Source organism: Phaethon aethereus (assembly GCF_964289735.1).
Source record: "Phaethon aethereus genome assembly, chromosome: 1".
Classification (NCBI taxonomy): Eukaryota; Metazoa; Chordata; class Aves; order Phaethontiformes; family Phaethontidae; genus Phaethon; species Phaethon aethereus.
This window is the reverse complement of record NC_138575.1, coordinates 29,101,537-29,245,715: the sequence shown is the minus strand read 5'-3', so window position 1 is coordinate 29,245,715 and position 144,179 is coordinate 29,101,537. Positions and strand designations below refer to the sequence as shown.

At 38.5% G+C, this 144,179-nt stretch overlaps 1 protein-coding gene across 1 annotated transcript; it reads right to left on the bottom strand.

Annotated features, from left to right (window-relative positions):
• Window positions 1-40,644: 40,644 nt before the first annotated feature.
• On the bottom strand, window positions 40,645-136,037 carry TFEC (transcription factor EC; the record flags this gene model as incomplete). Its single annotated transcript, XM_081997705.1, has 8 exons — window positions 135,308-136,037; window positions 75,811-76,062; window positions 73,452-73,547; window positions 55,559-55,673; window positions 54,629-54,685; window positions 50,148-50,223; window positions 41,946-42,093; window positions 40,645-41,025 (listed from the first exon to the last, which is right to left on the bottom strand). The coding sequence occupies exons 1-8, from the start codon at window positions 135,506-135,508 to the stop codon at window positions 40,645-40,647; spliced, it is 1,326 nt and encodes a 441-aa protein (XP_081853831.1). The 5' UTR covers window positions 135,509-136,037.
• Window positions 136,038-144,179: the final 8,142 nt, after the last annotated feature.

The window sequence follows — 144,179 nt, the reverse complement described above, 5'->3', positions numbered from 1 at the left end:
AATAAAATACTTAACAAGATACAGTGACTTTGCCTCAAGATATTCTGCAGACACAAAAGGGCAAATAAGGATTTTCTTCTATCAAAAACAGTTTCTCTGCAACAACTATGCTTTGGAATTTTTTTTCCATGGCGCCACGTTGTAAGTTCAACCAGTTTGCTGTATTATCTTACACTAGGTCCTTGTGACCCAGTAACTTTTTGAGTATTATCCTCCTGGTGAATATTATCTTCCTCTGTTTCATATTATCTTCATCTCATAATATGTTATTTTGCATTTTTCTACTTTGATTCTCACCTATGTGAACTTATTTTCGCTGCATATTACCAACCTCCACGGCCCCCATATTATTTTTCTGTTCTCACAGTTACTTGCAACATCTCTTAATTTTGTGTAACTTCCAAATGTGAAGTCTTGCTAATGTCTTTTAAAAGAATAAAAGAATTTAACAGAATTAAATAGCCTGTATCTAAAAAATAAAGATCCAGGCTGGTCAAATGACTCCATACTTATGTTAATGAGGTTGAAGTGCAGAATGAAACATCCTGAGTCCCAGATCCGACATATAGGAGATGACAGGACCAGAACAAGCAAAGCAAATTCAGAGCCAGGAGCATTTTGACTTAAGCAATGAACTTGGAATATGTACCATTACTACTTCTTCAAAACATTTTGGTGAAACACAGTCATTTCACTGCCCAAGCACCAACCAGCAAAGATTTTTACCTCCAGCGCAACCAAGCTGAAAGAGCCATGAGGTTTCCAAAGACAAGTGGACAACCTCAGAGAGCTGGTTGTGCACAGACACAGCAGTCAGCTCCCATCCATGTCCTGAACAAAGCAGCCCACAACTGAAGAAAGAGCTAAACATGTGACTGGTTTTGAGCTTCGTTACATTAATAGTACATTATCACACTAGTAATTGTCAGCATATGCTTTTCAGAAAACAAGGTTATTACAAATGGCTTTGCAAAGAATTGGAAAGGGAAAAAAGGATGTTTCATTCTGAGACTGTAAATTGATTGCAAAATATTCAATCAATAGTCAGTCTTTATATACTCTGACTGTTTTACTTAACATACTGTGATAATAAATAACTTGAGCTCAACTTGATACAAATATGTCTTTCCCTTTGGAAACAAAAAATAACAAAGCAAATTAAAACTATCCCACAGAAGCACAGTAGTGTTTGAACATCAATTTGACAGGAACTATAATTTCCTTATTAAGGGGCTCGGAATATCATACAGGAATATATTGCTAGAAAGCTACAAGAATCCTTCACAGAAGTCATCTGAAAAAGAAAAGTTTTAGTAAAGTCAGAGAAGATATTGGAAGATGGACCCAAGCTGATGAATTTCACTGATGCTCCAAAACCAAGACCTTGACTTATTTCCGTTTAACACACATCTATTATCACTAAACCAGTAACAAGTAGAACTGAAATCAGTATGAGACAGGAGTTATCTCTCTAACAGATTTACTCTAAGCAGTGCGATGTCATCCACATACATTTGTATGCGAGTGACAAGAATGGAAGCATGTTCAGTTCTAATCTATGCCTTCCTTACTATTTTATGTCTAGGGAAAAGATGACAGAGGTGTGCACTACAGTCTTTCCAGGTCTCTCTGTGATAGAAGCCATGAATGCAAAAGATGACACACAATTTTATTAATCTTCTTTCAACACCTTCCTTTATAATGTATTCAGAGCTTTGCTTTTCCGTATTTAAATAGGAAAAAAATGGTTTGGACAGTGAAGAAAGGGAGGCTGGGGGGAGAAATCTTTTCATTTTTTACACAGAGATTTTTATTCTTGTTGTGCCTGATAGTGTTAGCAAGAGAGAGACTCATAGAAAGGCACAAGCATTTGCTTCTTCTGTAGCATATCTCTTTACTGAAGGAATATGCCTTTGACGTAGTTAATCTTCATCCTCAGAATACTGACCACTGATGGCTATTGAGATTTTTACAGTATTTTATATATATACATGCATCCCATTTATTATTACCAGAAATTTGAGCCTCGTGTTAAACCTCGTGTTTGAATCTGCCATAGATTGGGGGACACACAGCAACTCCACAGGCTTTGCTATTTTAACCCTTAAGAGCCAGGCAGAAAATGACAGGGTCTCTCCATGAAGCGTCTCTTGCTGCAGCAGGCAGGAGCCGATCTTTTAGGCAGGGCAGTTCCCTGTGAACGCAACTAGTGGTCTACTTTGCATGCTAGCACTCTCCATCCTAAGACAAAATTCAAAGGCAAATGCCCATCCTGATAGTCACAGACTCCTCCAGGAGTCTGGCAATAGTTATCTGAGAGATTCTGCTTTTCCCTTCAGAAATAAAGCTCTCATCCTACAAAACAGAGGTTTGCAAGCCCTGGAAACTAAGCTCTTAAAGGATCATCAAAGATCTTGTGAATTCATTCACAATAATCATGGAAATAAAGAGGGTTTTTTCAGAGCAAAAGGCACATGCTATTTCAATTCAGCAGTCCTTAATGAACACATTATTTTACACCAGTGTGCATCCATAGCTGAATAATGCACACAGATACACACACAAACTTATCAACCACTTCAAGACTGAGGAAAAAAGGACAGTATAAACTGGGGATCTTTGTCACTTTTTAAATAGCTAAAAGTGATGCTTAGACAGACTGATAGAAGTTTTACAGAATCTAGGAGAGAAAGTAGTTGTCTGGTTAGATAATATCCCTCGCGTTTTTATTTCTTCTTGCAAGACGGAGACAAAAACACCATGTAAAACAACAGCAAACTTTGCTGAAATGCAGAATATGATAGCAGTTGAAGCTGATCATGTTTATACCTGCTTTTGAAAATACAGGTCTTGGAAAGAAAAAGGAAATGTTGGCTCAGATGAGAAGTAAGAGTTTGGAGTTTTCCTCTGTAAATTGTCTTTCTGAAACTGGCTAAATGTTGTTGAGGACTGAAAGCTTTTAAAAATTCAACTTTTTGCATGGTTTATGGGAATGAGTTACCATTCCCAGTTACATTTCTTTATAAAGTAGGCACATGGTGAAATTAATATTGTGCGAATGAAATCTGGCAATGTCTAGATTACATTTTAAGGGAAACAAAAAGGGAATGAGCATGGAGATCATCTTCTAGTGTCTCAATCCCTTGTAAATTAAGACTAAAACACGCTTTTGGAAGATTATTTGGGAAGTGTGGTCTTCTGCATGAACTTCACCTGAGATTAAGAGTTGCTGTCAAGCACCTTTCGAAGCCCCTAACGTTAGACATGAAGGGGAATATTCCTTTAAGCCACTGAAATACTGTTCAAAGGGAAAAGTATACAACATCTCTGTATTGGCAATTGTTTTTTGCTTGAGTTATTCATAATAATAATATGGATTTTTAGACAGACAATCCCAGAGGAGAATCTGCTGAATCTATTCAATATTTTCCCAGTAGTTCAGACAAAGAACAAAAGTATTGTGGAAGGTTTTCTTTTTCTTTCCCTTCCTCTTTCTCTTCCACCCTCCCTCCCTCTGTTCATCCCTGCTTTCCATTCCTCTCTTCCTTCTTTCCTTCCTTCATTTTTCACTTTGCATGTACAGAAGGACATTGTGGCCTTGAGATGAAAGATGGTCAAACTCAAGGAAGAATCCTGGCTCTGCTTTAAAAGGCATGTTTACATGAGGCTGGAGCACTTTGCTCTAGCACCACTTGGATTCCTGACTAAAAGAAGAGTTGAAAGACTCTGAAATGTGGCTTAAAAATATTCATCTGAATTTGTAAGCATCAGGAGGGACCAGAATGCACAGTTGATCACATATCCTCTAGATATATGCAATATACATTTAAACTCTTCTATTTCTTACGGTGCTTTTATTTTAGGACACGAAAGTCAAAGAATAACTTCCCTGGGGCTTTCAGGCCTCGGGACAGCTTCTGAGCACACCGACATGCAACCTCATCTTTCCCAGAAGAAACACCATGCCAAGATCATTACAGACAGTGTCCAGATTCTTTGACCAGTTAGAGAGGAAAACTAGGCTATAGAGTCCTGTCAGATCAGCATTAGGTTTGTAAGATTTTTCCTAAAGTAATCATTTCCCTGGAATAAGGATAAGCCACTACAAAGACATATCCCAATAGATTCTTGGAGATTTTTGGGCCACAAATCATGAGACTTGTTTCATATCACGTGCATCTAATAACTCACTGTTTAGAAGCAGAACAGAGCAAGACTAATTACCTTATAATACTTAACAGTTGATATAAATACTATTCCACTACATCAAAAGTAAATTCATACAGCAGTTAAGTATACAAATGACTTCTAATAAAGTGATAATTTTTCTGTACTGTATAAATGCAATCATATTAAACTCAAATTAGTGAGATGTTAATTCACTTTTTAATGAGCTCCTTTCCGATTTCTGATTTTTTAAGCAACTTTCAACTGGGTTGGTTAAATATAGTTAATAAGATGAAAGGAGTGTTTTTTAATTAACTGAGACAAAATATTCCATTGTATATACATGAGTTTTAAAGGCAATGTAAGGTAAGGTTAGAATCCAGGTTTTACTGTTTCATCTCCTTGTGAGCTCTGAACCTTGAACACGGCAACCTGAGGTGTGGAAGAGAAGTATCATACTCTCCTGTCCTGGTTTTGGCTGGGATAGTTAATTTTCTTCACAGTAGCGAGTATGAGGCTGTGTTTTGGACTTGTGCTGGAAACAGTGTTGATAACACAGGGATGTTTTTGTTATTGCTGAGCAGTGCTCACACAGAGTCAAGGTCTTGTCTGCTTCTCATTCCACCCCACCAGTGAGTAGGCTGGGGTGCACAAAAAGTTGGGAGGGTACACAGCTGGGACAGCTGACCCCAAATGACCAAAGGGATATTCCACAGCATATGACATCATGCTCAGCAATAAAAAGCTGGGGGAAGAAAAAGGAAGGGGGGACGTTCGGAGTGATGACGTTTGTCTTCCCAAGTAACTGTTATGCGTGACAGAGCCCTGCTTTCCTGGAGATGGCTGAACACCTGCCCATGGATGGGAAGTGGTGAATGGATTCCTTGTTTTGCTTTGTTCGCATGCGTGGCTTTTGCTTTACCTGTTAAACTGTTTTTATCTCAACCCATGTGTTTTCTGACTTTTACCCTTCTGATTCTCTCCCCCATCCCACCGTGGGTCGAGTGAGCGAGCAGCTGTGTGGTGCTTTGTTGCTTGCCAGGGTTAAACCAAGACACCTCCTCTCTGAAACTTGTTTCTGAGGAAAGCTCTTAGTTTTCCTTTTGGACGTGACTGCACTCTGATTGACCAGGACGTGTTCTTCATTCTCATCCATGAGAAAACAAAATGATTGCAACCCTTAAGCCTGGTTATCCCATAAAATCTAAATGGGTCATTATGAGCTCTGCGTTGACTCTAACATCGTACAAAAGGACAGGAAATTATTTTTGAGGCCCCTTTAAGGACTGTGTCCTAATTCAGAGATACTCTGAATAAAATTGATTTCCCCAAAGCTTAGGAAAAATAACTTACACCCTACTCACCTTTGCCCGTTTGCTGTCTGCAAGCCTCACTGAAAGCTGATCAGAATCAGTGGAAATCTCAAAGTTGATTTCAATGGAATATGCGATCAGGGTCCTTGAATGTGTGATTACATGACAATTATTAATCTCGTAATGAAAAAATCACGCTCATTAATTCCCATTCTGTAGACAGAAAAATGCCTTTTGCTCATACGCCGTTCAGGTCAGGCCTCAGAAGAATATTTACCCTTGATTTGCTCTGGCGTAATTGAGCTCTGGACCTGGTCCACTACAGAAATTGCATTGCACAAAGGAGCGGTAGCTTGCGCTTTGTCGTTGGCAGGATACTGCTGTTGCCAACCGTCAGAGGGTTCATTAGGGAGAATAAAATCAGGGTATCAGAGAGACCTGACAGGATGCAGCATCTTACTATCTTTTACCCAGCACAACTCAGCTGAAGAATTATTCAAAATAAAATGTAATACATCAGAGCAAAACCTTATTTTTCCACGCACCTGATTTTCTCATGCCATTTGTGTATTAAGATTTAGAATCACAGTTTCAATTAAGCTATAGCTTTTATTCATATTTTGCAGCTGTTGGACCTGAATTTGAAGTTCTCCCTGGTCAGCAGTTAGAGAGTTTTAATGATTGGGAGTTTGAATGAAGGTCATTATATCATATCCCATGTTACATGCAGGTAATAAAATTCTTTTCCTGCTTTGATTTTAATTGAATACAATCTTTCAAGTGAAACACGGTATGAGAAAGACTTGCTTTGTCTAGATAGTAAAGTAAATGTGGCCTATTATTTGTCAATTTTATTGTCATTAAATGCTTTTTTGTTACAGAAACTCAACATTGTTTCATTTTCATGCTCTCCAGCAACAGGTCAAAATGCTTTGGAAAATCTTCAAAACTTGGAACAGTTTGCCTGCAAGATGAGAGTCAGGATTCATGGTTTCTTTACACAGCAACTTAACTTTGCAAGCCAGGAAACCTCAGTATTTTCTCTGAGTCTCAGCTTCCCTCCCTCCTTCAATCCTCATAAAACACTTTCATTTAAAAACGACCTTTCGGTCCCAAATGTTAATATTCATTTGTTTCAGATTCTCGCCTAATTCCGAACAGACGGATATCTCACGACACCGGTGGTATAATGACACTGCCATTTGTAGGAACCCTTACAATCACAGTAAGAAGCTCTTAGATGGCTCCTTCTGCTCCCACAGCCAGTTTGCTCCTCGCATCTGTCCCCCAGGAGCACCCTGGCTGAGTGTTTGGGTGGCACACTCCAGCAGGCAAGCAGGTGGGACAACGTGCTCCCAGAGCATCTGCAAAGTATTTGTCAATCAGATCTTTTGTTACTTAATACTTTTAGCTAAACCTCAAGGATTGACAGCTCTGAACCTAAGCCTACAACTTAGGTAATTCCACATCCACTTGATGAATAATGATGCAGAGCTCCTTGTTTATTTGCTTATTCTGAAATCAGATCTTGTTTATTCTGTGCCCCTTTCTAGCCCTGATATATAACTAATTGTTGGCAGATGTGGCAAGTATCTAGGGCCAAGATATATTTGTTTGCACAGTCTGATTTTTGAGTCTTAACCAGTATCAGGCAATTGCAGCTGGTTTTTATCAAGACTCTGTACACTGTAGACAGTCCACCTGGCAAAACAAGATTTGCCCATGTGACCTTCATCTAAAAGCTTTAAATACAGGGGTTCTACTCAAACAATATTTAAAATTTCTGAAAAGACCTAATTAAATTAACAAATTGAAGTAAAATGCTAATCAGTGTTTATACATGTAAAAATTGCCCTATGATTCATATACAATAGCGTGACAGTCTTATTTGTTAATTTTTATTTAAAATCTGAACCATATAATAAGGGTGCTAGTTTTCTAAGACAATCTTACCCTTTTGCAAGCTAGCCAGTGTCTACATTTAATCATCTTGCAGATGATTAAATGTAAAAAAACAAAGCAGAAAGCTAGCATTTGTTTAATTTGGAAGCAAAGGAAAAACAACAGCAGCAGAAGCAGAAAACAGCATGAATCAGGTTTAGCTGACTAATATCAACACTGCTTTCTTTTCTGATGAGGATCTCACTCCTCCACTACACCCAGATGCCAAATTCTTCTTCGTGAGTTGTTTTTATGACCTTCTTCAATTTTTAAAAACAAATAAAGGATTAACACTGAAGCTAACTTGTTTACTTTAAGCTATAAACTCTCTGAGCCACAGTAGTACTTGTGTTTTCAACTTCTCATGCTTTTCTATCAGTGGATGAATGTAGTTGACTTGTTTCATCCATCCAAAAATATTTTAGGGGAGTAACACTGTGGAATTTTTTACTTGAAGTGGTAGTGAATAATCTATAAACTCTGTGGCTACATAGTACTCTTCCCTAATAAAGTGGAAAACCTGTATTTGTTTGTTTTCTGTATTTTCTGTCACTATCAAAAACAAATCTGAGAAAAGGTACAGGCTGTTTAGGATTATGTGAGCTCATAGAGTGGAAATCCTTCAAGCTAACATGACTGAAAACTATACAATTTCTCCTGATTTTAATAACACCTTTAATTTCATTGATTATTGCCAAATTCCCAAAAGAATTAAAATATCACAAGTGGCGTCCCAAAATCACAGGAGCAAATAAAAATGTGGAATTAGTAAAAGATTTTCTTTTTTATCTTGTACCTTTGGCTCAGAGACCAGTCAATATTTCTAACTTCATGCTGGAAAGCTTTTCCCTTCCCTTCCCTTCCCTTCCCTTCCCTTCCCTTCCCTTCCCTTCCCTTCCCTTCCCTTCCTTTTTTCTATTTGGAGGGGAAAAAAAAAGAATACTCATGCTAAAATCAGAAAATAGATTATTTGCTGGTATATTCCATGCGTTTCACAACACCACAATGTGAAAGAAATGCTATGGAAATTTCATAGGGTGCAGATCTGGTAGAAAAGTAATGAAAAACAGGCTAACAATTTGGACTCTTTTTCAGTTCGCCACTCTTCTTCACTGATTACAATACCTGCATTATTTTTCCTCAACATTAAAGCACCACATAAAAATTCTGTTGCTTTAGACTTGAGTAACTTCCTACAGATCCCACTACGTAGGTTTGGAGGGCATCAGGGAAGTGTGATTTTCAGGGTTGAGCTAGGACCCTGTACTCACATTAATGCCACAAAAGAAGGAAGAATTACCTTCTCCCAAATTGAGTATCATAGCCTAACCCATGGGTGTGGGTCCTCTCCACTTCAGAGCAAGCTGCAGGCTGTCCCAGTGACTGCCCAGAGCCAGCTGGCAGCATGGACCTATCTGCAGAGAGAGGGGATCCTCCATCGTGGCTCTGGGACATCTGCAGCTCCTCTGCCTGGCAAACCCATTTTCTCTGTCTCTGGGTTGCTCTCCACTTCAGCAGAGCCGCTCTTTGTCCTTCACAGCCCTTTCCCTTGAAGAACATCCCATCCTCCATGAAACTGCAATAAGTGCTGCTGAGCTGTGGACTGAATCTTTCTTCTATTGCACATTTACATCAAAAAAAGCTGATCTGCCATGATCTGCCAATCCACCTCAGTGTCAAGCCTGGAGTAAGGGAAGAAATATTCTGAAATATGTGCTTGCAAGGAAGCATGTTTGTGAATATGATTGCAATATGGTATATTTTTGAATTTGGTGTATTTTTTGAATATGATATACTGTACTCCTAATTTCATATGTCTGAGGAAAGGGGGAGAAGTGAGCTTCTCCTTGAGGCCTGAACACATTTGGGATGTTTATGTGCATAAACTGTTCACCCCAGGTGGCTTAGCATGTCTGCCCGGGAGTACTTATTATACTAGTCTCTTTTTCTAAACCATTAAGTATGATTGTAATACCACAGCATGTATCTTCACTTTTAATGGATATGCCCCATATATTTCATCATGGTTTAGAGAATTTCCTCCTTCTCTGTAACTGAAAAATGAACTTTGTTCATTCTTTTGCTAGAAGAAAATAATACAGGACCTCAGTAATTAAGTGTCTGACCTAGTGAATTCCTTTTTCTTCCGTGTTTTGTCCACAGTCCATGAAAAATTGATGCTCTCTCAGGTAACATGCTTCTTTTTATCTACATGCAACACATTGATCCCCTTCCAATTTGGAGTTAGCTTGTTCATTCCACTATCATTCCCGAGGTAACAAATAATATTTTCATAGGCATGGTTAGTAATCAATATACACAAGCTACTGTCATTGATCTGAGTAAGACCCTTGATCTAGAAAATCACCAATTATAGCTATTTAAAACAGATTCAACTGGATTAGGTGGAACCCAGAGAAAAACATTGCCTGGACATTTTGCAAAATGGTTTTAAAACTAAGGTGAAATCATTTAATTAGGTGGTATTTACAGAGTGAACTTTAGGCTTTTGCCATCTTTAAGAAACAGCTCTCTAAAGAGTATGATATATGTCTGGGATTGTACTTGTATATGTACAATCATTGTAGCCAGACACAGAAACCTACACAGAATGAAGTCTAAATTTGTTACTAGCACTTTTAATTTTTATTTAATAAAAATAGTTTATTTTAGATGTTTATATAATTTGGTACATTACAACCTCTTATACTAAGAAGTGTGAGTTTTCATTTTGAGCTTGAGCCTTACACGCCACGCTGCATTCTGTGTATTCCAGCTGCAGCTATCCTGCAGATATGTGAGCTCCTTAGACCTACACAGCTCAGGAAAATAGGACTAGAAAACATGTATTTCCATAACCTATACAACAACACAAGTTACGATAAATCAGCTGCAAGTATTTAACCATATAATTCACGCTCACTTTAAAGACGCTTTGCCCTGCCAAAGATGTTTAAAGGGGCTTTAATACAGCAGTGAATCAAGCCCGGTGACCAGCTGTAGCTTGGTATTTCCAAGCTTTTATCAGTTTTCACCACAGCTTTCATGTTATTTTTAGAAACTGGCTGGAATCAGAACTCTAGCCTGAAGTTGTCTGGGATTGCAGTGACTGATTTTGGCTCTGTTCTCATCGCAACTAAATAAATGCCTCTGATTCTGCTCAGGCATCCATCCTGTCTTTCTCATCTCTGGTGGGCTGCACACATTCTGCACCCACGGACTTGGCTCCAGGAAGGTTAATAGTCCCCGTTTCATTCACCATTTGCAGAAGCCACTTTCTCCTGTATAGCCAATAAATGGCTGTAAGTTTGGATGGCACGTCTGTGATCTGTACAGAGTTATTACAGATGGAACATCCATACGCAGTATCCCTTACGTGTGTGTCAGCACAAAAGAAACGTGCTTTTAGATTTCAGGCATGTAAAGGGACCACACAAAACACAAAGCACCTTGCAAGACAAAGAAGGATCTTTCTGCAAAGAGGGAGAGGGAAGTTGCAGGGAACGGGCAAGCAGTTTTGCAGACTTAACCACAGGAAAGGAAAAGTTTTCCTTTCTCAGCACTGCAACAAAAATTCCTACACAAAGCCCAGCAATGGTGGCTTTTTGCAAGTAGGGGAATTTACATATTCTCTCCCTTGAGCTTTGTAGTAATTCATTACTAGGGAGTGGCCACTGCCGACCATGAGAGCAGTGGTCTGACTGTGAAGCATGGCCGAGGGAACAAGGAGGGTGTAAGAGTTTGAGAACTACTGTTCCCATGAGGCATTCAAAATATGAAGCAGATTGATATTGCCCAAAACAAACATTTGTTTCCGGCTGACAAACTAGAAACCATATTTCAGATCAAAAATGTCAAAACACTTCAGTCTAAAAAGCTGATAATTTAGGCAAATCTTTTTCTGCTGAGTTTTTTTTAATATTTCCATGGGGGGTTTTTTTTGAAAGAAAGCAAGTAAAAATAACAGAAGTTTTTCTAGATCCCCTGTATCTTTCAACTACCTCAGATTATCTAATAACAGATGGTACCTCTCCTATTTACTTTGCCCCTCTTATAGTCTTAAACTATTACATGTAGAGCAGTCCAACAGAGAAAGTTAAACTCAACTTCTTGACTTAGGCACAGGCACAAAATCTAAACTGGGCTGAGCAAGGCCTCCAAGTTTCCATCCCAAAGCACTCTATGGGGGATGAGAGGAAAACAAGAGGTATACCTGGACTGCTTGTGGAAATGACATGCACATCATGGAGATGATGCTAAATGTTTATGCAGGACAAAAAGTCTTCCTAGGAAAATGTGCTTGAACCTTATCCCAAGTATTTCTATTAATTTAGTATTACCACATCTGATTGAATTAGATGTAACCACCAATTAATTCAAAACTCATGAGTTACCCTACCTCTAGAGATTTTCTGCAGCATGCCAGACTTAATTGTTTAGGCATGTTGCTACCCAAACAGCCCAGTCTCCAAGATGTTGTCTTTCACTTTCTTCATTTCGAAGCTGTTGATAGGTGCATTTGTTGTACTAAAAATCACCATCACGTGTTTGATCAGCCTGTACTACTTGTGAGTTTATTAACATTTCTTGTTGTTTCATTGCCACCAATGCACTTCCATTAGCAGTGGGTGGGAAGCGTGAGTGGGCAGCTGGCGGCTTGGCATCCCTCTCCGCCAGAGCTGGATCACGCTGAGGTTATAGCACCAAGCTGAAACACACTAATGCTCCCAGTTGCTAGTTGGGTTGGTTGAGGTTTCACTGGTGTGAGTGGGTAATTAAAAGACATTTTAGAAGGCAATTTTAAGAAAAATGCTGCTGCACAAAAGGCCTTGGCCTCTGGCTCTGAAGCAGGGTATTAACATTACTGATCAAGATCTCCAAAGTTTCACTACATTGCAGTCTGCTTAGGCAGAAGATCTAATCTCTGAGTTTCCTTGACCTTGTGATCTTTTACCTCAAGAGAAAGTCTGTGTTCCATTTCAGAAATGTAAACATTATTAGTGCATATATGAAAGACCACCTCTGCTCTAAAATGGAAGATAAATAAATCCAGAAGAAAAGACCAGGGCCTAGGCTGAACCAGCTGCATGTGGTGTGAGCAACCAAGTTAGCAGAAAGAAAAAAAATTGTCTTTATTGGGTTATATGAAAACAAAGAATGGAGAGAGTTGAACTAAGAACACTGAATAGTTAAAAAATATTTTATAAAATTTAACCTTTAACTTTCTAAAGCCTCAACTGCTGATTTCTCATATAAATATATGTACAAGTTCTAAATTGGTTTTACATATATATATATAAAAAACTGTGTTTGACCTGTCATCTATTAATAATTTTATTGATATTTCTTACTGCTTCATTGCCCACCAATACAATACCACTAATGTAGGTGGGAAGTACATACATGTGTATTTGCATCTATCTAGCTGTCTGTTTACTGTAATGATTTCTAATAGCTTTAGTTCTTTACTCCTATAATGCATAAATGTATATAAACTCTGCTCACACACCCCCCTACATTAGGAAAAAAACACAAACAAAAACATTTCTTAAATGAGAATATCTGGTTCCCCAAACAAGGGGAAAAAACAGTCTCAAAGAGGAGCTACACCATCAGGGGACATGGTCCTCACAGAAGCCCCTCACAGAGAGCAGCTCCCCCCAGCATCCTACACCTGGAAGGAGATGTCCTAAGGATTTTTCAATTTTCCTTTTTCTGATATACATCTCCAGTTGTATTGCACTTAGAATACCCATTGACTTGTGAGTATTGACTCAAATGACTCCCAGCCATTAAGTTAAAAAATACCTGCATTTTTACACCATACTCATCACCATAACTGCATGGTGATAGTATCCCAAACCACAGTATATTTCGCCAGTTTGGCCAAGCATCTCAGCTTGAATTTATAGCACCAGTTTGTAATGGATTTACAGGATCCTTTTTTCAGTTATGCTGGGAAACACTGGGAACATGCAGAATACTGTAATACTAAGGACACAGTAAGGCACCTAAGGCTACTGACCCACTCCAGATAGTATATATGGTGTACGGACCTTGCTCATTGCCACTGAATACATTGCTGAATGTATCATTCTGAAGTTACCTCAATTTCTTTAAGAATTGTTTAGGTTCAAGTAGCATTTGTATATTTAATTATGTCACATATCCTTGGTGCTTTTAGATTCAAAACTAATTAGACAACATATTTCACCAGGGTATCTTTCCTCCACCATACAAAACTCTGCTAATAAAAGGCATCAGCTTGGGAACCTGAGAGTGGAAAAATTGTTTTGGATTGAGCTTCTAACTTTTTTCACTTGAGAAATGTTAGCAAATTGCCAGCTGAAGTACGGATTTGAAGAACAGTAAAACTGACACAGTGGCCGTCCTAGCTTATTTATTAGTTTCAGCACTGTTGAATAGCAATGCTGCTGTGTAAATGCAAAAGGTTGGCAGCCAGGTAAAGACAGAGCATTTCTGTTTCCAAATAAGATTAATTTCATAAAATATTTTACCCTTCCAAGTATTCTCTGGTCACTGGCAAGAACCAGAATTGTTGCATCCCTTGCATGTCATATTAATGAAGCCGACAGCTTTGTGTGTAGAGCGACGTGTGCTCTGAAACAGCCTGAAAGCTTAGCCCTGATACCCTGCGGTGCCAGCTGAAACGGGGGGGAGGAAAGGTTTAAAACCTGGAAATGTTTTCCTGAAGTAATGTATGGAATAAACTTCTTACAATAAATGACTGTAGTACTGCGGGAGTTTTCACTGATAGAGTCATGTGTGTAAGACACCCTGACATAAAAAATAAATCAGCTTTGGCTTCAATTATTAAGTGCTAAAAGTAACATTCTCAAACAGAAAAGGATGGGCTTCCTGCTTTTTAATGATAAATATGTATGAAAAAAAAAATGTCACCATGGAAACCAAAGTCTTGCCATAGTTTTTCGTACAGGCAAATGTTATAATGGAAACTTGTGTTCATTGCAAAAACAAACAGCTCAAGCCTGAGTCGAAGGGAGTATTACAGCATTGTCAGCTTCGTCAGCTTGAGCCCCTTTGCAGTTCATTTTCTTTTATCCAAGTCTTCCTGTGTTTCCCATCTGGATTACACTGTCATACTTCAACCTGCTGTCTAAGGTGAAAAGTTTAATATTTTTCCAGTTCAATAAAAGAAAAACTTTAATAAAGATGAAAGAAAGATAAGCATCCAAAAATGCTTCTCTTCACCTGTATTTAATCATAATGACAAAAACTACTTAAATCAATTTTAAATATGAAACAAACAACAAAAAAAGGAAATGAAATTAAGACACTAATCCTACAGGCACAGTTCTTCATGAGTTTAAAATCATGAATAACTTTACTGTTGTGACTAGTGCCTTTGTAAGCAAGGAGATGTTTGTATGAGTGTTCATTAGCAAGCTCAGGGCTTGAGTGTGCAAGTATAGAAAATACACAGAAGCGCACAGATGTCATTAAATGACATAATATACCAAGAAGGAGAATATATGAGCAAATGGGACTGTTAACATACAAAAACCACATCCCAAAATGCTGGCAAGGATTATGACTCCCTGTTTGCTACATTTGTTCAGTAAACAGAGATGATAAAGCATGTGTTAATTTGGAAGTGGTGTGTTGGAGCGGATGCCTTTCAGCATGTCTCATTTGCCAAAACTATATGCCAATTTGTCGAAACACTTTACCACAGCTGGGCAGTGCAATGTTGCTGCATCTCACTTTCTTGGAGTCACATCAAGAACCCATTGCCCACAGGCAAGAAACATTATTCTCTCAAGGAGTCCCTTTGGTTTTAATAGGACTCATTGTGTGAACGAATAACCACAGAGGAATGCGAGCGAGAGGCTCCAAATCTGGCCGCTGAATCCCCCCTCTGCCAGCCAAATGGACAACCTGGGTAAGTAAGGGCTACTGCTGCCGGCAGCATCACTCCCCACCCTGCGAAGCCCCATGCTACGGGATTCTCCAAATATCTTTTGATATCTTGAATGACTTTCTATTACCAACTATTCTATTTCTTCTCTACAGCATAGGAGTTCTTCAAATTATTATGGGCTATTATTTAAATGCATATTTAAATTCTTGTAGACAGGAGATTTTTTAACCCCAATAGACTACAACTGCTCCATTAAATCTGTTTCAGCATTTCATGTCTATTTGGCTCCTGCATATACAGAACGATCTGTGAGCAGTTATGAAATTTATCATTTTTAAAATTAGTCTGTGGGTGTATGTGTGTATGAATGACCAGTTAGAAAAAATATTAGTTATCTGGCATTTTCAAAATAGCTCTCAACACTTCTCTGCCTTTTAAAGACTAATGACCTGCAAAATTCAATTTAAAAATATTTTTTTAAGTTTCATAAGCTAAAAAAGGCAGCTAATATCACACCATTCCTATGTCTTTCGTTTATGCGACATAATAACAGCTGAAACAATTTGCTTCTATTTTTTTCTTAAGATCACCTGCATTTGAACTAAGATACTGTAGTTTCATCCCAGAGAAAATTTCAGCCTTGGACCTACAAGATACGCTCAACCTTAATTTTATGCACTGGGTTGTCCCATTGCACCTAACCGGGCTACTGAAACAGAGAAAGCCACAGTGCTGCATTTACAGCCACGCTTAACTTCGCTGCCAGGACTTACTCTCAGCAGTCAAGTTAAGCATATGTATATGTGTTTTTCCAGGACCTGTGTCTGTCTTTTTTACAGGACTGGACTCCTAATAGTTTCATCATAAAAATCTGAATCAAGGAGTTATAAATGAAAAATATGGCATAAATGTACACAGAGTGGCACAAATGGCATCATCATAGTAATCACACTAGAGACTTCCAGGGAGCAAAACAATATATAAGAATTCAAGTCTTTCTACTGAGGAAAAAAAAAAAGGAGTTAATTGAATAAAGTACTTCAGAGGATTGTAGCCCACTTATGTTTTCATTTAAATACACATTAAGATTTTTCTAAAAAGGCCAAAGACAGTTTTTGTAACGCCACATATGGATGTCGGCAGCATATGTAAAATGGAAAGAGAACAGTTCATTCTCGTTAGGTTTAGTGCCATATTTTTCTAGGTAAGATCAGCTGTAATAGTGGTATTTCATTGTGATTTTGAACCATTAATTTGCTCAATAAAAAGTGCTGGATTTTTAATAAATGGAAACCTCAAAATACATGCATGTTCATGGTCAAGTGCCAAGCATGATTTAAAGAAGGCTATTGTAAGTCTACTTTTATTGTTCTTCATAGACCACCAAGATCAAATAGTGTGTGGTCTACAAAGCAATTAGGCATTTACAAAGGATTCTCTGCTGGAATAGCATGCTCAGAAACAAAAGGAAATCCGATTTGTAAACAGCAAATACTTAAGGCAGGAATTTGTGCTATAATTCTGTGTTCTTTATTGTCTGTAAAAATAGATGTTTTATCATATGAAAATTAAAGTGGTTATTAAAATTTTCTTCAGGTCACATAGAAGTGGAAATTGTGTACTTGATCATATTATTTTGCATAGTGATGAATGCCTGGTCCTTGTGCCAGCTGATGACAGCGGGAAAGTTTCGCCTCCCTTTCTCCCACTTCTCTCCAAAGTCCAACACCAGGCAAACCAACCCGCAGCCCAAATGCCGCTTTCCTCTGGCTGCCCTGGGTGGCTGTACAGGAAGAATGTATGCTGCTCCTCCTGAGCTGAAAAATACATGTGGCTTTAAATTATTTGTTTATATTCCTCTGAATTTAACAGAAAGTAAAAATTTAACAGGCAGAATTATAGCTGGTATAAATCTGTACAGCTTTGCTGACTGTTCTGATTTATATCAACTGGGGATTTTGCCCACACTATTGCATCGTCAAGGAAAACATTCTGTGTTTTCTTGATTACTAAAAGCAATGTATTTTTCCTTATTTAGCAAAAAACCTTTCCTTTCCTTTCCTTTCCTTTCCTTTCCTTTCCTTTCCTTTCCTTTCCTTTCCTTTCCTTTCCTTTCCTTTCCTTTCCTTTCCTTTCCTTTCCTTTCCTTTCCTTTCCTTTCCTTTCCTTTCCTTTCCTTTCCTTTCCTTTCCTTTCCTTTCCTTTCCTTTCCTTTCCTTTCCTTTCCTTTCCTTTCCTTTCCTTTCCTTTCCTTTCCTTTCCTTTCCTTTCCTTTCCTTTCCTTTCCTTTCCTTTCCTTTCCTTTCCTTTCCTTTCCTTTCCTTTCCTTTCCTTTCCTTTCCTTTCCTTTCCTTTCCTTTCCTTTCCTTTCCTTTCCTTTCCTTTCCTTTCCTTTCCTTTCCTTTCCTTTCCTTTCCTTTCCTTTCCTTTCCTCTCCTCTCCTCTCCTCTCCTCTCCTCTCCTCTCCTCTCCTCTCCTCTCCTCTCCTCTCCTCTCCTCTCCTCTCCTCTCCTCTCCTCTCCTCTCCTCTCCTCTCCTCTCCTCTCCTCTCCTCTCCTCTCCTCTCCTCTCCTCTCCTCCCTTCCCTTCCCTTCCCTTCCCTTCCCTTCCCTTCCCTTCCCTTCCCTTCCCTTCCCTTCCCTTCCCTTCCCTTCCCTTCCCTTCCCTTCCCTTCCCTTCCCTTCCCTTCCCTTCCCTTCCCTTCCCTTCCCTTCCCTTCCCTTCCCTCCCCTCCCCTCCCCTCCCCTCCCCTCCCCTCCCCTCCCCTCCCCTCCCCTCCTCTCCTCTCCTCTCCTCTCCTCTCCTCTCCTCTCCTCTCCGTTGAAAATCTCCAGAAACACAAAATGCAACTTGTAAATAATTTTTGGCTTGGCAAGCTCTCCTCTGCACTAACGGTTTACATATTGTTCCGATTAGGCAAGCTAAACATGGTACTAAATATGCAGACGTGTTTCAACTCATGATGACAGCTTGTGTATGATTTACAGCACTGGCTGCTAAAGGCAATTGTTCTGGTGCAATATTCCTATTTATTTATGCCAGCATTTTGCTGTAAACAAAGCCATTTATGTATCAGATGGCTACTGACAAAGAGGTTTTTGAAAGCTCGGTCCCAACAAACGTGCAGACATATATCTACAATTTAAATAAATATACTGGTAATCTTTGTACTTTTTTGGGTTGAAATCAAGCTTAAAAGAGATGTTTCTATGGTAATTTTGAGTTTGTTTTTGTCTGATTCTCTTTCCTCAGAAAAAGAAATTTAATGCCAGACCAACAGACTGGTAATATCCCAAACACAAAAACAATGCAAATGTGATGGCTAAGGAGTCTCCGTAGCACAATTCGTACAGGGAAAGAAGCCATCTCCAAATATTTCCTTTAAGTCAGAATTAATGTTATCATGAGAATTTTGTTTCCTTAAACTCACAGTGGATCTCAGCTATAATATCATTCTCTTACTACCTATGCAGACCTATACATAAACTGACTGGTAGTTGATATGTCCCGATAAAGTAGGGTTACAGACGAAGTTCAAAAGCCTTATAATCTGTGTGACCAGAAGGCAATATTCTGGTTTGCATAGGCAGAACAGGGAGCTTCCATTAAAAATGGATGGCAGTGAAAAATCCACCTTAGTAAGAAAATTTGTGATGCTTTCAGCAAATGGGATAAAAATAGACTCTCTCTCTCAAGCTTTCCACAGGTATTGGATCTTGATGATTACACATGAACACCTAGTGTTTCCCAGGCAAAGGAGTTACTATACACATAGGCTTTTCCAATTTCTAGGCTGGCAATTGTAAAGCTTAACCCATATTTCAATAAGCAGGTCACTGATGGATAGCTGACCTGATCCTGCCAAACCAGTGGCAAGACCAGACTACTAGTCTGTATAGCAGTGAGTAGGCTACCAGACTGGATCAGAAGCATCAAGCTCTACCAAAGCACAGCATGCGCAAACTGGAGGCTCTGGAATTAATTTCTCTGCATCAAATATGAGGAAGTTTTTCCCTACCCCTACCCAATATTATTTTCTTTTGAGCTTTTTGATTTGCAAACTTCTCTCTCCTCCTTTATTTTACAAGATGAAAACCTGTCTCCAGGGCACACATATTCTCCACAGCATCTTTAGAGGGGTCCTTCCTCCTGCTCTGGGTAAAATGATCTTCTTGTGGTGCATGCTGGTCTTGTTGTCAGAAGCCATCCTTGGCCACTGTATTTTCTGACAACTGTGACCTTCCCCAGAAATCTCCACCAAAGCCGTTGTAGGGTCTAACATGTAGAGAAACATCTTCCCAAAAAAATAAACATAGGATAATGATTTGGCCAGCACTGTTGCCAAAGAGCATCACCTATAAACCCTATAAACCTCTCACATTGACTATGGGGTTTTTTTGTCCTACGTGAATGTAAAAAAACCCAAAACAAAACAACCCACCCCCAGCAAATCACAGGAGAACGCTAATTGAAAGCTGTAGCTACTACTGACACGAGGTGAAGCGTCTGCAGAACAAGGACACTTCCAGAGGCAATACAATCCTTTCTCATTTTCCTAATTTATAGTAATAGCCAAGCCAGAGTCCAGGAAAAGATGAACTAAAAATATTGGGGTCATGGGTCTGTTTAATGCAGCAGTTCGTAGCAATGGATTTACGGCAGAAACTAAGGGGCACGTACTCTGGGTCATGAGCTGAAGAAAACGCTGCTCTCTCTGTGTCACCATTACAGCTGCAACCAGCTCTGGCTGAGGAAGTGGCAGCCCTTCCCCATTACTTACTAGGCTGGGATGTTGCCCCAAACAGGCGAGGCAAGGGCTCTCAGCCTTATCTGTCACTTTGCAGTCCCCAGTCCAACGCAGTACTGGGGCTGCTCTGCCCCAGGAGATGGGTAGGAGTTACACAGCTTGTTGGGCAGACACTTGTACTTAATACATTTCTTACCCCTGATGCATGCCAAAGGCAGCACAGCCCAGTGGGTACACCGAGAATCGGGAAAACTGGGTTCTGTGTATGACCACTCCGTCTCTCTGGATTCATTCCCTCTCCCTTCAGTACAAATGAATAATGAATCTGGTCTTTCTTTCCCCTTCTGCAAGCCCTAGCAGTAATGACAGCCCTCAGGCTACAACAATCCGTGTGGAACTACTGTAAGGATGGAGAAATTAACTGCATTGAATGTCTATCAGGATTTCGAAACAAAAATGGCCTCCTCATGCAGAAGGAGAGGATGAAGAAGGTTTCGTACCCCCACCTTCCTCCTACTTAATGGAAAGACATTTGCAGCCAGTGGGATCAGAGAACTGTGCAGCCTGTCCGCCTCCCGGGATTTACACCAGTCAGGGAAGGGGGGACTTCCCTCTCCACACCGACCGAGTCAAGAAGATGCTCACTGCTTGCAGGAAAGCTCTGAGTTTAGTGACCTCGCTCTCCTTCAGGCTACTGGTCTTACCCTCAGCATTGTCCTCTCTGACTTCAAACCCTACTGAAGGACAAAGGGGTCTAGGAAGGATGTGGCGCTTCAGGACATGGTTTAGGGGACATGGTGGCGCTGGATTAATGGTTGGACTTGATGATCTTGAAGGTCCTTTCCAACCTAGTGATTCTGTGATTCTGTGATTCTGTGATTCTTTCTTTCCTTGAACAGCAGAATTGAAACACACAAGTTGTCAGCTGCACAACTGCCACTCCCCTCCGTGGAGGTAGAACAACGGTGTCTCATCAGGTGCTCCTTCAGCATCACTGAAGTAGGCCAATAGTCTCACAATATGTATCAGCCTACCTTAGCGTAGTCAGGGTGTCCGGCTCTGTGTAAGCCATGTGGTAGGAGTATCATGGTCCAAAGTTTGGTCTATCACACATTTAAACAACATAATTGTACTAAGAATTATGACTGCATGATTCTCTACTAACTAGCACTTGCATAGCTTTACTTGCTTAGGCAAACTGGGTGCCAAGAGGCAAAATTGGGAAGGTAGCATTCTACACCCACTCTGGAAAGGTGGGAACAGAGAGGGAGATGGAAGTGCAAAATCAGGCCCTTTAAAATCTTTAGGAGAAAGAATTTTTGTTACTGAACAAGGAATTTGGAACCATAAAAAAAGGAATATTGAGAATGTCTTCGCTTTTTAAGATACTACGTGTGATCTCACAGGACTATAAACAAGCAGTAACTTCACTGAGATTTCCAGCTGAAAGTAGTGTAAGTGAAATCAGAATCTGGACCTACACTGTCATGTTAACAATCCCAGTAATGTATTGCGGGGAGTATGTATTCGCGTTGTAACCGCACTTCACAGTTTGTTAGTAAGGAGATAGTCTTCAGCTTGAATACTTTCAGCACAGCCTGAATGGTGTGATTACTGTCCCAAAATATTCCCTTACAGTGCCTTCTTGTTCAATTCACAGTAATTTTTGCTGCAGTATCTTTTTCCATAACTTTCTGGCTTTTTCTCCTTTCCTAATTTTGTCCAGGTTGTATCATCCTACTGCTACTAATCTAAACCCCTTTGTTTTCTCCCACTGTTGCACAGTGCCTACCTCTCTGCTTAACAGGGGAATCGCCTCTCTTATTCTGACTTCCTTCAGCATGATACTGGCATTGATTTGCTGCAGCATGTTCTTCTTTACTTCCTACATGCAACTCCCTGTGCTCGGGAGATGCTCTCTACCTTTCTTCCAGCACCCTTCTTGGAAACTGGAAAATTCTATCCCATGGATATTTGTATAGCCTTCTAGCTGATATCAATGTGCTTTGCCGTACTTCCTTCAAACGTGGTTTGCCTTGTTTATGGGGATGGGATTCTGTTTGCATTTTGTTCCTTTTTCTTCATGTCCTTTGCTTTTATTCATCAGAAGAATGTAACTTTACGTAGAGGTGGATGATGTCGTGTTTCATCTGTGTGGCAAATATAAGGGAAGCAACATCCGACAGGAACGTAAAACACTAAGAATATGCTAAACAAAGGAGTTTGATGTTTGGGGTTTTTTTCATAATAAGGTTAAAATAAAAAGATGAGTACCACAATTAATATCCCATTTTTTTTTCAAAATAAAAATGCGTGAAAAAGTGGAAGTATTTATACACTGGAAGTTTACTGTCAACTCATATAGGAAAATATGCTTCCCCCCCAAAAAGAAATAGAAATGAATGTAAGGGGTTCACGTTTGTAATTATGGGATCTAAGCATATCCTAGGTGTCCTCGGGAGAGTTTGACGTACCATGCAGTCTGTCTCTCAATAGTAAGGCACTTTTTACCATAGCATATGGTTTTATCCGGTCAAATTTTCAACCTTTTGGAAGCCAAGGTGAAAGCTCAAACTTCTTTGCTAAAATATATCCATTGTGTATTAAAATATCCAGGACGATTCATTCGGTCAACCCAACATCTACTCATCAGCAGGAGAACAAGCTAAGGAGGCATTATATCTTTCTCTAGCACACCACTTAAAGTGAGGCATTCCAATCTAAAAGGCAGGATTGTTCCTTTGAGTAAAATAATTAACGAGCGCAGGAGCGGGAAAGCTGTAACGAGAGAGACCTCTAGTGGCGCGAGCACCGCGCCCCGCCCGCGAGGGGCCTTATTGTCCGCGCCCGGCGCCCCGCTCCGCGCCCCGCGCGCCGCCCCGGGGAAAGGGCTGCGCGTCTCTGCGGGGATACCCGCCGGCATCGTGCTCCTGCCGGGGGGACGGTTCGGCTAAAAGGGCAAAAACGCCTTTCGCTCAAGTTTCAGGCTTTAATTTCCCGTGTTATGCGGCAGTGCGCCGGGCCACGCCATATTAAAGATTGAAATGTTGCTATAACTCCCAGGTGACTTTTTCTTTTTTTTAAAAAAAAAAAAAATTTTCAAGGTACAGAAAATTGGTTTCGTTTTACTACGCCTGCTTGTTGAGTCCTCTTACACTTACTTAAGGTGAGTAATTTGAAAAAACGCAGGATTCAGCGACACTATGTTCTTACTCACTGACAAGAGCTTACCCCCTGCTGTCACACCTTAATAATTCGGTATATTATTGTCCTCTTACTTTACTATCACCCTTGTTTATGAGAAGAATCTTGATTTGTTTTTTGGTTTTGTTTTGGATTTTTTTTTTCTATTTCTATTTGATCATAGAGCTGCTTAGCAGCCCAAACAGCAACTATTTGTCTCAAGTCATTTGCAGCTACAATCACTATTCAAAGCCTCATCTCACAAAGTCTTCTTTCTTCCTGGATGTAATGTTGCTGCAAGTGGTCCCATTGGTATCACGGTTGTTAGCACAGAGTCGTGTCCACAGGACAGCTCAACCATCGTGCCCAATGCAAAAAGTTTGCACAATTAGGCCCAAAATGTGTGAAATCTAGCAAAAAAAAAAAAAAAAATCAGGGCTATTTTTAATTTTATTAAGCAGCTTCAAAATATACAGGGGCAGAGAGATGGGAGACATGCAGTGTGTATTAAATGCAGGTTATCAAAAAGAACCTGTCTCTGGATTATGTACAGTTTCACTTGACTGAAGCTTCATGGAAGATTAAGCTTCTTTTGTTCTCTGTGCTGTTTCACATAGATCAGTTGATGATGTGCAGAATAATTTTAACCACATATTAAACAGTGGTTAATCTAAGATAAGGAGATGAGCAAATATGAATAGTGAATAGTGTTTTTAGTGTTAATGCTAATTAGAGATGGAGCAAGCAGTTCACCAGAAATTTAAACTCTTTGTGCATGGTTCTCAAAAAATATATGTCTAAAGAGAAGGCCTGTTTACTATCGCAATGTTGACCAGCCAGTCTCCTGTGTGGTACACATAATTTATAAAAGAATCAATCGCTCCTCTCTGATTTATGGAGAATAATAGCACTGAGGTGACTGACTTCTGGGACTGCTGCAGACATGGAAAATAAAATAGGCAGAAAGCGTTAAAATCCAGGACATTGTGTCAAAGAGTTGTGAGTATTAAGCTGGTTGGGTAGCATTTTTAACAGGAGAGGGAGGTGGAGTTGTGAGGTTCTGCAGCATATAAAAATAACACATTGTATTCTCTTTAAATTATGGCATTTCCAAAATATTACACTTCAGACTTTTGCTGGCCCCACAGGAGACCTTTTCAGTGCCTTTTCTCTTGTAAAGATTTAATTGATCTCTTTTGAGGCTAGGAGAGATCTAACATTTTGCAGATCTATTTTTATTTTCAGCTTTTGCTGTAATCCCTTTCATACACCTTTAATTTCTTCATTTGAATTAATTAAGCTCTCCTCAGATATACGAAAATGATGAGATTTCTCAACCCCATTCATCACACGGGTTATTCACAGTTCTTTCAGGAATTTTACCAAGTTCTCAGCAATTTGCCGAGGAAATCTGTTTGTTACTTGTGTGTATTTCAGCAAGCCCATGAATCGGAGAACTGTCACTTTGGAATTTGCAGTGAGAGCATTTATTTTTTTCAGTAGACTCTAACAGCATAAAATTTGTTCATATAGCTTTGTTTTCTAGGTGACAATAGGACATCACTGTGGAAAGGAATAGGTACACAATTATAAGTGTAAGTTATAAGTAAGCAATGACATTACTAAAAAAAGGAGAAAAAACTCGATTCCTTCTTTCTGAATTCACTTTTTTTTTCCTTTTTACTTTTTTTGCTTCTTGTTTTCTTTTTCTTTTTGGAAGACAAAAGACAAGTTAATGGTACAGGTTCTATGCTGTATTATCTGCTCTCAGCCACCTGCTTTTGTGCTCCGATCACATTTACTCTTACATGGTGCATCCTCATTTTGCCTTCCTCATCCTTCAGACATTTATTGCATGAAAACAAGCCTTATCAATCAGTTCCTTGAATATATTGCTGATGGCAGAAGAACTATGGGGTCTACTTTAGTGGGTAACTTCATCATCGTTGCCTCATCATCTCTGATCAGATAGGTGTCTGGGCTACTTTTCCCCTGTAGGTGGACTCCTCTCTAAATATTATTTAGACTGTTGCTGGAGGTGGTGTGGTCTGCTGCAGAAATGTGTTTGGCACTGCTATCTTTGTGCATAAAATATGTGCTTATATTTTAAATATGAAAAGATTCATTGCTAGTCCTGCAAAAAGGTAAAAATAAATAATTGAAGTGTACGGTATTAGGAACGCGTAGGAAGAAAATGGTTAATCAAATGTAATTTACCAATCATTCCTATAAAGAGAGACACATGATTTCAATTTTCTTTGTGAAATTGAATTATTGGTTTAGGACAGCTTGGCAGAGTAAAACCATTTCATATGTAGCCATCCAATACTCCCTCCCTTTCTTTTTAATCTCCAAATATATCTGTCAAGTTCAGAGATTGTTTTCTGGAGTCAAGGGATCCCAAACTACAGGATCCTTTCACTGTGGTATTTTTCTCAGTTTTTATCTTTCATTTTATGATAATACAAACAGGCAGGACTTTGTAAAATTAAAATGTCAGAGATGTTTTTTACCTACTTTTTGAGCATTCTTTTTTTGAACATCTGTAAAGGCAAACAAACTCAGTTCCTATATCCCTTACAGGAGAGGAATATGTTTAGGAGTATACTTTTTTGGGGAATTATTTTAACTACGAACATCATCATTACTTGAATTGTCAGGGAAATCACCTAGGAATTATTTTTATCCTTTTTATCACTATTACACACCACCAGACACAATTATTACACTGTAAATGTGAAAGAATATCTCAGTAACCATTGAATTTGTATTAGTGTTATTGGGCACCTAAGTTTCTCTTTAAACATCTGGGCAACAATTTGTGGCATTCAAAAACCTCTGCTCATCTGTCTCTCAGGTCTGTACGTGCTTCACGTGCTTGCACCATAGCAGTGAGACATTTGCTTGCAAGATACCTATAGCTGTTCTGTTTCTGAGGCTATTGCTTTTCACCTTCCTTACAGCCTCTTGAGTGCTTGACTCAAGTGAATCTGTTTTTTCTTGCACTGGAGTCCACCATCGGAGGGTTCTGCTATGAAACCTGAAGGGTGACAGCCAACGATTGAGTTGTGTCTACATTTCACATTGCTGTAGCTGCTTTGCAAACAAGGTTATGCCTGCACACACAGAGTTTCTTTTCCTGAACGAATACATAACTACCGAAGTCCTGGTGGTCCTCAGTCACTCAGAGCATCAGATCCTGTCAAAACCCATGCCCCCCTCCACTTAACCTGCTCCTACTGATTTAGCATATATCCTTAGTGCACATCTAAGCTGCACCGGGTCTGCTTGGACAAGACGACTGTACACAATAATTCAAAGAGCAATGCTCTGGGGATTCTTGTGGGACATCTGAAACCCTAATGACAGTTGATCTCAACAAGGAGCCTGATGTGGGGTCTTTCGTTGTCAAAGAAGGTAGGCTGCTTTTACCACCAGGCTATTATCTAGGGTTGATGTTTTTTTAACAGTATCTCCTGATTGAAAGAGTTTTCAATCAGGAGATTGAAATGTCTTACTGAAAACAAAAAAACCCAAATAAATAAATGAACAAAAAAACCCCCAACTAACAAGACTCCAAAGTCAATTGGGAAAAGATCAATGCCTTATTTAAAGTGCTCATCAATGACATGGGTGGAAAAAGTGCTAAGCCTGGTATTAAATAAGGCAAAACAAGTATTTCAAAACCAGGTCTCTTACCCTGAGCTGCTCTTTCACTAAGGAAGGCTTGGAGGTTAAATCTTGTTCTGGATTTTCATCTAAATACTACTAATGCCTCACGCCAAGGAAAAATTAATGGCTGTGAGAAGAATGGAATAAAGTGCGTCACTCAGGCAGACACAAAAATGTGGAAGTTCTGCCATTTTTCTTGCAGGTTCCTCAGGTGTTGGTCAGTCGGTTCCTGGTTCCCTACCCTGAGGTGCTTAATTCTGCCTCATCTTGTTGCGGCGAGTTTGAGCTGTGCACCTCGGTGCTGGGTGCTGAGCCAGCGGTGCCCCAGGCCGCTGGGGAGGGAGAGACTGACAGCTGCACGGCATCCCGCGATGAGTAAATCTGGGGCTGTAGAGAGAAAATTGCTTCAGTTGCTAGCTATGGGCTGGAATAAATGTTGTGGGGAGGCAAGCTGAAATGTCCCAGAGAAAGAGGAGAAAGGACATTCAGTGAAAATGAACAAATAGTGAGAATGAACATTCAGTGAGAATGAATAGTGACAGTTGATAAAGACTTCCCAGTTTGGGTCAACATATCCCATTAAAGAAAAAGATCTGACAAAGTTATTACTGCACGGGGGTGTAGTGAGCACCATGGCTTTTTTCGCTTACTTTCTTGACTTATCATGACAAATGACATCACAGAGCTGGTATCTGAGCTCCAGAATCCAAAACCAGACTTCTTTATGAAAAATAAACAAAATACAGCTAGGAGGAAAATAAGATCATGGTTCACAAACATTACATCAAAGTCTGAAGAGCTATTTCTTTTCAAATGGGTTTCTTTATTAACGTTACTCCTTAATACCTACATGAATAGCTTTTTGTTCGTAAAACAGGGGATGACTGACTAAATAACTTTCACTAATTCAATATGGGAGCAAGAACATCATTATATCTTGGCAAACAATCATTGCCAAGAAAGAAATGCTGTACAGGTGAGGTAAAATGTGTATGAGCAGAGAATTGGCTGAACAGAAAATTTTGATAATCCATATAAAACTTGGGAATTACAAATACGTCTGCAGAAACCAGGACTGTGAAATAATTCCCAAAGTAACAAAAGCTGGGAACACATTTGTGACCAATTAAGCTATGTGATTGGTTCTAATATACATTATCATTTTCCCAGGTAGCTTTAAAAGTATGAAAAGATGAACAAAATGACCGTTTCATAATAACATACTTCTTTAGCATGACGGATAACATTTATTATTTATTTCATCAAATACTTCATTAACTCAATGAATGCTTCCAAGTTCCAAAAATAACATTTCCCAGGGTTAATGTCTTTTAGACAAAGGATCTGAGAACAAAAGTGAGCGCAAGTACATTGAAAGTAGGAGAGAAAATCAAAGAGATGGGTGGTGAATACAAGCTCTAAGGCAGGGTGCTCTCCCACAGCAGGTCCTGCTGGTTCCACGAGCTGTTGCCGTCACTCTAATGCTTTACCTTCCAGGCAGTCCCTGCAGGGATTTCTGAGCGCGAGGGTGCGATATACCTTGCGGTGGGCTCCTTTTAATTTTGTTTTTTACTATGAGAAACTGTTTTTTGCCTTAGCTAGAAGGTGTATTTCTAGGGAACCCTGTCAACATCTGTTATTTCTTTTGATTTCTATAGACTTTTGGAAATATTGAAGAATTCATAGATTGCTTACACATGCTTATTTAAAATATGTGTTTTTTCTGAATTACAAAGTGTGCCCTGGAGTAACAGAAAACTAAATTATTTGTAAACACAAATTATAGTGCATACTTTCAGTGAAACTTAGAAAACTTGATCGTGTATATATATGCTTTCAAAATCTTTAAAAGGATATTTTCCCTAAATGTAAAAAGAGTATTTCTTGTTTTAACCAAATGTATCTTCTGTAGCACTTTCTAAATTTAAATACACTTTATAATCTATTTGAACTGTGATGAGCATAAGTCTAAGTAGAAGTTGATCTCATAAACAATTCTCTTTGGTTCATAAAAAGTCCTGTTCATGAGGAGGGTGATAGAGACAAATAAAATGCTGTATTTGAAGCATGAGCAATTCAAAATCTGCCTTCCAGATTGACCCACAGAAAAAAAGTTCTGCTCTGAGACCCTTAGAGGAAAAATGACCACTTGTCATATTACAGTCATGAGTACTTCTTGTTTTCCTGATGTTACTGAGAATGTTAAGGTACTCATGAGTTATTTTGGCAGATACTTATTGATGCATTTTAAGTCTTTTGTTAGCTATAGTCTTTAGTCATTTTAGTACATTGAGAACTAATCTCCAAGTCTGTCAGTCCCATTTTGCATCACAAATCATTTGTAGTTTTATAACTGTCATTTCCAAGGACATCTGGAAAAGATGGATTTATGAAAGGTTATCGTGCATTCTAAGGAGGGTGGGAATTAGCATGACTTTGTAAAGGTTCTTGTAAATTGAGCAGCAGCCATCACTGGCAATAAGCTGTTTTCTGCTCTAGTCAAGTATCTTTATTTAAATATTAAGGAAGAGGTATGACCTTTGGCCTCAAAGATCACTATGATACAGCAATAGCACAATCTATTAGCTGTCAATGAAGTATTATGGCCCTGGCTCTCTCAAGACACCTATTTGTGGACAGTGTTATAATAACCCTTCCATTAGGCATCCCCAAGGCAAATAACCTTGGCTTTAACAGAGTCAGTTTAAAATTCCTTGGAGTAACATTAAGAGAATATCTGGTTTGTGTCAGTTTAGGATCAACTACCAGCATTAGTCCCCTTCTGTAAATTGTAAGTAGCTGCGGATTTATTAGAATTATTTTATACATGCCCACAGGTAAATATTAAATACAAAGGATGTGAAAACTCATATTGCTTTCTACTTCCTACATGGAATATATATAGATTAATGGACACCTGACAGGCCTGAATGTTTTAAAACAGGATCCATTTTCTACTGTATACATTTCATTTCTTCTGTTGATGGAAAATACGCAATGCCACTAGAATTAAATGGCACAAAAAAAAAGGAAAGAAATAAAATCAAACAATAAACATGATAAAGAGTAGTCTAGATAACATTCGTATGAGTTGGTACATTGTCCTATATAAATAGTTGGTACAGCTACAATAAGATTAGGAGACTATCTAAAAAGCTGAGAAATTTTCACGTGCTGTGTCTTGTCTGTCTCCAATGTGTTTCCTGCTCTTCAGGTTCAGTATATTTAATACTCAAACTTAAGTCCAAGACCAAGTATTTTTAAACTTGTGGGACGTTCAGAACAAGACCTTTCTTCAGGTCTCCTCTGTTGTTTAGACAAAATAAATCTGATTATGATCCCCTAGTATCAGCTGAACTGCTTTGAAAACTACAAGAGTTTCTCTACATATATAAAACCAGCTAAGGCTGTTTTTTGCACCTTCTGCAAGAGAACAGCTCTAAAGCCACCTTCCTTCAGAGGTAACAATCAAGGTCAAACTCCATGTAAATACTTTGAAAAAATCAGGGGTATCTGCAAGTATTAAACTACTAAAAATCCTATTAACGTTTCAAATATTTTGGCCAACATACTGGTCACAGTGTTTCTTCTGAATCCAGCTTTAATGTGTAATACAAATGGCTTTTGTCACTCAAACACAGCAAACAATTGAATTGAATGTTGTGAAATCAGAAGTTGTTTGTCTGGTTCTGCAAGTACAGCTTCTATACAAGTTTATTTTTTGTCGATTTTTAGCAGTAGTAGATCATTCCTTGGGCAGGAATAAAAACATTCATGTGATGGGAAACTACACGAGCTGTACCCCCATGAGGTTCAGTGCCTCCATGCCGCGTCCCTGTCCTCAGAAGGGCTTTGATGGAGCCAAGTGATGGATCCCCTCCAGCCACTGCCCTCAGGACTCCTGTGCTCAAGGAAGGTTTACACATTACAGAGGAAGAAAGTACCTGAATTAAAATAACTCAGTGCTAAATTGGCCAGTTCTCTCTGCTTAGTTTTGAAGAGTCCCCTTTCCACCCCCCGCCTTGACCTCCTTAGAGGGTTTTATAGGAGGAAGATGAATAAAGAGAAAAAAAGCTGTGGAGGCAATAGTCCACCATGCTGTGATCCACCTCCTAATGGGTACATTGGGATTTATCCCCTTGCCTAATGAAGGCAGAAGAGACATCTTCTACCTGGGTCATGACTGGAAATATTTAAAACTCAGGTGCAGACTCATCCTACGGCCAAGAGTATCTGCACAAATGCCATCGCAAACCTGAACAATGTGGGCTTCAGGACCAATCTTTTCAGCCAGGGAGCTCTGCTCTCCCCCAGCATGTCCTGGCATGGCAGCCAGCCCCTGCCAAGAGAAAGAAGCTCCAGAGTCAGACTGGACAATGCCAAAATGTGGCAGCAGCTATTTTGGCCCTGATGTTCTCGGAGTAAGAAGCTGTGGGTCCAAAAAGTACGGCACAGTAAAAGATGGCCTCACCTTTCTTGTGACCCTTGCAAGCTTATTTCAAACCAATACTAGGAAACTCCACATAGCTTCAAAGCAAACAATTAAGTTGAGGATTACAGCAGTTGTTTTCAAGTGTTCAGTTCTCACATATTGCACACCGTGAAGGCAATATTCACTGTCAATAAAGGGCACTTGACTTTTGGTTCATTCTCCCTTTAGCACTCCTCTTACAGTGATACTGGATACAAAGCCATTTTCTTTCATAGGGCAATACATGGCAGAATCCAGGATGTAATTTAAGGTGCTCTATTGATACCATAAATTACAAGAAGTCTGCTGAAGCAGTTTATGAATGGCAGTAAAAACCTGAAACTGAATTACATCATTAGAATCATGCACCACATACATGTATTATTATTTATAATACAGACCTAAGTATCCCGATATTTTATAGACAAGGAAGATAACATAGGACCTTGTGCTAAATAGGAATAGGACTTCCACAGCCTCTTGCTAGTAGGTGTGCTCCAATAATGGAATAGAAAAGTGATGTTTATGAAGCTAATCCATAACGGAGGAAAGAAACACAGGTGTCTCAGCCTGGGAAAGTGTGGTATCACTGCAATGCTTTCTACAAGATCAGTTTCTTGTGCCACTCGGAGTAACGTCTTTGCTCCACACACCAGAACTGAATTTGAGGAGGACACTGAGGATCTTAATTATTTCAGGATGCAGAATCTGTATCCATATTTCAGAGTTCATATATAAAACTGATTTGGGCAAGAGCTGTCAATCAGATCATTGTCTCTGTGCTTTTAAATTCTCTGGCTGGTACCATGGTCTAACACAAGCACTTTAAAAATACAGTTACACAAAGACAGAAAGAATAAGAAAGCTGTTGTCTCACAGAAACAGTCTGTGAATGGTCCCAAATCACTTGCTCCCACTTTGCTTAAAAATTTAGTTCCCCAAAACAAAGTATTGCATGGCCTATATTGAGATGCCAGACATCTGCTTCAGAAAACGGGCTTTGAAGGGGAAAGACCAAATAGGCGCATTTTTGCAAATATTTTCATGTGAAAGGTACTCACTTCTCTGCCTTGCTACACTGCAAAATAGGACACGAGGCTGATAGCTGCAGTAATAAACATATTTTTATTGTACGGTAAAAAAGATAACTTTGTCAGCTCAAGCATAACCCCCCTTATTTAGAAGGCAGTCCCCAGTAAAGCCAACAGGCCCTTCATGTAAATTGTGCTCCTACCAGCAAGGTTATCAAGAGCAAGCCATGTGCACCTCCTGGTAACGCTGAAAGCGCCTGGAGCCAACAACCATCCAGTTTGGGATTTCACGGGCCTAGGGAACCAAACATCTATTTATTTCTGGATTTCAGTACCCTGAGCATCAAAACTAGGTTAGTTCCCCTGAAATAGAAGGCTTAAAGGGCAAATAAGTTTATTTCATTCCCATGCTTGGTAATACCGAGGATGAAGATATGTAGAAAACCATTTCTGGCCTTTTAAATAAATACAATTTATTTAATTATGTTTGTAATCGTACAATTACTTGTCACCAGTAGTGCATTGGCATTGTTTCACAGCTACCAACCTGTTAAACCACTGACTGATCTGCCAGGTTCAGCTGAGGCTGCAGCCGGTCTCTGACAATCGGGAGGAGCTGATGCTCCTCACACTTGCACCATCCTCTGGGGGAGGAAGAGCGCCAAGGAAGGGGGAGAAGAATATTTGTGTCTTATGCTCCAGAATTTGTCACAGTGAGAAAAGGGAGAGAATGATGTGAGAGTGGTGCATGAGGAGAGGTACTCATAACTTACCCCGCTGGAAGCTGCAAGTGTCCTGAAATAAGCTCCTTCCTTTGCCTGCGGGAAGGGACAGGCTCTGCCGAGCCCAACCAGGAGCTCCCCTGCCTGCTTTTCAGGCTGACATGTGCCCCGGAGCTGCGATCTTCCTTCGGGTGCACCAGATCCCATCTGTGACATTTTGGGATCAAGAATGCACCTTCTTTTGTTTTCCATGCTCCTTAATCTCAGTTGTCCCAGGCTTTTCTTTCTCTTGCCCAAAGGATGCTCCACCCATTGCAACAGAGCAAGTCAAATTTAGTGTAATTTAGAGTGAAAATTCCCAGGTGGAGACAATGCCCCTTGAGTGCTTATTGCAGAAGTCTGTTCTCTGGTCTGTGCTTACAACTGACCATGCTTACTTTACTTTGCAGGAAGACTAAATTGCTTTATGTTGGTTTGTTTTTATAGCAAGCTGGCTGTGTATATTAGCTGTCCTGAAGTGGAAACTTTTTCAGTGGAAATGACGGAGAAGTACTTCTGCAATGACTTTGGGTATTCACTTTACTTTCCTAATGGCTCTGTAGCAATGCAGGATTTTTTTCTTGGTGAGGTTCCTCCCCTTAACAATAAGGAAAAGTGCCCATGCCACAGATCAGCTAATTGATAAAAAGACATTATATTCAGAATTTTTAATGTTATCATCTTACATTTTAAAAAGACACATTTCCTTTAACTCAGCCTGCTCCTGGGAGAGCACATAAAATACTTAGCTAACTGATTGTTTCCAAATTCTGTATAACTAAACTTCAATAATTTGGAATCATTTGGTAACTGAAGGCAAGCCCATTAGAAATAAATACAATGTACAAACACCCGCTTATGTAAAATGCTTTAAAAAAAAGGCCCCGAAACTCCTGTTAACCATCATTCTCAAAATTAATGTTCTCACAGGGTGAGAAATCCAGTGGAAAGGGAGGCTGGGGAGAGGTGTCCCTGCCTGGAGAGATGGGAGGACCGGGCTCGCCGCCAAAGGCTTTGTTCGTTTGACTCTGCCAGCAGTGGGACTGGTCGCAGAACAGAGCGGTTGCCGTCGTTGCACAGGCAGGTCCTGGGACACCCCTGGGGTATCATCGGGGGGGTGACTTAGGGCACGGAAATGTTACGTGCTTAAACTCCAGAGGCCTAAAAGAGAAAGTAAATTTCCAATCCGAGGAGTATATTTTTAAAACGCAAAAACACTGTGGGGGGAGCCATTACTTTTTGAATGGTTCCTCTTTTGCAAACACAACGTCCATCTGGGAACATTTCTGCTTTGACTCCAGAAAATTAATAGATATAGTATCACTTGAATCAAGGCGCTTGACAGAAAACACTGTTTATTGCCTCCTTTCATAGGAGGAGGCAATAAACATCATGTAATAATTCCACCATTAATGTATCTGCTAATCTGTGATGTAGCTTTCTGGATAACCTAGCACCAAAAAAATATTTTTTTTAGCAAGTGCAAATTAACATCTTAAGTCCCACCTAGAAATCAAAGGGAAAAAGATCTTCAGCTTAGGGTCTAGGTACTGATGCAAGGACTGCTAAGTTTTCCAAGGAAGTAAGACGATTAGGATAACTGGCCATCCAAATGTTTTGAGATCTACCCTGCTATACCCTGCTATACTGCTGTAAAACAGGAGAGTAAAAATAAAATTTTCTGAGGAAACTACATAGCAGGCAGGAACACCAACATACTAAAGTGCGTGAATGAAGTGACTGTATTAGCCATGATCTTAGGACTAAGTACATACACTTAGGGATCTCATTTGGGGGGAAAATGCAGTTTGGAAAATAACCGAGATGATATGTCTCAATGACATTTAAAAAAAAAAGTGCTGGTTATTTCTTATGATTTGGGGTGTTTCTCCTTCTTATACAAAGTGTTGCCTATCAAACTCATAAGCATATGAATCTATTTGACTATACTATTGTTCAATCTGCCTGTTCATAACTCAGCCTCTTATTCCATTATAATGCTTGAATGATTCACATGCAATGTTTCCAATCCACTTTTCCCATCTTGTGAAACTTTTTAACGAAATGTTAGCATTTGCAGGCACCAGATGTTTTGACATAAGGAGAAGCAATATGTAAATTTTAGTCCATGCTAGGAACAATAGCCTGGAGGCACCTTTTTCTTATTACATGAATCATATACTTAACCACAATGTGGTGGATTATATCAAAATCATCACCACCCTGAATGTAGAACACTTGTCTTGTGGTTGCCAATTAATGAAACTGATACATATTTAACTTGATGGGTACCAGTGATTTAACCAATAGGCCTTTGCACATTTCACTGCCGCAGCCTCTTTATAATTAGACTTTTGGTCTGATTATTATCACAACTTCATACATTTTCCTCTAATCGCCCATTGGTTGTCAGTATAAATGGTGCTGACATTAAATATGTTTGTCTGTCAATTGCAAATATCATTAATTTTAATCGAGCAGTGTATCACATCGTGCCTTTCTAATCTCTGAAATAACTTTTAGTTTTATTTTCTGATGCTCTTTATTTAATTGTTAAGTGTTCGAGTCAGCAACAGGCTAAGCATTGCCTTTCTTCAAAGTGAAATGAGGGCTCTCAGTTCCTCACAAAGGAGCTAAGTACCTTTTATGATCAAATCCTAAGTGCATAATAAATATGTAAAAAAGCAAAGCTTCTTTCCATGGCTAATCACTGAACTTTAAATAATATTTATAATAATATTCTGTTTTAATACTGATAGTGGCGTCTTAATGTTTTGATGAAATAAAGAGCCTGGAGAACATCTTTATTACAAATAGAATGTTTATCTGATGTACACAAACGATGAGCACTATTTTACATGAAACGATGAACTATTACAAAACTATAGCTGAAATATATATTACTACTGAACAACTTTTGCATCATTTCATGCACAGAAAGCACCAAATCTCTTCTAAAGAAAGCAGCATTTCTGACATTAGGAATTTAAAATGCAATCTGAAACCTTACTTAATTCATTAAGTAAGAGTATCTTTTAGTGCCAAATGCACATTATCAGCTTTAAAAAATGTTTTACATCTTAAAATACAATATTCTGTTTATCCTAGATTGTCTGGGGAACATCTAGTACATTAAAAGGTTTTTGTAGAGCTTCTTAGTGATTTAACTGATATCATCATGCCTGCTAGCAATTTTGCAACATTCTGAAAACACTTTCCATAAATCAAAGCCTTAGCAGCAGGAATAAGCAGATGGCAGGAGACCATATTAAAGAATGTATCAATTATTTTTATTAATGGGAGGCTACTGGATCATGATGTATCATAATGGACTAAATGTTTAACAGTTGTGAAGTGTTTTGTCTGTTAGGTATCTCAGATGTTCTTAGTGGATGGTGTTATATTGTCTTGTGATGGCATTCTTTGAGGGACCGGATAGTGAAGTTTCACAGGGGACATATAAAGAGATATTTTAATTTCAGTCCTTTAATTGTATTCATATAATAAACATAAAATACCAGCATGTATAAAACGTAATTTTAAAAAGATTGCATGTACAGTGCATAATAAAGTACATTCTGTCTGCATACATTGACTTAGAAAACAAGATACTATGTGGTTAACAATGAAAAATAGTAATTATTATTAAAATATTCTACAGTCGCATAATAGTAATGTAAATGCCTTTACTTATCTAAAAGAGTTAACATAATTTTAAATTACAATAATTTTACATCCTCCATTCATATATACAGCCCTATTAAAGTCAAAAGATATTATAAGAGCAATGTTCTTATTAAGATTAAATGACTGAATTATATTTAGTTATTTTACTATATAAAGCAACTGTGTTCCTGTTTGCTAAAACTGTTTGCACTTACTGTAGCTTTTCACACTACCCATGCTACACGCAACGAAATAATTTAGGTTTCTCTTCCCAGTATAGTATCTATATCCATTTCATGAATTAAACAGGATGTTAATATTTCAACTCCCTTTCCTTTTGTGTAATTACCAGTCCGCTGTTTTGTGTAGTCTGTAGGAATATGTCCATCAGCTTCAAACAGCTGCTACTGAAAACAAGCAAGAACTCCTCATTTAATACATCTTGACAAAATTAGCCAGTTCCCCTCACGCCCTGCCCTGCTTGAGATCAAACCCTCTAAGTCTTTAAATTCTTTTCCAAGCCTGGAGCCACAGGCATATTATGCATCTCTTTCATGAGATTTCATTAAACAGATCTCTATAGGAAATAGCTAAAAAGTGTATTTCACTTGCACCACATTTTAGCCCAATACAGGCTGCATGGACAGCAAAGAAATTCTGCCTGAGGAAGGACGTCAGGATTCGTCCCTGTAGCCCTGAAATCCCTTTCCTCTGTGCAGGACGGTAGGACCATGCTCTGCTCTGCTCTAACAGTCCGCTCAGCTTCACAGAAGCCTCACCAAACCTGGGGTGGGAGTGCTTAGTCCAGAAAGTCTGGGATATGGTTACCAGCACACACATCTCCTAAATGCCTTCAGCACCACCTATTTAGCCCCAGAATGTCCTCGGTTACTGTTTTTCACCACTTAGTTTCAAGGGTGATGCTTTAATTCGGGTTATAGTTATTAGCTAAAATAATAATCATGATGACTTCCTAGAAAAAATGTAATGGTAGTGAAATAGCATTGCCATAATACACACCTACGGGTATGGACACATGTAGTGTTTTGGGCAAGAGGGGAGGGGGATTCTGTGTGAAGGGAAAGAGCTTGAAAATCTTTAACGATAGCTGCAATGCTATATATGGCAAAATCAGCATTCACTATCTTCTGTTAAGTTTCTCATGCAGGAAGAGAAAAAAAAATCTGAAGCTTCAGACTGAAGCAATTGTCAGAAGAATGAAAATCAACTTTAAAAAATTTAATGGATGCACTGTAATGTTTTTTTAGAACAGCGCTTATAAAAGTGATGAAATTCAGGATGTTATTTAAAGTCAATATAGTTCAGAAGTATGGTCTAACTCCCATGTAAAAGTTCAATGGGAAAATCATGTAATACATTCATATTTAATTTCTTTTTCTCCATTATGAGCAATCCACACTGGTGTATTTAAAACTAATGTAGTAGAAACTGCAGTGCAAGGACAAATGGCATTTGATATCAACCAAGTATCCCCTCCTTTCATTAGCTGAAACGGACAATATGTATCCTACACTAGACATAATGTGGGCATAAATGTTACTTTTAATTCGTCATATTTTATATTCAAATGTCAATATTAGCTAGTCTTTGGCAAAACTATGACAAAGTGGTTCCTCTTCTAATGAGCTTAATTTATAGGAGCGCTCCAATTAAAATGCTGATCAGTTCTGTTCAATTACCTTTGGTTAACACTCATTTGTCTTTCCGATCCTTTCTTCCATGCTAAAAAAAATAGAAAAAAAAAAAGGACCAGAAGACTGTTTGTTGTTATTATTATTTTTAACCATGCAGTGGGAGCATATCTTAGCCTCTTCTGAGGGTCAGGTGTGTTCTGGGCTGTCTGGGACCACACACATATGCAACAAGATCGGTTCTGCTCTGTTCAGCTTACATCCGGGTAGCCTGCATAGGCTCATAGAAATCCTCGAGTTTCCTAAAAATATAAATATTCTTGTGAAATTGGATACTCTATCACCTTTCATAGTCATCCGGATGTAACTTATTATCCCCCTGCTAACTTTCCAATTAAGAAGCTATCATGACACTCTCTGGGTTGGTGAGGAACGGGCTACGGCCCTGGAGGACTACAAACCTCACAAGAACTGTGAGGAGGACCCAGGTACCCATAACAGAAGAGGCAACAGGAAGAAAAAATTGCTCTGTTCTTGGATAATATGTTTAAATAAATTAAAAATGTTAATGCAAAGAACAATGCATTTTAATCTCTTCTTATTATTTCCAATTCTGTGACACTTCTGGGGCATGAGGCAAGCTCAGTAACAGCAAAATTAATACACAATTTTGAAACATATTTGGAATTGTTAGAGAACTCCCTAATGTGTTCTCTTGGCTCTGGTTGACGAAGAGCTATGAAGAACCCGTGCCAGGTTATTTTCCCATGTATAAATATTACAGTCAGAATGATTGCACTTAATGTCCTCCAGGAACGCACTCTCCAGAATTTCACTGTGTATAGAAGTGATATGCCGTCTCCCTGCCCTCGAACTGCCAAGCCTTTACTGAGTCATCAAAACACATTTTCTGAATGCCCCCTCCTAGAAAGCTGGTTAGGAGAAGCAGTGCATCACATCAACATTTCTGAATACCCCCTTTGGTTTGAAAAGTCGTCTTTTTCAGATTTTCTGTAGCCAAATCTGAAAATAACCAATATTGTTTTTCTGAAGCTTTCTGAAGCCAAATTTGAAATCAAATTCTCTTTGTTTCAAGCGTATGCAATGGGAATCTTGTCATTTCCCTCCATTTCCAAATGGATCAAAGGCATGCATGTAGATAAAACAGAATCCCTTTGGAAAAACCTTACTGTGCTGCCAAAGGGCACTTGAAAGCATTGTCCAGAAGCACACTGTCATGTCTCTGAATTCTGATCTCTTCCACACAAAAAAGGACACAGTTTGAATATTCTTGGAATAAGCAGCTGACATAGCACTGTTACTGGTAATGTTTGTTTTAAACTGTGCTAACTGTAACACGGAGTATCTTTGTTGAGTCTTATACATCCATACAGTCTTTCTGCTGAAATATCATATCTTTTTCTGTCTGAGTTTGTTTGAGTCTCTGTCATTATGTTAGTTTCCAAATTTCTTCTGTATCATTAAAACATATATTAAAAGTCTGTTCTTCTTCTACAAGTGAAATTTTAAAAAATGGAATTCCATGAAAAGCTTAATGGATTTTCTCTTTTTAAAGATGATCCTACACAGTTTAAATTTCATGCTCACTTCACTTGTGTGAAAGCATTACTGTCTGGTTTTTTAGATTATAAAACCTGTAATATCTCTATAGTTCCCAGCTTAAATAGTTCCCTGTTGCTTCACGTTTTGTAGAACTTTTAGTTATATAAAAAAGATAAATTAAAAAATTACTAAAGCTTATGTTTATAGCACAGAATGATGAAAGCAGATTAAAGAGAGAGTTTGAATACACTTTTGTAACATGGGTATTCCTTTTGTGGTAAACATTTTCATAGTGCTGTAAAAAGACATGGAACAATAGTAAAATCATCCCAGTGAAGAAGGATTTGTGCAAATGTCAGCTGTGAACAGAGGGTGTGAATGTGGGGCAAAGTGATATGAGTTCACGTCCGTCTCATTTTCCTGCGAAGTAAGGGCTGATTTAAACCCTTGTCATGTAGTAACTTATCTTCACAATGGCTCTCCTTACTCATATCTAAAATAAGCACAAACACCATGCTTACGTTCAACTTAGTCTTAACAAGTGGTTTAGAGAAGTATGCGGCCCTTTCTGCTTTTATAAATCATCACCATCATCTGTGCTAAAGCTGCTTCTCCTGCTGCTCTCTTTCGATGCGGCTGGGGATGTGGAGGACAACAGTGGGTCTGTTCCAAATGGCGACACCGTGTCATCCAGTAGAATTTCCTCTAGCCGTTGCTCTTCTTTTAAAGCTGCACTGAAGGACAAATCCGTGAAGTGTGAAAGTGGGTCAGAAAAGGCCGTAGATCCATCGCAAACATCAGAATTTGGTCCATGTGCCAGAGGCATTTGTTGAGAGTAGTCCACAGAGTTCTCCTCTGGATAAGACTGTTGCTTGATGACCTGTGCAGCTAAATCAACAGCATTGAGTGAAGACATGACTGGAAGGCCATGTGCACGTGCCTGGATCTCTAGTTCCTAATATTTCAAACAAAAACAATTAGATGATGACTTCAGAAGACAAAATGTGTCTTCAGCACTATTGCAATAAGTATATGGATCGTACATGCAAATTAATTATACCTTTTGTCCAGTTGTGAGACTACGTGTTAAAATATAAAATTGTTAACCTATGAAAATTTGCCACTCGATTGTTTTTCTTTTTATTTCCCCTCCTGTTGTTAGGCAGCTGTGCTACGGGAACATGAGGTAGGACAGCCTCTCTAAAACCATTGCGTACCGAACCCAGCAAAGGTGACAGAAAAACATTGCAACTTTCTGGTTCGTTATCCACTGCCATCCAGAGAAACAGAAGATACTTTACTTGATGATGCTTATGATACACAGATATAGGTGTTAATCACCATATATAAGCTGATTGATTTTATGTCTGTCTGTGTCTGTCTGTCTGTCTCTCTATCTATCTGCATCTTCATACGCAAGATTCAAATCTTGCATTTCAAGCCATGCAGGGCCATATTCTGCTGCTTCATGTCACAAGCAGGTCTAACATGGCAGCATAATGTATGAAATGTTTACAAAGGGAAAACGAAAATACTGAAGGGAATTTTGTGTCCAGTATTGATCCTTGGCTGCAGGGATATGGTTTTTTGCTTCCTTTTTTGTCTTTTTCTGGCTTTAATACATACATAAGGAAAATGTTTGTACTAATACTTTATTAACTTTCCGGGTATGCTTTTACGTAAGGTTTAATTATCAAAGGAATTTCCTAGAAATCTAAAAAATATCCTCTCCCCAATATACACAGCGATAAATAGGGAAAGCCAATTCATTTTTAATAAATGTCATTTGGGGAAAAATTATATAGATTAATAAAATTTGATGAGGGATAAGTCCTGAGAAAGCTTTGTAGTTCGTGACGACGCTCTTATACAAACCTGAATTCGGAGTAGAAGTCTTCTGTTAGCATGCTCTAATTTCTTCTGCCTGTGTTCTAATTCTCTGGCTCTCTGTTGTTCTTTTTGTAGCCACTTGATGTACTCTACTGATGCTTTTAAAATAGTTCCTTTGTTCCAGCGCATATCACTGCAGAATGTAGAGATAACCTTTTCACAATTGTGCATGTCAGCAGAATTCATAAGAACTTACAAAATCTTTTACATTAATATGAAATAATGATTTACATGACTATTATTCACTCTTAGATATTATTGCTTCTGAATGGAAATTTTAATAGAATAGTTAAGAAGCCCTTATATAGTAAAATTAATCCCAGAATGAAAATAAGTGTCAAAAGAAAGTAATAAAGTGACTTTTTGTAGGAGAGCTAAATGCAATATCATGATTCTACCATTACAGTTTTTATATTTTTAGTGAAAATTGCTTTTATTATTAACTCTAAGATTAAAATCTATGTGCAGTATTTCTGCATTAATGAACTAGGAAATATACATTACTGAAGACTTAAGACTAAATTTTTAAAGATCATTTTGAATATACTACTCCTTTTACCTGACTTACTAATGAGGTTGCTTTTATGCTTGTTAAGAAAAAAATGGTCTGTGCTGAATGCCACTCCTCATTGATGATAGACCAGACAAATCACACTTTGGTAACCATAATGGTTACAGACTGACAAAAGTCCTGTTCAAAAACCTTGAAACAATATAAACCAAGTTAAAATCCACAGCTATATGCAGAACCCAACTCAAAATAAAAGCCTGTTAAAAAAATAAGATTAAACCTGTCCATCATTCAGGAAATCATGGTTTAACTTCCAGCTTACAAGAACTCTTACTAACAACAATACACTTGTTCAAATACATCTGTTCAAGGACTTCCATGTACCTCTTTATCACCATTCCTTTATGTAAGTTCTTGGAGGCCTTGGAAAAAGAATTAAATTTGTTGAAAACATTGAATTGCTAATAAAGTTCAGTATTTTATGACATAGGATGGGCCTGCTGCATTAAATATACAGACAGAAGGGTTTATCCAAACTACCCACTTCACTGCATGATGGCTCAGACCGAGCAGAAGATTGGCAAAGGTTCTGGTCCTATAAAGCAACCTGAGAAGGAAAAAGCTATATAAACCAGTAAGAATCTGAGGTTGGGAGTGACAAGTGACCACCTTAGTGCATTTTTTTTTATCATCTGTTCCAAATACATATATTTATATGCTAGCAATTACAGAGTCAAAAAGAAATATAAATTATACATCAGTTTCCATTATTCCTTGGTTGCTTTAGTTGATGAGATTGCTCCTACTCACATGCTCACCTATGGTAAAACTGTGATCTGGGGTGGATTTATTGCAGAAATGTCTGTGCTTTACATTCAGCTTCTCAAAGTAGGTGCCTGAGGAACCTTGCACACTTACCTCAAGGCTAAGCACCCTTAGAGACTTCCACCAAGGCAGTTGTCTTTCTACGGAATGTATAGGGCAAAAGCCAGGCAGGTACAGGGTTTGGGGACCCAGACCACCTGGCCTTTCCTGATGCACTGTACTAGGGTTGAAAACTTAGGGAGCTGATAGCTCTAAAGATGCCCAGAATACACAAAATGATTTGTGATAAAGCGTCACAGTGTTTAAGCATATCCTAAAACATAGATCATTTGCTAGAGATTTGGGACAACTAGCTTTTTGATCAGAGAGTGCTCAAATTCACATCTCTGTCCTCTCTGGGTGGCACACACACTGTGGGGCTCCAGCACACTGCGACCTCCCCTCATCTCAGTGATGTGGGCCAGGAATGCAGAGCTTTTGGGATTAGAAGGTGAGGAGTTCAGATCCTGCTGTCTACAAAGCCAAAACATCAGAGGCTGTTCGCTGAAGTAGGTATATATTCTCATTTAGACCATCCCTGGTTAAAAAAAACTAAAGCAGAGGTGGGAGTGAGAGCCAAGAGTAGAACCTGTCTCCCTCATGACAGCTGAATCATCTCTTGGTGGTCCCTTTGCCTCCTCCTTCCCCTCCCTGTACTTCTTGCCCAGGTGGGAGGACAGAACATTTTCCTGCCAGCATCCCATGGACTCCCTCCTAGCAGAGGACTTTCGCCTTGCATGTAGGATATCTTTGTTCAAACTGTAAAGGTTAAGAAAGTTTTTAGTACCCATGATACTTATTTTCTGGGCAAATCTTTGACTGCCATCACCACATTACCACCTGGTTTTCTTCAGACCTCTTTGGAAAGTTAGGTAAAATACTGAGAGGTCCCTATTTACACGTGAATTGCAGTGAAGTCTGAAAGGCAGCAAGGTGCCTGTCTGTGTACACCAGAGCACTCCTGAATAAATAGGAGCAGCTAAAGCATTTCAAACTGGGAATCTCCACCGCTATCTCAGATATGAGCTATATGTGCTATGTGTAGCTCAGAATTACAGTAGGTTTTTGTCTAATTTAAAGTGGAAACGACTGATTTAGGACGTATTCATGGCAACTTTGAAAGCGCTACAGTAATAAGAAAACCTGTAGCATAAACTCTGGAGAAACACAGACTGCTTCAGCAAGGGGGGTCAGCTCCTCCTAGCATATAACTGAGACAAAACCAAGCCAGTTTTGGACTGATGGTCTGAACATGTAGCACTACAAAATTAGAAATTAATCCATAGCTGGCAAAATGGAAATAATTAAGACATATAACAGAAGGAGAAAAATATGGATATATAGCACATATTTGGCAAATATTTCATAGTGATTTCACAAATAATTTCATGCCAGTTATAAAATGTTATGAATTCAAAATAAAATTCAGACAAAAATAGTTTTAGTTAATTTTTCTCATTGAGATATGAATAAGTCATATACTCATGACTGTATTTGGAATCTTCTTGTGATGAAATTCAATGTTACATACAATTGACAACCTTTGTGCTATTGTCTACTTTTAGTTCATGTTGCCTTGATTGAATTTTTATGTATATGGTAATGACATTTTTTCTCATAGGTTGAAATAAATCTTCACTGGAGATCTAATTCGTGGATTCAAACTGCCAGAGAGATCAATCTGGTCAGCTTCTGCATGAGATACATATGGATAGATATCTCTTGTGGTAATATTTAGAAGCTTGAGAGGCAAAACTATCATGGAGATCTAGGATGAAAATGCTGAGATTACTATTATAATGTAAGGGAGACTGTTATGTGTGTGTGTCTGTTGCACGTGCATGCATCTCACACATTTTCTATGTCTCTATATATACATATATTGCCTGGTATCTTTTTAAATGAGGAATATTGAGGCTAAATCTTCCAATGTCTGAAGGCAACACAGCGAAGGATCAGCTGGTGACCTGAGAAGCCAACATGCCTTTCACTCTCTGTCTCTCTATACCAGGAGCAAAAGAAAATACTGAAGATGTCTGTGCTGGTTCTGCATTACAGACACTTTCCATCCATTTTAGCCCAGAGCATTATACAGCAGTCACAGGAGAGTGCTATGGAGAAAGAGAGGCTCTATGCAGATGTACAGGTTGGAAGAGGTGCAATACAACTGCTGAGGATGAAGGCAAACAGGGGGAATAGGCACGGGAGAGGTATCTGCATAGCAATAGTCTGCAATGCATCTAGCTCTGCTTAGCAGGCAGGCAAGCAGATTCGCCTATGACGGGAAGAAAAAAACACCTCAGCATTTGAAGATGGATTAAATTGAAGCACAGCAAGTATATAAGAAGAATTCAGGAATTCTCTGATCAGTTATCGGTTTTCTGTTATTTCTCTGAAAATGCTGAATTCTAAATTAGGTGCAAATAAGCTTATCTGAAAAATTATAAAAGTCACTAGGAAATTGTGGGTTTTGCTTTTTAGAGATTTATATGTTGTGCTTAGTATATAATAGAGATATAATTTGAAATTACAAGGCCTATAAACCCATTTGAGAACCTTTAAAAACTGAGCAGCCACTGGCAGTTAGTAATTTTATTGGAAATTGTTTTATAAAAACAGACAAAACAGTTGCATTCATAGCTGTTTTGAACCTATGAAGTTTGATATAGATGAACTAGTCTCTGGAGACAGCAGGAATGCTTTTTTTTATTTATTTTACTCTTTCACTATCTACTAATTGCTTTCTTTTTTTTTTCTTATTTTTCATTTTTATTGTACTTACGTAAGGCTCCATCCTGTAAATACTGAAACCGATGGGAACCTCAACACATGAAACAAGCCGGCTGAGAGCAATAAGAAGTTTTGCAGGTCTGGTCATCAGCAATGACCCCTGCAAAAGGAGGATTGTGTCTTTGTCTCTGTGTGTGCATGTGGTACAATAATATGAAATCTTTAGCAAGCTATGCGTGTTTTATCTAGTTTAATTAACAGAGGTCTGCCACACTTAACATGATTTGCATGGAAAAGTAGCATACGAGTAAAAAACTCTCGATGTTTCATTAGTTTCTGAACCCTAGCTCCTCCTAACTTTACCAGCTGAATCTCTCTATAAATGTCAAATACACAGACTAAAAACATGTAGCTCTCACCTAGGAGAGTTTCTCATTTAGGAGAAAAGCAACAGCCATGAGACTGATCTTCAGCTCATTTCCATTAAGTTAACTTTGTTCAAGTCGAAGGAGCTTCACTAGTTTACACAAGTTGAACCATAGGAAGGACGAGAGCATCCGATCATCTAAGATTAAAACTAATTAACAAAAACGGAGTTTGGGAGAGGGTGATAGTCACAGAGTTTGCCAGCCACAGAGCAGTTACTAATAACAAATATGTTTGTGAAGTTGAAGCTATGTTTGCAGACCATTTCTTTCCCTATTTCTGAGAAATTAGCTTTAAACTATGCTTGCTCAAAGAAATACTTTGAAGGACTTTGTACTTGTTCTGATGACCTGCACAATTACGAAGTGTGTTCTCCTGAAAGGGGGAGCAAGTTTCCATTTTATAATAGCATGAGTGTACACAAGCTTTTCCTTTACAAGAAACGTGGCCGTGCTGGCTGTTAGTGGGTCTGTCCACAGACAATAGACAGAAGGTCAGGCACAGGCAGATGACAGCAGAGAGCAGAGAGAGAGTGAGAGCAGCCAACTACTTCTGCCCAAATCCTCAGTGGTTCTCTTAACATCCCAGTTCTGTAAAATGATTCGAATTCTTACAGGAAATTATTTTTTTTTTTTTTTTCTTAGTATTTGGGGCAATTCTTGTCCGGCTACCATAAAATGGTTCTCGCGTAGGCATTTCCAGACTCTATCACAAGGTGAAGTCCTGTTAACCACCTAAAACTGGGTTCTGAAAGGCTGAACACAAAGGAGCCATGAATGGAAAGGTAGGTATATCGAAAGGAGCAGATGATGAGTTTTTCAGCAGAATATGACTGGGTATTTTGGGTCTTTTCTAATTCTATTTTTTAATTATTCTGTATAGCTGTTTTGCATTTCTGAATGATCTACTACTTGGATATCTAAGCATTGAAAATTAAACAAAAGAGTCTAAGTTCTTTGCAACTTATACATATCTCCATTTTCTAATGCTGATGAAGTGAACTTAAAACACCCATTCATTTAAGCAATGTAATCCACACTTTTCATCATTAAATTAAAAAAAAAAAAAAGTGAAAAGAATAGGGGTTTAAGCCAGTCAAAAGAAAGTCCCTGCAGAACCTCTGCAGGAGCTAAACAAGTTCACTATATAACTAACAAAACAAAAGTGAAATAGAAACCCCACACACCACTTCTAAGAAATATAAATCATAAAAGGTTTCCAAATAGCATCAAAAATGTCCTTTTCTGTTCCGGAGTCTGAATGTAGCAAGCCATCTGGGACAGGCATGCTAACCACAATTGCTTAGTTATAGTAGTATTTGCTCTTCAATGCAAAGGCTGATTTGCTTCACTGTCATTAGTCCAAGCATCAGTACGGTTTCTCCTTTAAAAGCTAAGTTCCCACTATAAGAAGGATCTTCTAAAATCAATATATGAGGTGAAAATGTTATGTGTGATAAAATGTTACAGATAAAGTATTGTAAGAGATGATACATCTCTTTCTTTCAAAGAAGAAGAGGGCAGATTGGGGGCACAGTACGGTGTTATGAAGGAAAAAGCAAGAACTGAAAGAGAACTTAAGGACACTGAGTTATGATTTTGCAACACAGGACCATACCAGAAAGAAATAATAACTTTGATCTTCTCAACCAACAACAACATGATCAAATGAATGTATTTCCACCTACAAATATATATTAAAAAAAAAAGAGTTGACACTTCTTTGAATTAATTTAACCTGGCACCAAGTTATAGCAAAGTTATGTTATACCCTAGTTTTTCAAAAGCATCCTGTACCTTTTGATGCCTCTTTGTTTTTAACACCAACTTGAAAGCTTTTAAATATGCCTGTTTTCAAAAGGAGTACTGATTACCAGCCTTTTTAAGGCAGCAGTCCTCAAAATGTAAGACTCTTAAATTCACCTCGTGTTTTTGTAAACACAGCCACTTTGGGGCTGTCACACTGTTGAACTCAGTCATAGGTTTGCAGACTAAACAAGAAAAAGCAATGTCTTCAGAATCTATACCTGAAACTTTTTCATCAGGCAACACCACCAAAATCTGTGGGTAACATCCATCAACGACTTACTGGAGCAAAATTACAGCTCCAGGCCATTCATTTTAAGAAGAGTTTAAGTGATTGCTCCAGGTATTAACGTTTTGAATAAGTTCATAAACTAAACCTGAATCTAGACCAAAACAGGTAACTGAAACACCTCTGTGGGCAATCAAAAATCGCAACTGGAATTTGTACCTGATGCCCATTTCTAATTGCAGTGTAACTTGCTCCCATTATTGCTTTATAGCTGCAAACCAACAGTGCCATCCACTGTTTTTCTGAGAAATCTTTCAATTATCTGCCCAAATGGTCTTGAATACTGAAAGATGCACCAGCAAATAAAAACTCTTCTACCAGGCTGTGTTTGCAATGGATCACATGAGGCCAAAACTTTATTTAGGTATTTAAAGCACTTATTATTTTAACTCAGCTGTAATACCTAATTCTATATTAATAACAAGAACATGCCCATGTATCTAATCTTGGGTGGATGTTGTAGAAGGAGCTGAGTTTGTGAATTCTCTAAAACGGATGCAGTATATTAACTTTCTCTCTGGTATTTCCGCTCCAAGTGGCTTGTTATACCAAACCTGCACTTATGTAAGTCTCACACAGCTTTATATTATTATAGAAATCCTTAGTATAATCAAAAGTTTCTTAGTCCTAAGGAAAAAAAAAACGTTGACATATCAATAGATGTTTTCATTTGGAGTATCATGCAGGTCTCTATTGACATGCAAATGATAAAGACAAAATCTGTATGATCAATTTTATGCGAGTTACAATCATGCTGGTGCATGGTCTTAAGGCTTCCCTGAGTGACATGAGAACTCTAAGGCTAAAGTTCAGCATTAAATATCATACTGAATTGTTATTGCTAATCCTGCAATAGGCTTTCCTACCGAGGAGGCTTTTTCCATATTGATGACAAATATAAGCTTTAGGGGAATGCAGGTATAGTTGAAGCAATATGCATTTTGTGTTACTCTAAGTATATGCATTAGTATAAAATGCTATTATTATAGCAATTATAGCAATTATTATTTATGTGCTTGCATTTTAGGACTTGTTTTCCCTGCACTGAGTGGAGGATTTTGAAAAAGACTCTTAAGCCGATTTTTTTTTTCCTTAGGCAAAGAGCAGACAGTGACAACATGTATTTTGTTTTATCCCACTAGAGGGCCCATGGCCAGGGCTGAAAGCATCACTCCTTCTCCAGAGACACCACACAATTGCTCCCAGGGACAGAGAGCTGGACTTTCTGTTGTCTGGCTTATCTTCTTTTTTCCCTGTTTTTTTTTTGTTTGTTTTGTTTTGTTTGGGTTTTGTTTGTTTGTTTGTTTGTTTCCCTGATGTGGCAGTCTCTCTTAAACATCCTGGAATGGCTTTAATTTTTATTATCCTTTCACATAAGTTTTCCCAACAGGCACCAAAAATCTGTCAAGGGTCTGTTATTTCAACAGTCTGATCTGAGCCAGTGACCCAGCATGGAAGATTTTGTATCCCATTACTCAATCCTATAGCCAGTATATGCAACTGTCTTTTTTCCCCTGTATTTAAACTATAAACATTGTTATAGGAAAGACTGTTGAACTCACGGATCATTAGACTTGGGGATGAGTGTGCCAAGCTCCTTGATTCGGTAATTAATATTATACCTTCTTCTTCTCTCAACTGTTAAAAAGAAACAGTTACTATTTTTATGGTGAAATATTCTTGGAGAAATTCAACATAAACCATTTTAATTAGTTAAAAATAAATCAGTCGACGTACAGAAAATTTCTTCCTCAAATAGAAGTCCCAACCTGATCTCTTACCTGTCTCTGACTTTAAGGACAAACTCCATGATTAGTACCATCTCTGTATCTTACCCTACCTGTAGGTTTCTCCCCCATTTACAGCTAGACTCCTAGAGAATTAAATAGTCACGTGTTGTCTAAATGTGAGCTAACACTTCTTTTTTTTTCTGATGTTTATGTATCCCTCCTCCACCCTGCTCCCACACAACAGAGTTTTCATCTTAGTGGAGTTTGCTGATGACTTCAACGGGAACACAAGACACCTCATCCAGCATCTCATATTTTTGTCACAAATCCTGCTACAGATCATGGTTAACAGCTTTGTTATCCCTTATCCTCTGTTGTTGCAAACCACAGAGAAGACATAACTGAAATCATATCCCTTCATTGAAACTGAGAAAGATTGTACTAGAAGCACTTCATCCTCAGCATATCTGTTTCCTTTGATGATGGACGGCACAGGTTTATTTACAATAACTTTTAAAACTCACAGAAAATGAAGAAAAATCTCACTGAAACAAAAAAAAAAAAAGTCTGTATTTAAATTCATGCTTCTCCTAAGACAAACTATGTATGGCATCTTGGTTTACTTGCAGTTTAGTTAGGAAAAAGAAAAGATAAGCCTCTTAAAATTAATTCTCCCTCTCTGTGCTCTCAGTCCACTTTATCAGCATTGGACTGGTATCCAGACTGGACTGTGAGCCCCTTCTCTGCACAAAGGGTGTGTTACCTTTCTGCTTCCCATTTCACTAATTTAGAGGGAGTTCTCCTCTGCTTTCTCACCAGGTTTTCTCCAGCTGCTTTTACATGCAGAAATCTCACATTTTCTAGTGGATAGATGCCCGAAGGATATCCCATTGCCTTGGGGGATTTCTTGTATATACCTGTCTCCTGGGTAGCCTAGTTATGACAAGACTGAAGGACAATGTGGAAATGCTGTACCAATGGCAAAAACTACTTTTTCTACCAGGAAAAAATGTTTTGAGGAGGAAGAAGGACAAACGCCATAGGAGTCCTGTTGTGGTACTGCTAGCTGTCAGAAACTAACAGTGATGTTCTACTGGCATCAACTTGCACTTTTGTCCACTCCCTCCAGGTTGTACTTTGACTCAATCTAAACCTCACCGAATGGATGGGATTCAGCTTTGGTTCGTCAGTAGCATTGCACTGAGCCATTTCTGTTATCCCTTGCTTCTTGGAAGACCTTACTTTGGGCTTGATAGTGCTATACTTTGTCAGACCAGGGCTGACCCATCTAGGGCAGCCTAGAACATGGATACATGCTCCTCTCATCCATGTATGGAGACACGCACTTAAAGTTTGAGGTCCTAATTTTGAACAGATGTACAAAAAGCCAGTCCTTAGAGCCTGGTAGAGCTAAATTAGAAATGTGCAGTCAAGAGAAGCCTGGTGGGTCTTCCTAGGCTGACTTCAACCTTCTCACAGTCATACGAGCATATCACTTTCACTCTCAGCCCCACCACATAGATCTCTTTTAGCTACTTACTTCCTCCAATACATAAAGGTATTTTTACTTCTTCTCTGTGTGAGGCTCCTAGTTTTGTGCAGCAGTCAGCTATTTCCTCCCTAACTGATTCCAGCCCAGGGAACTCCCTAAGTGTTATTATTTACCCTGGTGAAGTGCTCTGCCTTGGTGAGACATATTATCTTGTCTTACTCTCTCTGGAAACAGGAATTTCACTCAACAGATTAAAGCATGTGAGGTTTTGTAGTCATGATTCACATAGGGTTATAATCCTCCTGAGTGTACTGTTAAGGGACACCTTGCATCCCATTGGCATGAATGTGCTTGATCTTGTAGGAGAACACATGTAAGTCCATAGAAACTAAGCAATTTAAAAGATGTTGGCAAAATAATGACAGGGCAAAAAGAGTTAAAGAATGTGTATCAACTATACAGTCATATGGCATAATAGCTGTTGTTTAATTAATATTTACAGTGTGGAAAAGACCTGCAAGGACTCATCAAAAAGCAGTCAACTAACCATTGACTATAAAACAAGGCAAAGAAAAAATTTCTTTACAAGTAGACACAATATTCATTTTCTTTCTATTTTTGTAGTTTTTTCCTGAAAATAAATTCCAAATGATTATGCTAGTGAATTAGGGAGAAAATTTTTAAGCTTGGAAAAGTGTTTCAATAGAACTTTCCTGATTATGTCTGATGCAGTTCCAGTAGTATCCTGAGCTATCAATAATATTTCAAGTACTAAATTATACCAAAGTCAAACAAGAAAATTAATTTTGAAACTACATGGACAGGACGACCATATAGCAAACAAATATTACACCTTGATTCTTTGTTTGAGAAAAAAAACCAAGAAACGCAAAATCAAAATACATTTAGTAATGGTTTAAACTCTTGCTGTTACAAGAAGATATTCCATTTCTTAGATCTGAATCCCTTTTCATGGTTTCATTGAGGATCCAATCTTTCAAAAAGGATGTTTTTCTAGTTCCTACTTGGTATGAGGAGGTACAAGAACATTTCTGTAAAATGTGGACCTTATTCAACCTGACATGAATGTTTAGAAAATCAGGTTTCAAACACTGTTTTTTCAAGTCATGTCTAAAATATCTGGTATTCATAAAAGAGTAAATACACTGATAAAGCCTTTATATGTAATGCATTAATATTTCCAAGCCATCAGACAGTAGAGCTATCTCCAGAGTGACTGAACTCTGAAGTATACACCTGGAGCCAAACCAGAAGAGATGTTGCATGTCTGCGTGCTATCACCCTGGCATACAACCTTCAGCTCAGCTGCCAGTGGTGAGAGACAGTTCTCAGAGATGTCTTCTGTGTTCAGGAAGGATGATAGAGCCAAAATAAGCAATAGAGGCAGCGGTAAGTCCTGGCATCCCTAATGTATTCATGTACCTGTCTTCTCCCTTCTCGCAGTTCCAGACAACTCCCACCCACCACCTTTCCCAGTCCAGCAAAAACTCCCCATTCCTGCCCAAAGAAGACAAGCAGTAGCTGCACTGGCACTTCAGAGATGTGCTAGCAACAGGCCTAAAAATCTGCATGATCTACCTGTAATCCACAAAAACATACTGACAGAAATAAGGATGCCTTCTGGAAAGTCTAAGTAGCACAAAGTTGTCCACAGTGGTTGCTAGCACATTGTACCAATGGATGTATACTTCGAGGCACATAATTTCATGCAAGTGAAGCCATAAAGCCCTCTAAGATTAACAGAGTAGCCAGAGAACAAAGATATAAATAGTCGCTATTAACTAGTTACAAATTCATGTCTAAATTGACAGAATCATAGAATATCTCAAGTTGGAAGGTAATCATAAGGATCATCGAGTCCAACTCCCAGATTATTTCTGCTGGAAAAAGTGGAAAGAGGAACTGGAAAATGTAATTGTTTTACTCATCTCTTTCCGAAAAGAATCCTTCAGTGGCTTTTTTTTTTTTTTTCCAAATTACTCTTTAGAGGAAAAAGTGCCTAATTTTATAAGCAATCTTCTTTCAGCAATAGACTGACTTTTTTTTTCTGTTCTGGATAAACCAAAATGTTGTTTCTTTTTATAGGTTTAACATTTAGACACCGAACTATGAATTTCACTGTGTTCTAAGCCTAAACTACGGAAGATATTACTCTAGAACTGAAATGCCTAACATCTGTACATGGCTGCACCGTTCTCCGTAAAGAAGTGTAACCCAGCCTACAGAGGCTGGGGGGCTTGTGTATCAGAGGAGAGTCAGAGCACCATTAGTCTCAGTCCTGCCCTGAGGTCCTTTTGCGACATGCTATTTCCACAACTTTAAGTGCTTAACTAGTGTTTAGAAGTTGCCTAATATCCTCTGTAATTTTTTTTTTTCCTTCCCATCACCTGTAGAAAGATACAGCCTCATCACTTGGGTACTTCACTAAGCAAGGTGTGAAGCCTCTGGATTTTCACTGTTTTTTTCATCGTCTGCCTCCTTTCTTGTCTGTTTTGCACTGTATTCTTAGAGACAACCTCGAGTGAAATGTGCAGGATACGTGTACAACTGTAGAATAAAACCATAGTAGCAGGAGATGATATGCAAAGAAATTCATTACAATATGTTAAGTATTTTGAAAGACAAAAGTCAAAGACAGAAATTAATTTCAGGGAAGAAAGCTGTGTGGTTTGTTGTGTTCAATTTAATTACCCTGGTAAGATGCTGATCTAGAAGAGCAGAGACTTGGTAGCTAATGTATATTATTTCTGCATTCCCCATACATTCCATTTAATGAGATGGAAGACGAACACATACTTACTGAGATTGTGGTTATCCTTTTTTTGTCTCTCCTTTGCCATTGCTCGTGTATCTGCTTCTGACAGAAAGTAACATTTATTAAAACAGTCCTTAAGTTACAATTCCAGTACTTCTTTCATCTTTTCAAAACGGCCCGTTGTCACAAAAAGCAGCCTTCTAGTCTTTTTACTTCATTAGTCTTTTTATTATTAAACAATATCATAAGCAAATCTACATTCTACCAGTACTAAATTTTGGAGCAGGTCTGGCAGGTTGCTTAAGATTTTTTTATTGCACATTTTTTATTTAAGAACATAGAAATGCTATGGAGGGGTATTTTTCTCCAATTTGGTGTATTTTACATCAGGATAAAACTTAGAATACACTGATATGAATATGGATTTGTATATCCCATAATGCAAGAGTTAATCAGATTTGTAAGATATTGAACAAACTCACTGTTTCTTCTGAGTGACACTAATAAACTGTACATGGTTGTTAGCATTCTTTGGATTAATTGAATGTAACTTTTAAAGTTGTTAATCCACTAATATAGATTTACCTTGAATAGCCTTATTGTAAAGTTTCAAAAGAATTATTTGTTCTACCCTGGAACAAATTTAATGGATGATAAATTATTTCTGCCATTGATGAGGAGCCAATATGTGCAAGAATCTACTATGTTTCCTAAAATATTTTATTAGTTTATTAGAAGCATGATGTTCATAAAAAACAGGAGGTAAACATGGTTTCTGAATTGCTAAAGAGGAGAACAGAAAGAAAACATTTCTCCTTGGTCTTTTTTCTTTTCCTTAAGTGAAACTACAAGCAAGCAAAATTCTCAGGAATTTAATTATGGACATCTGTTTCATGGGTAAGATTTATTCAACTTTTAAGAGAAACACCATCACTTCTAAAATTATAAAATACTAAAATCTCAGCGTTCTTTTACCTGTGAGTTCCCTTTTTACTGGTAGATTAGCTGGGCAAGAAGCATTTGTGAGACCCATATTAGCTGGTGCCATTCCCTGGTCACTGTTATATATGTCCAAAATGTTGCTAGATAGCTTGAGGGGTAGGGGGAGGAAAGAAGAATAAGAAAAAAAATATATATATTAAAATAAGTTAAAGGCTTAAAATATTTTTTTAAAAAGCATAATTCAAAGACCAAACTTCTTTGCATATGAGTCTGGTGCTCTTTAGAAAGAGCTGTGTATATGTGTCTAAATGGAAAGTTTGCCGTTATGTAGCGTTAAGTAAAATTGAAAGCGAAGGGTCACAGTCTGACACTGTTCCACAAGCAGCTTTCTAAGTGCCATTTTTGTGGGTTTCAGGTGCAGAGTGATGGCAGGATATGGCCTCCAGTACCTGTTTTTTAATTACTTCTATACAGTATTTTCCAATAACAAGATTACCACAACTGCACTTCAAACATGAGTTATGTTGAAAGTAAAAATAACCTTGCTGGTTTTGACCTACTCCCTAGTGATTTTTTAACCACATCACTAAACTCTGAATTGGTACTTCATACTGTGCCTGGTTTAGCAGTATAAAGATTCAGTGACCCAGTTAGATGCAATACTTAAAGTCAGAGTGGACAGAACATCAAATAATATGTTTTAAGGAAAGAAGCTGTGCTGTTGTCAGGATAGACCAGATAACCTAATGGTTTTAAAAAGCGTAATGTATATGATCATGTATACCATTATGCTTATTACCTTGCAAAATGTAATAGAACATTGTTTAAATAAACCCACAGAATGCACTTAAAGAGAAGTAAGGTTAAAGTATGTTTCTATGGATTCCAGATAATTACCTAAATATGACTTTTACTTGAATAATTTTACATATCTGAAATAACTGTAAAATATGTAGAAGTTTAGTAAAGAACAGTTCAGGCTTTGCTCTGTTTCTATGACCATATAACCAACCTTACAGCACTGATCATTATCTTACGTATTTCTGTATGTTCATGTGAAAACAGCTGTATAAAAAGGTACACAAAAAAGATTTGCATTCTTATTGTCTTCTAGGAGAGTAAGAGCAACATTTTTTTTTCATTTTATCATGCATACAAAGTTTGTGCAGACAATTTTTTTATTCTGTCGGGGCCAACATACAGGACCCAGACATTGAGTTTGGGTCTACCTGGCCAAACAAAGGAGGAAAAATTGGGTGAAAAAAGTGAGGAAAATTGTGAGGAAAATTGTGAAAGGAAATTAGGAGTTATTTAAGAAAATTTCTTTTCATAGACAAAAAAACATGTTTTTACAACTCTGCACCCATGGACCCTGAAACACCCTGGAATTTTTCAGGCAGGTCACCAAGACACCAAGCACGGGTCTGCTGGAAACCATCTTTTTTTAGACCGATCATTTCTCTTCTTGTAGAGGCCGTGAGCTCTGCCTCAAGTTATTCTGAATGGAGACAATTTCCCAGTGACTTGCTCAGTGTGAAATTGTTCCATGGCAGTGGTTGCTATATTTTTATATTAAATCTGAAATTGTAAGTAAGTTTTATTTTTAAATAACAATTTTACTAAATTATCTAATAACTTTACTAAATTATTTGGGAACCTAGTTTGTGTTAAAGTCTTCTAGTTGTATAACCCACAATGAAATGAAGCAATCAGGATTCTTTCTGAATACACATAAATAAGACTCTCATTTTAAAAGTAATTTGTAGAGTTTTATTACTTAGAAGAACTGACAATTCTTAAATACCATTAGAAATCACCACACCAAGTCAGTTTTGAAAGTCTGCTTACATATTTGATCTCTCAATGAAAATATGTTTTTAAAGAATGTTTGGAATTCAACTGAGTATTACTCAAGAACAATCTATGTTTAATACGCAGGATTTGAATGTTAAGCGCATTCGCACATTAAGCACCTTTGTTTCATTCCTGAGTGGCAAACTGACAAGTATTACAGAATTCACTGCAGCTTCAACTTTGCATTTTCTTTGTTCTAGGGATAGTATAACTATATTACAAGAGTGAACTTATATTAACTCTAGACACATATTTAATGACTTCCTACATTCATGTAAATGAATTTGGCTTATTGAAATGATATTAAAACAGAATTTTCATAGTTAGTGCTGATATAAAAAATTGAGAGTCAATGTGACTCCTACGCTTATTCCAGTGGACTTTGGATAAGGCTGTTATGCAGTTTAGGATACAGTTTTCATGAAGTGCTAGGAAATAGTAACCACTGAAAAGAATATAATCTAGTAAATAAACTAACAAATGAGAAATGCATACCTATCGTACTTTACGTATTTCACACAGCTGTGTACATGAGTTCAATAACTAGCACAAAACTGGTGGTAATCCTTTTAATTTATAAGATTATCAATACCATTCATGAAAAAATCAGAATTGTAAACCAGTTTGACACAAACACATGAGATAGATGGATACATCAATGATTACTTTTAATTTTTAAGCAGCAATTCATCTTTACCACCGAAATATAATTTCTATAGTTAAATTTCTATAGTCTATTCATAAAGGTGTAAATTCAAATAACAAGGTCCAAATCCAAGAGAAAAGTTCATGAACGGCCAACTTATCTGGTAATGAAAAAATAATACCAACACACCTGAAAGTTCAGAAGTGTGTGAGGATTCAAAAGCGGGTGAGTAAACTCAACTTAAAGCCAAAAGTAGGCATTTCATCTGAATTTGATTACACACTTGATGAAGTACTTATATCTAACTCAGCTGCCACTGTCTGGAGCCATAAGAGTTCATATGCATCCTTCCATCAGCGGAGCTGCTGAGGCAGTGTCATCCCACACAGCCAGGGCTGCAAGCAAGTATCTGTCCATAGTCTATGTCTGGCTGCACTAATGCTTCCATCGAGCATGAAATATTTTCCCAAATGTCCCTTGTCATCTTTGTTTCACACAGATGGTCTCCAGCATCTTTCCCTTCATCATTTGGCAATTTTTATCAGTCATTAGGAAAGCAGAGTCATAACTCCATGTGGAGATGATGAAAATGAAACCCAAACCCAAGTCATTCATCTACTGATGGCTACAATCCTATAACCATACTAATTAGAATGATTCACATATGTGTTAATCACTAAGAGTGTCAAAACCAGCGTTCTGCCACACCATTAAAGAGAAACTTTGATCTAATGTTAACTGTCTCAAATTATTCTGCAGAACTTGGCCATCAGAGAAAAGCCCTATTCAACAGCACTGTCACAGAGAGCCTGCAAAATTCTTGCTCATTTACCTATCTGAAAGCACTAATTTCTGGGCTGCAGAATCCATCTTTCTGATTGAAAGATTCACAGGCATGGCAAATATGACCACTTTTAATAACCCATAGGTAGGGTACTCTTGAGGAACAGGGAATGGTAGATTTGTCCCTCCTTAAGTCTGTCATTGTCGCAGCTAGTGCACTGAAGGATTGGATAACAGAATAAACAGCTTACTCATCTGGGTGTAAAAAGGACACACTACAAAAGGTTCTTTTCTTCATACCTACATCCCTTCCAGACTTCGTTTTGCTGTCTCCTTTCATTATTTATCTGGGTGATTCTGCTCAGTACAAAAGCATATATATGTGTAAAATATATATCGCTGCACCATCAACTGCCTCCTTCTTCCTGTGCATTTAGTAGAAATCTCAAGTACGTTGCAATGGCCACTGCAACGGGTAAGTGGCTTCCCTGTGGATACAGCCACTGATTATCACCCTTTGACACCCTCTTCATTTTCAGTTAGCCAGCACAGCATTTTCGTACATACAGGAGGGCAAAGTGGGTATAAAGCACCAGTAAATTAGACTACCTTTGACAGTTGCTGTGTTCCTACAGAAATGGTGACACATGGAAAAATCTGCTATGAATTAGTGTGTGAGCAATAACTCTCAATGTCAGGATTCAGGATCAGGAGAAGAAATAGGAGGTGATTAATCTGACCTGTCTTGGACACTTAGGGTGAACTGAATCACCTCTCTTTCTTCTTACTGACTCCAAAGGAAGCCTGGTGTGACTGATGCACACTTTCCACATGTACCTTCCTTCATGAAACCTCACCACGCTCCTAATGTGAAAATTTCCAAATAAACTCTTGTTTTAAAAATCACATAAGATAAACAAATCAAATCAGACTGGATCTTTCTTGACAAATATTCACATATCTGATTATGGGGGAGTTTTAAAAGTACAAAGTCAAAAATATATCAAACTCTTTTGTTGAAACTCTCTTGTTGAAACTCTCTACCTGAATTTGCCCTGCATTGATATCAAGCATGGGAGGTCCCAAGGAATTTCCTTGCTCATGTTACTGAACACTGAGAACAATCTTAAAATAGAAATTGGCCAATTTTCTTACACTATGAGGAAAGATACTTTTTTCGTCTGTCAAAACAGGAAGCCCTTTTAGAAATGTATACATCTGGAAAATAACTGATTTTTAAATTACAGAATTAAAATATATATCACAATTATAGAAATTGTGTGTCAAAATACATCTAGTTGTTTGGATATGCACTAAAACTCTGTATATAATAATGTAATTTATTTCTTACAATGTCATGTAAGCAAGGAGTTTTTGCCGTAGTTATTTGAGGCTTCAAATAGCTTCCAGTTCTACATTACAAGATAAATATATACATTGACATAAGCTTACAAAAATCCAATGCAATCTTACTAAAAGTACAAATCATTTGCAATGGCATAATTATATGATATGTGTACAATGGTAATCTTACAATTCTATAGCACCGTCAAAACTGATGAATCCCAAAGTACTTTAAAACTCCAGCTGATTACACTCTGTCAAAAGCATGTTCTAGCTTTTGGTTTAGAGATGTGGAAACATGGGCATTTGGGTATGAAAATTCGTAAGTCCCAGGAGATAATGTATTTATCCTGCAGGTGTCATGACCAATATTGGTTCACACCTGTGTTGTTCTGAGAAGTCCTGGTAAGTCACATAATTCCCAACCTTTCCATTCATGATACACGTATTTATGTATGTGCATCTGAGAATTTAGATGCAAGTGGCTCATAAGGGCTGAGCCCACACATAGTCAACATAACAGTATATAATTAGCCATTTTTCCTGCTTCAAAAATGCATCCAGCTTTGGACAAAAGATTAACAAATTTCAACACAGCAAATGGTTAAGTGGGAATAACCAGTGACAATGTGGTACAGGAAGAGAATAATGCTACATCTAATTAAAACTGCAAGGAGAATTAAAGAAAGCAGACTGTAATTAACAAAGTTAGCATTTGGCAAGGACACGGGGGTTAACGTTCTTCCCTTTATAGAAAGTGTCATGGGATCTTCAATGCCTGTGTGCAAAGACTGGAACATGAGAATTTCCATTCACAGGGCTCAGTCCTGAAAGATGGTCAACTTTGAAGCTTAGACCAATTATAAAAGCAAACTTCAGCTGAAGTACCTGAGCGAGTGCCTGGCTTGAGCTCAGCAGCACCTTGCAAGAGCCTGTGACCTTGTGCTTGCTGGCAGCGCCCAAGACAAGTACTATAAAGGTCTTATCCAGAGGAGCTTATTATATTCAATCCTTGGGCCTGAACTGCTGTGCAGGCAGGATTGTGTGGCAAATATTAAGGGTTTGGTACCTGCATGGGTGTCTAGCAATGGACAGCTCTGATCACAGTTTGCAAAGTTATGGTGGTTTTTTTTTTAAAGGATATCATTACTAAGCCAGGAAACCTATTGCCTCATTAAGGGAAATAATAGGGTACCCCAAAGCCATAGCATGGCGGCTATTGGTAAATACCATGTAATTTCAAGGAAGACTTAAACCAAATAGCATTTCCGTATCTTCCAGGAATGAGAGAGAAGGATTCTTAAAATGATAATAAACTGTATCGATACGGTTTGTCTGTGCCTATTCACCTGTAGTCCCTGGACAGCTCTATGTCACGATAGTGTTCACTTACATGATCACATGCTATTTAAGTATTTTTCCTTTTTGGCTAATCTCTGCATGTGTTTGTCTTACTGTAACGTTCAAGTCTGTAAGGATCGTGGCACTACCACAGTCAGTGTTGCACAGCTAGAAAATAACAGCCCAACCCTCTTCCAAAGTCAGCTAGATTTTTCTTAATTTAAAAATTCTGCTGAATGTGGTAATGCCCAGTCTGGACTAGGAAGCGTTTTCTGCTTATTGCGTTCATTTAACGTATCATCACATAATCCATTTTATAAAACAATAATGTCTGTCTAAAATCAATTAGGTTTCATATCTCTAATATTTTTATCTGGAGTATGTTCCAAAAGTTGAATGATCACAAAATATTCTTAAAAAGCTTTCTTTTTATTTTTATTCCTAGACGAATTTTATTTTGTTTTTGTGCTTGGTCTTTGCGTTCCTTTAACTTGTCCCTTGTTCATTGTTTAACAACCCCATGTGATTATTGTGAGTGACCGTAGCTCCCTTAAGCATTTAGTTTGCTAAATTGAATAGACCATGCTTCTTTAACCAGACTTCCCATGCTACGATATGTCCTAACAGGCCTCTCATTACCTTTCCTGTTTTGAATTAGTTTTTCTGAAGTGTGGTCACATTTATCTGTCTGCAGCATTCTAAAAGTTTTGTACCCGGTGAAATCAGCAGTGGATATTTCCTTGTGTCTCTTGGAAATCTCTCTTGTGATGGATCCTAAGATCATATTTATCTCCTTTTTGCAGTCCCATCATTTTGATGGCTTATAGTCATCCTCTGAGCAACTAATGTAACCAGATCTTTCTCTGTCATCTCCAGTTAATGAGCTCTCAGCTTACTGCAGACATTCCTGTTATTATTATTTAAATGAATGACTTTGCACTCAGTACTATTACATTCCTTCCATTTATACTATTCTGTCACCAGAGTCAAATAATTCTTCCTCTATGATATCCTCATCCTCCTTTGTATTCGCAATACTTTCTACTTTTGCTACCTCAGTAAATTTTATGAGCGTAAGTGTATTTTTTGTACCGAGGTCACTAAAGAAAATACTAAATAAACTGAGGCTCAGGACTGATTCTTGGAGCACTTAATTAATATCTTCTCTTTAACAAAATCTTTGCCATCTCTTTAGCTTGCCCCTTAACCTGAAAAGTATCCTGTTCCGTTATTTTCTATAGAATCTGTATTGCATTTTACCAATATACATTCATAAAAGAAGACTACAATCAACAAACCCTGGATTTGCAGAACTAGCTAGAAAGACTAATTCCAGTAGCAAACAGCTCTCCATACATCCAAAAGGATGTCACTAATCATGGAAGGGATGAAGGGTATGTACTTTTTTAAAGAACAGACACACTACATGTTCTAGTTACCTAAAATGGCTAAAGCCTAGGATAGCAAGAGCTTTTCACCAAAGGCATCTGGGCTGTCCTGACAGGTCAAAACTATTCATCAGCTAGTGTGCTTTCCCTCGAGGGACCTGGAACAGGCAGCAGGATGGATTGTCCTGTTAGTGGAGGCTTATTTCCAGCTACCATTTCTCCCAGGGTCTTATTTCCTCACAGTCACATTCACAAGCCCAAGTGTACGACCAGAAGGATCAAGATGCCCCCAGAAAACACAGACGTCAGGACCGGACTGCCTCTACCAGAGGTCTTAATTCTGCCCAGGTCAGAAGAGCCCGTGAAAAAGGGCAAGTGGGAAGCAAACTGCAAGAATAGTCCTGCTAGCAGAAACTTCCTTTGCTACCCTCTTTTCCAGGATTAATAACTGCAGACATGCAACTCCCCAAGGGTGTCTACATGCCTATATTTCCTGCAGTAACAGAGGTATGGCATACATCCAGAGCAGCTGATGCCCAGGACAGACGGTCCTGAGAACCATTAGCCCTGTTACTTGCCTGTGCTGCACCTACAGACTTGGCAAACTCAAATAACAGGGAAACATAACACATGTTGCTTTACTTGTCAGAAGAAGAAATTATGTAGCTGCCTAAGCTGAAAGGTTGCGTTCTATATCTGCAAGAGAAAATTTCTTTTGGTGCTTGGTAAAAATTAGTACTTGCTTAGACTGCATCTAGAATAAAGTGTTCACATGTGAAATATTAGTACAATACTTTATTCTTCCCCTCCGCCCTCAAATATATCCCACTTGAATCATGTTCTCATGAACCTAATTGATAGCATCACTTCAAAGAATGGTTTTGTAAAATGAGGCTAATTCTCCTTCTTAGCCACAAAAATACGTCAGCAACCATCCATTTCAATATCGTTCCTGCTTATTCATTTTAATTAAAAAATCAAAGCAGCGATTTTACAAAGTTTTTATACTGTTATCCCATATATGCATCCAAAATGTAGAAATCTAATTTTGGAACTGTGTCCACAGTTCATTTTACATATCAAGTAAAAGTTTGTTCAGTATTTGTGTTACTGGTGTACAAAACATAAAAACCAAATACTTAGTTCCTTGTCATTCCTTTTCTGTTTATTCATGACAGGTAAACAAAACTATTTTTCAATCTTTAAAGTTCACAGATCAACTTCAAAATGTGTACTGAATTTGGCCAAATAGGGAGTTGGTAAATAAGTGGAAAATAACCCAGGCATTGCAATTCCATTTTCTCAATAGTAATATCTGGTATACTGGCTGTTTCCAATTTTTGGCAAGGGGAAAACTGGGGTAATTCTTGTATCTTCAATACATGTTTTAGTAAATTGTGACTTTTCATCTAATTCAAAGGTATTTCAGACAGGATAAATAATCTTGTGGGTTCAATACAAGTCCTGCACTCAGAAGACTGGGGTTCAACATCTGGCTTTCTTTTGCAATTGCTGTGTTAGTTGGAGAAAGTTGAACAACATAAGCTGTGATGTCCTTTTTCTTTATAAGAATGTGTTTACACTGTCATCTGTCAAAAAAGTTGTGGTATACTGGTTTTAGAGTCTAGAACAAGAAGATCAGTCACAGATAAATGTTTTAAGTACTTTTATAATTGCAATACAAAATACTTATATTTGAAAATAGATGGTCTTTAGTAATAACTAATCCCTAAATGCTCCAGTTCCTCTTTTTATTATCTAAAGAGAACAGCAGAAAAGCAAATGTTTCCCTTTTCAGACTTGTTTTCCTTTGAACAAATTTTATCTCCTTCTATATTTATCTTGAACATGGTTCATAATTACACACTCCTTAGCCAGGGACTTAATGTTCAGATATATTATATTACATATTATATATTATGCATGAAAACTGGTTCATTTTTTATCTTCAAATAATGATCATCAAGCTGGTTCATTATTCATCAGAGAAAAATGAACTCTGTTCATATTCCCAGTTACAGTACATTCCTGCCCTGATCATATACATAGAAGTCCATTGTCTAGATAAATGTCTGATCAAATATGACCAAGCAAAGGAATTTTCTGGAAAATCAGCATTTTGCAGGGGGTTCTGTTCATTCAGTTATCATCTCTTAGTTATCTGTTTTTAGCTGTTCTTGGCTTTTCTGGTTATAAAACTAACATAACAGACATGGACCAAAAGTGAAGTGATTTTGTGATACTGTCCTCATCCAACTTGCAGCTGAAAATCAAACATCACAGGAGTACTGCCTCCCTAACCTCCAGCGTCTAAGACCCAAAAATGACAATTAAATGACAACTCTGTTAGCTGTTTTATTAAGATTATTTCACTAGTTACACCAGTACTAATTCCTGGTTAAATCCAACAACTTCTATTTCTCTGGCTACCACATTTAAATGCATATGCCAAACCATTCAAATTCTTCCTCCCAAAACAAAGAACAAATGTCAGCACAAGAACACATGAAAAATTAAAAATTGAGGCTGAGGGACAAGTGAAAACCAGATTTATTTTTTTTTCAAGATTAGAATATGGGGCATTTTCTCTTAAATATAGATGTTAACATCTCTATTACTGGTATTTATATTATATATTTTATATATATATTACATGCTTTATATTATATCCTCTTAAATTTCACATATCGCCTAAGTATCTGAATACATCACAGTAAGGTATTGACTGATTTCTGTGATCTAGTGTGTTCAGATGGATTAACATGTACCATGCAGAGTTTCATTTTGGTTGGAATTCCTTCCTGTAGCAGTTGATTTCAGATATATTCACAAGTGTTTATTTATGGTGTAAATATAAACACATAGTTAACGACTTCATAAACTACTGTACACATATAGTAAAGGTCATAGAAGGTTTTGGCTGATGCAGAAGGAGGTGCTAAGAAAAGCAATTTTATCTTTCAAGAGTTTATTTCTCAAAAGGGACTTCAAGAAATCTTCGTTTTCCACAGGTTACCTTTATCTTGCAGTAAGAAGCTTGACTGTGCCTGGAGAAAAAATTAAGTGGCCACTGTTGCCTCTTTGCTCACAAGTATTTTATTCAACCTATGTAAATGCCGTTGACAGAAATTCATAAAGTTTAGCTCCAGAACGGATCATAACCTATATGTTACAGACTGAAGGGAGCTTAACATGGCCTTCTCTATTACCTGTCACCTACTGAGGACTTCAGGACTGCTGCAGCATCTGGGCTTTGGGAGAAGACAGAATTTGCCTTGCGGCCCCCAACAGCAGGAATTTGCTTGCAGATCCTGCTGCACAGGAGCTTAGAATTAGTGAGGAGTGCATATCAGGAGAGTTAGAAACTTGTTTTATCTATCCTTTTCTCTTACCTCTCTTCAACATGTGTTAAGCTCTGGGATGAAGACCATGTTTGTAAGGGGTGCTTACATACAAACAACTGTATATTTTAGAATAATGCTTCCATTTACGTCTAGTTACCTTTCTGAAAGAGAAAACCAAAGAGGGAAAAAAGAGCTTTTCCTTCATTTCATAATTATGAAAATATTTACTCCAGTTGCATGAAGCTTAAGTCTTCTGGCTCCCTTCAGCCAGAGAAGTCTACCCCCAAAATAGAGAAGAGTTATTAGACGTTGTGCTGTTAGAGTGTTAGAGCAAGAGCTGAGCTTTTTGAGCATTTTTAACAGCCTTTGAGTGCTGCAGCTATGTAAAAGTGGACCACAGTTCTTCTCCTGACCCGAAGTATTGTATGCTCTATGCTATAAAGAGCTTTTCTACAGCATGAGGGAAATTGCAAACACTCATACCCAATCTTTTTTGAATACTTAGAGCATGCAAGAGAGCTGTACACTGCTTATTTCAGCTTCAGACTACTATATTGTGTGAAATACTGAAAACAAACCTTCATCTGGCACCTGTATGACATTCAAAAGAGCAGTGGCAGTGATAGTAAAAGACACCTCCAGCTGCAGAAAACAGGCCTGAGGAGTTCTCAGGAAATTTGTGCATTTCATTGTTAGTTCTCTGCAGCTGAAAAACACAATTTCCTATCCAGCACCTTTATACTATTGAAGAAAGACAAAGAAAATATTTGCTCACCATTTTTATTTTTGAGGAGTCTATTATTGCCTCAATAGCTACCGACTGTTCTTTCTCCTTCATTTTTCTTTTTCGTTAAACTTGGAAACGATACCAGGTAGTGCTAGACAGAAGTTTATATACTTAGGTGAACTTTGATTCTTCCTTGGACTTTAAGACTAATCTAGTGTAGAATGTGATTGACAAAGCATTTTCACTGACGTTATGCAGCCTTTTCAAATTACCCAACCTAAGCAAATGAGGTTGTTAATGTTTACTCTGGCCCTTTCTCTAAAATAGTTTTGAACTTAAGCAGATTTTATAAACTTATAAAGGTTGCCAAATGACATCAGTATTCACTAAATAAAAAATACTCATGATTATGCAGCAGGGGGCTGCCCAGATCAGCAATACTATATGCACCTCTAATGGAAACCCGGTTTTACTTCATGATTGAATAATCACAACAATTATTGAATAAAATACTTTGGAGGATACTTACTTGAATTTCTTTTTTCTGCATGATTCTGCGAATGGGACAGACAGCACTTTTTGTAATCCATCCAGATGGTAACCATCAGTATTTGACAAATAATTAATACAAATACAAATTATTAATGCCATGATGAGAAACTGTGACCTCAAAAACCTTGTAATAGCAGTGAGATTTTGCAGACAGACTGCACTGTGCTTTTATCAATAAATAGTGTCTCCATAAAATCAAATGCAGAGTTAACAGATTTAATCAGAACTTTATACCGGCTGTAATTAGCAGAATCACAAAAATTAAAGAAGGAAAACATCTGTCTTGTCCTGTCCCTATGTAACCTCTAGTCCATGCCTGTACAACACAAGATTTTTTCCAATGCCAAAGAATCTGACCAAATACAAGTGAGCCACAGGGCAACTGAGGATTTTCTCCATAAGCTGTTTTCCTGCAAGAGTGGCAGAGGTGGAGCAATCCCAATGGAATTGACTCCAAAGTGGAATTGGAAGCAGACTGTAGCTCCCAATCTCAGTGAAATAGTGCGCTGTGAAGATATGAAATGAAGCGATGCAAGTGAAGCAGCAAAGCCTCGCAGAATCCTGAAAGAGGTGGCCTTCCTGTTGGGAAGTTCATTCAGGGGAATAATCAAAGAAAACATTTCTTAAATATTAGTAGTAAATCAACATAGAAACACTTTTTCTTGGCTCTATTTAGTACTGAACATGGCAAAAAAATCAATGAAAAGGTTTTCTGTGGAGAAGCTTCCCATTTTCTCACAAGCACTCCAAAAGGAACGGCTCCATTTTGTTTAGTCATTCAACACCTACCACTCCAGCAACAGTGAGCCCACCTGATTCAGCAGATCACCAGTCGGGCCACTGTGAGGGATTTTTTGAAGGCCAGTTTTATGGTAGTGCTCTGCCTCAAGCACTACTCTGCACTACTCCTTAGCTCTCACCACTAGCCATCTAATTGCTACAGAGCCTCTCTCCCTGGGCTTCTTCAAGAAAAATTCTGAAAGATCTTGTTTTCATCTGCACCAGAACAAAAGACAACTTAGAATCCTTGGAAACATTCACAAAATTAAATTATTTTTCAGCCTGTCACACCCAGCACGGTGCAAAAGAAGCCTGTGCCCTCGCAGACCATTAATATCCTCTCATTTTATTCTCATTCCAAGCCAGTCAATCTCCTAATGCTTTTGATGTAAGTTTTAGCGGACTGCATGTCAAGTAAAGGACGTTTTCCCAGTAGCTGTACAGTGATTATCTGCGCTACAGCACTTATTTCTGAATGAAAGTATTGGTAAAATGCCAAATACTTTCACAGAGATCACTGGTGTGCTTGCTAAATTACTGAATTTTCTGATGAGTCCTAGGGCTGTACACATATATTAACAAAACAAAACATAATTTAGTAACAAGTAGATGTTCACTAGGTCATACACTGTCAAATCCAACCCTTAAAAGCACAGAGATCCTATTTTTTAATTCTGCTCTTCTGTGGCACTCTTCACTGTGAATAACGCTCTCCACATCTCCCTTGATACAGCATATTTCTTAAACTTCTCTTTTTTGGATATTAAAATGAATGTAGACCACACACCAAGTTTCAGAACTTGCCCCAAACTTTTAATGATGGCATCACATATGCTTTACATTAACAGACCTGCACAGCTACATTTCCTATGCTCTGAGCCTCTGGAAGTTAATAAACTTTAAACTCATTACAGAATGTTGAATACAGTGTGAGGATTTTGAATAAGAATGAATGCCTGATAAAAATGAAAAATACTTATTTTTCAAATATCTGTCACCATATCGTAGAAGCACAGAAGCACAGAATCATAGAATCATAGTACCACAGAATAGTTTGGGTTGGAAGGGACCTTTAAAGGTCATCTAGTCTAACCCCCCTGCAATGAGCAGGGACATCTTCAACTAGATCATGTTGCTCAGAGCCCCGTTCAACCTGACCTTCAATGTTGCCAGGGGTGGGGCATCTACCACCTCTCTGGGCAACCTGTGCCAGTGGTTCATCACCCTCATCATAAAAAATTTCTTCCTTAGATCTAGTCTAAATTTACCCTCTTTTAGTTTAAAACTGTTACCCCTTGTCCTGTTGCAAAAGGCCCTGCTAAAAAGCCTGTCCCCATCTTTCTTACAAGCCCCCTTTAAGTACTGGAAGGCTGCAATAAGGTCTCCCCGGAGCCTTCTCTTCTCCAGGCTGAAAAACCCCACTCAACTTTACCAGCCTGTCCTCATAGGAGAGGTGTTCCATCCCTCTGATCATTTTGGTGGCCCTCCTCTGGACCCGTTCCAACAGGTCCATGTCTTCCCTGTGCTGAGGGCTCCAGAGCTGGATGCAAGACTCCAGGTGGGGTCTCACCAGAGCAGAGCAGAGGGGCAGAATCACCTCCTTCGACCTGCTAGCTATGCTTCTTTGGATGCAGCCCAGGAGATGGTTGGCCTTCTGGGCTGCGAGTGCACATTGCCGGCTCATGTCCAGCTTTTCATCCACCAGGACCCTCAAGTCCTTCTTGGCAGGGCTGCTCTCAATCCCTTCATCCCCCAGCCTGTATTGATACTGGGGGTTGCCCCATCACATATGCAGGACCCTGCACTTGGCCTTGTTGAACCTCATGAGGTTCACACGGGCCCATTCCTTGAGCTTGTCCAGGTCCCTCTGGATGGCATCCCGTTCCTCAGGTGTGTCAACCGCAGCACTCAGATTGGTGTCATCTGCAAACTTGCTGAGGGTGCACTCGACATCCATAACATTATTTAGCTCATACTCACTCATATATTCTTTGTTTCATTTTTTTAATGATTCCTATAAGGTCAGGAAGAAACGTTTCATTCCTAATACAATACTCAGAGAAGAAATGGATTTCTTACAATGTAGATAAATATGTTGCTGTCTGTTAGTGAAGAGTTTCATGAGAATAAATTATTATAACAAGGAAAAAATACTTTAAAATGGTGTCATCTTCAAGTTTTATTAAATCCTACCTTCTCCATGGTGAAAACCAATTTTCATCAAGTGATAGCACATAAGAATAGTTATGATTTGATTTCAGCTATGTTTTCTGGACAAAGATATAACTGAGTTTACAAATACTTTTAGAAGAAACAAAACCTCTTGCACATAGGGAGGACCTACTCTTATATTTTAACTCAGCTTCTAAAAAATAATTATAACAAGTAGGTTTCTACCGTTAGGGTACTGTTAAGAGCAACAGAAACACAGCCAGAGAATTCCTTATTTTGCACCATTCTTAAGTGGCCACCCAAAACAGGGAGTTTTATAAAATTGTTAATTTGGGGCCAAACATAATAAAAGCCAGACAGCCCTCTCTTCAGAAGCTGTAATAATTCTAATGAGAGATGGAGGGATGTTCTTGTTTTCACTTCTGTGATTCTACTAATACATGACTGTAATTCATTAATTCAGGGTCAGACAATGAGCCTCTGAGCAATTATTCACATGAGTGGTCTCATAGAATTCAATGTCCTCATTTAATGTGCCATTAAAATGGTACATGTGTGCATCTAACTAAAGCAAACATTAATTCACTGCAACACACAACAGGTAGCACTGCAAAGTCTCTAATCTCAGCCATGATCTATTCTGAAAAATGAGAAAAGAAAATGGCTTCATGAATTTGGCTTGTTCAAGAAAAGATTCTGCTAAAAAAACCCCAAACCTTATGCCATATTCAGAAAACCAGGAGACTCAGATTTTTTCAGAATTTTAGAGAAACTACTTCGCACAGTTTGGACAAATTCAAGACAATGCCACAAAGGGAAAAATCTAAGATGCAATCCTAAAAATACTTAAGCATTACACTGGAGAAAAGTAAGGAGGAAGCAAACACCAGGCACATGGGCAACTCAGTCTCATTTGTGATCTCACTTTCTCTGTGTTGATGGCAGCAGCCATAGCCAGGCACCTTGTGCAGAAGTACCTAAGAAGTAATATGAATCTGTGGTTAAGTACAGCACAACCCCAGTTTCTCTTCTCAAGGGGAATTAGATGTTCTCTCATTCCTGACCATGTCTCCTAGTCCAACACTGTTGTAATATATACCCTTTTAACTCAGATAAACAAATAATCATTACGTTTAATGTGATGATGAAAAACTGGATCTAAAGAACACATTTTCTTATCTGCCTCTCTATCTTTCTCTATTGCACAGCTTATGACCAAAATTTTGCAGGCAGGTTTAGGATGTTGCCTGAAAGATGCCATAAAACCCTGACTCACAAGCTAAATGCCTGAAACCACCTCCATCTGCCCATTTCCTTCATATATTTTTGGAGTACGTATTGCCAAAAGAGAAGACAGAGGAGGCAGAGAGGCTGCTTGATTGCTTCCACACCGGCACAGTTCGCATGCCTTGTTGAAGGCAGGCTTCATTTTGCATAGTATTGCACAGAGTATTTGGAAATACACACTACTCCTTGGCTTACCTAGCAGCCTGGTCATTCCCCAGCACAAACAAAAATCTAAATACAATTACCTGGCCCATGGGCATTGCAGGAATCTGAAATCTTTGCAAGTAAGGTAACAGCTAGGCCTAAAAGTCATTGCATATTGCCTTGCTCATCAAGAATAGGGTATAAAATACATTTTAGACAGATATGTCCTTCATGGCTGAAGGTAAAGGCTAATGAGGCTGGAATTAGCATAGATTAACATCATCCAGTTTTAAAAGGTGTTGAGGGAGTATGAGTCTAATCCAAACCCAGAATTCATGCCTCTCATCACCATCCCACGGTACCACACCGGAAAGGATCCTCCCCTGCCTCATGTTAATTTGAGCCAAAAAATTAATTCACTCCCCAGGGAGCATTTCTTTGCTATGTTCTGTGCTGAGATATGTATAAATCAGATTGACTGTATTAGTTCTGTAGCTGGCATGCAAATGCCAGGTATTCATGGAGCTATTAATTGCCATTAATGCTGGACTGTGTCATGGGCAACAGAGAGGCGTAGACATCTTATATTTTAATGCATTTCTGTAGCCAGTGATGTTCTGTAGTCAGAAAAAGGTGTTCCTCCAGTGGGTGATTAAGAGCAAGCACCTGACTCTGTATTCTGAAATGAACTTTTGTAGACTGTCAAAGCCTGTGAAAATCCTTCTGCCTTCACCAGAGTGAAGTTTCCCTTTATCAGTACTCATTTTAAGGCCCTAAGGACAAAATCTGTGGAAAAAGGTTCCCAGATAAATCAGGTTTGAGAGAACAAAGAATATCGCTTTTATAAACTGTGTTGTATTACAGTTATTGATAGGTGTTTTTTTCACAAATGTTAATTCTCTGTGCATTGTATCCAGAAAAGGTCTACCCTTCCTCTTCAAATGTGTAGCATATATGGAAATGTAAGTAGCCTTTGTTTTTTGTCATTTCTTTACAAAAAGATATTGCAAAATTATAACAGTTTGTTACGATTATTCCTATAAAGCATTTCATCTGAACAGTGACATTTCTCATTTTTGTTCTTGAAATTATTCAACTAAGTACAATTTGCCTTTATGATGTTCAAGAAATAGAGCCTACCCTTGCTTCAGTGTAAGACCCTGGAGAAACTACTGTACTGTAGAAACTATTTCATGGGGAAGCTTTGACTTTTTTAGATGATGTAGAAGGATCTTTAAGCTAGACTTTAAAAGACTTTCTAGGGTCTAGACATTCCTCATATCCATAGTCCTGCATGGGAAGTAATACCTCCGATGGGTTAGCCACTGGACCTGGTGATGAGCTAGAACCCCAAATGTTATTCAGACCACTTAAAACAGCTGTGTCCCACCACATTGGAACCCTTTTCTGTAATATTCCTTGACAAAAAAGACAAGCAACTGAAGAGAAAGGAGAATAATCCACTGATAGTACTTCTTTAGCCTCTGAAGTGTGATGCGTGTTTGAATCACTCAGTTAAATTCTCTATTATAAACAGCAAGACAAAATTCTACAAAATACTTACAGTTCTTTGCATTAGTAAAGGAGTTTCAGAACAACCTATCCCTTCATCATTAAAGCTTGATTCCATATTGATTATGTCTTCAATCACCTCTTCCATCTGATAAAATAATATTTTAAGATGAATCATTACAATAATAATGGAAACAAAGTTATTCTAAAAAAAACGAGGAAATAATTTTGAGTATTCACTCCATCAGTAAAAACTGAATTTCAGAAGTTTATATCTTAAAATTCAAATAAATCAAGCACTTTTACACGATATTCACGTTTTTTACTTCTTGTGAAAACAGTTTTTGTGGTTTAGCAAATTACTTCTTTCCTTCCAAACACCAGCCCATTCCCCTTTTTCAACCCCTTGTTGCAACACCAAGAGCAGACGACAGGAGTGCATTGCTAAGTTGTAACTGATCTGCCACCTCCGTCAAATGTGTCATATCCACAGCGTGTTGCTGCATTGGTGCAGGAAGGCTGAAAGGAACCTGTGGTTCTGCAAGAGCATGAGTCACTCAAGATTTGGTGTTAACACACTGCTCTCAAGATTCAGCAGGCAGAGGTTTGTGTTGTGTTTGGCAGTACATTGCATACTTCTCCAGCCAGCCTTCTGGTCCCACTTTTCTAATCTGAGTCAAAAGCTACTGAAGCAGATGGAATAGTTAATTAATTAAGATGAAACAGTGAATACTTTGCAGACATACAGACATATATAAATTTGGACAAGGTGCAGCATGAGTTTTCAGTGATAATTTTGGTCTGATTCCATTCACAAAATAACTTTGGGAAAGATCCCATGATGAACCTGTCACTGTTAACTCTACCGTCTGCAGGAGCAGTTGGCTCAAGCTCTGAGGCTTTTCAAGCAGCTCTTGGGAGCTGTTTGAAGAGCTGTAGCTGAAGGAAATGTAGAGGGTCCTATGCAATGAAAGAAAGTACCACACAGGACAGGGACCTTTCAACACAGACTTTTAGGCCACGTGGCCCAGCACAGCTCATACGTGCACTCCTCTCCCTCTCCAAAAACCAGACACGTGCTGTCCAAGAAGTTTTGCCCAGACTTATTTAGGAAAGTCATCTTTGTGCCAAAAGGATGCCAGTACATGCTGGCAATTAGACCATATGAATGAATACAGTTCAGTGCACAAACCTCTGTGTTGGGTCTGTGTTATTTACTAATATACCTACAGCCTACACTGAACCGCTGGGCATATCTGCAACTAGGAGATTACGCTGAGCCAGTCATCTCCCCGAGGCTCTGGGGAGGGATTATTCAAATTGTTGGAGTAATGCCTACAAGGACTTTGGCCTGTGCCAACTATCACTCTCCCAGTCATCACCAGGCATAGTTCAGGAGAGTGGTTTACAAGCAGCCATCTTGCTCTTGAGGACAGAGAGTGGTACTAGAGCAGGCACAGGTCGTTCCTGGTCAGATACCCAAAGTGCCTGAGAATGGTTTCAGCGCAGAGGTGACCACAGAGGCCTCCATGAAGGCTGTCTGAAGCAATCTTTGCAGAATAGAGGCTCCAGTAATTCATAAACCTGACATAAAATGCCAGTTGTCAATGCAGAAGGAATGGAGGGGCCCCACACGAGCTCTCCAAGTGTTGGGTTTACTTTTTTTGGTTTCCTCATACTTAACTGCATAATGTCCAAATGCTGAAATGGGTCACAGTGTATTTGTAAGATTCCTCTGTTCTGTTAAAGCCCAAGATATGATACAGCATCTCCATTTCTTATTTTTGTAGGAATTCCCCTTTTACCTAGTAAGTACTCTCTCTTTAAATCTATTGAAGTATTAAAGGCCATAATGATCTACATCTCACACTGGCTGAGAATCTGACATTATATAATAGCTGTTTCTCTATTAAAATCGATGGTGCCACTAAAGTTAGCATATCTATGCCAATTTACCCAAGATAACCCATATATAAATATATCAGCTAACTGAAGAATGAATGAATGATTCTTTCAGTTACATCTTTAAGGTAATCAGTATTTAACTTTGTTATGCAGCTGGGATAATACCTTTAGACAGAAATAACTCTCGTCTAAAAAAAGAAGTTTTGCATTGCAAAGTACGTATTCAAAAAATGTACAGCAATGTATGACACACAGATAAAAAGATGCAACAGTACATTTTAACTGGCAGTAATTTTGAAGTCTGATCATGCAATAAGCTATTCACAGACATTCAGGGGAATCACCCACATAATCAAAAAAGGATTCAAGGAGCAAGCACTGCAACTGAAGGCCCCATGAAAGGAAAGTCACCTCTTGCCCACTACAAATACAATGTGGGTCATGTAACGTTTTTGTAGAAGTATGCAAAGCCCATTTCCCCATCTCTTTCATCATCCTGGCCATACCGCATTTTCGTGTTCTCCTCCAAGGGCCAGCAGCTTGGTAACGGGGCTTTCTGGTGTGCCAATATCGCTGACGGGAGGCATGTGTCCGTTTCTTAAAATGGAGGTCACTCCCACGGGCTGGATTGTGTGGGAGTGGGACAGGGAAAGCGTCTGGCTGGACAGCTTGGTATCGAGGGTCAGGTACTGCTTCACCTGGTGCCTCTGGCTTTGCTGTATGTGGTATCTGGACTGATTTTCCAAGTGTGTTTGTACCTGGGAAGGAATGGAAATAATTGCTAAAGTTTCAAGTTACTGGTACCAGTATTTGCCCATATGTTCACTTGAAGAACTTCAAAACAATAGATTCAGCTTTGGTAACACTTGCATAGAACTATTAACCTTAAATCTTTTTTTTTCAGTTTTGCACTCTTACACATTTCTTATTTGTGTACGATTTTCCCCTAACACAGCTGAAACCTTCTGATTAATTATCAAAGAAAAATAGTTAGAAAAGATGAACATGATCCTGAGAAAAGACCAGAAGTATGCTCTTCTCATTCAAGAACGATCTCTGTTGAAACCAGTGATCATTACAATCAAATCTACAAGCATATATGTACTCTAAAATTAATATCACAGTGTATTTACTCTTTTGTACTTGAAAGAGTAAATAACTGTATAAAGAAAAACATAATCCAAACAACTTTAAGTAGCATCAACAGCAGCAGATATTCACTCATACATACATCCACATTTGGCTCACCTTGTCATAAGTACAGTCAGTTAAGTGAGGCATTGGTGCACTTTTGAGAAAACAAAAACAAAAACAAAAAAACCCCAAAATAAAGCGTCCAAGCTATAGTCCTGGATGACTTGATCAATATCCTCGATCACTATCCTCAAACCATGCAGTCTTCTTGAAGTGCCTCTTGAGGACAGATCACTTTTTGAGTTGGTAGACTTTATAAACTGAGCGGTCATGCCAAAATGGCTAATTGAGTAAGACTTTGGGACATCCTTTGATCACAGAGATTGACAGTTGCTACTTCAAACAGCTCCTATTTCAGATCAATGTCACATTCCTGCAATTTAACTACCAGAGGAGCACTGCATACACAAACCTTACTGTCATTTCAGCCCTGCGGCTTTTTCCTTTTCCTATGGCATGACTGGTCACAAATTTCTTGTAATAAATTTTTCTCAAGTGGCCTCTGTGTAAGCATGATTAATATTTGTTAAATAATAGCAAGACTTGCTTTGCAGCCCTTTTTTTATAAAAAAAAAATCAGTCATTTAAACAAACTTCTTTTTAATTCCCCTAACATACATAAGCAGAGATAAATAACCCATAAAAGGGGTTTGCATTTAAATTAGCTGTATTTTTGTACAATATTGCAGTACCTACTTTATTTTTAATCGTGTTATAGTGGCATGTCTAGAATTATTTTAATTATGTTTCTTTAAACTAAATTTCTAGTCATATAAAAAAAGATTAAGCCATGCAGTAGTGAATGTAATATTATTTTGATGTAAGCTTTAATGTTATTAAATAATATTCCATTAAAATATTGATACAAAATCTTAAATACACTGTTAAGATTTTCCCTTGCTTTATGTTAGGAAGGTATGCATCTCATGTAAAGTTTTAAAAGCTACATATGTATTTGGGATTTACTTAAAGTATCATATTAGTTGTCTTAACTGAGACCTTTGTGTTAGTTTGGGAAATTTTACGATGTACTGTTAATTTAAGTTGTGATTTATCATGTGTAAGGATACATGTAAAACCATCCCAAATCATTCAGATTCTTATGAATCTATTTACTCCTTCAGCTTCAGTAAGACTTAAGCTTATGTTGAACATTAGACACTCAAGCAGTTTCTTAAATTAGAATCCAAACATGAAATCTACTGCATGCCGGTTTAAGAAAAGTATCGATCTTGGGCAAAAGGCAATGTGCTGACGGAAAGAAAATACGTCCCGTTGTGTGGTCAGAGCAGGGCACCCTTGTCTTTTGTTGCTGTCTCAGAAGGACCCACAGACATTTCGTGCTTGTGCTGGACTCGAGGGTCACTGAATGAATCGACGCAAAGTGATGACTACCCAGACCCATGCTCTGCCTAAACTGATGAAGATCTCTTTCCAGCAATGCAGAGAACTGCAGTCAACAGCTTGGAAGGCCCAGCTTCTTTGCATGGCATGAATGGGAGTGGGACCTATGCACAGGCTACAAATGCATCTACTGGATTTCAGCCCAGCTACCCTTTCTCTCTTAAATGAAGCTGATGATCACTCCTTAATGAGCAACAAACTGTTGTCTTTGACATTTTACAGGCCTACCTGAAGCATGAAAACTAGAATATCAAATATCTTCAAATTAAATGGGAAACATAAGAAATTTGCAATGTCCAAAGTCTATAGACCTTGTTTTAAAGTTTGTTTTTAATAAGGAATTTAAACAAGGAAGTGGCTTCTGCCACAAGAAGATTGCTGAGAAGTCGATGGCTTGCTTTTTGCTTTCTCTGGACGTCGGATTGCTAGTGGCAGACTGAAACCTCCGTGCAGCCCGACTTCCTAGTGACCCACCACAGGGCCATCCCACCGGGGTGGGAGGAGAATCTGTGAAAGGCACTCAGCTGACTGCTGACTAAGTTAAAAAATCAAGTTTATGAGGAGTGCATGTTTTGTATTTTATTCTTTCAGTGCTTATATCCTGTCAGTACTGTCCTGAACCTCCACAAACAGGAAAAAAAATTAAAGCTTCTCTGATGGGATCTGTTGCTATGGTTTTGCAAACCTCTCCACCCCCTTTACTGCGCCAGTAAGTAGAACTGTTAAGGTTAAAAATCTACGCCCTCATTTGCAAAAAATACCTGAAGTTGGAATCCCTGATCATCTTTGTATATCTAAATAAGTCTTAGAAGTCAATGCTAATAACAAGTAAAGCACTTTTGCAAGTCAAGCCACTGTGTAAAGACAAAGCAGTTGGACTCATTTTTATGATCATACTGCTAGTGTTTAATAAATGGGGGAAAAAAGTCATGCTGTGCCAAAGTAATACTAAGATTGCAAAGTCAAGCTCTCAAAAATTAGAAATGACAGTTAAAAGTGCCCGTGTACCATATGTGAAATAATAGCAGAAATTGAAAACTTAATAATTTTATGAAACACGATAGTCAAGTGTCAAATACCAAGTATGATTAGTTTATTCTCCTCTGGGATGCTAGATGACTTTTATTACCTTATATCAATATTATTAAGCTCAGTTTAGGTTTTCTGAAAATTTTAGATTCAATAAACACTTTTAAATAACTATTCCTGTAATTACAAACATTAAACACTTGATTTTGAGCTTCTTTTTAATGGTGTAAAAAGAGTGGCTAAGCACTGCCAAAGGTTGCCCAGAGAGGTTGTGAGATCTCCATCCTTGGAGATTTTAAAAACTTGACTGGACAAGGCCTTGAGCACCTGAGAAAGCAAAAGGCATCTAGAAATAGCCAGGGAAATTTTAATTGGTAGTCTAAATATTGAAACTCTGGATAATCTTTATTAAGTCTGGGAAAAAAATGGTATCAAGTTAGTGGTTCAGTGAAATAAATGCAAAAAGCAAAATAAGTGGAAGATCACTCCAATACATAAGTAATCCCACAAGTAAAACAGCTCAGAGCAACATGTACTTAGCTGCTTAGAGACCTTGACCATGTGCATATCTTAGATCTACTAGATAAGGTCCTTCCATAGAAAATTGAAAAAAAATAAAATTCAGAGTAGAAGCATCCCTGTTTCACCCAACAATCTTAGTATGGTATCCTCCAGCAGTGTTGGAAAACTAGTTTTCTAATTCTTCATCTTTTGAGGAGTTCCCATAATCTGTGAGATTATTTTACCAGAGACTATGTGAAATTTTAAAGGTGAGGGTATCTGAATCTCTCCAGCCTAGGAGTCCTCCCATATATAAAATCATTAAAGCTTCTTTGGACTAAGGACCTGCAATGTTGATGCTGACACACCCTTTACTGCCACAACAGTCTGAATACAAGTTTACCTTCTTTTTTTCCTCTCTCTGGGTCAATGAATATTTAATAATTTGTTTAAAGCAGAGCAGCTTTAAAGGAAGACGCTGAAATGATTTTCATTTCAAGAATGAAAAGAGCTCCATGGAATCTGTGTTCTCGTCTCTGACACAAATTAAGCAATGTGGTTTGAGAAAGTATATCTTCTAGCTCTCAGCAGACTGTTTTCTACTAAATGTCTCTCTGCCTTCGTATCTTTTTTTGTGAAATGGATGACCTTGCTTGACGATATGCCGGATTTCTGGGAATCCCTAGCAGAAATAGGCACCCAGTGACCACCTGACGATCCAGATCCTGACTCAGACAAGCCTCAGACACAGCCCAGGAATTGCTGTTGTCCTACTGGTACATCTGCTCTAGCTCTCGATATAGTGAGTGACCTGACCCTTCCTGCCAAGTGCTCCTGAACTTATACAGGCTCTTTTGTCTATTGTGTGTGCAAAGTGTAACAAGGTGATGAATTTGTGCAGATGAAGTGCTGGTTCTCCTCCCAGGCATTCTCTTGCAGCAGTTGTGGCCATGCACTTTAAATGCTAATTATTTAAGGTTATCTGAGGAGTGAAGGACAGCATAAAGTTCAGCAGTAAATAGATTATCTGCTCCCTCCTAGACACTGCTTTTGTCTGTTATGTGGCTTTCCTAATCATGGTGAAATTAAAGCCTATTCAGAACCAGAAACATCAAGCATGCAGGGAGACAAAAGCATCCAGCCCAAACTCAAATATTATAATTCTACCAGAACAAAGCTAGAACAGAAATGAACACTTTGAGAAGAATTTTGTAATCCAGAAAAGATCCCAATGCACATGTAACTGACTGTACCTATTTCTGGTTTATATCTCACTGACAAGCCAGTTCTGAGAACAAGAACGTAACAGCCTTGCAGAATCACAGAGGCATATTCGAACTTCTTAAATTGCTCTTTCTTATTTGAGCCCACATCATCATGTTGTAAAACTGTGGTAGAGTTGTGTAACATCTTTTCCCACACTCACACTAATTTTACTTTCATTTCTAATACATTGCACAACGACACAACTAGGCCTTCAGTAGTTTATTTACATAAACTCTTTTACTCCCACATTTGCTGATGAGATTTTTTTCCATTGGTAAAAAAATCCCGTCATGCCAAAAGTAAGACAGCATATTTAGAGGACCTAAAGTAGGCACGAACAATGTCAATGATGTCCCATCTTGTATTGGTATTCCACTAAGGGCAAGCAGGTTATACCTGTACTCCTAGGCTGCTTAGCCCAACATCAGTCCTGGGAGAAATAATAGGAAAACTGACAAGATATTAAATTAATAAATTATTAAAAGATAGGAATATAATTAATGCTAGTCAACATAGTTCTGTGCAAAATAAGCCTTGTCAAACAAATCTACTTCGTTTCTTTGATGAGATTTCAAGTTAGGCTGCCAAAGGTAACGATGTAGGTATAACACACTTCAACTTTTGTGTGCCTTTCGACTTAGTATCATTCAATATTCTAATTAAAAATATAGCACTACACAATATCAATAAAGCATGTTTTAACTGGATTAAGAATTGGCTAACGAACATGCATAAGAAAGCAATCAGCAAAGGCTCGGCATCAGAAAGAGGGGCTATTAAGTCGCGTGCTACCCAACATTTCCATCAGTGATCTGGGACTAATGAAAAATAAAACAGACTAAAAAGAATAAATTTTTTGAGAGTAGTGATCCCATTGAAAGAAAATATGTTCCCTGTCAGCCAAATACACATCTGCATATGCTCGAGGAAGAAAAACATGCTGCAGCAATGGAGAAAACTGAATGGAGAAAACACTGGAAGCAACGAGTTTGTAAAGAATTTGGGGTTGTAATAAACCAGCAACTCAGCAGGAGTGTCCTGGTAATGCTATAGAAAGAAAGGGAAAATGGCATAAAGGAAGTAGTGAATAGGAACCTGACTTTACTCTGCTTTTATTTATGGCTTAGGAGAGACCAATAATGGAATCCTAAAAATATTTCTACCCTAAATATTTTTAAATTACTATTGAAAAAAATTGAAAAGATGCGGAAAAGAACTATGGAAGTAATTGAAGACCAAGAAAAAGGTGTTTCAATCAAAATTTAAAGAAATTCAGCTATGTTCTTGTTGTCAAATTGAAATTTGTGGCATTTCTGGGAGATGCTGAATGTAACAGGATCTTTCAGCTAGCACAGAAAGCAGGGCAAAAGCCACTGACCACAAGCTGATGTTAGGCAAGCTCATATCAGAAATTATGTGAATAAAAAGTGAAATACTCAAAAGGAAATGCTCTAACTGCTGTTTGCTTCAAACTAAGGATCGATGACTTTCTGGAAGAGATGCATTAACCAAATCCACGACATGCTTTTATCAAACACATTCTTGGACTCAAAGATGAGTACTAGGATAATAACTGAAAGGAATACAAAAGCCTGTGTTTTTAGATAAATTAGAATGAGTGGTCTAATAGTCCTCTCTGTCTTTAAATTTTATGGATTTTTGGATATGAGAACTGGCTATTATAATAGCAACTCTTTCTTTGATGAAAATTCACTCTGAACTTAATAAATGTCTAAATCTCTGCTACAAAATAATATGCTTAAATATGGTCACAGTATACTGGACAGAATGCAGTAGACTTCATCACAGTTTGCAATTTATGCTGGATATTAATTTGTTCCAGTTTTTTTAATAGCTTTTGAAGTACAATTTCTCACCCTAATGGGATCGCATCATTTATCATTAGTCCTGAACACAACACCTCTGTGAAACCGTTTGAGTTATGGGGCTTCATGTTCTTTTCAGCCACTGTACCAGAAAATAAGCATCTAATTATGAACTTTTTAATTATTAAAATGTTCTGTAAGTACCCAAAAAGTCTAGTTCCATTTTAAGATAAGAAACACAGTCACAACACAGACTATTTTAGCTCTGTTACTGAGGACTTTCAAATGGATTTTAAGGGTTAGGAAAAAAAGCATTTTTAGTGATGAAATAATCCTTTTTAACTTCTATTACAAATGAACATCAGTTATTTGTTTGTCCTGCTCTTTCTATTAAAGTTTTTGAGAAAAGCATATTTGTGAAATTATTTCATAATAAAATTAAATTTCAATTTAACTTAGCAATTATACACTTCTGTTCTATCTTAAAAACTATCACCAGATAATGTAGCTGTTCACTTTAATGTTTAGTTTATAAAAAGCATGTGTGATTATGTCAATTAATTACTTAAGCTAAACACAGTAATTAATTTTTAAATGTGAATATTTTTCTTATTGGAACTTTGATCTGACTAAATGAGACCTTCTCCATTAATATGCATGAAAAGAGAATACAAAGCAAAAGACATCCAGTCTGGCAACTCACAGCTGTGTTTAGCTGATGCCTTACAGTAGCTTTCAAGTTAAGAAAAAATTCTCATGTGACTCTAATGCACTATTTTCCATCTTATTGAACCTTTGACATCATATTCATCAGGAACTGGTGAATGTTCTTTCAAGGGTGAAGAGACCGAAGAAGTAACATTTTAAAGTTCTTCTTTGATAAAGGCCATGTCTTCAACAATGACTACTCTTCTGTATTTTGGTATCTCAATGTCTAAAAATAGCTGATAATTATAAATATGGGGTAGGATGGGCGAGATCGGACGTTCTCCATCACGCTGCCAACCATTATTAAAAGCAAGAGGACTGTGGGAGCAAAAGAACTGCAAAATAGACTTCACAGAAACCAGTGCTGTGTAAGGAAACTTCCTCTGCACAACACAGGCAGCAGAACAGCATTTCTCTCGGGGAGAGAAAGGCAGCAGAGCTCTCAGGGCTGTGGCTATTAAAGGCTAGATCTCACAACCAGACATCTCCTGTCAAATCCCGGTGCAGACGCAGGAATTTTGATAACATTTCCCCATTGTGGTATTCTCTAGCACTGAGCATCGATGGAGCTGAGCCCTTTCAGGTATTTCTCTGTGCTAACCTCCTTGTGCAATCAGAAATGAGTTGGGGGAAGCCAACTCCCTGTGCTGAGCAGCTACAGAGACCCTATCAAAGCAAGCACTGCCATTTGCGCCGGTATACCTGAGACACCCTTGGCTTCTTAATTGAACTCCTGCAGTTAAGATACACACAGCTCTGACGGCTCCTTATCCATCACCAGCTTGACTTCTGAAGAAAGGATCCCTAAGGTCTTAAGGCCAGCTTGTCATGTTCTAAAATAACAATGAGTCTCAATGACTTTGTGGTCCTAACTGGCAGAAAATACTCAAGTTTTTAACATTGCACTACAAAAACAGCCTATAAAGTTAAGCGAAGCAAACTACAGGAAGTATTTTTACAAAACTGTCCCTTTGATTTAAGTTAGAATTTAAGCTGAAAATCTAAACTGTGAATAAAACCAACCACCACAGTTAATCGGATGCACAAGCATAACAATGGACTACAATCAAATTATGAAACCCCGGCTAATATCCTTACTTTGACTCTGCACAGTGACCCTGTCCATGCTCTCATTGATTCATGAGACCTGTGAATATAATAAATTTTTACTGTTCCAGTTCCTCTTTATTGTTGGTGTTATTAAAGGACAGTGAAAGTGACTCTTGCATTTGAAGAACGGAAAGAAACTTTTTGTATATCTAGCTAGGTTTAAAGAGCTTGGCCCTGATGCCTTTACTTAATAACTTGTCTCAATCTCCAGAAGTTATTCAAATTAGGTCAGCTAATAATATGCTATTAAATGGAGAAGAGGGTATCACAAACCTATTCAAGGAGAATCAGTTTTGAATATGGAAAGTACAATCATCTGAGTTTTAGTTAAAAACCATCTGCTAATGAACTTCTACCAGTGCAGTTTGTTCAGTCCTTGTAGAAGAAACAAAATAGCAGCATTAAAAGTTCCTCTGGATTTGTCAACTGCAACATCTAGCACAGTTCCATAAAAATTACACAGGAAATCTGTAACTAGAATGATGTATTTTGTTCAGATTCAAGATTTTCTGACAAATATTGCACGTAAAAAAGAAACCTACTCCAAAACATATGATTCCTATAACACAGGCTGATACAGGGATCAGGAATAATGAAAATGCTTGCAGACATTAAAGTTTATATTTTAATTTCAACATTTTTAGCAATTTAGCTTCAGATGAAATCACTCAGAAAAGACAAAAGATGACTGTATTATGAAGATCCATATAGTCTATTTTGTTTTCCATAGGTAAAGTTTGGAATATAGGTCTAACATTGGAGACAACCAGGAGGTATGTGTACTACCTCTACGTGTAGATTAGAAAGTCAGGTGGCTGAATTTCAAACTGAATGAAACACGAGAAGAAAGATCATTAGTGTGATGGCTACTTTAGTAAATTCCTGAAGAGTTTCAGAAGACTCTGATTTTTTCTTTGATTTCTAACAGTTTTCATGTGACAACTGTAATTTTCTCACTTGTATCTCACTTTAAAGTTTAAGAGAACTCAGAAAAAAGTCATCCTTAAAAAGTATGAAGAGGGAGCATGAAGTAATAAGTTTCTCATTGTTTGCATCATTTGGGATGCAATGATGGCAATAATATCCCTCCTCTTCAGTTACAGACAGCAAAATGATCCTAGAAGCTAGATCTGAAAAGTGTATTTTCCTGGTATGTAAGGATATGGACATCAAATGTAATGTGGAAAAAAGTACTGATGGAAAAATTGTATGAGGAGAAAATAGTACTTTAGCATTTGAGCATACTGATATTTCTGGGGGAGGGGTATACCTTTTTGCCCTTACTTGTTCATTCCATTGGACAAGTAGTGTTTGCACACAAATAATAACGTTTATAAGGGGCTTTCCAGTAACTTTGTCATGTTTTGGCAGCACAAGCTAAAGAAAAAGAAGACAAAACCTGAAGACAGTAAGCCTACCCCTGGCATGCTATTCTTCTTCAAAAATAAACTTCAAAAAGTTTAGTGATTTTGGATAAAACCACTGTTTTTGCCTATTTCTAATACGAAAGTTTCATGACTATATGCTAAGGGGACTACGTCAACTTCCTCAAAAAAGTGAAAGCCATTGGTTGAAAGCATGATCAGCCCATTAAAAGCGGTAACAATTTCACCACCAGATGACAGCACTGCTTATCACTAACCTCTTTTTGTGTGTTTCAATCTCCCTCATTTTGAAAACAAACCGTACGGAGGTGTGCACCCCATCAGCCCATGCACTGCAAGAATGGAGGAAACAAAGTCGGTGGCATAAGGTGGTTTGGTGAGGTAGTCACATCAGGGAGGCTAATCTATAGGACAAGTTATTTTAGGTCTGTGAAGGGTTATAGCTTCTGTAAAGACACAGACAAAACCGGCTTCAGCCTAAGAAATGTCCTTTCTATTGCTTTCCCCAGTCTCAGAATGATAAAGAGGGCAAGGGGGGAAGCTTTCAAAGTAGGCATCTTAAGTTCAGCTTCACAACATGATTTTTGTGAAATCAAGGCAGCAACATCATTTTGAGCCAGTTTAGGATCAGGCCACAAAGTGTGCTTCATACAAGGGGAGCAGATTAGGTTAGCTGACAGCAGTAGGTGACGTTTCCATCAAAAACAGGAATGGTGTATCAAGGATAGCTATATGAGAAAAAAGTAACAAGTTTTTAAGAGCATTTTTTTAAATCCACCTGGTCCATTTTGTGTTCATATATGTTTTATGGCTGTAAGTGGCAATGAGTTTGACCATGTTCATGCTTCAGGATGCTGTTGACATGCTATCCATGGGGTTAGCAAACATCACCTTTAGTACTTGAACACCAGCTATGAATCAGTATATTATTTTGGCAATACGCTTCTACTTATGTTCTGAGTAACAGTGGATTTACAGTGCAGTAATTATGTGGTCCTTGAAAAATTTTAATAATTTCATAGGATTTATGTTTGCCAATATTTTTACAAATAGGAGTTAAATAAAGTTCCTAGCTGTTAGTGAAAAAACACCTAAGAGTACCAGAAATTGTAATGAATATAAGTTTTTACTTGAAGTTATATAATTTATTTTGAGGAGTCTTTTCTGAACTACAGTTTTGCATGTTTAAGTCTGAAAATATACTTTTCAGCCTAACATTCATGAGTATCTGCTAAAGAGGAGAAGGGAAGCCAAGAATTCATTCAGAGGACACTTACAGAGTGCAAGGCTCCAAACACTTTTGTTTTGCTGTACTCCGCAGTTGACTGGAAATCTCACAAAATCGCATAATTGGTACTTTTGGAACTGAGCAAGTAGTCTTGCCTTTTGACGTGTATTTGAACTAATCTTAGTTCACAACATGTTCCATTCAGCATTAACTCAATTAGCAAAAAAAAAAAAAAAAAAGAAGATATTAATACCATTTCTAATGTACAACAGATCAAAATTCAGTTCTGTTTATAATTACTTAAATTCTGAAATCAGCCTTTAAAAATCTTTAGAACAAGAACTGCTGCAAAAGTACTGTAAATAGAATCAAAGGCGGCCTAGCAGGAACGAGTACATGTCCTTCAGTGTTAGAGTTGTACTTCACAGCATTTCCATTCCAATTCAGGTACCACAAACATTTGTGCACTTAGTAGACACTACAGAATAGGAGCTGGAGGAGTGACATTAGGGTAAGCTCAAACCACTCAACAGTTTTCAGCTAATATTCGCTAAATAAAAACATGTTAATTAACAAAAGATGATTTATTTTACTGGCATTAATCAAGAGAAACTCCCACTTAGTTTAAATGAGAGTTCTGTGTGAATATGGAATTAAAGATTACTACTGGTAAGTCATTATTAAGAGCATTAATTATAAGCTGCATTGTACAGAGCAAGCCTTTCAAATGCAATGGTCCTAATGTGGAAAGGAATGTACAAGTTAAAAATAAGTTAAGTTAGAACTGCCTGGAAAATAATTGTCATAGCTATGTGTCTGTGTGAAATCTTTTTGCCCCCCAAATTAATTTTTTTTAGTTGAAAGTAATATTTAATAATGATAACAGTATTTTAAAGAGTCTTCAGTATGTTGCCACAGAACTTTCAGCAGGAAAGCATGTCACAGTGTTTGTACTGCAACAAGGCGGTGTGCTGTGAATGTTAACGCTAAAATTTAGTAAGTGAGTTTACCAGTATTAACAAATGTATTTAATTATCAAGTGAGTTAATTATTATTTATCAGCATAGTCAGTAGGCTATGTTATGGAAAGAAGGCGAACCGTAGTCTCTCTGGTCTGCCTGAAGAAGATGGCAGATAAAACTGTGATTCTGTTACAGACACAAAATAGAGCAAGAACCGATTAGCCTGATTTTCATTACACAGCTAAAATGCAGAAGCGCTGGTTTGCCAGCGTAGTTACCTACTGGCAGCGGCTGGGTTTCGATCAGTTTTGTCACCTCTACAAAACAGCATTGCCCCAGAGCCCAGGTAGCTGAACACAGCAGGGCAAACAAGAAACGACTGGTACGATCCTGGCCATGGATAGTGTATGTCGCTGTTTGCATATACGCGGTCTGTCCGAGGGAGAGAAAGGAGAAGTGGTTCATAAGGGTATTTCTTCAACTCTGGATGGAATTTCAGTTAAAGAAGAAGAAATGATACTGCACTTTTAAGGAAAGAAACTTCTTATCTCTGTCTTAAATGCATTATTAGCTGAAGAATAGATGCTGAAAGAAATCAATAGTGTAATAGTATGGCCATGTTAGCAGTTTCCTTCAATCGCTTTGTCAGTCTGTCATCACTACTGTCATTCAAAAGGCCACAAGGCAGAAGTCTTTCTATTGCAGTCTTATTGTTATAATCTAGAACCAGCTAATTATCTTCAATATCAAACACTAGGGTTATTCTCAACCCAGTTCAGATTATTCAGCACTGTTTCAAAGTAGTTTAACAACACAATTTAATGAGATTTACTTGGGCACATCACATTTTCCTTAGCTGTATGTAGCATATATGTAAGACAGTTACATTTTTGTAACACCCTTATTTTTCTCAATCAAGTCCAGATTTTATTCTTATGTTGGTGGCCCTCAGGACTGTCCCACTGAATTAACAGATGCATAAATGCTTGCCAGAGTTGGGAAGGCTTTCTTACAGAAAACTGCCAGAAAGGACAGCCTAGGTAAATGTGGCCTCAGGCTGTAGCTGTGCTGGTCTCTGAGCTGTTCGTTTGCCTTGTCCCTCCTTCTTTGACCACAGCTGCATGAGTGTACAGCTTACTGTTCAGTCAGGATGGTCTCTATAATGGGCAAGAGTATCCTTCCCCAAAGATTATGAAATCGCACTACTTGAAGGGCAGAATTCCTGCTGTCCCTCCCCATGGCTGGATCTCCAGCAGAAGAATTTAGCTTGTCCCGTTAATCTATGAGTCTTCGGCCCAGCTATATTTAAGCCACATTTTCAATTCCAGAAGTAAGATTTTCATGTCAGCTCCTAACGTTTCATTTTCACTTCCAAAGTTACACTTTACATTCTTACATATTTTCTCTCTTCAAAAACATTTATAGTGCAGTTGAGTTGAAATTTACATTTGACAAGGTAAGTGAAAAGGTCTTTCTCAATTATCTCACCAACTCCTTTTCCTCCTGCACGAAGGTCTCTGTAAACCTTGAATGAGAAAGTAAGCATAGCAGTATCAATGGAGAATACTCAAGTCACCTGAGATTTGCAGATGACATTATCCTCCTATTTGCTGGAAATCTTTGAGGCAATGTTCAGAGTAGTGGGAAGAGCAGGAAATGCTCACTCAGGATGAATAGGCACAAAATGAGAAGTGGGTTTAATATAATTATGAAAGAGGAAACCACTATGACTAAGAAAAATTAGAAAAGTTAGACCAACTGTCTAGATTAGGCTGATAATATAAATTGAAAAAGTTAGTGCTCGATAAAAAGCTGTTAGAAGAGTAAGCAATCAACATTACATTCGGTTTTTACTTAGAAGGTATTTTGGGTATCCCTCTATTTCCAGCCACGCTACTTGAAAGCAAAAAGAAAGTCCTTCACCAAGAAAGTAGGTAGAATAAAACTGTAAAGGAAAAGAAAGATGAGTCTGTCATAATGAAAACTAAAGAACCTTTAGGAAGAAAAGGAAAACCAAGATAAGGCAATTACACAAGCTGGGAAGTAGACAAAACAATAACAGCCAGAGAATGCTGGAACATAAGAAGAGATTTAGACCCTATTCCAGTTTTCTAGTGGATAGGTTACTTAGGCGCCAAGTCTAAAACCGGTCCTGGCAGTACGCAGCACAAAGTGGTGCTGCCGTAGTAAACATAAAGGATTGGCATTCCCAGTTTGGCACAAGAAAATATCCTGGGTGGTTATGTAGAAGAAATGCTTAATTATTAAACAAAACAAAGAAATAGAATGTGTTCAACATAAAAACAAACTTGGATGCAGAAAATCCCGATTAGCTCACTTTCTGTATTTGCACAGAACAGAAGGCCCTGATTTTACACCCAAAGCTGAAGAGACCATAGGAGCACATCAACCAGAAAGTTCTTCGCCAGCTTGGCTGGGGATCATATAAAAGACTACCAGCAAAACAAGAAACAGTGATACTCCCAGCAGGGCTTTTGATCATCTTATGGATCCAGAGTAGATCTGCTTGTTTTGTTGCTAGGGTTTTCTTCAAGATGGCAAATTTTGGACCAGACAGTGAATAGGCAGACAAATAATTGAAAGCTTTAACTGCTTCATTAAAGCAAATCCCAATCTATCCTGCCTCATAGACAAGAAGGCAGTAGCAGCAGTACAGTTCCACCGTTTAGAGGATGTACACAGACACTTACTTGAACTAGATTTTATGTCAAAGTGTGCAAGATGTGTGTCCCCTGTGCCCAAACTGCCATGGATGGGAGGGGAAAGGTGTCTCACGGAAGAGCAGCCCCAGGCAACAGCTAATTTTTTTGCTAACCATGTGTCAAATATGGAGAAGTGAGGGACGTGTAAGGGATTTTTTTTGGCCAAGGATTCAGTAAAAGCCACAGAAAACTCCATAGTAAACATTTCTTCTCTCAGTCACAGTATACAGATCTCAATTTCAGTGTACAGGGTGTCTAGTAGTCCTAGGATTTAGACTTCAATAATAAGTGTGTGTTGCAACCGAGATGAATACAGATGCTGGTTTCCTAAACTGACCTCCAAAGCCCAACATCTGGGAGGTCTGATATAAGACACTCTGGGATCCCTTGATGTGACAGATACAGAAGAAAGACTGCATTGAAGCAAGACAAGTTAAAATGATTCACGGTACCAGTGACTGCTGTACGGTAACATTTTTTTTAGTGTAGGCTTCAGATCTGGACACCATCTCTGATGAGAATGTGTGGAGGGTAAGCAAAAGAGAAAGGCTGGTAAGAAGATGAAAACAAAGGATTACAGCAAGAAGTATCCTACACAGCAGTAGGAAATAGAACTCTACATATAAACCTTCATATATAGAGATCATTCATACTCTGATCAATGACATAAATTCCAGATTCTGTTTTACAGCTCTGCAGCAATATCAACCAGTATTAAAATAGAGTATATAGAGTATTACAGATTAGAAAAAAAAGGGACCTTTCAGCGTTGTGACCTTCTCTACTAGTGATCAATGGAAGTTGAAGGCCATGTCTCTGTCCTCCCAAATCCAAACCCAGTAGCTTTAAGAACATAGTGAAGACAGAAGGTGGACAGAAAAGCATCCTCCTTTGAAGTAGAGTGAAGAAATAAATGTATTTAACAAATATTCATTCTCACTTAATATCACTTGGTTCCTTCCTTTTTCCTGTTCCTCTAGAACTTTATGTGGTTGCATAGCTTTTGATTCCACAGTTAAATAGTTTTTATTTAACCTACTTATTTCCAATTCCCAAATTTCCCCTTAGCTAAGTAGGAGCTTACTTTGTCTCTACTTACTTCCACCTCATTGGTGAAGGGCTTTTAGTGACTTCAGAAAAATACATGGACGATTGCTTGTAGGACTGAAGCTTTAAGCAGTAACTGTCAAGGGCATCCCACATTAGTGAGCTATGAAAAAAGTCCTTAAGAATTGCACCGTGCTTTGGTTGTGTGACAAAGAAGTCATATTTTATGCCTATTTACATTACTGAGAATTGATCATAAAATTTTGACTAGGAAAAGGACATGTATGTCTTAGAGGAAGCAAGGTGACAAGCTGGGATTTCTTGGCTTAGGTTAACATTCTTTAATCACCAGACCATGCTGTGGCTCCACTACACTGGGTTTCTCCTGAATGCAGCAAAACAATAATGCCATTGATCGGAAAATCACCCTTTCCACAACACTTGCCAGTAATTTAAATTAGAGTCCATTGGCACTCAGGACTTCTGTGTATTCAGTCCCAGCCCTTGCAACATTTTCCCTATATGGCCTTGAGCAAAATGTTTAATCTATTTTCCTTGACAAATGTGAATAATAATATTTATTTATCACTATATATATATATATCACTATACCTTTTCCATTTTGGAAAATATTTGGGGCAAGGATTATTTTAATCCCATTGGGACAATGGCACCACCTCTTCACTGGGACCTTTAGTTGAAACATTTCTTCTTCTTCTACTACTACTATTACTACTAATAATAATATCAACAATAATACTAACAATAATAATAACAACAATAATATTATTATTAATAACAAACCCTTACTTATTCCCAGTAAAAAAACAGATAACACAATTTTATTTTTCAAGATAACACATATGACTTTGAAGCTAGGCATAAAAAAATCAGTCTTTTCTCTTGCATGATAACTAACTAATCCCTGTTAGTAGATGGGTAGTTTACGGAGAAGACTAGACATGCAAGTATTTTCTTACCAGTAGAAGATTTATTCTCCAAGAGTTCCTATAACATCTTATTAGAAAATGAATTGCTGCGTCAAAGAAAATTCATTGCAGCCTAGGATGATTTTTTTTTTTTTAAACTAGTGAAATATGTTTGCTCTAATATGTTTGCAATGTAAACACCCACACAAGGGGTTTTTTTCATCTATAAGGGCTTTACAAGAGTATACAAAAGTCTGAATATACCTTCTCGTTTTGTCCTATTATTGATAGAACTTCATGTTTCTATCCTTAACTAGAAATGTCTTGCCTGCTCATGTTTATGCAAAACAGATTTTTTGGAAGAGAAAAAAAAAAAAAGAAGTACTGTAACATCAGAAGGAACCATCAAAGGACTAGTGGCAACATCTTAAGGCTTTTATCAAAGTAGTGAGGGAATGCATTAAAGCAACAATGTATGTAGCTTACAAATGACAGGACTATCAAATCCAACAGTATGTCTGATGAACACAGAGGACACGTTTTTACATGCATTCTTTGTTTAAAAAAAAGACTCAAACAGTGGTTTTATTTTCAAAACTATGAGAAAAATAGAAAAAAAAATTTAGACTTGGGTTGTGTAATCAATGCAGCTGCAGTGGCATCAAAGACAGCCTAGTCCACTTACACCTGATGACAGGTTACAGTTTTATAACGGCAGTGTCTTCAACACAAAAAAACGCCATATTTTAAGCTTTTTATTCCTCTCCACTTTTGTACCTATATGACAGTTGAGGAACAGAGTACTGGGATCTGGCCTAATGAACAAGAAGTGTAGATAGTTCTAGGAGCTCAGAACAAGTTATGAAATGTTATGAAATGGTGGAGCGTGTCCACAAAATATCTGTCAACCCTACTTCCCTAAAGTATTTCAAGAATTTCTAAGTTGGCTTCACTTATTTGGAAAATGTTATTTGTTGTTTCCTATGTACTTGCATTTAAAAAGCTTTGTTTATACAAGTAGCAGAACGACCACCATGCAAAAAACTCCAGAAGTGAATGAATTATACACAGTCTCACCTCAACCCCAACCCCTGTCTGGAGCACTGTTGTCTGTTCTGTTCAAATTTATGGCTTTTGCAGCCTGCCATAGGAAAACATACAGATTATGAATCCAGCCCAGGAAGACATGGCTCCTCTCCCAGTCCCTGCAGTAGCAGTCGGCTACAAGTCTCAGCTAACCCCAGACCCAGACTCCGCGACTTGTTGTCCCAGCAAGTCCACCAACTGCTCCTAATATTTCACCAATGCTCACTGCCATTAATATGTAAAAAGGCTTCTACATTGGGGGATAATAACCATTCACCAGTTTTACAACTAAAATAACTGGGAGTTCATGCAAAGCTAGTTCAGACAGAGTTGGGATTGAAACCTAGTTCTGTTATACATGTGTGTATGTATATATGTATTAAAAGCCAAGTCTCAGCCACAGTGTCATACTGAGAATTAAGTAAGCCTCCCCTCATAGCAGCAAGACAACATACAGAGAGACATGGGAACAATTAATTTCCATAAGAGATCTGGCCATTCAGTTCATGAGACAAGAACATGCAAAAAAGTGTTCTGGGTCTAGTTCTTGCAAATTATTCCTGCTGGATCATTATTACAGCAGTTATGTTTTCTGGAGCCATTGAACCCTGGTCAAGAAGGACAACGAAGAGATATCAAATGTTCAGCATCACTATACTCCCTCTGCATGTCTGCTTCACCCCACGGTGATGTGACATGAGTGTGTTGCGGTGTGTAGGGTGATGCAGGGATGCTAAGCAGCTGCTTTCTATTGATTTGAAGCTCTTACAACATGTTCTGTGGATCTGCAGGCTGTAAATTCACAGGCATCTGCTAATCCATGTGGAGGTGAAAAGCAATGGATAAAAATTAATGTAGGGACTTGGAAATAATGGACAGAATCACAAATCTGAACTGTTGGAGTTTTCACAGAATGACAGAATCATTAAGGTTGGAAAAGACCTTTAAGATCATCAGGTCCAACCATCAACCCAACACCACCATGCCCGCTAAACCATGTCCTGAAGTGCCATGTCTACACGTTTTTTGAATACTTCCAGTGATGGTGACTCCACCAGCTCCCTGGGCAGCCTGTTCCAATACTTGACCACTCTCTCAGTAAAGAAATTTTTCCTAATATCTAGTCCAAACCTCCCCTGGTGCAACTTGAGGCCATTTTATTGCAAAGCACAGAATTTAGAAAAAAAATCTGATGATTCATCTTTACTGTATCATTTTTATTTGCTTTTGAATATGAACACTCTCTTTTCCAGTATAGGATGTGACAGAGTTAGGGTGTATTTGAGGCTGGCAGCAATGCCTGTATGGCCAGAGAGCAGAAGACTCTCTTGGGGCAGGAGGTCAAAATTCAGAAAGAAGTTATTATCCTTGAAAGCATAACTCTGAACCTCATGAGAAAACCAGGACATTTGCTTATATGCACCAGGTCCCCAGACTGATTAACGCTCACTACAGCAGAGATTTGTGGATCTTTATTTCTGATAGCTCTTCTACGAGCCCAATACAAGATGCTTTTTGCACATCCTAACTCTCTCATCACAAGCTCTCCACCCATTTATACTACTTCAAAATGTCAGCGGGCCAAAGCTGTCCCTTAAACCTTATTATTAATTTGTTGCATTATAGCAGCACAAAGAAGTGGTGGAAGAGCACAAGCAAGGAATGAAATGGGGTTCCAGGCCATCATCACCACTTATATATATCTCCTGCCATCTTGGCAGCCCAGGACCTGCAAACTGCTTGATCTGCATGGACACTCAATAGCCATGTCGCTCCTAAGAGCCTGTGATGTACTAGAAATCCCTCACATTATACATTTTGCAAACTCAGAATAAACTTTCAGGCTCTGTCCCATGTCACAGGTTGCTCAGGAAGCATAATCAGCCAACAGTTATAATGACCAGTTTTACAATGTGGCAGATGTCCTGCTTTTTGAACATGACTGGAAATCTCTGAGCTCCCAGAGTGCATCTCTGATTTTGAAATAAACTCTGAAAGTCTTGTTTCTGTAACACTGGTAAAAATCCAGTATCTAGGAAACTCTTTGTTAAAACTGAGGAAGTCAAAAGGGCTAAGAAATTTGACAACCACCCATTTCTGTCTATCTATTGGAGCACTTGATTAGGATCTCACAGATTTATGAAAGAAGTAATAATAAATACACATTTGAACTAACAAGAAAGAGAGCAGGAACGAGAGACTGGGAATACACATTCACTGCCTATTAATTGCCTTGCTACATGGTCCTCCGTGCTTGTAGGGAACCATGTTTTAGAAACATTCATGGAGATATCCAGCAGAGAGAATGATACTCTTTTCAGTAGCCTTACTCATACACCTGCAATAGCGAATGAAATAATGTCAACTTTTTATGAATATTCAGAGAGCTTTTGTTAATAAAAAAAGAAGGCATTATAATAGCCAGACATTATGCAGGCTGGCACCAACTGTTCAACTTTTGTAACAGAAAAAAATAATTGTGTGTGAATTGTATTGCTCATGAAAGTGAGACAGATGTAGGAAGAAAGCAGGCAGACACCACAAACACTTGCATCCCACCTCGGGCTCCACCTGGAACACCGGTTATTCAATTACCAGGGCTTACCTCTTCTACAATCCACACAACTCTATGCAGCTTTTGCACAATAGGACTATGCGGCTAAGGACTAGTTAATATATGCAGGCAGTTTTTCAAAACTACAGCAGGTTTGTAGACCTGCTTCTGCCAATGTAGGAATTCTGAAATAGTAGCACTTGGTAAGACCAAGACCAAAAAAATAACGTTTTCCATTTGTGGGTTAATTTAGATCCAAAATGTTATGTAAAGTTTTACATTCCTGCAACAAGTATAGCAATAGGGATACGGTTTCTAAATGTATCTAAGAGGTATGGTAAACATACAAAGGCACAGTGACTCCTACCTAAGTGTGGCTCCTATTCTAGAGAAAGCAGAGCAGATAAGCTGCTATTTATGAAAAAGACTGTCTCTGGCAGTCTCACTTGCCCTGCAGAGGGTGGTTTTCATTTTTAGATGAGGGAATTCTGAATTCAGATACATAAAGGAGTGCAGGTATCATACAGATGAGCAGGCAGTGCCTAACGTGAAAACATCTGCTACTCCTTTCCCTCTCCACCCTCCCTTCCAAACAAGAGCTCTGTCCGTGAGCACAGAGCAAAGGCAGACAGACAGACAGACAGACAGACATTTAGAGCATTCAGAAGAAGAATTTAATATTTTTTTTCTAATTGGATCTTACACCCTTATCAGAATTCCACCTCGTGACTGAGCGAATGAAGTTAAATTGAAATTACATAATTGCATAATAGTCTATTCATACAAAAAAGTCTAATAAATAATTCTCTATAAATCAAAGTGTCTATTATTGTTGGTGGGTTTGTCTCTTATTCTGACCTTTTCCAGAAATATTCTTCCTGTTTTCAGATCCAGCTCTACCATGGCACTGTTAACAGATCCTCCAACAGGACATGACCAAGCTGTAGGGCAGGTCAATACAGCTGGCCATTACCCAACCGTAAAAGAGAAAATCTCCTTCTCATATTTCTGTTCAGGTAGGAATGAGTAACTGAAATTATAACCTTAAATGGTAATTTAGAGACCGTATGTATATAATATACAAATACATATGTACATATTTCTGTCTGTTTCTCATGCATGCCTTCCTATAGATGGACAAACACACAGAGAGCTTTTAAAGCAGAAAAAAAGACTTGCAGTTTATCTCAAAACTCTCCATGCACTTGAGTTTCTCAACTTATAATAACTAATCTTATTGGCTTCAACATGTATTTTTTATATCCTGAAATGAAAAAGTGAGGTCTATTATGATTACTGATATTTCTAAATTAGCTTTCCCCCTTAAATTGAGACAAAATTCTGCCCTTTCTGAGTGCTTCAAATTATGAGCTTGGTTCCCTGATCACTCATACCACTTCTCCATCAGTAGGACTCTGTAGTCAACAAAGGCTCTCTCAGAGCACAGCAGGAGGAGGCAGCCCTGCTAATCAGCCCATGATCACAACTAAGAAAACTGCAACATGCAGCTTTAATGAGCATAAGACATATCTAAATAAACCACATCTAAATACCTGAGGTACATAGAGCCACTAACTCCTGACACAGTCAAAACTGTCAGGTAGGTCTCCCCAGAGCCTTCTCTTCTCCAGGCTGAGCAACCCCAATTCCCTCAGCCTGTCCTCACAGCAGAGGTGTTTCATCCCTCAGATCATTTTGGTGGCCCTCCTCTGGACCCTCTCCAACAGGTCCATGTCCTTCCTGTGCTGAGGGCTCCCAGAGCCAGACGCAGGACTCCAGGTTGGGTCTCATGGAGCAGAAGGACAGAATCCCCTCCCTCGACCAGGGAGGCCAGCTGGCCACACTTCTTTGGATGTAGCCCAGGATACAGTTGGCCGCCTGGGCTGTGAACACACATTACTGCCTCATGTCCAGCTTTTCATCCACTTCTGAAGCTGCGGATCAATGCACTTCACAAATGATGGAACAAAATATTCAAACTTATGTCCTTTGAGAGTTATGTTTTGTTTTTCCTTTAGGACAGTCAGGGCAAGTGAACCGCTGCTTACAAGTACGGAAAATCACCAACATGGAAAGTTATATGGGCTACAAAATACTGGACAGTGGCCATTCTCAGGAACACTTCTTTCCAGGTTTCTAACTGTGAACTCAGAGGGGGAAGCCTGGACAAAAGGCAGTCTTAGCTCAGGCATTAAAGACCATGTGCAGACATGGCACACGAAGCTAGCATTAAATACATGCTTCTGCTATCTTAGACTTCTGTTCATGTACTGGGGGAGTAAGTGTGCTTTGAATTTCTTAGTCAAAATTAAATTAATTAGCATGCTAACTCTCATAGAGTGACCTATAACATGGATTGCATGATAGTATTCATTAGATTTTGGTTTGGTATAATCCTGCTAAACCTGAAAATACGCACACTTAAAAATACATAACAAAACATAACTTTGACATTCAAGTCAGAGGACAAAGGCCATTAGAGGAGAAAAAAGTCAGGTTCAGTCTCTGAATACCTTTTGTCCTGGATGCAGGTAGCAGCTTCATGTTCTGCACAGACAAAAGTACGTTAAGGAAATGTGAGGCTCAGCAGAAAGAGGAGTCAGGTGTTGATCTTTACCACACAAAAAGGAGGGTAACTGTTTGATGCAGACTGATGAGAATTCTTTTGGATACTACATACAGTGACTACCCGGCTTCGCTGAGCTCTTGTGGATACTCTCAATCCCAGTGTTAGTACTTATAGTAGTTTGGCAATTTATTAGTTCTTATTACATTATATTAACCTGGTCTTTGTAGAAATAGTTGCAATATTACTTCCACCAACTGTAATTATGTTTTCTAGAAGATCAGTGTAATGTGAAGAGCAGTGTGTTTGTCATGTCCCATCATCAGAACGATAGCTCTATTCCATGCCATGCTTGGATCACTCCTTTTTAAATACTTAATTTTTATGGAAGGCAGTAAAATCCAGCTCCTAAGTATACCCTAAGCACCATTGTGGATCTGTGTTTTAAACCTCTCTCACAAATTAAATATATATATACACATCTTTAATCAGAGTTTGGTTTGGTCACTTAACCTTGAGTTCTTACGGTTTTTGAACAAATCAGGCTCATTTTAGGCAGCTTAAGCTAACATAAAAATGAGAAAAAGTAGTCCAGCTACTTGTCTCAAACGGTATCCATTTTCGGGTATTCAGGAAAAGGAAGGGAAATTATATGAGAACATATTCATGAGAACAGCTGTACAGTCAATCCAAATGACGATGGGATTCACTGAGCTGAAATTAGTGATGGTGAAATAGGAAGTTCTGAATAGGAACATCTGAAGATGTTTTACTTTAATGTTCCATAACATTTAGTTATGAATATTCCTCACTTGCACAAAGTCTGCACATCTGTTGTGATGAATTCCACAGGGATATAAAGTTATGTTCAAAAACCTTAAGTAACAATATGTTTATATGACATTTTTAATTTCCTTTACAGTTTTCATTGCACCTGTTTGATGAAAAGGAGCAAAAAAGCAATGTACTCCCAGATTTTGAGTAGCTGCTGAATATGTATGTCTTTGAAGCTATCTTATTTAATTTAATTTAATACAGTTGTTGACATTTTCCAAATAGGAAATCGTGATTGTTCTCATTATCACATGCTCTTGGCACAGCTCCCTAACATATAAATGTAACATAATTTCTCCTAAAATTTAAAATAAAATCTAATTGCAGTGATATGAATTGAGAAATAGCAATGTGGAGAAAAATCATGAAGTCAACAGAATTAACATGAAAGAAGATCTTTAAAATTAAAGTCCTGTGAAAAAAACTGATAGAAAAATGTGCATAAAAATAGTCAACTTTAAACAATATTCAAACAAACAGAAAATAAATTGTTTCAATTACTTTCTGGCCTGAATATTAATGATAATTCCAAAAATTGAATTTAGAAGAATTAAGTTTTATCATTATGTATGAGGTTACATTATTAAATGTAACAGGAAATCCAGAGTTTGGATCTAACCCTGTAGAAAGGCTTTTTATCATTTAAATATGATTTGAAGGACGGGGAGGCTGTCCTGCATGTTACTGTGTTCTATTTCATCTTTAATTTAACCCTTTGAGCATTTTGCAGAATTAACAGGAGTCATCCGCATCAAAGAAAAAGATAAATTTGATTAATTCAGTTTGGTTAAAAAGCAGGAGTATTTCAACTTGCTATCATGCTAGTAATTGTAAAGATAAACTAAAATTCCTGTTGGTGTTTATAGTTGGACATCTTTTTTCAAGGACTTCACTATAAAGCATGAGAAGCTGCAGACCTGACCAAACGTCTGTAGGCACTAAGGTAACACATACACTCCCTTTACCTGTGGGAGCCAGAATGATTTCCTCCTCAGGGGAGACAGACAATATTTAGGTTCTGTTTTTTCTCAGGCATCCTTTTAGGAGAGTAACTTTCCTTATGGCAACTAAACAGCTCATACTTACTCTGTGCAGTAACCCCAGCATCACCCGCTCTGAGAAGGAGCAGAAAACACCCCAGAGGCATTTAGTGCACATGTGGCCGAGTCAATCCCAGTTGCCTGTGGTTCTTGTGGTTCCCTGAATAGACTGGGAAACAGCTGCTCTTTCAGTGGTACCAGCCTCACACCTATGACCACCCACCTCAAGACACCCCTCCTTGAGCCAGGTCTCAAGCACCCAGATACCAGCTGCAGGAATTACATTACCCCAAGGGTCCTGCAACATTTATGGAAACATAACTTGGAAATAAGGTTTGTAAAGGCTTTTTTTTAATCATCATTAAATATTTTAATGCCAATGAGCTACAGACACTGTCAATTATATGGATTTGGAGTTATCTCACATGAGTAAGGTAAATGACCATCTTATCTTTGTATGCTGATCACATTGGCTAAGATCATGACTTGCTATAACTCGTTTCATTAAATCCTGAGATATAGTAGCGGAGTATCTGGATCCCTTCAATTAAAGTTTATATGGCATCATAATTTATACAACAAAAATGTGAGCTGTCTTTACCAAAGTTCTGCAAGAAGGATAGCCTAAACATTAGCAATTAAAATTGAACAGAGGCCACCCTTAGTTTCAGTTGACAGTGGACTCTAAGAAAAAGTAGTCTGAGTCATGCCATTATTGCTCAAAGTCATTACATTTCACTGTCCTATTTTTAGACTTTTTTTTAAAATAGATGTCAAGCCCAGAGACTGAAGATTGAGGAAAGTTAAGATGACAAAGAACATTGAAGTTTTTCATTAGAAGACTCATTTTAGAACAGGGAGGCAAAATTTACTTGATTCATGGGTTAAATTTTGTTTAAGTAAACATCTGGAATGCTGATGTTTTTAAATTTTATCAACATCTTTCTTTATATTTCATTCTACAAATCATTCTTAATTCTCATCTTTTGAGTCTGCCATCTAATCCATGATTCTGTTGGGTGAATTGCCTGGTTTTGAAACTATTTTTGTTTTGTTTCTGCTTTCCCTCCTTTTTTTCCCAGTGTGGAACACAATCAGTGTTGAAGACTGTCAATATAGTCCACTGACCCCTTGTATTTACAGTCACGTACTATCTATGATGCAGCTAAAGCAATTGCCTTTCTGAAAAAAACAAAGCTAGAACAATATTTCATGCTTAGCAGGCGTATTGTTTACATTTAGACAATGGAAATTAAGAGAAGAAAAACTGAAAAGTGATCTGAAAGGTATTTCCACATTCCCAACCCATAACCCATATGTTATAGATTGTGAATTTCCACTTACAGCACTACCATCAGTTTGTATCATAATCAGAAAAAATAAAGTTTCCTTGTTTATTTGGCCATTTGCAAATCGGTACAAGTGAGAGCAGCTGCAGTAAAGTCTGTTTCTGCACTGGTTTGCAGTGGAACTGTGTTTGGCTCACTGCATCCGTGAAGCTGGCTGCAAAGCAAGCTGAACTTTTTTTGAGGATCTGATTATGTTGCAAAACTTTCAGCACTTCCTTTTTCAGATTAGGCTTGAAGTGTGAGAAGTCTGGTCTCATCCTTCCTTCTCCCCTTCCCCACCCTCAGCCTTTCAGCGATTGCTTAAGACCCTGTCTTAAAAAGGAAGTTTGGAGGAGCATGGCAAAATTAATAATATACACTAGATTAAAATGGATCCAAGATATATAGTGAAGAATTTTGTCTCAGGACAGCAAGGGTGTATTCCCATGCAACAACTGAGAGACTGGGTCACTTGGCCAATTCCTGCCACCACTCTGTGCCATCCTTCTGCTGCTCTTTTGCCTGCCTTCCCTAGATAAATGATAAATTCTTCAAGGCAAGCCCTATTCCTTGCCATGCATTTTTATCTGACAGGATTCATCTTCCCAGAGTTCAGTCAAATCTCCACCTGAGATGATCCTCTTACTGGAGAGAAATCTCCAGGAGGTGATTTGTTTGACCGGCTGTAGACAGCTAACTGAGGACTGCGCAGAGGTCTCCCGAGTTCTCTCCTCTGCTCCATTTGTTATGAAGGCAACCTGGCATTCGTAACTCAGGCTAAGACATCCAACTTCTGGACACAGACATGAGAGCAGATGAAGTCTCTCTAAAACAGCCTGTGAAGCTATTTAGACAATACAACCCTAACTAAATTTTTTTCTGAATTTGGTTGGATTTGCTTCAGTTGAGCAGATTTGCTCTTCATTTCAAAGTCACGATGCATTAAACACCCAAAAAAGGGAAAATTATTTTATGCTGCAATATCTTGCTTCATCCCTCATGCCTTTGCAGCACATCAAGCCACGCAGGGAGCTGAAGAGTGGGATTCCTCTCATGCAAAGGGGGGCAGCTGGATTGAACACCTCCTGAAGAAGCGAGGCTTTGAAACACCATGCGAAACTGAGGAAAGCGACAAGTATTTCCTATAACACATGTAACCTGAGACTTAAGAAGCAGTTTCCTCTTAGCCTAGACTTAATTTTTTCCTGAAAGAAACATCAAACCAACAGGTTTTGAACACACCTATATAGTCTCTGCCAAGATGAAAAGTTAATAGATCTCAACGGGTATGGCTGCTTGATCAGCAAGGTTATTTTGCACTTGGCTGTGTCTGGTTTTGCAAGCACTCCTTTACTGAACCATGGTATAATTATCGCTTACAGGAAAGAGTTTGTTCAGTTCCCAGCCGTGTGCTGACAACAGCCTGCGGCCATGTGCTGCTTTCACAACTCAGCAGTTGTTCCCCACTGGAACAAGGCCACTTACAGGCAGATGTGACCACAGCATTGCCCAGCCCAGATTACCTGTCATCTACATCGGCAACATAGTGGTACAGTCCCAAGAAGCCCCCAAAAATAACAGAATGACCATGAAACAAATCCTGGGCCTCTGCCCACTTGCTCACCATTTACTGCTTGAAGGTGGCTTTGCAGCACTCTGTTGACACAACCCTCCTATGGTTTTGTGCAAAATATTCCTCACAGAAGTCAGGTGCAGAGAAAACAACTGCTAGGGAAATTTGCAGTCTTGTGCACTGGCAGGACAGCTCTAAAACAGTTAAGGAACTTAGAGCGATGGATTAAAACACAACACACCAAGACAAAGCACAGCTCAAGGGCAAAGTTGCCTTTTACTGACCTGGTTTAGAAACTTCTAATTTGCACCTTTGTTTTCTTAAGTACATTTGCATTTACAGTTGTGTACATCCTCACACCTATATTCATCCAACATGACCAGTTACCCTGGAGCAGAGTACGTAAAGTCTCTAGTAAGCAAGTGCTGTTCCCCAAGACTGATGGTCACATTCGTCTTCTCCCACTCAGCAAAGGTGTTGGGCATTCTTGAGGTTGGAGAGCATGCAGTAGGTCAATACTAAGAGAAAAGAATGGGTTCAAATCTAATATTGGTACCATTTTTTTGCTCTGTTTCTTCCATACAAATGCATGTCAGTTCCACAATACAAGTTTCGGATTAAATTAGGGAGTTGTGTCCTGATAATGTCTAAAACAGGAGGGTTGGTTGCTCCCTGTTAGATCTTGGTTCTCCACAGTGACAACTGGCTTAGCCCAGATGTTAAACTTTTAGAGCAACCCAGATAAGATGAGCTAACTAGGAGCAGCTTTATAATGTGACTTGGGATAAATAAGAATGGATTTTTTTTTATTTACCTTGATTTAAAATTAGGCATCTAAATTAGTACTCAGTCCTGTTAGTTGCCACAACAGTAGGAGAATACCTTTCTGTATAGCTCTCCAAAAGTCAATTGCTCCCCTCAGCATTGCAGGGAGCATATTGACTTTGCTGTGAAATTACATGTTCAGGATATTCTTGTGAGAACCACAAAAGTGACCCAAGAATGTCAGTCCCCACTGATCTTATTGTAGACCATGCTCTTAAATCACTTTCAGGCTTTGAAAATTCATCTACATTTTGGACATCCAAATTTGAGAGACTTGTCCATGACCGTGAAGGCAAAAAGACCAAGTATGATTAAATTCTTTAGATACCAAATAGTAATTATAGGTTTGGGGGACAGAGGGGAGTTATTGTTTTTTTCCTTAGATCACTGGGCTTTATTTTCCTTTCCCTTGGGGACAAATTGTCTATATTTAGAATCAAGTTTTTATGGTGGAGATTTTAACTGTGAATGAATATAGCTGTCTATTTTCATTCGGCTATATTCTATAGCTGGACTTAACATCTGTACATACATGATTGTTAAAGTCCCCATAGTTCTAAAAATTATTTCATAATTAAATGTAAAATGGAGGAGGGGAAGGGGTAAACTGCACAGTAGAAAAGTGTGGTGTGATGCAAATATTATTTGAATACAGTCTTGCTCTGAGTTTATAGGCAAAACTTCCACTGAACTCAACAGAAGCTTTGTGTAACTAAGCAGTAAAGAGCATGTACTGATTTATATAATACAACAAATTTAATTTATAAAATGGGGAAATGAAATCTTCTTGTCTCCTCAGAAAGCAGTTTATTAAGTTAATGGTCTAACTTAAACCCGGTTAGCTATGGTGCAACGCTATGGCTATAGAAGTACAATAGTTTAATTGTAACGCATTCCAAATCCAGATGGCATTGAAAATACCTTGTTAACCGATCAGTTCCTGCCACAAAAATACACTGCAAGTTGAATGGCAGTTAAAAAACAAGCATTGAAATGGATTATGAATGACTACACAATTAAGCCCTGTTGTGCAGTTGCTGCCCTCGCACACCCCCGCTGGGAAGCGGGGTGCTGCCCACCAGGCTGGGACAGGCGCTCGGGCTCTCCCCAGGGCTGCCACCACCACTGTGAGGCCCTGAGCCCACTCCTGCGGTCCCTGAACCCAGGTTAGACCTGCTAGCTGGTTCTCCCCACTTCCAAGAAGCAGAATGATCCCTGGAGGCAAATACTTGCCTGTCTCCATACTCACCCTAACTCCTTACCCATCCCGCAGGCGGCAGACGTGACCGGCCGGCTGGAAGTCAGTAACACCGAGGGAAGCAAGCACCCGGCGGTTTCACAGATCCCGCTTCCCTTCCCATGAAGGGTGGGGACAAGGTTTGCTTCTTAAGGAACTACTAGAAATTTGGTTCTATATTTGACTTTCGATGGCTGTTAAAGACGATTGCTCAGGGCAAGGTTGCGTAACACCACCTTCTTCTCACAAACAAAACATGTTTTTTGGAAGTGAGTGGAAATTTTAGCTATTACTTTAACAGTTTGCAAATTCTCAGAAATATAAGAGAAAACCTGCCCCAAAAGCTATAGCATAATAATATTCAATGTACTGGGACAAAATTAATAGGAGATGAGATGACTCTTTCATCACAGCAGGCAGACTCGAGAAAAAAAGCCCTGAATATGGATCGAGGTTTTGGATATTTAAAAGGGCAGCTCAGGTGTATGTGGTGTTGAAGACATGTTTTTCTTGGACTGAGATTAAAACATTCTGTAATCAGGGTAGGTTCTTGTAATGCAACAATTTCCTCCAAATTATTAATAACTTGAAATCATGCTAAGTCATCTAAGACTTTTTTTTTTTTAAGTAGTGCCTATATGCTGAAGCCTTGAGAGAGACAATTTTGTCTCTTTTAATCCCAGTTTTTACAACTGCTGTAATCTTCATTTAATGTAATCTTCACATTCAAATACTTCCATAATGTGGGAGTTACATCCCCAAGTCCTGTTTGGGAAACACACATTTTCTCTCACACCGTATTATCCTCAGTGTAACGTTAGAGCAAAGGATTCATGTAACCCTTCATGAGACATAAGAATCGGGATACACAAGCAATGACAGATGAGCTATAACTAGCACAGTATTTTCCTGTTTTAACTGCTCTTTACTTGAAAGACACTAAAGCACTTTGGAAGGTCTCACACTCACAACAGTTTTTGGTGCATCGCACAAAGCAAAAAGCAGGGAGGCCGAGGTTCATACAGCTGCTCACAATTTTTAGTAACAATACTGAAAGAAGTTAATAGTGCTTCTGATCTCTCCCAAGCAACAAAGGGGTCCAGTATGGCAAAAAGTTGTACAGGGACAAAACCATCAGACAGAGATAAAACGCGCGGACAGTGTCCACCTCAGACGTTGAAACAGAGCTGCTGCTTCTTAAAGCTGCCGAAGATGCCATCGCTATTCTCACGGCATTGCAAAACTTAAAAAAACCCCATGGGACCTGCACTTGCCTTCACCTGAGCTCTGCTCTAGACAGAGACAGCCTAGCTCCCCACAGGGCACTTGAAAAGCTGAGGTGGATTCAAAGTTCCACAAACAAGACGACCTTCAGAGAAGTTGTTGTTTTCTTCTATGAGAAAACCTGTTTGGCCCTCCAGCCAGAGAAAATTCTGGCAAGCGATATAAAAACCATCATGGAGGAGATCAGGGTGGCAAAGGGGACAGAAATGGAAAGCCTGGCCTTAGGGGAGAGAGAAGAGATGGACCAGTCACTCTCTTCTTGGTTGGCCAATGGCATGTTAGCAGATACAATATCTAATACATACTCCTCGTGTGTTCCCTGTTGTTTCTGGATTCCACCTCACTGATTTCCATGAAAAATGGCTGATCAGGGGTCTTTGTTCAGTGTGCCTGCACCCTCCAGCACCCTGCTACCCTTTTCTGTGAGATCCAGAGGTGATTCCTCATTCTTTTGTTTAAAGAATGCACTTTGTGAGCAAGTACAAACATTATTGATAGCAGAGGTCAGCTCCCTCCCCAAGCTACGAACATTTCCTTTTTTCACTGTTAGAGAAATAATTAAATTAAAATGTCATTATTGTAATATTTCCCTGCTCCATAAACCTTTCACCTAAGAATCTCAAAAGGCTTGGTCCTGGTAAATATTGTCATCTTTAAGAGACTTAGTAGTAAAGTTGGTATATGGCACAGTTTAGGAATAAAACTCAGAAACACAGATTGCACTCCCTGAGTCTAATTACTGCCATCCTATGCTTTTCCCTTTCTGGCACCTAAAAATTTGAAAAAAATATTACTTTCTCTCCCAGACCCATTTAGCCCATATTTTACTAATAGTACCAGTAAGGCACTGTGCAGTGCATAAAAAGTCAAACAAAATCACAACAAAGAAAGATAAAAAAAATCATGTCCAAGAAGAGTCTAGATTCTGCTAAGTTTACAGTCTTTGAGATATTCAAGCATATAATATCAACCAAATGAAGACCCTGCTTTAGAAAGCATCTGGTTTTTAGTCAAAGACACTCAAGGATATGCTGAAATGTCTTTTTTTCAGGGGACAGTGCCTTGAACTGCTCAGCACTTCCCTGACCACAGGCCAGTGTGGACCCAGTCCCTGGGTCCCTTCCTGTGGGAACATGGGCAGATACCTCTTTTCAGAGGAGGTCAGCCTTTGAAACAGGAACCGGCCTTCAGCAACCAAGACACTCCTGTGCTTTGCAGCTTTCAGGCACTTTCTGTTAGAAAGCAACGCAGAGGGGTATATTCTAATTTTCATCTGCTAAACATGCTGAAAAGCCTGGAGTTGTTCCTGTTCTCACTAAAAGACAGGAACTGAGTGCGTCTGAGAGACGGGACCGTCCCTCAGCTCCTCTTCCTCCACCTTTCCCATATATGGTCACTTCTGCGATCAAACCTCGTCCATTTTCAGTGTCTAAGAGTAATTTTGATCATCAGGGGTGGCCAGTACGAACTCCTTGTGTGTTTCTGGGAAACGTCCTGTGGAATAACAAGGGTCCAAGCAGCCGCCCAGGCACACTGAGCTGGCTGCCGCTTGTCTGGAGAGGAGAAGGAGCGGGTGTTGGGGCCAGGGCTGCCGCTGCTTGCAGGAGAGGGGGAGCAGGGAGCAGCCTTCTGCCACTCTGGCTTCCAGGAGAGAGGAGAGAAGCAGGGGGGACCTGCTGGAAAGGATGGCCTCAAAGGGGGTCCAGATCCCACGCCCCAGCCTGGGATCCCCGCTTGTATCCAGCTGCTGCAACCAGAGCTCCGACCCTAAATAAAGATAGGCTTTCCTCCCACGTAAAGGGGAGCTGTTTGGGTAAGCCCCACATCATAAATGCAGTGGGACACCCAAAGTCAGAGCAGCGCTTTTCCCTGCAAGAACAGCTCCTCTTTTATGCAGGCTGGTAGGTGAGAAAATGGAAAAGTTTTACATTTCATTTTAAACTGAGCCACAGAGCTTTCCAAATCAATACCCGTGCCCTCAAATCTCAGACCAAAAAACACCTGTCAAAGGAAGAGAATGACTGTTCTCATCATTCTAGCCATCAAAGTTATTTTGATCAAGTCTGTGTGTATTTTTAATAACGATTTTTCTTCTCTCCCAAAGTCTTGTGATCCACTTGAAGGTGAAATTATACAAAAAGAGGAGCAACTTTCTGAAAAAGTATGAGAACCTCTGGGACAAGATCAACCAGTATTTTGTCAGCTCAGGATCTTGAACTATATGTGTGACAGAAAGCACTGTGAGCATGGCTATTCACTATAAATATTTTTTAAATATTTATTTTAACAGCACGTAACAGTGGCAAGATTAAAATAAATAGAAGTTTACCAAGTGTTTCTTTGCCATTTTTGATACTAATTATTGTGAAGATGATACATTTATGGCATCCATGTCCTAATGTGAACAGATGGAAAAACCTTCCTCAGTGCTATGAAAAGCCTCCATAAGAACTAGAATTTGAATTTAAAAGAACAACAATCTTGAAATTGTCTCAAAGTGTTTTGTATATCGTCTAAGTCATGCTGAGATTTACACAAGGAACCTCTACAAAAACCAGCTGGAATCAGGGAGGGGGGAAAGCAAACATTCTGACTGACAACGTTGTCACACTAGGCTTGTAGCATTGTTCCCAGTGCTAAGCAGTGTCCTACTACAAATATTTAAAATTAAAAAAAAAAAAAATCTAAGAAGTGTTACTTAGAATTTATCAAAAACAACTCTTCAATTTAGAATACGTGCTAATAAAACTTTTCCGAACCGGAATACTTTTGTCCACAGCATGGACAAAGTTACGGATAAGGCATGTATTCTAATGGATGAATCTGCATGATAGAAAATAACAACAAAGAACTACTCCACACAGATCAATAACAACGTTATTTTAAACAGTACGAGTGCATTTAAAGGAGGGGAGACTGCTGGTAATGCATCATATTTATAGCTTTACTTATATTTATTTTTATATATATATTTATATTCATTTACATCATATTTATATTTATTTACACTTGTAAATCATACCTTTATTTTTATATTTCATACGTAATTGCTACTCTCAGAAATGTGACTAAGATCAAAATGCAATACCACAAGTTGTATCAGAAACATTTTATCTAACTTTACTATTATTCAAGACTCTACTTTATGATTTCACATTTACAAAATCAGTCCACTTGCAATTCTGCATAAATTTTATTCAAGCTATTTCAAAAAGACAGTGATACAATGGAGATTAGAATCTGACTTGTAACACTTAGGCAGCCAATAGTTGCACCACCAGCAGCTACCTCCTAACAGACTTGTCAGAGGTAATGGGAAGTTTTTAAGTTGTTGTCCATAAGAATATGGAGCACAGTTTGGTGATTTAAACATTTACGGCATTTTGTATATTTGCTATGAGCCCAGGTTCAAAATAGTGTCTCTTAATGTAAAAGAAAAATAATTTTACATCCATTTGTGCTCATAAGCATGTTTCTAAAATTTAAACTACTTCTAATGTTTCTCAAATACTAAACCAAAAGGGCAGTTTTTAACCATAGTACCATATAGTTTTTAAGTATAAATGCAATTGTATTTTATGTGATCATAATAAAATAATAAGCAACACATGTTACAGCCCGTAAGTAGGGAGGAACAATGATGGCAAAGTGAAACAGCAGAGCAAAAATACACATCATTCACTCATTGAAGATGACTGCTCTAATATTCTGCTGCTTCTTCTATTCTTTATGAAAATCTGTTCTAATTAATTAAATACATCCATATTAGCTAAATCAACATCTTACGACATCATTTGCACTGGAAACAAAACAGAACAGTGGACATTTCATTTCTTTGCCAAAAGAACCCTCAAACCCTCTAGTAAAATTTTGCGGATCAGAAAGGTATTTTTATGGACTAAAAATAATTAAATTTCCTTTTACTGCAATACCTCCAAAACAGGGGAAAACAAGCCTCTAAACTGTCTCCATCAGTATGCAAATAATGTCGTGTACATGTGACACATGATGTCAAGAATTCTATTTCATTTCTTACAGCTGAAGCAACAGAATATAGGTGCTGCTGCTATAATAGGGTTTGAAGTGGAGTTATACATACCTGCCCATACCAACTGTATTCCAGCATTGTAACCTCAGTGAACACCAAGTCTTAGAAAACTCAGAGCAAATTCGTGAATACCAACTGTTTCATGTAAGACAAAGCCTATGACTATGCTGCTACTTTCCCTTTCAAGGGAGTGTGCTACAGTCTACAACTTTTTACTTCACCACCAGCACTGCTACAATCATAGCTTTGTTGAAGTGTTGTGCTCTTGCAGCTAAAACCTGTTGATAATGAACCTGAACCCATTATTTTGAGTCAATGAATTGAAAGAAATAGGGCAAAGAATGAAAGCCACAGGGCCAATTACCAGCATTCTTTGATGTATTACTTGCTAGCACCCACCAAATCACTTTGTGTCTTTGTCTTGATCCCCTCTGTTATTCATTAATTATTCTGGAAGGGTTAGAGTTCAGATAGCTAATTGCACAGACAGTCTTACTTGGTGGGGATTCTCCCTACACTGACACTTTCCCCAACTGTGCCCAGCCACCTTGTATTATGCCAATTAATCCAATTCTTGGCATTTTTGTACAGTCCTCCAGGTTCTTTTAAAGCTTTGCCTAAAATGTTTTCACTCAGGCTTGTACAGCAGAGGCTGGAGAAGATTTATGAACCGGGTAGATAATGTTTTACAACTGTCTTCTTCATTCTCTGTGGAGGTCACTGGCTTTAGCGACCCTGTTTTCCTCCCCACATGCTTGTCTCTTTATTTACAAGCATAGTGGCTAGTACTTGTGCCATGTGTAGAAATGAGAATTATTTTAGAATATATCATTTTTCCTCTCCCTGCTCCTCCCCACTCTTCACTTTTGTCAGAAAGGATCTTTGTTGAATTGAGAGGTAGATAACGCTTTGTATCTTAAGAGACAATTTCTAGGAATAGTCTTGTAGTTAACAAAAGGAAAATACCACGTTTCTTTGTTGATATTAGCGCTAGGAATACTTCCGTGTGCAAAATTTCATAACAAAAAAAGAAATAAAGAGAGGATGAGAATACAAAAAAAAGGGAAATAAAAAGTTTTTGTTCTGTGAGGTCAAAGCCCAGGCTCCTGTTCACAAACTCGGTATCTGTTCGTGGGCTTCCAGTTCCAGAAAATGAGCTTATGACACTCTTCATTTTCACCCAAAATGGGAAAGACAATGTCTGTTTCCTGGGTTTGGCCACTAATACCGTGTTTGTTATTCTGCTGCCACAGATACCCACATTCCTGCTCATATGACCCTAGAAAATTAAGAATTTGGGACAACAGTTCAGGGGAACAAATCTGAAGTGGCACAATTCTGAGCAAGCCTATTCACAATTAGGTATAGCCTACTTTTTAGGTAGTTTCACTGCAGGCAGTGTCAGTAATTTTAGGTCTTCATAGTCACTGCCATGTGGCTGGGAACTGTGAAATCAATGGCTCTACCTGAAAAGCTGGAAGCTAAAAAGGTAAAACTGGGTCCTCAGAGAGTACTCTGAGATTCAGTACGCGCAGACAAGAGATCCTGTAAGAAAGTGGTCACTGAAATAAACAGAAAACAGCAACCACACAGAACATGCTCTAATTCTTCTAAATCATAATATTAGGTACCTAAGTAATTATCCAGCTAAGTAATTATTGTTTTTACAAGATACCAGTTAGTTTACAACATTGTACTGCAGACATAAGAGTGCTTAGTAAAATTTTACCCAGGGAATGTCATCCTCAAATTACACTGAACAGATATTACAATTAGTTGAATGTGAAGTATTGAAGTCCAAGGCAGGGGGGGGAAAAAAAGGGATTTTGTAATAAATCTGTTTGAAAAAATTAGCAGTGTTTTAGCACTTCAGATGATCTGACTGCTAATCTCCGTTTGCAGATAACAGAAATCCAATATCCTTCAAGCAACTAGGTCAAAAGAACTGTTCAATAATTACAAGAGTCTTATATAAGAATGTGTAAAACACCCAGGAGCATAGGGTAGTTGAGGAAGATTAAAGAAAGAAAGTTTGTTTATAGATTTAATTTTCTGCCACAAGAATCTAAATAAGCTTAAGATGGTGCTTCTTTCCCTATACAAAGTCCAAACAGAAAGTTATCACAGTTCTGTGAAACAAGTTATACTTTGAATATGTATTCAGAACCACTCAAGCTCCATCTTCAGGTGAATGGTGTGCAAAATATTTCTGTGAGTCTAAACAAAATATTATCTCTGACCTCACTTCTTAGACTGACCTGTTGACTGGACTAATGCAAAACTCATCATCCATGAATTCATACTTATTAAGCGTTCAGTTTCAAACTTGGTTTCATAAGCTACATTATCATCAAAACTAAAAACCAAAGAGTTCCGTGAAGTAATTTATTTTTACATAGTTGTGTTGATGCATAAAATACGGATCTTTCACACTCCACGACTTGATTTTTTCCTCATTAAATAGACCAAACATAAGGTTTCTGACTCATTAATATGTAATTCAGGCAAACAAGATATCAAGTAATTTCTCTTCAAAGAACAATAATTTTTTTATATCTGAAAATTAAGATAGTTTATAGAAATACGAGAATGTTATCTAACCCTAAAGCAGAAGAGTGTCTTTAGTCAATGGTACAGAGTTGGGCTTCTGATACTATAAAGTTAAAAATTCAAAAGGCTAAAATATTTGCAAAGAATTGTTCCTTAAAAGAGATAGGGATTTATGCCAAATCCATAAACTGACAAAATTGGTTTTGGAAAATCTAGTCTCCAATTTCTGAATCCCTTGGTAATGCTGAATATATCACACAAGAGGGGGAGTCACCATATATTGTGTTATCAGCAGCTGTGCTGAGGAACACCTTCACCTGGTAGAGGAGGTTAGGAGGAACTCTGGTCCTCTGGGATTTAACCTCAGAGAGCTGCTCATGGAAGATTACCCACAGCTCAGCTTTTGGCTGCTTTCTCCCACTAGTTTCTTCGCTCCCACTTGAAAAATGCAGCGGTCATGACTACTTACATTGCTGCTAAATTAAGGCAATATCACACAACCCTCAGCTGTGGGGGCATCTGACCACGCAGGTGGATGCCCCACTCTCCTGAACCACGTCACAGCATTTAAGCCAGAGGTGAAGTAACCCGCTCTGGGGTGAGATCATGGAGAATTTGCAAACTCTGTGCATCAGATAATACCTATACATCAGTTTTCTAAATTTCTAAATACTGCTTTTCTACCCTGAAGGATCCAATAAAAAATATTTTGCATAGAGTCCTAGTTTTGAAGGAAGATTTCATTGTTACAAAAATATTCCAGGACTTTCCAGTACTCCCAGCCCCCTCCTTGAAGTGAGCCCCAGAGCTGAGAACAACTCTTTATTTCAAAGAATAGTTCTTTACTTTGGATATAGCTCCAACTACTTTTTTAATGAAGAAAAGTAAGACATTTGCAACAGCACTTAAACAAACATATAACTGAAGTATCTGCATTGAATGATTACTGCTATCCTCTCCACTTTCTTCTGTGTTATTGGATTTGACATTGAGACTTTAGAAGTCTAAGATGTGCTTTCTGTCAATAAAGTCCTTTCTAGCTGTAAGGCCCTTAAGGAAATCGATCACTATGTCTGTATAACACTTTGCACATTGGGGCACTGATCTGGTTGAAGAAACCAGAATTATCCAATAATTTCTGACTACGAGCTCTTTCAGTCATGGCTGGGGCTTCTGAAAGTGCTCTGTTGCTGAGGTCAATAGCGATTCCTTACAACTTCCACAGGAGCAGCCCAGTGCAGAGGTCTTTCAGAAGTCCCATCTCATGTGTGGTAGCTAAGTTTGGAAGTCTTCTGGACTTCTTTCTCTATAAATAAAGCAGTATGAAATGTAAATTATTTCCTCTCTGAGTAATCAGGAAGAAGAGAAATTCATATGTGAATAGGCTTATTACAGCTTACAGATTAATATTTAACTCCTAAATCAGAGCACTTTAATAAAGGGCCTCCAAGAGCCATGACATAAGCTGAACTTGCACTAGATATGGAACACAGAAGAGAGCAGAAATAGGGGTTGATTCCCTACCAGAGCAATAACTTTGAACTTGAAGAAAAGCACAAACAGCAACAAAATTGCTCAGAGAAAAAGTCCAAGTTATTCTCAGCTAGATTCTTAACTGTATTGAAATTATGTTGCCCTGGTGGACTTACGCCTGGGTATCTGAACCTTGTATGAACTGAGTATCAGGCTAAAATCGCCTGTTTTTCAAAGTGGTAACAAATTAAATATCTTCTCAGTAATACCATAAATAAGATACATTAAGGATTATATCAACCTTCTTCTTAAATTCATTTAAAATGCTGCAGTCCAAACTTAGCTGTTTGCTGAATACAGCAAGAATATTGAATAATTCTGAAACTAGTCACATTACTGCATCTTTCTTCTTTCAGTAACACGATTCAGAAATTGAGCTTTTTCCCGAGCAACTGCTTCTTACTTTTAGATTGTCTCTCTTAGCTAATAAGCAGTATATCTTATTTAAACAGTGGCAAACGCCTACCATTCTGCTTTAAATTATTGCCATTGATTAGGAACTTTGCCTGAGTAATAATCACATGAATCATTAGTAGTAGTAGTAGTAGTAGTATAAATTTTCCATGAACTTTCTGCACTGCACAGGACTCTGATGAAGCCAATGAGGCACCTCAAGTTTTCAGAGGAAAAGGACGTCTATTTTCACACATGGAACATTGTAAGCATAACAACTACATACAGAACCCAGTGCAAAATTCAAAATTCAGAATTCACACCACTCAAAAGCATTGATTTGTTATACTACCTTAACAACCTACAGTACAAAAATAGACACAGACAACCAGCCCCAGAATGGGTGTGAGCTGAAGAAGTACGATAAATATAACATAGCGGTCATCCCTCTCCTCATGACAACATGACATATACACAACATAATTTGAATGTTGCTTATTAACAAGCTGGTCCATGAATAGTGAAACTGGTACAGTGCTGTTTCCTATGGATTTCTTTGATATTTCCCTTAAAGCTTTCTTTCCCAGGACTCCCAGTTACCCTATTTTGGATTGTTTCTCATGGTCACAGCACTGCACCTTCCAAGGGTTGATCGTATCTGTTGCCAGGGAAGGGACCTTGCAGCACACGGGCTCCTGAGCCTGTGAGCCCACACACACCAGCTGCCCTTGCTCGCGACTCTGTGGAGTCATTAAGAACTTTCCTTCTCTGTGGTACAATTTATACTTTTTTCCCTACCCACCTGCGGATTTCCATGACACCTCAAGGCACTTCTGTTGAAATTGGCCTGCAGGTTCAAGAACTACTGAGATGGAAGGAAAGAAAAGTTGATGATGAGCAAACAGATGGTGACTGCCTTCAAAAAATGCCAGATTTCTTTGGGAAGCTATGCTAAAAAATGATCAAATATTGCTGCCATTTGAAGATGAGCCTCCTGGAACACTGCTTCTCTATGAGGCATGTTCAAAAGTTTCTTATTTATTTAATACAACACAATCTGAAGAAGCACCACAAACTTTATTCCCATGGGAGATAACAGAAGAGAAACTGGAGTTCCATAGTATATTTTCTTACAAAAATGAAACTCAAATATATTTATTTAATCTGATTTTATAGAAATTTTAGGGGCTTTTACCAAAAATACAAAACTCTCAACTGATTTCAGAGAAGTTACGAAGTCACTATGGTATCCTTTGAATCCCAGAAAAGCTACAAGCTACAAGACCACACATCTGTAACGATATGAAGATGAGACAATACAGAAGTAATAATACTCTTTAAGCAAATATTATTATTTTGAAAAACCATTGCATTTTCTCATAATGCAAAGAATTCTTGTGGAACACCTCTTTAATGTTAACATTAACTGAAACGTAAGAATAGATATGATTGAGGATGTAACTTCAGTGCTTTTAATATGTAACAAATAGCAGTCGGAAAAGGTAGAAAAGGTTTTAGGCAAGGGACATATATAGGAGCAAAAAAGAAAAAAAGGCATAAAATCAAATAGAACTGATTCAAAACCATAAATCTGATGCAGTAAAATACTGATATTGAAAATATTGGAGGGAAAAAAGAGAACAATTTTGAAAATCAGCTATGAATCAATCCACACTAAACTGGATTTTCAAGCTGGTGAACAGAAGCCCAAATCTTTCTAACTGTTAATGTTCTGAAGTATTAGGGTTTGTTCAAACATACCAGCAGTGTCATGTGTGATCTAGTTGCTAACTAGCATCTAATAATTGAAATTATAGTGACTTGCTTACCGAAACACATTGCATCAAAAATGTGCATTACATCTGTTGAAGTCTTGAAGAGCACCATTTAATACTTTACCTGGGAAAATTCCCTTTTCAGTGAGTCTTTCAGAAATACTTTCTGAAAGAACTAACATGCATGATGAACTTAAAAGTTGCAAAGAAAACCAGTGAACCGAATGGCTGCATATGGCCAACGGCAGCAAAGAAACTACATAAGAGACTAAGAATATGCTTATATTTAGAGGAACTTCATAAAGCTATAAAGAAAATCCACTTTCATCCTCCGTGAAAGAAATAAGTATAGAAAAAAATAATTGGTAGTGTAGTTCAGGTTCACTACATGAATGTTGTTGACACTTCAGGGAGATTTAGGTATCACTGTTGAATGAAGAAAATTATATATTCACCTGTTGGCTGCATAATTTGGCACTCGTTAATTATCTGAAGTCATGGAGGTTGTATTTCTAAGTCATGTAGGCATTCTTGAGAATCTAACTTAATGTGCCTCCTCTAAGCATGTGATCTAGGAGTTTAATTTTTAATGTCTATCTTCTGCAACAATAGCCAGTGGGTCAATTCTAGCCACTTGCTTTCTTTTTTTTTAGTAAAAGTGCAAATGTAGTAAATACTGTATCACAACTACCTTAACAGCAATCATGTTAATTGTTTGTTTGACTACCCGGTACTATGTCTTAGATTATCCTTATTTCTGTAATGAAACTGTTGTTGATCCATTAGGAAGAGATTTGACTCTTAAGTAGCAGACGTTTGGGGGCCCTGACTGACTGCTTATACACATATTTATGGCATTTTATACAATGGAGTACAATGGGCCACTCCTCACAGCTTTTGACTTTTATATACAGTTCCAAATATTCACACATACATATAGAAGACATTTTAAGCAGATATATGTATACGTGGAGGGAGTGATATATATATTTATATATTGGGTACTACTGAATAATAAGGAGAAAAAATTATTGGCAAGATCCTACCCCTTCTAGTAGATTCTTATTTTATTCTTTTGTCATTTTTGAGAATAAAATCCAATTAAGTCTCATTTCTTCCAAATCCATGTTCCATAGAAGAGTATTTTAGTATTGTTTTTTGAATCAATGGGCATTATGCAGAGAAAGAGTTTTCTATCTGCAAAGGATGATCACATTTTTAGTTTTCTATCTGCAAAGGATGATCACATTTTTAGTAGCAATACTGCTGTTATCACAAGAGTGGCCCATTAACTGTAGCACAGCAGTGAGGGAATCACTTCTGAAATGTCATCAGCACTTCTTTTGGTAGAAAGTGTGCTTAAAATAGCCCTGTACACATGGAGGCCTCACTTGGTATAAAGATTTCAGATAAAAGTACAGATAAGTTTTGTGGATTTGTTTGGGTTTTTTTCCTTTTATGTGTGTTCAATTTTATTCACATAGACACGGGGCTTTAAAGAGCTGGATTCCCCTTAAGCTTTATTACCTATGATCCAAAATAATACCTTCCATGGCATGTTTTTTTTAATAACGACCTAAATACAAATCAGGAGAGTGTCTGATCAGACCAAGTCTCTTGGAAGTATCACTGGCTGGAATGCTTTCAAAATGCTTTCTTTCTTGAACACAGAATGATTCTTCTTCTAGCCCTAAAAATGCTGCTTTTGTAGACTCAAAGTAAAGCTCAGCAAAGTCAAACTGTTTTCAGTGGGCTTTGGAATTGGCCCTAGGTCTTTTAGTTTGCATAGGGCAATCCTTAGCCAGCCTGCAGGGAAGCTACAATTTGTTTACGTTATTGTAGAATACAACTGTACAACTACAACAACTGTAGAAAACTTTTTCACTCTGTGAATACTCCAGATAATTAACACACAGCATCTGACATGAAATACTTTGTGTCAGATACTGGAAGACATCACATTTACCAGTTCATCTTGTTCTACTGCTACCAGTGGTCAGCACCAGAGGAGCAGAAGACCATAACACAAGCACACTGTCAGGCAGGTCATAAAGTTGTCCGTATCACTATCCTAAACTATGAGCATTAGCATCCCGCAGTCATTTGTGGAGCAGTATTTGTTGTAATAGGTGCTGATCCTGCTGTGAAAGAGTGAAGTACATATTACTGACTTGAAGGGGAAAAAAAGACTTCATGCTTCACTTGGATGTAAGAGAAGTGGATCGAGTCTCTGGAGGAAGATCATCTGGGTTGCACGAAGAATGGCTCAGTGGTTACCTGCTACACAAAGACTTCAAAGAGTCTGGTGCAATTTCCTACCTGAACATGGGTCCCTTGATAATTTTGAGGATTCATCACACGTGACATTCTTGTCTAAGTGATAGTTTTCTAGTCTAAGTTAAGAAAAAGTCTGTCTTTTGGACAATAGCAAGAAAAAGGACCTACCAAAAGTGAATCACTTTCAGATACCTCTGAGAGCCTTTATATAAAGGCAGGATTTTTTTTTTTTGTATTAATTTTTCTTTTCTTATTCCTCTGGAGGTGCTTATCTCTTGCCATTAGTCACAGAAGGAGACTTGGGCAACTAACTTTAATTCAACACCTATTATTTACCTTACTAAAAAGCTGGATCCATTTAGGTATTTGTGGAAGCTAAGCCTTATACTATAAGGAGCTGAATTTGTGTCTCTGCGTCTTAAATTTTCACCTGTAAAATGTGACACCTTCCTTACAGTGAGACTCTGGGGGCTGAAACTTTAAAATTTATATTGTATTGTCAAAATGTCAGTGGAGGCCAGAAATTTGCTTAACATAAATAAAAAAGGATGCTGGAGGCATTGAGCCCCAACTCACAAAAGGTAGGAAGTGAATGTTTGTACTCTAATGTTGTTGGCATTATTACTAACTAAAGAAAAAACCTAGAGAGAGAACTATGTTTGAAGTCTGACTGAATGATACTTCAAGCATCCAATATAAAATGTCTTTTAACTATTAATATTATCACTTAAGCCACATTTTCAGTAGCACAAAATGGATGACATACTGCTTATTTGTACTCAGTCCCACTGGTACCAATTGTTACTGGTAACAAAAGACAAGGAGAAGGCTGAGATACTCAACAAATTTTTTGCCTCAGTCTTCACTAGCAATCTCTCTGCCCACACCTCTCAAGTGGATGAACTGCAAGACAGGAGCAAAGTCTCTCCCACTGTAAGAGAAGATCATGTTCGAGACCAACTGAAGAACCTGAACATGCACAAGTCTATGGGACCTCACGAGATGCATCCCAGAGTCCTGAGGGAACTGGCTAATGTAGCTGCCAAGCCACTCTCCATGATACTTGAAAAGTCCTGGCAGTCACATGAAGTCCCTGGTGACTGCAAAAAGGGAAATGTTGCACCCATTTTTAAAAAGGGTAGCAAGGAGGACCCTGGGAACTACCGACCTGTCAGCCTCACCTCTGTGCCTGGGAAGATCATGGAGCAGATCCTCCCAGAAGCTATGTTAAGGCGCATGGAGGACAGGGAGGTGACTCAAGACAGCCAGCATGGCTTCACCAAGAGCAAGTCCTGCCTGACCAACCTACTGGCCTTCTATGATGGAGTGACTACATCAGAGGACAAGGGAAGAGCTACGGATGTTGTCTCCCTGGACTTCTGTAAGGCCTTTGACATGGCCCTCCACAACATCCTTCTCTCTAAGTTGGAGAGATATGGATTTGATGGGTGGACTGTTGGGTGGATGAGGAATTGGTGGGATGGTCACAACTGGAGGATAGTGGTCAAGAGCCCAATGTCCACGTGGGACCTGGTGATGAGTGGTGTCCCTCAGGGGTCCATTATTGGGACCAGTACCCTTTAATATCTTCATCAATGACATAGACAAGTGGAATTGAGGGCACCCTCAGAAAGTTTGCAGATGACACCAAGCTGAGTGGTGTGGCTGACATGCCTGAAGGACAGAATGCCATCCGGGGGAATCTGGACAAGCTTGAGAAATGGGCCCGTGTGAACCTTATGAGGTTCAACAAGGCCAAGTGCAGGGTCTTGCACCTGGGTCGGGGCAACCCCCAGTATCAATACAGGCTGGGGGATGAAGGGATTGAGAGCAGCCCTGCTGAGAAGGACTTGGGGGTCCTGGTGGATGAAAAGCTGGACATGAGCTGGCAATGTGCACTTGTAGCCCAGAAAGTCAACTGTATCCTGGGCTGCATCCAAAGCAGTGTGGCCAGCAGGTCGAGAGAGAGAGGTGATTCTGTCCCTCTACTCTGCTCTGGTGAGACCCCACCTGGAGTCCTGTGTCCAGCTCTGGAGCCCTCAGCACAGCAAAGACATAGACCCGTTGGAGCGGGTCCAGAGGAGGGCCACCAAAATGTTCAGAGGGATGGAACACCTCTCCTATGAGGACAGGCTGACAGTTGGGGTTGTTCAGCCTGGAGAAGAGAAGGCTCCGGGAAGACCTGATTGCAGCCTTCCAGTACTTAAAGGGGGCTTCTGAGAAAGATGGGGACAGACTTTTTAGCAGGGCCTGTTGTGACAGGACAAAGGGTAATGGTTTTAAACCAAAGACTGGATCTAAGGAAGAAAATTTTGAGGGTGGTGAACCACTGGCACAGGTTGCCCAGAGAGGCGGTAGATGCCCCACCCCTTGGCAACATTGAAGGTCAGGTTGGATGGGGCTCTGAGCAACATGATCTAGTTGAAGATGTCCCTGCTCATTGCAGGGGGGTTGGACTAGATGACCTTTAAGGTCCCTTCCAACCCAAACCATTCTATGATTCTGTTAATTTTTCAAGGCAAAATTTGCAAGGCATTTTTCAAGACAGAATTCTCACTAAGTCAGTTGGAGATTGTTGTACCAACATTCAATTTTTTTCATTCTCTATGTGTTAGATACCATAGCTTACCTTAAGATCTAATGCAACCTTTTTTTAATTATTCACACCATTTAGCTTGTAAGCATAATCTGCCTCTTTTGATATTAAAAAGGCAGGACACGGTTCAAATATTTATGGTTTAGATATGAGGAATATGTGGAGTCAGTTCCTCTTTAGAAATATGTCCATGATTCATTATAGCACTAATGAAAGTTGCAAGGTTATATTTATCACGTGGTTCCAATCCAGTGCTAGTTTCATAATCTTTTGTCAAAAAAAAAACCAACCTAAAACCCAAACCTTCCCATTTGCTTTAGAAAGCAGTTGAGATCTGTTTTGCAAAAGGAATCGTCTGTGACTACACTCATATTAATGCACCTCACAAAGTTACTAGACCTGCATGGACCCCAGTTTTGGTGCAACTTTGCAAGGTCTTTCAATGCAACAAACTTTGCAGTAAATTAACATAAAATATTAATGGAAAAATTGGTGTATAAATAGAAAATGCTATGATTATCTGTACATTGGTCTGAAATCACAGTGCACAGAACAAGTGTTTAGAATCAAATGTCTCACTCTGGAACCAAATTCGTTTCCATTGCTAATTATACATTTCGGCCAAATGACTTGTTTAGACTATCTGCAATGTTCATGTGATCGACAACAAATTCAACAGGAAAAAAAAAGCAGCAATCATCACATTTTATCACATCTAATGTAAAGTGAATGGTGGAGACACAGTATTTCTAGCTGTATCCTTTTTCTTTGTTGTTTTCATTTTTTTCTCTCTGCCTCATTTTTCATCTCTTCATCTCTTTCCTTGTTTATTCTGACTTCCAGCATTATTTCTTATCATTTTTATTCCTCTCAGGAACCTTTTTTTTTCTGGTATTCGTGATACTTCAGCAAGATACAGTTCTGAGAAATATGGTTGCTACTACTATGCTGCTTGAACGATTTCTGTGTTGTGGTCTCTATCCAGTTTGATCTCAAATCATTGATTATAGCAGTCCCAAGGGTATAACAGTGAATACGCAGTATGGGCATGATCAAAGCAAGAGCCTGTAATTCCCAGTGAAAAAAATCAGGATAATAGAGAAAATAAAACTTACAGAAATTCTTCATTAACTGATTTTCCAAATATTCTTTAATCAGGGGGTAAAAATTATTTCCAAATCCGACAAGTCAATGGCCATTTTTCTTTTAATTTCTTTGACCTTTGAACAAATTAACCATTTGTGTCTTTGGACAATTTATTTTAGGCAAACAAAGGTACTTGTTTAGGGATCTGAAATCAAAGGGGTGGTCTTTGTCCTGGGTGGTCTTTGTCTTTATTTTCAGCCATAAGCAATTAATCCACCATTGTGTGCATATCTTATGAGACGTTCTGCTTTAAAATCACAGTCCTTTAAAAAGTACTCAAATTTAAAACAACATCCAAAACTGGCACATTTTCCAGTTATCTGCAAAAGGCTAAATGGAAGATTTGAAACAAAATAAAAATAGCTCCTGGGTTAGAGTCTTGTAGGCTGTATTAGCCTTGAGCAAAATTTTATAGTGCAGCTACTTAACCTACAGGCAAAATTTCATAATGGGAATAGAGAGACCGGTAGCTATAACCAGTACTACTGGGCACCAGTATAATATTTCATTTACACTTCTTACAAGGCAATTTTTGTTAATCTTGCTGCATGAATGAAAAATCTCATCCCATAGTCTCCAATTCACTACTCTCATGAACTCATAAAAAGGTCTTTTAACCACTGCTGTGATTTTCAAGTGGAAATAATAAAATGGCAAGAGTTAAATATTAATATTCAGTTCTTGCATTGTGCCTTTCTTTGATACCAATTACAACTTGAACTTCACCTAACTCAAAAAGACTGCAGACTTCACTCAATTAGCAGTAATAGGATTAAAACATAGCTTTGGAACTGAAGATTTAAATAGGAAAAAAACCTTGGCAAATGTACACTACATGTACCAAATTAATCTCAAAATAAATATGCAGCCTTGGGTGAAATAAGTGGAATGTGGAATGCTAGAGGTGTGGGGGTTATTGTGAGTTTTTTGCTTTCTTGACAACCTCTGCAGGTTGCATTGCTTTGAAAACTTTGAAAACATGGCTGTAGAATAACGGCATTTTTTCTTCCTTTAGGTTTATGGACACTAGAAGAAGTTGCTGCCATTCACAACAGGCATTCTCCTTTGAAGAACACCAAAGCCATTTCTGTCTGTTACACTTTTCTCCATTACTAAATTTATATGGTTCTCAGTGTTGTGAAATTTAAGCAATCCCACAGATGTAAATTATTGCATTAAATAGCTGTCTCCTGAGAAAGGATAAATGTGCCCATTTATAGGTGAAAAGTGTCATGGGGACCAAAGCTACATTTCTAGACTACAGATTTGAACAGCGGGCAACTGAATTTGTGAAAGAGAATTCTTGTGTTATTCTACCCAGGCTGATTTGTTTGTGGTGTATTTTGTATTTGCATTTGATGGACAATGAACCACTTCATTTTCACTGTATTTTGAGTATCTGCCTCTACAGTGTATGATACAATACCCCAAACTAAACATGTTTTCCGCTTTAGGGAGTACATTTGACCTCTGAGATAAAATTGAAATGTCCCTGTCAAATCAAAAATTGCTTGACCTCAGTTATAAAGAGCTGTTTGTATCCTTTTTTCAGAGGCAAATATGAAAACTTTACATCATGTTTTACTCATCAAAAACTCATAAAGCAGGACATTTGAAGTATAGCTAAAGAGATCCAGAACCATCTGTGAGTCAGGACAGATGAAAGTGACACACGTAGGGTTTCTTATTTCCTTCCAACTAGTGTAGAAATCGAGCCCAAGATTGGTCACAGGTTTCTGTTGACAATAACCATGTGCTTCATTTCTGGAAAAATGCACTTCAGGAAATACCAGAGAATGACTAAATGCACTTTTTATAAATAGTACAAGAAGATGCTACAGAGATTTGGAAATGAGCACCAGTGGTTGCACATTTCCAAAACCTGGCCCTAATATTACAACAGATAAGAACTCCACAAAAGAAAAGAAATAATACTTTCATGGGTAAAGCTTATTACCCAGGAGGTTTGTTACAAAACTCCTTTTTATTCAAGTTCATTAATAAAAAATTTTCATGGGAGTGGACATAACAGCAGTCAGCATGAGGAAAGATGGTGTAGTCAAGATCACAACATGCCAGAGATCAGCAAGGGTTTAGAAGAAACAAGGCTGGCAACAAAAGGAGCCAAAACACCACGATGGAGATACAGAGACAAACCTCAGCTCATATGGGCTATCATAGCTATGGGCAGCACTCTAGAGTGCCAAGAAAATGGTCTGTTCAGTTCCAAGCCTTCAAAATAAGCGAAAAGTGCGTGATCTCTTGAATTGGATTGGCTTCAGTCTCTGTTGTTTTGCTGGACTGCAGGTAATCACAGATAAATCATGACATCTTGACACTATTTCAATCATATTTCAGTCCAATTTCAACTGTAGAGGCTATCTGGAGTTTTCATTCATTTCAATCTCTTTGCCTCTCACTTCAACAAAGAAGTTAACCTGAAATCAATTGATCTATAAATTGCAAGAATTCAGTGTGGCTTTTGTAGCAGATATTTTTAATTCCCTGCTTCTGAAAAAATATTACTTTCCTAAGTTTTGAAATGCTGGCCTCCACAGGTCCTAGATCTTTGCTTAGAAAATAATGTACAGAAGCTAATTCAATCATAATACAGCTTGTAATGAACCTAACCCTGTCTGGCACTGCTCAGAAAGTACACAGACCACTCAGACAAGATCATCTTCCTCATGATAAAAACATATTGAACTTTTGGGGATAATTGGTAATAATTTTGAATGAATGTGTGAGATGTATTGCCACCATTCCAGGTCTAGTAAATAGCATCTGAGATAGCAAAATTCTCCCTCTGCACAGCTGGATCACAGCACAACCCAGAGGTCTCTGGCACACGCAAAGCAAAAAACCTCACTATCTTCTTTCTAGAGTTTGATTTAAAATGCCTCCTTTGTAAGGAAGGGAATCACCTCATCACCTTCTCAAGATCTGTCCAGCTACAGAAAAAGACAGGCTATAGAAGCTGATCTGGAAAGATTTGGAACTGATAAATCCCACTTTGGTGAGGAGGGGAGAAGGAGAGGATGAACACACAACACAGGGACTCCAGCCGTTTAGAGATGGTTGTCATTCTTTATGAAGATTAAGGGACTTGTAGCTCTGCATTCCTATATTAATCCAAAGGCCAGCCATTGTACGAGCTGCCGGAGTATAGGCTTCCAGACACTGCACTTGTGATCAGAGCCTTGAGCTAAATGGACTCCCATGCCCATGCCGGATTTCTTCTGGCTCTGCTACGTTAATTTAAATGACAGGTAAGCAACATTTGATTGCAAAGATTTTTAGAAACCATCTGAGAGCAAAAGGAGCAATAAATGAGTGCAGTTGAAGAGGATTCTCTTATGCAATGGCCAGTTTACTTGTATATTAGAAGAATATAACCATATGAATATTTTTCAAAATAAGAAAGCCCTCATAGTAAAAGGTAAGAGTCAAATTTGGACAACTTGCACATCTGATTTGTTTAAGGAGATCTATGCAAACTGCAGAACAAATGAACTAAGGCTCACAGAATAATGCATGAGGACACAAGGTTTTTTATTTTTAATATATTAATACGGTTGAAAAGAAAATAAATAATCCTGATTTTTCTAGGGAAATCATAAACACTACAGGGACTTTGCCCCTAGCATCCAGTGATTTACATATTTTTTATAAAAGTCCGAGTTGGTTTGAAGTCACAGGAAGTAGACCAACCACTGTTAAAATGATTACTTTTCCCCTGTTATGCCAGGGTCCAATCTATGCCATCAGATTCTCATTTTTATGAGCAATATAAAATTCAGACACAATTTCCAGTTAAAAAGGAAACCATTTTCTGCTGGGTGTTCATAACAACAAACAGCTTCTCCCCTTAATTTTTTTTTGTAACTCAGTGACAATTCTGATATCCAAAGTGGCAACTAATTGCCCTGACAATTAAATGGTAGTGCCACAGCACAGCCTTTATGCATTTGTCCTAATAAATGTCAGATGAAGCTCAACTGCTCACTTCAGCAGATGCTAATTTAGGCTGAATACCGCCAGCTATTCAGAGTGAGAATTTTTGCTTTAAATAAGATTAATCTCACAAATAAAGTGTGGGTTTCCTTCTTATAACAAAGGCCATTGGTTATTCATTAAATCAGAATTATAGGTTTAGCAAACACTTGCATAAGAATCATTAATATCATATGTTATGTAATTACTAGTGCAGTGTACAATGCTTAATATCTGAACAGTGAGGTCTCTTCAAAATTCAATTACTATAGCCCTTGAGAGACTAGCACTGCTCTTTCAAAGCTCTTTTTTTCCCTAGTGACCCTTCAGCTTGACTACTTCTTGCTTGGCTGCCATTTGTCAGTTCAGGAATAGTATAGACTTACATCAGACTCCTAACTCCCATCATGGTTCCTACCTTTCTACTGAAGTCAATAGGAAGCTGGGAGTCCTGTTATGCTGTTAATCCTGGGCCAGCATTTCAAAAAGTGCTGATCTGCTTCGCAAGTCTGTGGAGCTGATTCATTTGCTCTGTTGCAAGTGACAAGAAACTGAGCCTCCTTTCATTAACACTGGAAAAGCCTGCACACCCTCAAGGAAGGGCTAGCAGTGTTTGCACTATTGTTCTCTCCTTTACAATTGCAAAACCTTTGTTAATTCCAGTTGGGACCTGTTAATATTCCCCACGGGAAAACAAAAATTAAAAATTACTTATCCCTTCTTGCAAATGGGTTCTGCTCCTATTTGCACCACCCGTTTTGAAATATACAGTGAACAACAGCACATAGCTGTCAAAAAACAAGTTTTATAGGACCCTCTCAAGACATAATTTTATTCATAAAACTGATATGGTTGGGAATGGCAGTGGGCCTTGAGCCCAGAAGTTGTGGAAGAGCCCATATTTTTATCAGTAAATTCTTTACCAGCTACAAGAACACAACTATTTGCAAAATGCCAATTATGCAACTGCCAAAATTCAAAACTATTGCAAATGACAACTGTCCCAGGACCTTGTAACTTCCAAACCTCACTGAGGGCGAGTACTAGTTGGCATAGGCCAAAACTGTGCCAAGAACCCTTCAAAGAGTTGCTGAGAGGATGAGCTGTCTGGACATGTTCTGGACATACGTAAATGTACAAGTGTGGACAAACAGCTCACTGCTGCGCAGGGTTCTGAGCTGAGAATACATGGGAAGAAATCAGGAGATCCTGTGATAAGAGCATGACTATTTTTCTTTTTATACCTGTCTTCAACACTTTATAAAAAGAATCGCAATACACTTTAGATTGAACCATCCTAACAGTAGACAGCTTCAAGCCTTTAGACAATTGTTACCTGTGATTCTAATTTTGAGTCAAAAATCAAATTTTGATCCAGCATTAATGCTTTTTTCAACTGTTGAAGGTGACAGACCTGCTGAACTTACTTTCTCGGTAGCAGCTACATCAGTGATTTCCATGCTACAGGAATTATCACACAGAAGTAGGTCAACAGCTGTGCTCAGATATGAAGAGTGTGTGCAAGAATAGACATAGCAAAAATAAAACAGTCTAAAAAAATGACAAAAAATTATGAGGTGTATGGGAGGAAGAATGGAGACTCTGGACTTTGCACACTGTAAGCTTAAAAAGATGAAGTCTATGAAGTTTGAAAAGGAGAAAAAAAGAAGAGATATTATAAAAGTCTACAAAATAATGAGTGAGCATGAGGATCCTACACAGAACTCTCTTATTTATTTCCCACTTACCCATATCTTTTGCTCTCCATTCTGCTCCTCGTCTTTACAGATCTTCCAAAATGTATTTTGCTCTCCTTCCCATTTCCCTTTTCCCTCTTATTTCTGAACCCCTTCACCTCATTTCCACCTTTCCTCTTCTCTATATACTCTTTCTCATGATATAAATATCAATACCAAATATAAGGATTTTATTAATACCATAAAACTAAAAAGTAACATGTTTCAGATGACTGCCATGAAACAATGTGTGAACTCAGTGGACACGGACAGCTCTCCTGCTAGAAAATGCTTCAGCAAACAGTTCAGGAAGACTTAAAAAGCATAATAACCTCAATTACTTTACTTGTGGTAATTTGACATAAAATTAAATTTTAACCCTCAAGCATCAGCTCATAAGCTAATTTTAAAGTGGAATCAAGGTTTGAGACTTCTATCGTTTCTCTGAAGCAAAAGACATAAAGGTGGAATTCATTTGACTTTATGTGTACGCAAAAATGAAGATGCCTACATCCAAGCTAATTATCTAGACTTTTTTTTCAGTCAACAGGGAGAAAAAAGGCACTTTGAGGGTGTGAACCATCTTACTTGAAAGTAAACTCCCAAGATAAGCCAGATAAATTGGGTCTTAAAAGGGTCTGCTTGTCCCATTGCCTACAAAAAGTCACTAAAGCACCTAGTTCAGATTTAGACAATTGTTTCAGAGGCAGGGGAGATCCCAAGGAAGGCACTCTGAAACAGATTATCAAGCTATATGGATGGCTCGTCTATCCTAGCTTAAGTATCTTTATGTTCCTGTGTGCTGCTAATATTTCATTTATGCAGGAGTTTTGGCCTGGAGCAAAGCCCTAAGATGGTATTACAGAGCCTGCAGAGGTAGATGAGATATATACCTGGATCCAAAAAGGATGTTCTTGGGTATATAGTGCATCTTCACGCTTTCAAATCATATATTTTTGTGGGAGTAGTGAGACACTGCCATTCTGTTCTCCCTTTCATATCGTCTCCTAATGTGTCAAAAATCTGTCCATTTATGTACTTATCCACCAAAAAGCAAATTGGCTTTAGGAATTGTTTGCACTGTTGTATTAAATGTGGGGAGTCACTGCAACCAACAAAGGACATAAAAAAAAGAACTGGAAAGATGTCAGTGTAGCAGATACTGGGTAAATGAGACTCCCTACGTGGGAAATATAAGGCAGGCAGCACGGGACTTTTAAGTATAACAAGTATTTCTGACTTTCAGAATACTGTAAAAAATCCATGACTTCCCTCCTAGCAATGTCTGGACTGGACTTATTCTGTTTTTACATGTAAAATTTGCCTACAGAAAGGTTCTAAAAGAGTAAGTATTAAAATGAAACCCCAGAAGCTTTGAAACAACTATTTCCGAAAGAAATGTAGCCATTTATAGACATGTTTGTGAGAAGCTTGCCTCCAAGCTTCCTCAGTGTACCAGGTCACTGTAATAGTATTATTCTCCCTAGCCACTCGTACAGAAGATCATAGTAGGGTGGGGATTTTAAACTGGTTAACAGACAGACCCTTGTGCAGAGCTTTTCTCAGTACATGCAGGCAAGAGTCACCCTGGCCTCACTGGAAACTATGGGAAAGTATTTATCAAATACCTACCTTGTAGATGCCTGAAATCAGGTGAAAATGTTCTTATCCAGGAACTCCAGCTTCAGCTTCCAGTCACTGTTCCCTGCATACCTTTTGCTGTGTATATTGGAGAGCCTGTTCTCAACATTTTGGTATCTCTACAGCTGTTGGTAGATTTTCTGCAGGTCGCCTTTAAACTTCATTTTATACTAAATAAACAGACAGTGCTTCCCAAATCCTTCATGATAATTTAGATTTTTGTATACTTCTTACCAGTTTCCTGCTGGGTCTGGGGAGATCTGAGTTGACGCAGCATCCAGTAATGGTCAGACCATCCTCAAATACACAGGTGTGCCAGTATCCCTGGTCCTATTCAAGGATTATTTATTTATTTATTTAAATTTTTAGATATACAAATTTGATTAATCATTTTGCTGCAATGCTGCTCTGGCAGCTCATTTCCAGTTGATCAAGGTCTCTGACTCCCAAGTTTTTGACAAGCTTGCAGGTTCCCAGGATAAAGTCCCTCATCTCGTTATGGCCTGATAGAGTATGGCCTTTTATTTTCTGGAAGTGCAGCTTTTGTTCTTCTCATTAAAATACACATTATTTAGCTGTGCATACAGTTTGACAGTTTGAAAAGCCCATCCTAGTCTATACCAGTGGCATTTTTCTGCACTCTTTTCCACTCCTTCAGCAAAGAAGTCACATACACATGTAAACTGGTTTTAGTAGTTGATAATATATTTATGTAGCACTGGTCCAAGAACTCATTCTTGTGCTACTCCAAAGGACTATGTTGAAATCAGCAATGATCCCCCATTTCCAAATCAATTTTTCATATCTTTAATTTATTTATGTTATTAATCCAATTATTGCATGAAAGGTAATTTGACATGGGTACTAATCAAAAACCATGAAGAATTCTGCCTGTAGTATATTAACAATCTTACCTCTATCAACCAAATTTGGAATTGGATCAAAATAGATACATAGTTACTTTGACGATATCAGTTTTCCATAAGCCACATTATCTTTCTTTCATTCTTTTTCAAGCAAATCATTGCTTAAAGATCACCCATTCTTTTGCTATTTATGATGAATAGTCTGTTAACTCTTTTAAAATACTGCCGTAACAACAGAGTTCTTCCAGTCATAACACCTTCTTACCAGGGAATATATCTTGTTTTGAATGTTTGTATTTTAATGATTATCTCTGGTTTTAGCAATTATAATTACTAAAATGTAATATTGCCGTTTTTACCTAAAAGTCACCAACGGTCTTTACAAAGGACATGCACAATCCTGAACTTGCTAACACACAGTCTATCACTGACAGCAAAGAGGAATGCCATGGAGGAGGGAGAGGCTGGAGAAGGAATATATATATATTAATTAAATAACTTAACCTCCACTCAAATGTATCCATTAAAGGATGAGAGAGTGAACAAGGTAAGTGGCAACTTGAAATACTAAATAATTAGTTTGCTTTGATTGATTGCTTGACGAAAAAAAGACACTAAAATTTCCACCAAAACTCATATTTGATAAAAGCCATTCCTAAAGAAAATAAATTTTCCTTCAAAGGGTTCCTCATCATTATCTAAGTTGAACTTTGATTAAGATACTGGAATGCTCCTGAGAAAAGGGCAGAAGGGTGTAAACATGGAGAATGGGAACCTGGCCTTTGCCCACTGACTGAAGGATGGCATTTTTCACTACACATTGCCTTTCACCTCATCAGGCATTCATACAAGAGCAGAAGTCACGCTTTCTGAGTCAGAAATGGCATCCTACTTTCCTCTGGATTTTCTTTCAAAATCTCCAATCAAGATGTTTGATAAAGCCAAAGTTTCTTAGTTTGTAGGGCTTACAAATACTGCAGGAGAAAATCTGGTAGCTCTTTCACTGCCTCTGGTATTTCTATAGGTTAACCTACCACCCTGGAGAGTATAGGTGACTCTCCCTGATCAACACAGAAATTAATCTGCATCCAGGTTTTGTGTCACAAAAAGAGGCCTCAGACTTTGAACTCTCTTCCTTAGGCCTTTGCTGTTGTTGTTCTAAAATATCAAACTATGCCTTTCTTGCTACCTTTCCAAATCCTTGATCTCAAAAACAGTGTTCTCAATGGTATTTTATGGTAAATCTCCACTCAAGATGGTTTCCTCGTTAGTGCTTGCTCTGGGCAATGAAAAACTGCTTTAAGATTTTTTATCATTTGACTGCCATGCAAATGTGTGACACCTATAAAGACCAGAACTTCAGTGCATGAGAAAATGTGTGACTTTCGCAAAGGCATAGTGGTCTGTCCTTACATGCTGTCAACCCCAAGTTCCCACCTTAGACTCTATAACCCCTCAGAGATTTGTAATTCCTCTATTCTTCCTAGCAAATTCCTTTTCACCCTCCAGACAGCCAACAAAGGACATATTGGCTTTGCTGTGAAGCCTCTAGTAGAAAATTTACTCAATCATAAGATTTGCTGCAGAGCAATGACAGTCAGTCCTTAATGGCGTGCTGGCAGCCCACAAATGGGTGCAAAGAAATCATGTCTAGAAGTCAACCTGCCTATAGGAATGCAACATAAAACACTGCTACTTAGTTATGGATTGGGCATGATTTCTTGTCTAAAACCTAAAACCTGCCTCTGAAAAATTCCTCTGGTGACCTGATCTTCTTTGAGACCTTTTGGAGATGTTGCTTTCTGTTGGCCCTCACTTCTGCATAGGAATATTTGTAGCTTTCTCTCTCTTTTTTTTTTCTGCTTCTAGTATTTCTCTCCAGTAATATATGACTTTCCACATCTTTTTTGTCATTACTTCTTTGCATTTTTTTCTCTCCTCTTATTTGGTTTCTCACCATTTTTCCTCAGTCCTTACAGTTTCCCCCTCTCCCATTTCCTTCACCATTACTCTCTCCCCTCCCTGCCTTCCTTTACTTTTCCTCAGCCCCCTTCTTACTTTTTTCTCCACCTTTTCCCACATCTCTTTTCCTTGTGATTTCCAGCCTGCAAAGAATTGCTATCCATACAGGCTCTTCAGCAGCCTTTGATCACCCACAAGCCAGCTCCACCTGCCCCAGTTAAGCCAGAGACTCCAAAGGGCTTGAGAGGGACTTGCCTTCCAGCAGGAGCCAGAGGCCTGTAAGTGCTGCCCCGAAAGTTGAAGCAGAGAGGGTCGGTTTGCCAACGCGGGGAGATCGGCAAGAAGAGATGGCACCAGCCACACGCCGCTTCATTTGTGTCCCCCCAATTAAAGCAGCCTGTGGGGAAAGTCTTATGCCACCGTAGTGCGGTGGGGTACTGACCCCTCCGAGCGCTTGTTAGCGCTCACCGTACTCAGCGTTCCTTCTCACTGATTGATAGGGCCATATGTGCGTGTGTGGCAGAGAGCAGATTCGTTACAGCACATTAGCCAGACAGGCTGACAAATGCCTACAGGGGCAGAAAAGCTGCAAGGAATAAATAAAAACTTTATTATTTTTCCTTAAGCTTCTTTTCCTCAGGCTACAGTGAGGAATAGTGGAGGAACAGGAAAGTGGAGGGAGCCCAGAAGAGAAAGGGAGTGGCAAAAACTGGATGGAAAGTTTATTCACAGTCAAAGAAAGGTTTAAGACGTTCATTATTGGGATTCAGAGTTTGGACAACAGCTGAAAATCTTTACTTATCTTTTTATTTTCCCTCCCACTGTTAAATGAGACAGAAAGGATCGGTGCATCAGGTACCAAGCTATCAGAACCCTCCTGACGTAACATCTCTGAAATGCCTACCTGGCTGCTCCACTCACTGCAATTAATCATTCCTCAGTTTTAAAAATTAAAAACAAAGTGGTATCAGCCTTTATCAAGAGCTGCCACCATGTGGTATCTGAAATACCGCGCTTACTTCCCATTCAAACAGAGCGCAATATGGCGGTGTCACCTGCTCTGTTCGCTGATGGGCTTTAAGCGCCCGTCCGGTAACGCACCGCCCGCAAGAGGCGCTGTGGCTGCCGGCCGGCCGCCCCGCCCCCCTGCGCCGGCCCTGCTGAGGCCGAGGAGCGGGCAGCCGCTGCGGTGCCGCCCCCGGCACCGCGGCCGTTGTACCGACCCCCTTCCCCAGCCCTCGTCCTTGGAGCTGGGAGACCAGACTACGGTCCAGGACCTCCCCCCGGCTGTCAACAGCGGTGCATGAAAAAAAAATGTATTCCCAAATGGCTGACGCCAAAAACACATCTGCCAGACAGAGATTTACCAGCAGGCAGCACCCTCTCTCCCCGTGTCATGAGCAGCTGCCTGTTCTGCCACGGGGTGAGCTGCTGGGCCCTGCTCCCGCTCCCCCCCGCTGGACCTCAGCCTGTCTGCTGCCTGGAAATACGGCGTGATGTAGAAAGAAAATTCCAGAGCCGTTCCACTACCCAAAGGGAAGATGGAGGGTAAGTTGTCAGCCCTAGAACATTGGAGAGTTGATCCTAAGACGAATGATTCGAGGAGCATGTTCTGAGGCAGAATGGGGACAAGACGCAGTAAGTTAATACCCTGGTATTTGCTTGCTTGAGCCCTACATGTTTTTTAGAACATGTTAACTCCAACAGCTTCACCCCTCACCTCCCTCCTGCGTGTCATTTAGGTACGCTTCAAAACGAGCCAGCTACGTTACAGTTAAGAATAGCTTCCTGCAGGTATCACAGCATTCAGAAATCTGCTTTGTAAATATCTGTTGGTAAGATAGGTACCTCTGAGGTTGCTGGAGCTTTGTCTGATGAAAAGTGTGTTCCCACCGGAAAAAATCCATTGAACCCAGGATACTGTGAAACTGGCATATGACATTGTGAATAATGTGCATGGGCTTCTTCTTGAGGGTGCTTGTCTGTCCACTCTTGATCCTGCAGCTTTCCTCTGAGTTGAAACTGTAGTCCAGTCAGTGCCTGCAGCATTGCTTTATTTCTTCCCTTTCCACTATTAGCAGAGCTGAAAAAATCACTATAAAACACACACACAAAATAGAAGCAGCAATTTAATTTCTTGCACAATGTACCTCTACTACTGAAAAAAATAAATTCCTTAAATATAAAAGCAAACTAATGTTATGGTTATAGGGCACCCGTAAGGACACAATCCCTAACATACTAATGAAAAAAAAAAAAAAAAGATGAGAAGAAACAGTTGGCATTCGTTAACAATCATGTTTGGAGGTTTGTGACTGACTGTTATTCCAAGTGAAGCCAGGTACCAGTCTCTTGGGATTAGGTACAAAGGCAAGAAAAAAGTAGGCATGTATGAATCTCAAAGGTGACTGCTGGGTTAATAAAACAGTCTGTTTTCTGTTCACCCACTCTTCCTCTCAGTGTGCAAGTACATTAAAATATGTCAAAAGGAAAGCCATTTGCTGGTGAAAAATAGTTCAGCTAAAAGTCAAAATTTCCAGCTGGTGTATTGCCTTGGTGTGTGCAAGTGCACTAACAGAGTGACCCACACATCTCACTGGATGAAAGTTGGTATCCTCATTAAAGTAGAAACAAACACTTGAAAATAGGAACAACTGCCAGTTAAAAAAAAAGGACCACAATTGATAGGAGAAGCCTTCGTTTTTCCACATTCTGTTTCCTACTTGCTCTATAGCAGGTACAATAGATATTTAAGTAACCTCTTGAGAAGTAATGAAGGTAAAACTGATTCTGTATGCAGTAGCCATTCCCGTTTGCTGGAGGAATTGTGTTGCTAACAACCATCCACATTACTATTCTATGTTTAGAAGAAGAAACATTCTCACAGTCCAGTTTCCAAATAGCCACATACAACACAAGGACTGGTTCCTGCGGTGAAGAGTAACCCTTTCAAAAGTCAATAGCTCTGGGGAAGAAAACTTTATATCAGAATTATTCAAGCTAGAAACAGTTTGTAGGATCAGCCTCCAACCCTTTAAAATAAAAGCACATTTATACTGGTGTATACTGCCTTTGCCCCCAGGAAACACAATGAGGCTTGAACACCATCACTAATTCACTGCAGTGTGAGCATTTTTTGTAATATGAACAACATGAGACATGAGATCTCCTGTTCCTTGGCTCAGGCCCTGGCAGAAAGCACAATCAGATAAACAGAAAACAAAATGAGGGAAGTGGTACGCCATGGTGTGAGTTGCCTTTTGTTTATTAATGACATGATTTTCTCGGGGGGCGGGGAGGGGAAGTAAAGAAGTTTTCCAAACTCTGTAATGACCACAGCAAAGTATGTTACGATGAACTGGCTGAACCACAGAATCTCATAATGGGTGAAGTTGGAAAGAGCTGGGGATCCGGTAGCTGTTATGAGCTAAGATATCAATACACATCCAAGAACATAACAAAAAATTTAAAACATTATTTAGAACATTTTTGGTAGTGCCAGCAGCAGCAGTGGAAAAGAAGAAAGCCTTGTAGATTTTTCCTTTTGATCAAGGCTTTTTCAATGCATTTCTTACTGGTGAATATGCACTGAAGAGAGGATAATTGTAACTGAATAAAAATGTAAGTTTTAACACTCTGACATCCCCTCTTCCTTTTGGTCACAAAATAAACATCATTTCTAAAACTTATTCCAGTAATGTTGACCCCTGCAGTTCTGCACAGAGGGCTGCTTGGGTGTCCAGAATGATTGCCAGGACAAGGAGCTGGCTTTGTTCTTTCAGAGCGTCTTCAACTGACGCTCTGCTGTAAATACGTCACAAAAGCTACAGCACTACTTCTCCCAGCAGCCTCCTCTAATAGATACAAGCAAGAGGGAAAGCTGAGGAATAGTTTAGCTAACACATCTGTGCTGATTCAAAGGTAAAGTACGAACAGAAACGTGCTGTGTCTCCTGACTGCTAATGCTGCTATGTAGCCACAAAGAGTAAATGGTTAGTCCTTGCGCATGCAGCCTTTGATTCACGGTGCCTGGATTAATTACGTGCGTGCATAGTCAGCTGTACACGAAAGCTCAGCAAAACCACAGCCTTCCCGTCTTCCCAGAAGGTCACCTTGGTTTTGTGTCTGAGCGCCAGACATTGGACTAGCTCGTGCTGCTTCCTAGGTGTTCTGCAGTGTGAACAGTTTCTCTGCCTTCTCTCACTGGCCCTCTCTCCTGTTTTGGCCAAACTACTCCGATGTGAATACCTGCAAAGTTCTGAAATACGAAAACTGAGAAGATGGCAGTAACTGCCCCTTCCTGGTCACTACAGTCTTAGCATGCCTATTTGCTGGTCACACCAGCATACTAAAAACCTAATCTTGCAATCTTTTTGCAAGCAAAACCCCCCATTGGCTGGTATGTCTTTGTGATAAAAAATTTACTGGATATGCAGAGCAGCAGTTCCGAACAAAGGAATTTAGTCATTTTTCTTTTGGTTTTCCCCTTCAGAAATGCCCTAAGGCAGTCATCTATTTCAATCAATGGAAGACTGAAAATGCTCAATAAAAAAAAATCTATTTTTGAGCAATAGAAACATAAAAGACATCTAAAACCACAAATATTATTTTTGTACACATTGAGGACCAGATTTCTTCACATTTCATTGACATTTTGTTAACTCTTTGCTTGCCAGCTTTTTGCCTGGAGCAACTTTTGGCAGTGAAGGAATCTGAATCAGTGTTTATTAAGGAATGCATACTTATAAACCCTTAGTCATATTAGTGGGGGAGGAGGACAGTCACATATACAAATGTTACATATAAAAGACATACAGAAATTTCAAATACCTTTCAATTTATAAAAGTTTCATTCATCTCAGCAGTTTTGCAATTAAAAAGGAAAAATAAGTTAATATTTTGAAACTGAAATCCAACTTAACTTATGATTTGCACAATAGCTTACAAATAGCTAAGCAAAGATAATCCTGCTTAATTTCTGCAGTCCTTTAAAATAGTTTGCCTCTGGCCATGCTGCTTTCTTCAGAATTGTTCAAGAAGTTGCACCAAAAAAATCCCATGTAATATCTTTCTAATATTTTTAGGTTTTCTGATAGTTTGAGGCTTTAAAATTTTTCTAGTCAGATGAACAAGTCAAAGAATTCCAATGGAAACAAAAAAAATTTGAAATCTCTGTTAAAATTAAAAGTATATATGAGTTATTTAAGAGTAGAAAAATCTCATAAGAATTTTGCATGAAGTTTATGCTTAAATGAAAGGTAAATATATACTGGTCTGGAAACTTCTACTGAGTTTATCCAAAGAATCTTAACTCTCATCTGTAGCAATGCCAAGCAATAAATGTATATTTATGCTGATAGCAGTTTAGTCTTTGTGGCTCCAGAAAAGATTAAACTGATTTTTAACAATTCAGTGCAGTTTATGTGACTCAATATCTGATATATTTTTCTTTTATTTCCAGTTTGAATAAAATATAAGAAACAGAAATTCAGAAAAAAAATATTTTTACATTTTACAAAAGGGCATGGGGAAATAAGTAGGATGAGTTAGAATACTCAGTGATGAAGATAATGAACAAGTGGGCTTACTTGAGAATTGGAAGGATGATTCACTGAAATAGAATTTCAGCAGTGTGTAAAAGGTATATTGGTGCAATAAAAGACAAGAATGAGAACTGGTCAGAGCACCGCATTAAGCTATAAAGGGGGACACCCAGGAGATTTGGAATTACATATCCAGATGCATCACATTATGACTCAGGCAAAAGCCTTGCTGTAGAACATTAACACCTGGGAGTCACACCTAGAATAATCTCACGAGCAGTACATATCTTTTTGAGCAGCATATACCAGCAAGTTGAATAAAGTGGAAGGAAATTAAATGAAGGTAAACAGCAAACATTGATAAGGGACTTCGGAGCTGAGTTATGAAGAAAGCTGGAAAGGATTACATGACAAATACAGTGCTTTTAACAAGATGTATATGAAAAATACGAGCACCAAGAAACAATTATTACAGCAAGAAAATAAGTTATCCTTGTAAGTACGGTGATATTAAGAATATTAAGCAGAATATCATAACATAATTCTTCATAGAGAATATGAAGCAACAGGGGTATATTGTCCCAGAGAAAGTGGTATAATCCCCACCACTTGATTTGTTTAAATTGAGACTTGGCAAAACATTAGTGAAGTTATTGTACAGTAGGTCATGATCCTGCATTGGCAGGGGATGGACAAAATGACCTAGCAGGACTTTTCCCTCTCAATTTTCTTTGATTCTAAAAGGCTCTAAGTCAGATGCTTCCATCATTTGTCTACGAGATCAGCAGAGCTTAGAGCTACCACAGGGAGACCTGTAAGGATGAGGGTGAATATAGCCTTGGCTAATAAAATATCAGAAGCCCATAACACTCAAGAAATTCTTTCTCTTTTATTGTTACAAATATATATGTATCTTCTTTTCAGGGTTCAGTGTGAATGACTGCACAGAAAACTAAATTTTAAGACATTGAAAGGCAAAAGAAGTGTAGAGGTCACTACTGCAGAGGGATCAGGCTGGACTAGCAGCAAAAGAAAATGTACAGTCCCCTGCCGTCAACTTTTTGAAAATGCAGGCCTCAAAGGTAAGGCAGTAGCAGGATTTCATGCACAAACTTTTTTTTGTTGATTACCATTCATTTAGAAATAAGTTTTTGAAGAAAAGCTCCTACCAAAAGCTTCATTGCTGCCCATCTACGTTGTTTCCAGTCTTTCTTTAACAGCTGACAGTGTTAGAAAGTAATGTTTGAGAAATAACGTAGAATCAAAGAAAACTCTCTCATTTGAAGTTGTTGAGGAAAATTCAATACCCCGATGGCAATTACAGTTTCTTGTTACGAAGGCAGAAGGTTGTGAGACAGGTTATAACAGTCTTTAATGCCTGGGTCTGTTGAGACCATAGAGTCTGACCATCAGCCCTAGATTTCACTGAGGGCTTCCTACCTCCACTCTATATCAGCAATGTGTTCAAGTGCATTGGGTGTCAGCCTAATAGCATGTGAATGGGACAACTAAATATTATTGCACACACCACCATCAAGACTGTGTGACACATTGACCTTGTGTAGAAGTGGCCAGCCTAAAGCACAAGTGTAAAAAGACATAGAGACAGGGTAACATCAGTAGGTCTCCAGCTGATGACCTGCAGAAATGGAGGTGGCTGTGCATATAGCCACCTTACCTTGCCTCCTTCTGAAGCTGAAGCAAGTACCCTATGATGTGCAAAGACAAGACTACAGAAATGGAAAGGTGTTAAAAAGAACAGCAAAGGTTGTTGAAGAAATGGAGGTGGCTGTGCATATAGCCACCTTATCTTGCCTCCTTTGTATCCTATATAAAGATAAACCATTACTTCTTCATGAGGATCAAGTAAACAGCAAAAAGTCTCCATCCTGGAGAAAAGATGCCTCAGACAAGACATGATACAGGTATGTGTAAAACATGCATGGAGTGAAGAAGGTGAGGAGAAAACACTTCCTACTTTTCATTAGTTGAGAAGTAGGACTGTCATGTCCATGATGAAATGACCACAGGACAAGTGGTCCTTTCAGAACAAGCAAAAGGAAAACATTTTCACCTGTGTCTAAACTGTGTTACTTTTTGTCAGAGGATTACATATAGAGGAAAAAGCTCTATAGGTTTGAAAAGTCACTAGGTTAACTAATGGAAAAAACATTTTCTTAATAAGGAATAGCCTAAACCCACTTGTATGATGTTGTTCTCTTTGACCTTTGTTGTGTTTTTTGAACGTATACACGCACACTCATGTAAATACATGCACATTTTCCCCCTAAGCTAAAATACATTGGAGCCACTGGTTTAGAATATAAACCTACATTTATGAGCTAACATAATCTTGCGGTGTAATTCTAAGGAGAGTGTTTCCATAACAGAAGTCCCACTGCCTTTTGGTAGGGCATGTGCTCCTCAGTCAGCAAGGGGATTTGAAAATTCCACATCAGTGCCTTCAGTATCAATGGCAGATTCAGGATTACAGGACATAAATTCCTAATCGTTTATTCAAAGGAATATTTTAATAAGATAACAGACATCAGAGACTATATGATGAATAGAGAACCTCAAATCACCAGCTCTGGATGCCCTCAGCTGCCACAGTGCTTGCCAGGGTGGAGGGTGTTCAGAACCTCCCAGGAGTTTTAGTTCTTTAGAGTATTTGTCCCGAGTCCTTGATATTAATTCATTATCTGGACTATCAAAAAAAGAGTATTTTCTGGTTTTTTAGATCAAAGACTATCTAATCCCTTAGCCTAAAAAACATGCTAAAATGTCAACATTCTCTTTTTTTTAACTAATTTTCTCTATTTTCTTCAATTGTATATCTGCATATATTGTGTTTTTGCGATAATTTATTTAATCACTTCTCAAAATTTTACAAACCAGGAACAATCCACAGTTCATAACTGAGAAACATTGCCTTACAGTACTCAAAGTGGAAATGAAGACACCACATGGCCAATTAGTGTATTAAAATGCTGATTAGTACTGTCAATTTTGTTAATGGAAACATTAGGAACTCTGAATATTATGTATAGGCATCTCTTAAAAAATTTTATAGCTGTTGTAAATGATCGGTCTGGATACTGACATTGAATGTGTAGTTTGATTTGAAAAGCTTCTTTTCAGCTTGGGAGTAATCTGTTTATATGCTGAGATTTAGGTTTCCAGCACACAGAGCCAAAACCAAAAGATCTGGTAATTACAATGGCAACTCTCCAGTGTGAGGGCTACTGGGGGCAAGATGATCCCACTCTGCTGGGCAGTTCAGCCCTCAGGAAGGGGGTCCCCTCAGGGCTATTTAAAGGAAACAAGTTTCATCAGCAATCTACAGTCTATAGATGAATGATATAGCTCTTCTATTTAGTTTATTTTCTTCCTTTTATATAACTCACTGATCAATACAGCTAGTTATGCTTAAAAATATTAAAGCATGCACATTAATAATACAGCCTATGAGGACACATGCTTAAAGAACCATATAGATCTATAAAATGCTCTCCACCACCAACAATAAAGAAATAAATAGACAGTCCGTTAATCAATACACTTGATACTGTCAGGGCAAGAGTGTCCTGTCCAACCCAAATAGATGGAAGAAGTAACATCTCCTTCCAGATTTGTGGCACCACATCATGAAGTCCCTGATTCAGTGAAGCAGCAGGATTAGTTTACATTAAATGCCTGGGGCTATATATGGCCTAGAGATGGTGAAGACGGCTCCACACAGCCCTTTCCATCTTCATTCCCAGAGCTTACTTCACAAGATAGTTCACCTTTGCTGACAGTCTGCACGCATCCTGATCAAAACCAGATGTATTGCCAGAAACTCTCATTCTGGTTCCTTCGAGGGGCTGCTTCACTGCCCAAGTTGACCATGTACGACCTACCCAGCCGTCCCACAGCCAGACAGTGGACACCTTCACACTGCAAGCACAGTGACGCTCTAGCGCAGAAGCATCTCATTAAGATCAAAAGTTGCAGTATGTGGTACCCTCCAGAATTCCCACTTTGATCCAGAAGCAGTCACCTCTATGTTGGTGTGCATGCCTCAGCACCACGGGGACAGGGACAAGATGCTTCCTGACCCAAACTGGGCCTTGGGTGTTCCTTCAGTATGGGCCTTAGGACCTCCTAGGCAATGCAATGCAATGCAATGTCCTCCATGACCTGTGTTAGAATAAGGGTCTTTCAGGTGAATGGAGAACAAATTCAAGTTTTAGCTATCCTCTAAAGAAAATACGCTATATCTATTAAAGTACAAGTTCAGATCAGATAAGTTTGACAGTCTCTTCTTATTCAAAGTAGAGCTAAAACAGTGTTATGATTCCATTTAGTTCAGTAATTGTACAAAAACCCATGCTATGTCATTAAATAAAGTTTTAAAAAATCATAGTTCGGGTTTAAGCTTCTTAACTTTTCAGATTTTTCAGTCTTGGGAGAGCCAAAAGCTTTTTTTGGAAGAGAAAACATGTGAGATACTATTGTATTCACATAACTTGAGGGAATGAGCCATTAAAAAAACAGAAAAGAGCATAATACTAACAAAAATACCTCAATTACATGTACAATCATAATACTTGGTAGGGCTGCATCTCTGAAGAATACATCTGGTTGTATTTTTACACCAAGTATTAAACTCTTCAAGGCCAAATATTGATGGAGGAGGGGAAGAGGAAGCAAGAGATTCAATAAGTGGGCACATACAGTTGATAAAAGGTGCCAGTGACATGAATAGTTATGCCATGATGCCCCAAAAGAGGCTTTGTACTCTAACACATTAGGAGTGACCTTTGTAAAGGAAAAAAATAATAGGTCATCATGCTCTAGACCATGGGCAAGCCTGGCAGCAGCCAACCACATAAATTGAGAGCAAGGCAGAATCCTGTCATTCGTACATTTTTGCTGAGAAATCTGTAATAAGGTGTGCAGCAGACCTGCTATCAGAAGCACAGTTGCTACATATTAAGATGAAGAGCAGAAAAATTCCTCCAGCAGACAGCCTAAACTACACAGTGTGAATATCTGCTGGCCAGTTTTAAGTTCCTGACATTTCTCAACTTTTCAATAGCTGACTTTCCTGTTTCTGTGTTCTTCTCCATCTCTCTGTCTGTACCAAGGGGTGTCCTAGAAATGAAGCTGAAGCACCTCTTTGATCTTCTTTT